This window comes from Astatotilapia calliptera, chromosome 1, assembly GCF_900246225.1.
Source record: "Astatotilapia calliptera chromosome 1, fAstCal1.2, whole genome shotgun sequence".
Classification (NCBI taxonomy): Eukaryota; Metazoa; Chordata; class Actinopteri; order Cichliformes; family Cichlidae; genus Astatotilapia; species Astatotilapia calliptera.
Window position 1 is genome coordinate 10,367,869 of NC_039302.1, and position 121,126 is coordinate 10,488,994.

At 40.4% G+C, this 121,126-nt stretch overlaps 2 protein-coding genes and 1 long non-coding RNA gene across 12 annotated transcripts; 1 reads left to right on the forward strand and 2 right to left on the reverse strand.

Moving 5' to 3' along the window:
- Positions 1-5,770: 5,770 nt before the first annotated feature.
- LOC113019447 (SKI family transcriptional corepressor 1 homolog-B-like) lies at positions 5,771-13,767 on the reverse strand. 6 transcript variants are annotated; one of them, XM_026163194.1, is made up of 9 exons: positions 13,540-13,767; positions 10,766-12,545; positions 10,085-10,175; positions 9,931-9,999; positions 9,706-9,768; positions 8,844-8,918; positions 8,534-8,608; positions 7,823-7,888; positions 5,771-6,661 (listed from the first exon to the last, which is right to left on the reverse strand). In XM_026163194.1, exons 2-9 carry the CDS (start codon positions 12,533-12,535, stop codon positions 6,567-6,569), a joined length of 2,304 nt encoding a protein of 767 aa, XP_026018979.1. In that variant the 5' UTR covers positions 12,536-12,545; positions 13,540-13,767; the 3' UTR covers positions 5,771-6,566. The 6 variants fall into 6 exon arrangements, with proteins under 6 accessions (XP_026018979.1, XP_026018963.1, XP_026018970.1 ...); XM_026163178.1 differs by having other exon boundaries at positions 5,771-6,664; XM_026163185.1 differs by lacking the exon at positions 13,540-13,767 and adding an exon at positions 12,953-13,103 and having other exon boundaries at positions 5,771-6,664.
- A 14,482-nt stretch (positions 13,768-28,249) lies between these two features.
- map2k5 (mitogen-activated protein kinase kinase 5) lies at positions 28,250-118,420 on the reverse strand. Of its 5 annotated transcripts, none has more exons than XM_026163231.1 (23): positions 118,360-118,420; positions 91,303-91,420; positions 91,082-91,130; positions 90,195-90,262; positions 83,353-83,422; positions 82,545-82,585; positions 81,188-81,255; positions 81,032-81,080; positions 79,467-79,531; positions 73,707-73,746; positions 73,498-73,566; positions 71,314-71,395; positions 70,297-70,358; positions 66,725-66,773; positions 66,542-66,615; positions 65,542-65,592; positions 65,363-65,434; positions 64,104-64,133; positions 59,116-59,142; positions 57,947-57,979; positions 49,635-49,696; positions 48,650-48,695; positions 28,250-30,195 (listed from the first exon to the last, which is right to left on the reverse strand). In XM_026163231.1, the coding sequence occupies exons 1-23, from the start codon at positions 118,404-118,406 to the stop codon at positions 30,085-30,087; spliced, it is 1,383 nt and encodes a 460-aa protein (XP_026019016.1). In that variant the 5' UTR covers positions 118,407-118,420; the 3' UTR covers positions 28,250-30,084. The 5 variants fall into 5 exon arrangements, with proteins under 5 accessions (XP_026019016.1, XP_026019025.1, XP_026019034.1 ...); XM_026163240.1 differs by lacking the exon at positions 118,360-118,420 and adding an exon at positions 92,118-92,269; XM_026163249.1 differs by lacking the exons at positions 48,650-48,695; positions 49,635-49,696.
- LOC113019507 (uncharacterized) lies at positions 92,924-94,470 on the forward strand. Its single transcript, XR_003272031.1, has 3 exons — positions 92,924-93,129; positions 93,765-93,936; positions 94,022-94,470. It is a non-coding gene; the product is annotated as an uncharacterized LOC113019507 (long non-coding RNA).
- Positions 118,421-121,126: the final 2,706 nt, after the last annotated feature.

The following is a 121,126-nucleotide window of genomic DNA, read 5'->3' on the forward strand; positions in this document are numbered from 1 at the left end:
GTCTGAGCACATGTGGACATGTGATACCATATTTTGTCTAGCTTTTTCTTTTGCTTCCATAACTTCCAATGACCTGCATGCAACGCTACAAAATAACTTGGATTACAGTGTTCCTGAATGGGATCTGTGTTTTATATGATTCAGTTTAAGAACAAACCCAAATGCACACCAGGACAAGGAGGGGGTAAGTAAACTCACAGCAAGGCCCGAGAGTCAACTAACTTTCAAAGTAAAACAGGAAATGAGAAAATGATAAAAAATAAAAATAAAAAAAAAACTGAAGGGAGGAAGTATGAAACCACTGAGAGAACTCCATAAAACACTAAACAGCTACTAAAACTCAAATATGACAAGAGTCAGAGCTCAAGATGGAAATGAAACAGGTATTAAAGCCTCAGTTAATGTTCACTGTGCTGGTCGCATCTCCATCACAATCAGCTCTGTGATTTATTGCCCATGTTAGGTGAAGACTGCACAGCAACAAAGACCTGTGAGAAGGGCTAAAATGAAGAAAGGCCAGTTTCATGAACCTGAAATGAATTTAGTCTGCATTTATTGCAGTGCTGTCATGTTTAAAAAGACTCACTGTGATTTCAAATATTTTGTCACCGTTTCAAATACAGATGGCTCCAGCTCGTGTCTGTCACAGACCTTCCTCCTGAACTGAGTTCTCCTTTTTTAATGGAAACTCTCAGCAGACCAGAATTTTCTTGAAGAAACATCAGACAGTACTGGATTGCTCCATGGAGTCTAAAAATTGCCCTGCAAAATAGTCGAGTTCAAGGGACATGACTCACAGCCCTTCAAGGTGAGCAGTCAAATGTTACCATTTATAGACTTTTATGTACAGATCTGCCGGATTATGAGAAGTGTGCTATCATATGAGCAGCAGCATTTTGAGGGTAAGTTGAGGGAAGGATGTTGGTAAAAGCAATGGAGAAAAAAAAAAACAAGGATCAAGGATCAGGAAGAGGCCAAGGAAACAGCGTGTTATACCCAAAGGGTGCTGTTTTTCTGGAAATGTAAGAAATGTAAGAGGTCTGTGGATAAAAAATTGCAATACCAAGGCAAGATTTTTTTCTAAATGTGTAGAGGTTTTTGGGATCAGGAAAGTGGCACAGGACAAAAGTCTGAAATTAGTTTCTATTTACTGACTGTGTGTAACAAATATATAAGATATTGTACTTAAAATACCTAAAGTACAAGTACCAGATGATAAATATTAATTACCATAAACTCATATGTGTCTCCAATGATGCATGCAGCCATCGTGCAACAGAGACAACTCATCTCACAAAGTTTCACTCAGGAATGCCATGCTTCTTGTTAGACTTTTGGAGGATGCACTGTGTGTGTTTATTTATCACTGTGTTTTAGCTGATTGGAGATTTTCAGACTCTGTGTGGTTGTTGTGTGGAGTAACTGTGCATTACGTCCTGCTTCCATGGCCCAAAGGGTCTATACCTGAGAGACGGAGCATACTACATGAACCAGCGCCTCTGAGGATTCGTGGTTTAAAGAGAGAAACCGCTACTGCAAAGAGGAAAGAAATGGAGGAAAGGTATAAAAAATGGCTGAGAGGTATGAAAAAAAAACAAAGTGAAAAGGAAGGGGAGAAAAAGTATAACGAACTGGGAAAAATAAGGACTCTGATGAGGTAAAGGAATGAATCTGGAAAGAAAATAAAACAAAGTTTCAAGAGCTCTGTCTGAAAAAGAAACAAAGATGAAAGCTGTTCCAGACAAAAGAGAAAAAAGAGAAGAAAAAATAGTATAGTAATAGAGTTTCTGTAGCTCGGAGCGCCGGTGGAATAGGAAGTGTGCTGGTTACATGAGGGTGGGGGCGGCTGCTGGGTGCTCAGCTACACTTTTCCGCTCACCCCTTTCACTCTGTTCCCTGTAATATTGCTCTGCCTTTCATCTTTCTCCCAGACCCTCTCCCGATTCCCTCTCATCCCTCTCTATATCATGTTCCTCCTTCCTTCACCCTTACCTTCTTTCTTGCCACTCCCCTCAGACATTGCTCTACTTTTCCTCTTTCCTCTTCCTCAGATAAAAACAATCAGTCGTATCATAAAAATCAGGCACCGCATGGACAGCAGAAAGAGCAAAAATACAAGTTCACGTTCTTAAGGGTTCCTACTTCCTTGTCTTGGTCGTACTTCTGCCATCCATTATAAGCAACCTGGACACACCACCACTTCTCTGTCAGTCTGAGACTGATCCTCTCGCAGAGACCCTGCAGGATTTAAACAACAGGTCTTCTGCCATTCTCTCCACATGCTATTCTCACTAAGGCCCAGTTCAGCCCATTTTTGTGTTACCCTGTGAATTGAACTTGAGCCTCTCACACACTTTAGCAAGTGCATTATTGAAGCGGACATTAAACTTTCTGAAACTGACAGCAAAACGCACATTAACCCACATTTACCAGTGAGAAAATCAAGCTGTATATGCAAGTATTGATTCAAAGCAGGGGTGTCAAACTCATTTTCCATTGTGGGTCACACTTTGATCTTATTGGGCCGATCTAGCAAAACTCCCCTCTCTGTCAGCGTAAAGATGTTTAACTACACGTATATCCCATTTAATGTAGAAGAAGTGCAACTTCAGCAGTACATCAAAGTTTTTCTACATGATAAAGAAACACTGCTATAGTAAACGCAAGAAATCTGTCAGTACAAATAAATAAACACGTAAAATTACAGAGAAAAAACAGGTAGTTCACTGCCCAGAAAATGTCCTTTTCCCCCCACCCCTTTTTTTAACACTTCTTTATTGATAGCTAATAGAATAGAAGCTTTTTGCTGACTTAACCATTTGTGTGAATGGTACTGGTGGATTTCTTTATCAGCAGGAAATGCTATGGAAACACAGTTAAAAGTCCTCCTTCACATCTTAAAAAGCCATCCAGAGGCCCAGATTGGGTTCTTTGACAGGCCAATTATGGCCCCCAGGCCTTGTGTTTGACACCCTTCATTTAAAGCCTTTTGCCAAGTTGGTTAAAAAGAAGAAAAAAAAAGCCCTCCCCTCCCCCAAATACTAGAAACACTTCTCCAAAAATCTTAATTTACCATTTTTAAACTAAAATAATTTTTTCTACTTTTTGGTTGGTTGCAGAAATTATAATTTAAACTTTATCTGAAGAACTTTAATATTTATACCCTGAAACAACCAAGCCTTTTATCACTGATGAGAAAGCCAGTAGGTGGCGCCCTATCATTTGAAATGAAGCTGAAACTGAAACAACCTGATCTAAATAGTGAACCCGCCTCTGTGGCCCTCATGTGTGTGCTGTAATGGTTCTGTATTTCCATCATGAACAAAACAAGAAAAAAAATCAGTATTACATCAAAGCCATTAAGCTTTGAGCCCAAATCCATTATCACAAATGGCTCTTTTCCACATACAAAGAATCTATTGACCAAACTAGTTCCGCTGCTTGTTTCATATAGGAGAGAATAAGCAGAGGTTTCATTATATTACTATGGATTGCTGCCATCTGTTGCATTGTTTCCAGCCGGGGATGGGACAGGTGTCCCCTGACCACACATGTTTATACAGGCAAATGATTAATAAGCAGACCAGACTGCAAATACTGCGAGACAACCGTCCCACAGGAGGATAACACGTCAATCTCCTTTTAAAGTCTTTGACTGGATGGATCTAAAGTGGAGCCTCGTGAGCACATGACAGTGACATCCTGTATGACGGCACCAGGTATGAAACATATCAGCATTCTCCACTCGCCAAAATCAACGTGCTTCTCTATGAGAAATCAGGTGGATACAAATGTATACATATTATACTTTTCACCCTCCTGCATTAAATGTTACTACTTACTTTTCAGACTAAAGGTTAAAATGTTACAGATTAAATTGTCCGGCCGATGTAGCTATGACACTGAAATGCTGATTACATAATGTAACACGCACACCTTTCACATTTTAAGTGCATTCAAACATACCAGTAGTTTTCATTTCCTGCTTTATGCATGTGTTGATCTTCCACTGATGACCATTGCAGTTAATTAAATGTACAGCAAATAAATATACTTCATCACTTTGATGCAAAAGTCATATAAGCAAGCGCTACAGCCACACATGGCTCCTGCTTGTTAGCTGGCATTGCGTGAGCGGGAGGGATGCCTTTGGTTAGCCTTTTTATTTTAGTTAATTTTCCATGAAATAATCTCTCAGATTCAATCTTTGTCATATTATTGTATCATTTACAGTATTAGCCTACGATTGATAATTTAAGCTGTGTGAAAGTTCCGTGTTTTCCCCCGTTTTATTTGAATGTGATTTATTTTCAAATATAACACGCATCAGAAACAATGAAGTTCTTCAATAAATGTTACTGCTAATTGAACATTTCTGCAACAACTCGGTCTTCACAATCACAGCAAGTGCAGTTTACAGTTTAGAAATATCCTTGATAGTAGGATATGTTAGTAGGATTTTCCCAACCTGTTATCATGGATGATGTCCCGATGAATCCGACTACCCTGCACAACCCAGAGAGGTCAAGAGGTCAGGGAGAGAGAGCGATGGCAGAAAAGAGGTGCAAAGACTCCCCAAAGAGACACAAAACAACCACAAAGGGATGCACAAGGACTCCACAGAGATACAAACCAACAATAAAGAAGCACAAAAAGACCACAAGGAGATGAAAAACACCCAATGAGACAAAATGACCATGACAAGACATAAAATGACCAAAAAACAGATGCAACATAATGGCCGAGAGGAACAAATCCATGGCAAAGAGATGTAAAATGCCTTAAAAAATGATACAAAATAACAATAAAGAGACAGAAGAAATAGAAACCTTCAACAAAGAGCTACAAAATGACCACGAGGACATGAAAAATAACTAGACGGAGCAAAACGTGGCTAAATAGATGCCACACGTTAACAGAGAGGAGAAGAGAAAACACGCTGCTGTGTCATTTGTAGTTATTTTGTGCCCAGGTTCCTGCTGTCGCATAATCCATCCATTCATATCAGACTCAATGAGCTTTTGCTTAATATTACAGCGGCTGGATAACACTACAGTAAAGCAGCCAATCGTTCCCGCCGTAGTTGTGCTCAGCTCTGCGGGCCTCGTTAGTATTCAGAGGGAATGAGCTTTGCCACGCAGGGCAATTACGTTCACAGAAAATTAACATTCATTGTGTCTCAGTGACATTATGTGAGTATCTCTCTCAGCATCCAGGGACCGAGAGCTGTGTAATCAATATCTATTAGTCCTCCCATCAGAAGAATTAGATTTCACTATTAGATCAGCCTGCTCCCCTGACTCGACGTCAAACATTATAAGTTGACTGGACATGTCATGCACCGATGTAGCTGCCTAATGAAAGAGATCATGTTGAACTCAAATACAATAAGGCGAAATATGAGCCACCTCACGAGGAGTTATTCTGCGCGGAGGCCAGCAGGTGTCAGGCTCGCACCGGTGAAAGAAACCAATGGAGTAAAAGGCTACAGAGCAGAAAGTGGCTTCACATTTTATTCATATGGACATGAGTGCATACAGAAACTGGTAAATTGTGAGTAAATCAAGTCAGAAACTGGCATTTGTTTCTATTTCCCACAGTGTCTTCTCCATATAAAAAAGACAGTCACGTGGACAAGAAAGGATTTTTTGGTTGTGTCTCACAGATGAATGTCACCATGGAAAACCCTGGCACAGAGAAAGTGATGGATTTGTGTCTAAAATGCACATGAGATTACAAAAAAAGACTTCAGAGCTGGCGTGACGCGACACTCGGTGAAAGAAAAGTCTTTTATTGTTTGATGTGAAACCTGAAGGGCTGCTGAGTTAAGTGCTCGTAATAACAATAATAATGTGCTCTATTCAAACCATAAACATACTCGTAGTTCTGATGAGAGAATTTGGTCAAATTCATGACTTGTGCCCATTTAAAGTGCTTAACCACGTACAGTGTTACAAATCATCTAAACAATAAGTTAAATCCAGTACAGATAAATAACAAACATATGTAAAAATCCAACATATTCAAACAAGCAACAGAATCTAAACAATGAGATACATTTTGAACTTAATATCACAAATGTACATTGCACATCGTCACATGATATATATACTGTATGTATATAGTGTTGGGTTTTTTTCTTCTTCTCTTTCTTTTCAGAATAGCTCAAGAGCAGACAGCTTTACTCGGGGACACTCCTTGGTTTGAGCTTTGCAGCTTCACGTCTACAATCCTGTGATTCCCAACATAAACTCTGTGTGTAAGCAAACCCTGATCTCTCTAATACAAGAGTTCAGTTTTATTCGTTTTCTTTTATTATTTTGAGGAGGCGTCAAATCCCTCTCCTCTGAGTCTCGATGGGTTTGCTCAAGTCAGGTGCTAAAATCAGCAGTGCATCTGTACAGCAGGTTGGTGCTCCTTGGTGGGAGGTGAGAGCTCTTGAGGCGGGCCTGTGTGTTCATATCTATGTATGTGCGTGTGTGTATATATGTGTTGATTTTTTTTATTATTATTTTTTTTTATTTTTTTGGGCTGTGCTGGGGTCAGGTGCTGTGTTGTGCCAGGCACTAGGGAGGCAGCAGCGGGGGTTTGAAGGTGCAGGCTCCGGTGCACTGACGGGGGGTGAGCATCTTGCAGGAGAAATGGTGAAGGGCGTCGTGAGCTTCTGGGGAGGAACGAGTCCATCAGTGAGAACATGCAGCGGAAATGCAGACAATGCAACCTCACAAACTACCGATGACACAATGAAGTGTGAGTTGGATCTATGCCTCCTCTGATCTTGTAAAGAGTAACAATACTCACATATTCAACCCTTATTTTCTTTCTACTTGTTGTAAATGTTCCTCGTGTCCTAAGATGACTTCAGTGTAAGTGACAGGGGGAAAAAAAAATCCCTTCGCCCCCGCCTCCCAAGTCCTATTTACTCTTTGTTTCCACAAATTTGAACTTTCCCACCAAATGTTGTTCAAATTTGAAGAGAATTAATTAACATTTCTGTTAATTAAATGAAACAGTTGGTGGAGCTAACTCCCCGTTCGCCGCCATTAAACCACTGCAGAAGAAGAGGAAGCAGCAAGGAGACATAATCAGAAAATCGGCAGTAAAACCTCAAAACGTTGGACAACGATGTGAAAAGGAATAGAAAGAAGACAGGAAATAAAGCGCATTTCCACTCATTTTTGGGGTTTGCTTGAATTTGGCCACATTCTCCTTATTTCTTTTTGCAAATTGGGCCATAATTTTTATTATCTTCACTGGGTGTTAAAGTCATATGACTTACAAATGCTCTTTCCAGCTCACCTTTATTAATAAGCATTTTCCATTACGTACAAATTCATGCAAAATGCATTTGCAGCTGGGGTATTTTTTTGGGGTTTTTTTTGCACAAATTAAGTATACAGACAATCAGATGGATGGAAAGGTTGTAAAAACACAATGTTTCTGTGCTGAGCTGTGGTGGAGGACCAGTAAAAAAAAAAAGAGGGAAAATAAGCTGTAAATAAGTGCCAGTTTGGAAGATGGGCACTTTATTTGAGTGCTGCCTGCTGTGGCCTTTTGGTCACTTACACTGAAATCGCTTGAAGAGCCACCAGGAGGAACACAGCGGTGCTTTCAGTGTTTTAATGTGTGCATGTGAGCACTGCCTTGAGACTGTTTTGAAAATTGTAAACCTACCCCTTATTGCTTTTTGTTGTTGTTGGTGGTGGTAATTTAAATATTGTCTATTGATCACTGATCACAGGAGATGTTTAATAAAAAGTTCCACTTGCATATTTAGAATTGAAGGCGTACACGTATTCCTTCTTGGACCAGATAAAATTACCTTTTAGCTTCTGTTGTATTGCATAACGAGCCTTTCTCTCTTGGTCCAACTCGCTGCACAAAGTGTCTATCGAAAAAAATGAAATGAATACAAAAAATAAATAAATAAAATAAGTAAAAATGTAAACTGCTGTTGGAGGATGTGAGGTGGAGGAGTGTAATGTATGTTGTTTGCCCCTGTGGTATTTAGAGTGACCCCTCTGTGTACTTGAACCCTGTATTTAAACTACTGTAACACTAAACCAATCCTTTAACGGGCGGCATTAGTTGCTGTCTACTGCATGTAACCGATACAGCACTACATAATGGTCTGTCTATTCAATTTTCCAGAGCATGATTTAGGAGAAAATAACCTTTGGTAACAAAACAATGCGGTTTCAATTTCACCTTTTGATATCTAATAATTTACTGAACTGCTGGACACAAAAAAAAAAGTATGAAATTTACAGGAAAAAGCCTGGACACAAATTGCCAATATTTCAATATGCAAGTGTCACTTTTCCTTTCTTTTTCTTTTTTCCTTTTTAGTTCAGTGCATGGTTTTTTTGTTTTCAGATGGATTACAATGCTTTATGATATTTAAACGTTTTTGTGGCTCCATTTTTCCCCCTCATAAACTTAAAGAGCATTGATCTACATCTGCTTTACAGTCAGAGTCTGTGGAGGCGCACAATATATGTGTATATATATAGAGAGAAGGAGAGAGACAAACCTCGAACAATCTGCAGCTGCTGGACCATTTCCTCTCTGTAGGACAGCTCACGCTTCATTTGATCCTGAAAATTATCTGAAGAGTACCGAAGGCCACATCAGATGGAAACTCTGACTTTGTGGGGATACATTTAAAGACACAATCCAGGATTCAAAGGAGAAAAAAAGAATAAAAACTCCCTCTCCTGCAAATAGTTTGGCTGTAAAGCACGGCCTGTTTTTAAAAATCCAGACAGAGATGTAAAATGCGTGTCTCTCTCTCTCTGTCTGTGTCACTTTCACTCACAAAAACACGCTTGTGATGCTCCCACCTTTTAAATGCTGGAATTCTCTCTCCAACTTCTTCCTCAGCTCCACTTGTTCCACGAGCTGCTTCTGTAATTCCTCTGCACAAAAACAAAAAAACATCACCAATCACCACAAATCAGCAGCTTTTCCTAAAGCGCACACACACACACACTTCCACTTACAATGATATATTCTTGAATTTTCAGCACATAAAGATTTATGCGAGCCGCACTCTCAGGTGCGTTCACAGCCTCGATAACAACCATTTTCACTGTTTTCCTTTCTCGCTGCCACAGTAATTGCCATGCATTGCCTGGAGGTGGAGACGATAATAATGGAGTCCCAGGGTTTTTCCAAGCGTTGTAAAATAATTAGCTGCCGTGCCTCGGGGTTATGGCTCTGTTCGTTAAAATATTAATAGCCTCTAAACGATTTCCTCTTATAATAATAAGTCAAAACTCCTACATCTTGTGATTAAGTGGTTAACAACTATGGAAACACTTTAGGCCTAAAAAAAATTTAAATAAATAAAAATGGAAATGCACATTTGGATTCTGGCACGCCATCTTTAACAGGCTGGGGGTATTTAGCTCTGTTTAAAATGAGGTGGAACTCAATATTTAATGTTCATTTAATAAAAAATACTATATTTGAAAATGTTTGCGGTCTTGTTAGATTTAATGCAATCCAAACTGCTTAAGCAAACTCGTTAATATTTAAAATAACACTTAAATTTAGTCCTGATTAGATGCAGTGACCAGCACAGCTTTTAACACACCCTGTGTGTACTCAAATTAAAAAAAAAATGGAGTAACAATTACTGGCACTTTATATCACCTCCTTCTCAATTCTAATCCATATTCGGGCTTGAAAAGGGCCTCCTACCTTTAGCCATGTTCTGCAGGTCTCTTTCGTGCACGCTGATGTCGATGCGTAAAGCTCCATCGGCTGCGCACAAATAAAAAAAACTAACAATAAAAACCTGATTAACTGTAACACTATAAAAAGCTGCTGAATAAAAGTATCGAACCAGCCCAAAGTGGTCAGATGTGGCGATAATTAAAAGTAAAGACGATTTTTAAAACAGCAGATAACAGAATGATTAACGACCTTGTCTGTCCTGCTCCTGGTAGGACGTTGCAGTGCGCTGGGTCTGTATTTCAGACACGTGGTGAACACCTAGAAGCGAACAAGCCACAAACATTTTCAGGTAAAGGACGAGGAGACGCTCCCGCTCGCATTAATAACCCGGATCGGTAATTACCGTTGGATCTGCGGGGGCTGCTCGATTGTTTGGACCCAAACGTGGAAGGCTCGTTCAGAAGCACGTGGCCGTCCTTTTCATGAGCATACACCTGTAAAAGGAACAATCGTCTTTAATAGCGGCACAGCAATTATTGGTCATTTGGTGCACGCAATTTACGCTCTTTTATTTTTTTAAGAAAATAAAAGGAGTGGCTTGATGTGAAGATGGTGAAAGAAGCGGGGTTATTAAAGTATTTTGATTTTAATTAATATTTCTGCAGATTTGTGCAAATTGGGATACAGTGGTTTAATTAACATTGAAAACGGGAAAAAACAGTGTGTGTGTGTGTGTGTGTGTGTGTGTGTGTGTGTGTGTGTGTGTGTGTGTGTGTGTGTGTGTGTGTGTGTGTGTGTTATGTTGTATCTATTAAAAAATGTTGCTGTAACTGAATTTGGGAGAAAATCGTGGACTCAGGCAGTTTCACTGCAGGTGGTCCAAACACTCCCCACTAACCACTCTTACGACTAATATCTATAATAAATAATAAACACATATCTACATCTGGAATTTCCTTTCTCAAAGTCTGAATGAGGCTAATATGTTAATGCACTCTCTAATTCTCTAATCTTATTTTCTACAACTGTGACAATTCAACTCGCCCCAAGGGGATCATTAAAGTTTCATTTAATCTAATCTTACTTCATGAAGAGGGGAGCCATTACGCATCTGTCTGTCCTCATCCGATGACCCAGTGTGAGCGGAATCCTCCGGTGATGCTGCGACCGCCTCGGGGCTTGAGGCTGCATCGGCCTGCTCCTGACTCTCCTCAGCACCCGAGCACACCCGCTCCGGTACAGGGGAGTCGCGGTGGTCTCCTCCCGGTGATATCCGGATCGGATCCTCTTCGCCTTGTCCCCGGTTGGACTCCACGTCCACGTCCAGGTCGTCGTCGTCGTCGTCGTCCACCACGCTGTCTCTGTCCGGTGATATCGATCTGTAGCTGGAGCTCTCGCTGATAAAATCCGGGGACAGGTAGCCGGGGCGTATCCCGTAGGAGTCCCGGTTGCCGTACAGTTTGGCAATGGTCTCTGCGTCTTTGACGACGGGTCTAAAGGCGGAGATATAGCTGATTTTCCTCTGAGAGGTCTCGTCCCCGGACTTGTCCTCGTCGTTCCGGGTGGAGGAGGACTGGGAGCTGGGGCAGCGCTCTCCGCCGTCCTGCTGGTGGTGAGGGTGGTGGTTGGTGTCTTTTGGTGTGTTTGCGCCCCTCTCGCTCTGGTCCGACAGGTCGAGTTCGGCCGGCCGGACGCTTAGCAGCTCTGGGGGAGGTTTGGGTGGGGAGCCCGGGTAGGGCGGCATCGGTAGGCCTCCAGCTGCAGGCCAAAACATGGGGAAGGCCGGGTAGATCGGATCCTTTGTGCCGGGCCAAAACACACCGGGGATGTTGTTTTTGTTCACGTCAGGCACCCCGTCGCTCTTTTTCTGACACAGCCCATAACTAGGGAAGCCGTAGGGGTGGTGAGGGAACAGAGGTGGGGGGATTTTCTGAAGCATGCCAAAGCTCTTGCTGGGCACCGGGATGACCGGGTAACTCCGTTCGCCCCTCGCCAGACTCAGGTTGTTGCTCCCCTGATCCTCGTCGCAGCGCAATGTTTTGTGGGGGATCTCCGGGGAGCTGCTTTGAACCAGGCTGGACGAGGCCTGTGATTTCATGGGCGAGGACATCCCCGAGCCGCTCATGGGCAGAGTCCTCTTTCTGCTCCCCCCGTTGAACATGGCCTTCACATCCTCCCACGCGTGGCAAATATCATCATTGGATTTTTTTTCCGTCAGTTTCAAATGGCGTCTCCACGAATTGAAGTTGGCCGCGTCCGGCTGCAGATACTTGGACTCTGGGGTGCGGTGGGAGTGGAAAATGAATTTATTGGGAGAGAAATACATGTTGCAAAAGCTGCACTTGATGCACTTCGCTCTGGAGCTGTTGTATCTCGCGGGTATAAAGCTGCCCCTGCAGCCCCATGCGCACTCGTGAGACACGTCAAATGCAAAATTTTCTGGTAGCTTTGGCGGGCTGTGCGCTCCCAGGAAGGACTTGCAGAGCCTCTCGGCCTCCCTTTTGGTGATCATGCCGCAGCGCCTGGAGGAAATGGGCATAGCCCCGGCCCGGCGCAGGAGTTCCAGCTGCACCGGCGTGCACTGCACACAGGTGATGCCCAGAGCCACCCGGCGGTTGTGTATCTCGTTGTAGCTGTAGTTTTTCAGCAAGGTGTTGGAAATCTGCGCCAGACACAGTCTCTCCTTGCCGTCTATGACAAGACACACGATGGGCACCCCGTACAGGGATGTCTCACTCACTTGGTTCGGTTTGAGAGAGCCGGGGCTGGAAAAGCTCTGCGCGCCCTGCTTTAAACTTGGGGAAGAGCTAGCGTCTCGTCCCGCGTCTCGAAGCTGTCCGGGCATCGACTCCATCCCTGGAAGCCTGTGAGTCAAACAGAAGACAAGACAGTGAACCGGAGGCCCGTGGGGTTGTTTACGCAAGCACTATATGTTTACCGTGTTCTGAATCTTCGCATGACTCAAGTCTGCGAGAAAAATGAAAAACATCACAGAAAACGAATAAAAATACTTTAAAACGCCTAAATAATAACCATTTGAAAGGCAAATATTAAATATATATTATTTCCGTATTATTATAATCGGCATTGACCAAAAATTATATATATAAAAGTAATTATTACAATTGTGTCATAATTAAAATGAAGCAATAGCAGAGGGTCTTTTAACTGTTTGAATAATAATAATAATAATAATAATAATAATAATAATAATAATAATAATAATAATAATAATAATACTTTTTAAGTGAAATTAATTAGACGTATTTACTATTTCAGCATGATTTCCGTGCTCTCTGCCTCCTCTCCTGTCCTACAGGCTCCTGCGCGTTGGTGGATCTACTTCTACCGCTACTCTTTATCCTGAAATCGGCTCAGCCGTTAAGGGGGAACTACTTAAGGGTCACATAAGAATCTTATAGGTGGATAAGGACAGAAGGAAAATGCAGCCTGAGCTGCGTCAATGCGCTTAGCGGAGAGGAAAAGAACAACTATAAGCCGCTTTCCCGCGAGCTAATTACACAGGTCCAAGCGTGCGTCTTTGCATTGTTAATAAAAGACCAGGCCCATATATAATTAAAGCTTCTGCGCAGATTAGCCGCAGACGACTGCTCGAAATTAGGTTGAAGCGGGCCTATCTCACGTTCCCCTGCGCGTACTTAACTTTCTGCGTCTCTTGTGCCAAAACGCACGCAAACCCCTGCTTTTATTTAGTTACTATTTTGAAGTATTACGAAGCCACTGATACAGCCGAGTTACGGTCAAATCGCGAGAAATTAAATTAAATTAGCTGTTGTAAATTGTTGTTGTAATTTTAGGATGAATTTGGTGATAAGGAAAACAAAAACAGAGACATACCTTTCTCTCCTGTAAAAGCAACACACCGTAGGGGAAGTCAGGCTGGGAAATCAATATTAACAATAAATAAAATGAAAATAAACAGACAAAAATTGAGAGAGTCCAGAGAGGGAGAGAGGATGGAGAAAAGAAGGCGCACTGGCAGTGAAAGCGCTGAGGAGGAGCCTTTATTTCAGTGCATTTCAGGGCAGGCAGCAGCACGCGGGACCTCCATCCTGTCGGAGCAAGGGGAGGTGACTGGCGCGCAGACAGGAAACACATGGCACCTCTCTCTCTCTCTCTCTCTCCCCCCCCCCCCCCCCCCCTCTCTCTCTGTGTCTTGTCATGCTGGTGTGTAATGGCTCTCTCTCTCTCTGAGTCTCACCCTCTCTCTCTCTCTGCAGCTCAAACATGATCAGAAACAAAAATATCAATTAGGCCCCTGCTGACCCCAGATGGAAAATCATTTTGGCCCTCAGACTCGTGATTATATATTTATTTATTTGCTATTATATATAAATTAAGAAGGAGACATCGTGACATCATCGGAGATATCTGCACAAAGATACCAAAAATAAAGGAAAAATATAACGCCACAGTCGTGACCCTTTTCTGAACCCAGTCAAGGACCCTCTAGGGGGCCTCCACCCGGATCCCATAATGTTGTCGGGGAGGTAATCACCGCTGGTCTTAACAGATCGGGCTCGGTGTGTATTAATGATAAGCTCCGATCTAATCACGCAGATCTTGTATTATTTCCGCCGAAGTTGGAGCTCACCGACAAACCAGAGTGGCACAGTGGAGGGCACCAGGAATGACTAAAGGCCCGGGCTCATCAAGTTACACGGCCATCTGTTCGGCTTCCACGCCGGCCACACAAATCAATCCCAGGCTTTGGCGATTAAAAAAGAAACAGAAAGGGGGGGGGGGGGGGGGGGGAGTCAGAAAGGAGAAAATGATTTGAAAGACAGAAAGCAGAGAAAGACGCTTGGACCTGGAAGTGACTGTGTTTAGAGTCTTTGCGTGTAATCTGGAGTGAGCTCATGATGATGATGCCTCAGGCTGTCTCACACACACACACACACACACACACACACACACACACACACACACACACACACACACACACACACACACACACACACACACACACACACGCGGATCAACAGAATATTTGATTCAGTCCTGTAATAACCGGATCGATGGATAATAGTGTCACTGAGATAATGCCGTGCCGTTTTAGAGCAATATTTGGAAATCAAGTAAATAATACAAAGTCAGATTTGCTTTCCTACATCAGCCACACTTTTGTCTCAGGACTACACCCTTTCGGAGGCTAAATTAAAGTAAAAAACAAAACACATCTCCTACATCCAGCATTGTGATGTCACATAAAGACGGCCATAAAACATCTCACTCAATACACCTTTAGTCCCAGTTTCACTCACACAGAGAGAGACATGCTGACGCACTATTTCTCATGTTTATTGCTCTCACTAATCAGTATCAGGACTCCATTATTTACACTGTCTAAAAAAAACAGAAGTTCATCTAAAAGTTCACTTGTGGAAGATGAAACATTAACTTATAATCAACAATCAGAGAGGAGTCAGATTTGACTCATTATGTTCGATACAAATAATTTCTCTGATGCTGTTTGAGGAACATTCGCAGAAAAAAGTCAGAAAGGTCTCACAGCTCCTGCGTGACCTGTTCTTTAGATCAGCTCAGATGTTTCCTCTGAAAATGATGACGTGTTAAAAGCCGGTGCTTTGGCTCATTTCACAGACAAACCAGCTGCAGAACATCCCCAGAGTGCCCCGCGCATGACAACTTTACTGGGCACTTATGGAGGGCGAGCAAAGCCCGGCTCTGCCATCGCACCGACCGCTGCACAAACACGCACTGACAGCAGGCAGGAAGCGGAGCAGCTCGTGGCGAATAAAACCGGGACATGCTTCACACTCTCGAGCCGAGTGCCTGCGCGTGGAGAGTGTATGAAGTGTGGCTTGGAGTGCAGAGCGAGTGACGAGCGTGTATGAAGTATCATCAGCCCGCGTGCAGCCTGAGCTCCCCAGCTTTACCTCCCTGCAATATTGATGATGAACCTGATCCTAAGCGCATCCTCTCCTCTTTCACCATCAAGAGCCCCCCCTCCACACACACACCACCGCCCCACCCCCCAGCAGCCCCCCGCCAATAATTACAATTTTATACTGTAATTATTCCTCTCTTTTTAATTATTTAGACCGCCGACTTGAATGCAGCCATTGTCGCCGCGTATTCCGGGGGAAACGTGAGCTGACGTGGCTGGCTCAGCAGCGAGGGGGGTTTTTAATTAGACATTTCAGCGGTAATTTTAGGCGAGCTCTTACTGCTGGATGGCCTACAAATTAGCGGGCCTCATTGATATGCGCCCAATTGTTTAAACAAACCTTTAACCTGAAATATTAATGCGCCTCAGCTCACCACAGGTGAACTGCTGGGACTATTTGGCCTAAACACAACAGCGTTTTATTATTTATTTATTTATTTATTTATCGACTGGTTGATTTATTGATTGTTCTGTCTAATCATCTTTTGGTTCTCACTTTGTACTCTTGATTTTTTTTTCTTTTTGCTAATTTATAACCGGAACATTTGAGACTTTGGCGCAAAAGTCCAGGGGCACGAAACACCACGTGGGCAAATCCTGGTCCTCGGCTCTCTCCCTTTTCTCTTTACTGTCTTCTGTCTTTCTCACACTTATTATCTGCTCCAGTTTATTCAGAGTTTAAAGTGGTGACGAAGAATGTAACCTTTCCCACTCTGCACTGGGAGAGTTTCCATCCTCTTTGTTTTGGCTCATTATGATTTTTTTTTTGTATTTAGGCGCTTAAAAAGCGTCTCTCTGCTTTATGTCGAGCACTTTGAAATAAAATAAAAAATTACACAGACAAAAACCTCGCTTCGTCATCCTCCTTTAAACTCTGTGCTGAAGAAATGTGACAGTGATTTCTATCATTTTCAGCTAGGACACAATTTATGTCTGTTTTTTTTTTCTTTTAAGCTTGATTAATTTTATTGATTTATTGCCTTATTAACAACCTCCCATTTAATCGTCTGTTTTTTCTTTCTTTTTTTTCTTTTTTTTTTTTTTTTTAACCACTTTTTGCAATGTCCAGTCCAAAAAAACAAAAAAGCAAATGAAATGTCTGAAGGCTCTTGTCAAAAACACCCACTGTGGGGAAACAAATGTGTCTAAAAAGAAAAAAGAAAAAAAGTGCATTAGAAAAAACTGCAGTGTTCAAACACTGCGGGGTTTTTTCTGCCTTTGTGGGACTGAAGCTGAAGCATATTCATACTTTTATGCTTGAATCCTGTCACGTGATTGAAAGAGATAAATCAAGCCCACCTCAATCAGGACAGATTTAATAAGAGGCCAAATGTTTTATAATTAACAGTTGTATCAGCACCCTATAAAAGCGTGACCCCTATAAATCCCATTTTAGAGACCAATCAATCCTCCTCTCGGACTAAAGGGCCTATTGATCCCTCCCTGCTCGGCTCACTTAAACACTTTCTCCGCATCCTTTTTTTTTGGTTTCCAGTGAAAAGAGCATTTCGATCGCACTTTTTTATTGGAGGAATGAGTGCGGGGAAGCGATGCCTCGAAAATTAAACGGTGACATTTTAATTACAGGACATTGATAAAGGGATCTGGGTAATGGCTGTGTACATGGCGGCCACTCATTGTCCCGCCTGATGTGCTAATCAAGTCGGACTGCTCTGGGGAAAAAAGGTCACCGGCCGGTACAAAAGCGGAGAGGCAGCTCGGTGGGATTTTGGGAATATGAAGGTCCGGGAGTGGCAGAAATGAAGACGCATCTCCAAACAAAAGCGCGGTCAATATCCCGGAGAGAGGCACGCCAGATGAGATCATGGAGCGTCCAAATATTAATCCCAGACATATTATCGCTATAGGTCACACGAAGCAGCAGCCATAGATCATCTGATGCTACAATTTACATGTGACAGAAAGCGTCTGTGACAGGCAGAGCTGCTGCAACACTGCTGGACTGGCTGATCACCGTCAGAGCTCCCTGCAAGCTGAAGACTGCGGAAATACAGTGATGTGACAGCACGTGTGCGTTAGAAGTTCATGTAACATCACAGTTTTAAATACTCCGGAGTTAATCGTTGCATGGGTTGAGCCCATGCAGGTGCAAACAGTGGTTTGGGGCCCTTTGTGGGTCAGGGTGACAACTTTTTACCACTCAGAACAGTATTTCTGTGCTCATATCTAAAACAAAAAGTCAAGAGTTCACCAAAGTGTTGAACAGTTCACTGATGTTTCCACCAAATTTTACAGCATTTTAAGGAATAGCTGTGCTGGGAGAATAGTGTAGGAGTAATCAGAGTGTCTGCGATGTGTGCGTCTACACAGCCATCTTCTCTAGACTGTCCATCCAAATGTTGTTGCATATTTCAAGTTGGGACCAGCTAACAATCCGAGACAGCCTTCCCTCAGCCTAATCCCCAGACTTAATGAACGGCTCATTAACATGGCTTACAACTAACAAGGACACTCAGCTGGGATTCATGGTACTGCACTCGTGTCCTTTTGTGCAGGTATTTGCTTATGCAGAGTTAAGGATTATGGGTATGCAACTTACACAGGTGGGCTCGCGTGCAGGTCTCCAGAGTAGAACATGTCTGACGCAGTAGATCACAGAAGCTTAAAGTTTCACTAGAGTCTGACCAGTATTCTCCGAGGAGTAGTGATTCTTGTGAATTGCAGAGGGACAGATGAGCCATGAGATAAGATTTTCAGTGCTTTGGCTGGATGAGGGTCCGATCATGAATGACACCATGTGTTGGCTGGATGATGATGAGCCGAAAAAGTGAGCCTCAGGAGGAAAGAGAGCAACAAGTGAGTTCATGATGAAGGGGAAAAGATCACAGAGAGTGGCTGCAGTAGACGCTTTTCATTGTTGTTTAACGCTCAGTTTCACTTCAGCTCTATGTACTTTAGAGCTTCGACCTTCTTCTCAGTGTTTGAGTACCCAGAGGGAACTGACACAAGCACAAGGAGAACATACAAATCCCACTTGGAAAGACCAAGCTGGAGTTGGAACCATGAACCTTTTTGCTGGGTGGCAGGAAAACTTAACCACAGCACCACTGTACAAACCCACCACAATGTAAAATGTCAAACAGGTTAAAAATGACACCAGAACTTTAAAGTGCTCTGAAAGACTGACATTGGCAAGTGTTTTTCAGCCATTTCCATCAATTTCATTTCTTATTATTTAATTTCAAAGAGCATAAAAGCCAAGTGTCTGCTGATTTTCAACAGTGCTGTTGGATTACCATTTTAAAGCCTTGAGTTCGGGATTTTGGCAGTTGCTATTGTGGCCTTTTTGAAAACAGATGTCATGAGCAAGGATGTGATGAGAAACTGAGGGTGGAGCACACTTATGCTAGAGCCACAGTAAAGAAAACAGTTGTCCACAGCATGACCAAAATTACTGCGATCAATGAACTTGCAATGAATTTGCCTTTGAAATGATTTCTTTGAAAACGGGGACCAGGTCTGCAATCCCTCACAGTCAGTTTCTGTCCTCAAAGCAGCTTTGTTGCATCAAGATGGTGAAAAATGGCAATAAGGCAGAATCAGTCAGCTATCACTTTGTGACTGAATGGGGTCAAGTTGGCATTTAGGGTATTTGTGATAAAGCTGCAACTAACTGAGATAAAATGTTGAAAATCACATTCTATTCCTATCTCCAAACACATACAATATAGTCACAATAATTACTAGCCTTCAGATATCCAGGCAGAATTTCATAGATGAGAAGCAGAATTTCAAAATTTACCCCTTAAATAGTCACGTAGTTGCTGCAGGAGGGGGATTTAACTGCAATGACATCGATGCTTGGCAACCTGGCTTTAGGAACACAACTAGTTGGCAAGCAGTTGAGTGGATTGCCCCATTGCAGAGATGCATCACAGACTAGCTGCGCCCATCAGCGCAGATTGAATCAGATTAGTCAAAAATGCTGGTAATCTGTCTGTGATTATAAATGAGATCCTTTACAAACCTTCACCAGTTTGTCTCAGAGTGATTGTAGTCAGTCTGAGTCGGACTGCAACTGTTTGGTGACAGGTTGCCTCCACCAGGCAATTCACTCAAACACCTTGGGATCGAAAGGGTTGCCTAAAAGTTGAGGGTCCTTTAGGGAACCAGTTGATCTTCCAAACTACTTACAATTGGTCTCCAACAACAAAATAATTTACTGGAATCACTGGGCAACCTTCCAAGTCTTACTAGCTGCCCTGAAGCTGAAGCTATTTATTTGTGACTGAGCTATTTTACAGTAGGGAAATCTCAGATAGTTAAGCACAACATGCTTTATCTTCTGTTTCACTCTAAATAAGTCCATAGTTTCCAGAACTTGACATCATGTTGTGTTTAACAGGACTTGAAACTAACGACTGAGGCCATGACTTCATCAGGAAAGCATTTACTGACGTATCAAATTAAGAAAGAAGTTGTTTTTTTGTTTTTTTTCATTGACTTTTATACAATTTGACTGCTTTAGGCAAACAAAAGATTTGCCCCCTGCTGGACATAAGACAGATTGCAGGTTCAAGGCACTTGCACACTGGCTTCACCTTTCAGCTACTTCCATCATTTATAAAATCTATATCGGCTGTTTGATACTGACCTTTTGTTTGAAAAACATGTTCCACTTATGTTCACTCATCGTTCAACTTAAACAGATAATTGTAATGTGTTACACTTACTATAATTACAAATTCGATTGAGTCCAAAATGCATTTCATGCCTTTAGCAGAGCCTTGACTTGATACCAGAGGACAAGGCCATATCTCCATTAGTCACTGGGTTTTATTTTGGCCACATTAATTCTGATTTTGACTAATTGAATTCAATTGTCCGTGTGAGCCGTGAGAGGAGGTCAAACCCTTTCCCGGAATGCATTTATTTAAAAATGCCATTTATTAATAAAACATGCATGTCTTCTCATCTTTTGTTTCAAGAATCTTTGTTCTATTTTCTAGTCTAGCTACAGTACACAGTATTGAGTATTAGTAGCATTTAGTCAGTATAGTTGTTATTTTAAATTTCTTATCACTGGGCTTATAAAATTCATCACAGTAAAGTGTTTTCCTTTTTTTTTTATTGCTGCATATTTAGAGTTTATTAACTACATTATAAGAAACTTTGAAGTTTCTTCATTGGCACCATGCGTCCCATATTTTAGGACATCTCTCTCATTGATCTTATAGCAATGTGTCCAAGGTTGTTTTTTCTAAAGATACCATTGTAGGTATAGTATCTCTCACCTCCTGAGGATCGGGTAACCTCAATCAGAAAATCATTGTGCTGAGGAAAGATTTCATTAAATGACCAAATAAAGCTGGGAAAGAATTTCTGCATAATCAGATCATGCCAAATTATAGACGGGTTTTAAAATTCTCACTGTCCTTTTCCTTTCTGGGACTTCTTTCAAAGGGCTGTTATACATTCAATACAACACAGCACTGACTGACAGCGTGCTGCTTAGACCTATGTCAGGATATGCTTTCATAGCTCTGCTGCATTACACACAGCTGCATAATTCTTAAATTAAGCTGCCTGCCAATAGTTGTAGAGCTGCTTTGAAACAGAAACTTTTATGAAAAGCATCGTACAAGGTCTCTGACCGAGGAGCAAAGTATCACTTAGATTAAGTGCCACAACAGAGCTGTGAAGGCCACAGCTCTGTTGAGGATATGAATAATCAGACTGTTTATTTAATATAACAGTGACAGCGAAAATAATGCTTATGTGATCTTTACATTAGCTCTTTTTCGTGAGATCATAAGCACTTGATGCTTGTAATGTCATTGTTCAGCTCAATGCAGCAAAAGTCCACAAGGTAAAGCAAAAATTACAATTTTACTTACAAATGTTATAAAACCAGAAGAGATGGCAAACAGGAGGTGCAGGAAGAGACTGAATGCAGAGCAGCAGAGAGGTAAGTCAGGGGAACTTAGGTGTGCAAGCTGGCAGTGGGTGCATAGAGGTCCTGAGGCGGGGGGGGTTGTGTTCTGCACTGCAGGGCAGGATGGGAACAGGATGACTGGATAACTCTGTACACGGCAACAGGTTAGCCGCGTGAGGTGGAAGTAGCCTCCTGTGGACAGGTGTGGCATTGCCTGACTCAGGAACAGATTTACAAGCTAAGCTGTGGAGAAGCGCAATTTATCCAAAGCCAAACTTCCTTCTGAAGGACATTTAAAAAGGCAGCTGTCTTTTAAAGCCAGGATTAGGTGGGAAGGTGTTAGCTGAAAGTTGGGGCAGGAAGGAGGTAGTTTGATTGGTTGCTAGCTTAGCAGAAAGTTGGTTGGGGGCCTACTGGGGGCTAGCTAAATTTAGGGATAGCATCAGGGAGAGGGCGGGGTTGCGAAAACATACACATACACATTTCAATTACATATTTAAATAGAGAAAAATATTGTAGTCATTGGACATCTGGATCTGGAATTAACCAAATAGACCGCCTATGTGCTAGCTTGACTGCTCACTGGGCTAATCCCTTTTTACAGAGTTATTAGCTGTTTTAGTAGTTATTGGTGGATTTGAAATTTATATTTCCATATGAATTGAGCCCTTCTGGATTCAGAAACTCTCTGCTTCACTGGCTTTTGTTCCAGTGGTTTTGTTAATTCCCACTGTGGAGATGTACAAGATTTTAAACATGGCAAAAAGATGCAAACACAGTGTCAGGCTGCACGTCTTATTGGCGGTATTCATGTTTTAAAGTCATTTCCTTCGTCAATACTGTCAGTCCAACTCAAGTCTACAGGCAGGATAGCCTTGTAAGACCATTTCTTCTTTCTTTTCTCTAGGGTCAAATAAATGGAAGATATTTTGTCAATAAGTCCTTTATTAATAATAATTTTGTTGTTTTGAATGATTTGGACTTTTTAGAATTGATTTTTATGTGCATTAAGCCTCTAACTGAGGCTTATCTCTGCCTGTTTTTGTATTTTTTTTGTATTTATATATCTAGTTCTAACATTCATAACACTTATTTTGCACTTAAAAGCTATGATTTGTTTCATTTACCATCCTTCAAATTGCACTTGAGTTCAGATACACTGTTTAACAGTCAGTACATATCCACCTTCAACCAAACTGCAAAAGAAACAAAAATTCAATAAATTCCCGAGACTGAAAGACTAGAATTAAACCTTTAAATGAAGAAATTATGAAGCGCGACGAGTTAAAACACAGCACAAGTTACTGTTAAAAACTCATCAGACTGATGTTAAATACACAAGATTGGTTTACTTTTCTAACCTCAATCAAAAAGTAGTTGTTAAAGTAACTGATTCTGTTACTGGTGGACCCTCATCCTCTTTTCCTCAGTGCAAAGCTATCTGAAAACTTTCTCACTAATTCTGTAAACGAGGTGGAGAAACAGTTACCGCATCCAGCCTGATCTTTGAGTTCTATTTCCCGTGTTAATTCTGCTTCGTTTAAACAGTTTCATCCAATTACATTTTCAGTGAGAGTGGAGTCTAACAAAGAACTGCTCCTCCTGCTTCCAAGACATCATCACACCGGCCTGCTCAAAGCATTTCCCACCTTTAACCTGGGAAATTTTAAATAAATTCTCTTTAAAATATGCAGTTATTCACCCCCTGCTAAATTCACCTAATTTGCACCCTGTAATTATACACCAATCTCAAAATTGTCTCATTTATTTGAGGTTCTGGATAAAGCAATGTAATCTCAAACTGTACCTTTCATGAATAATAACACTGTTTGCACTCTTATTTGAGCACTTCATTGAGACAACCTTGTCTACTGTTTCAGTGATCACAGGAGTTGTCTCATCTTCCATTCAATTTTGCCGCTAGTCTTTAGCTCAGAGGTCTGGGAGGGGGTTACTGACTTAAACCCTGACAGGGTTTAAGTTAACTTTGCATCACAATAGAAATGAGGAAACATCTCGTCTGGCACAGTTCAACTGTCAGCAAAGATGGAGGAAAAACAAATCAGATTTTGACCTTTCGTGGCACCAGATGGACACTCAGATAATTAACAGTTTTTTTTGTATTCACTTAGAAACTAAAATAAATGTGTGTACACAATTAGATAGTTTTAATAGTTTTCAGAAGGCTGCGACCACAATTGAAGAAAAAAAAAGTTGGGATCCTGTATAAAAGGTAAATAAGAAAGGAATGCAATGACTTTTGAATGATTTATTCACAAAATAACAAACGCTTAAACTGAGACTTTTTAATATATCATTAAAAATATTAACTGAATTTGTATTTGATTGGAGCTACGTGTCTTAGAAAAGTTGGAATGAAACTTCAACTTTGCATTATTCATTATCTGCAGTGCATAATATGACAAAAAGGTTCAGAGAATCTGGAGAAATCTCTGCGCGCAAAGGACGAGGCTGAAAATCGGCATCGGACACCTGTGATCTTCAGTCCTTTGTGCATTAAAAACAGGCATTTAGATGACTGCATGGGCTCAGCACTGCGCCATCATAAATGTTAAGGGTTAGACATCCCTGACATATATAGACTGTTATTAAAAAGAAGGGGGATGGTACACAGTGGTCAGCATGGCCCTGTCCCAACCTTTGTTTTTTGAGAATTGTGCTACATCAAATTCACCATGAGATAAATATTATTTAAATGAGATGTTTTTGCTTTTTTTATTGGGAATAAAATATGAGTTTATTGAGTACACTGGAGAGACCAAACAGCCACTTCATAAACACATGGCACAGCATAAAAGAGCCACCTCCACGGGACAAGACCCAGCTGTCCAGCTGCATCTAAAGGACAACGGTCACTCTTTTAAGGATGCCAATGTTCATATTTTAGAAGAGAAGACAGATGGTTTGAAAGAGGAGTGAAAGAAGCCATCTATGTCCACTGTGAACAACTATCTTTGAACAGAGGCGGTGGCTTACGACACCAACCGTCTGCCATCTATAAACCAGTTTTGAGATCCCTTCCCAGACACCTTAAAGCCCACTTACATCCTGGGCCGTCTGACCTCAGGAAATCACATGATAGGGTTGGGCTAGGTTTCACAATGGGTCCACCTGAAACCTTGGCTGATTGTGACCTACACCCGTTTTCACACCTTGGCTTGTGTGATTAGGTAGGGGATCAATAGGGTGTCCATGTCCCTCTTGCGTACACTCCCATTGGGTTTAAATCTGGGACTACACAGCGCCCTAGCTTTTGTTAGAACTGGGGTTGCACATTATAAACAACACATGCCAACTTTACAGTGGCACTGGCAGAAAAGTCCAAGGGTTTGTCCACCTGCAAACATAAAAATGTATAAATGTAGTTGCTGAGATGTTTCACTTTCAGATTTTTCAGGCTGTTAAAAGGAAATACAAATTCTTATGTCATAAAAGGTTTTTGTCTAAGTGAAGACTGCTCTTCGTTCAGTCACTACATGAAGACGACATACAACAGAAATAAAACACACTAACACCACCGGCATTGCATTTATCTGAGCTCTGGGTTGCATTAGTATATTTTAAATTCTGTGACATTCTTGTTTGGAGGTCTTTCATGACCGCATTCTTCAGATCCAGAGTCTTCACATCTAAGCATTTGTATCATTATAAGGCAGAAGTGATGTATTTATGAATGCACTGTACCATAGAAATTTCCCGGCTTTTGTTTTTACTGGTGTGCTTTATGAAAACATTATGAATTAATTAATATCATCGTTCTATCAGGATCAGTTGGAAGTCTTGACTTCTGTCGGCAAACATCCATGTTTTTACTTTTCCTCATCAAATAAACTACAAAGGGATTACAGCACAGATAAGAACTTTTTGTTTTGGAGGTAATGAAGTTTAACATCAGAAGCAGAAGGTGTGCTGGGTTATCCAAAGGTCTCCTTCGTGAATGTGGGTTTTTTTTTTTAAGTTGAGGAAAAGGAAAGTCGAGGATGTCCTTGATGCTTTAAGAGGAAAAATAAAAACGTTATCTAAATACAGTCATTCTGTGGGATTGCGTTTGTCTGCACCGAGCTGCTTTTCCCAGGCTATGGCACAAATTAATAACCAAGAATAAAGCAGATGTTAATTAAAGGTTGACTGAGATTAATTATGAAATGCAAATTATAAATGAACTTAGGAGAGATGGGTGCTTTCAGGTTTGGGTCACTCTATGGCAAGACGTGTAAATGTCAAACTCCTAATGAAGAAAGCCTCATTTTCTTACATACTTTACACCGCGTGAAGAGTTTGGGCCGCGTCCTAAAGACTTTTAATGTCTAGGTATTATAATTGGAATAAAAAACACAATCAGGCCAGTTATGCTTTATCATCTGTTGACAGTTTATTAGGGACGTCAGGCTGCCTAATGGCTCGATCACATTAGAGTAATAATGCGATGACCGGGTCTTTGCATTGCATTGAAATTTTTTTTCTTGCACGTAGTTGCGGTGAACGGCTGGTTGCTCAGAGGTGGAGTTGCATTGCATAGTTTGCCTGGTGGGAGGCAACCTGTCTCCAAACAGCTGTGGTCCAACTCGGAGTGACTGCAGTCACTCTGGGACAGATTGGCAAATAATTGTCGTCCAATTTATAAATACAAGCAGGTTGCCAATAAGCACAACTGCTACGTGTCTCTTCTGATTCTATTCTCTTATAAAAGCAAGGTTTCTGAACTTTGTGCATCCTGCACCAAAGCACCAAATCTGCTTTGTAGACAACAACAGACTGCGAGTGATTGCAAGCCTAGTCCCTGAGATGCTCATTGCATGCAGTCGCACTAATTTTCATTGTGCCATGTTGTCCAACCAGGTGACGGTAGCGTGATGAAACAGTCTTGCAGCCTTTGTAAAGGTATGTGTTGAGGTGTTTGCTTAAATTCAACAAGAGACACTCAGTGTACTTAATGTTTCACACATCATGAAGATGGACCACTGCTGTAGCTTTTTAGCTGCACAAATTAACTTTATGATCAGCTTGTTCGTTCATATTTCATAGCCAGACTTGAAAAGATCTACAATTCCTCCACAGAAACAGAAAAGTAAAAAACCAAAAAAAAACAAGCTGCCAAAAATAATTGCTGGATAAAAGTCAGAAGGATATTTATATTAAAGCGTTAAATCATCAAAGTACACAGAACTACACCTTTAAACTGATGCACCTCGTTTTTCCTTCAAAATAGAACCCTGACTGAGAAGCAGCAGCCTTCAACAGTCAAATGTCAAGTGCAAATAAAAAGTCTCATGTAGCCAAGTTACCGTTTAAATACATTTTATTTATTATGGCTGGAATATGTGCCAACATGGATAATTACAGAAAGGCCATAGTCAGACAGCAACATCACAGCACGAGTGTCTCTGCTGGGCTCATCACTGACTTTATGTTCTGAAGTTTAGGAGGAAACAAGAGAAACGGAGCGAGAGAGGAGCTTTTTTTTCTTCTTCTTAATTTATGACATATTCTTGCTTAAAAGTCTGTGAGACCATTTCTGAATCATCACAGTGCACATCTGTTCAGAAATATGAAATGTTGCCATCTTCATGGTTTCATTTGCTTTGCAAGAAATGCCACAACAATGTTCATGAGCAACAGGGCAGCCTAGTATCACGTGGATGTCCCACCAATGTACAGTATTAAGTGCTGATTTAAAAACAGACTATAATGCAGAGAACATATACTACTCCTTGTGAAACCATTGAAGAATCTCCATTGATGACATTTCAGCAACTGGAACATCTTCATATTATACTTTTCACCACTTACAAGAGTGGTGAGGACTTTAGGAAAATAAATGGCATCTTGCACAGACATTCCTTCTAAAAAACTAAGCTAGACAAAAAACCAACATCAATAACAACAACAATAAACTTGTAAAAGGTTGGACTTCCTTTTGCAGGCTTTTCAGGCAAATAGTGGCAATAAATGATTTATGGTGGGAGGACTCGTGAAGTTCATGATGGTGACAAAATAACTGAGCAGTACTCTGACCGCAGCTGTTTCATATCATTCCTCAACTGTTCTGTCTCAACTGTTTCCATTTAATAAAGGCAGAAAAATGTCTTAAAAAAAGATTTACCTGCTGTAACATAATAATAATAATAATAAAAACCACACTGTGATGTCATGTTTTTCATACCAGATCATTTAAACTGATATTAAACATAATTTAAGGTGTGACCACACAAAATTCAAGGGAATCAGAAGAGAGCGCAATCACAACTTCCACTCCATAAACGTCCAGTGTTTGTCTGATGTTCACAGCTGGAACATCGGCTGCGGTACAGCGACTGTACCGAAAGCATGGAGTACATAGCTTACACTGTATTTCAAGACATTTTTGGTTTTTTCTAGAGATGGACTGATCCCATATTACGTATCGGTCCGATACCGACCTAAATTACTGGATCAGATATTGGAGAGAAATAAAAAATGTAATCCGGTCCATTAACTATCACAAAAGCACCTCACAAAACTTGCGACATGGCGTAACCCAGCTCATAACCGTAGCACGTCGGAGGAATATGCGTCACGTGATAGAGCGGCTGTGGCGTGCGAGACCTGGAGGCGGTCTGGTTGAGCATTTGGAGCCTCGCTATGTGCTTCCAAACCGGCATTTAATCTCCGAGAAAGGTATCCCAGAGAAGTAAAGCAAGCATCTCTGAGTGTTTGTAAAGCATTCCCACGGTGAGTTTAACTTAAAATGCAGCAAGATATTAAAAAAAAAAACGTTTTATTGATTATAAAATATGCTATATCGGATTTATATCGGTATCGACAGATATCGGACATAAAAAAGTGGTATCGTGCCATCTCTAGCTTTTTCATTCTTTTTGTGTGTGAGAAATACTCAAATATGAATATTAATTAAATTGTAGTTTAAATGCACCAGTATGGATTTCTGCACATTTTCACCAAACTTACAAAATCATCAGTCACATGGGTTTAAAAACCTGTTGTACTTGGACTTGTTGTGATTGACCTCAGCTACTCTTATCTCCACATGATGGACTCAAACCTTAAACTGTGCATGTCCACAGCGTTTGTGCTGTGGACACAAACGCCATGAGTGAGAAAGAGCAGTATTAGCCTAATTTTGTTACACGAGGAGGTTCAATCAGACGCAGGTCTCATGCAGGCTGTGCAGCTACTCTAACGTGGGTGCTGAAATAAAAAGGAGGATTCGTGAATGCCACGCACAGGTAAGCAGCCTGTTCGGAGCTTTGCGGTCGCTAATTGTTTGTCCATTTTTGACATGAAGTGCAAACAGATCAAAACTAAATAACACAGCAACCTTCAGCATTTCCCACATTAAGAACAACACGATTACCCATCTGTGACGCTTCAGTAAACATGTACTTTCAGTTTCTGATCATTCATAAAGGTTGTTGATTTACAACTTAAAGGATGAAACCGCGTTGAACTGATAAAAAAATTAACCACTGGCTCATGTTTTGCTTGTTTTTTCCCATTGCATTTGTTTCCATCGATTCACACGCTGTGCAGGTTGCGCCACTGTAAGCTACGTTCACTGTGAATACGGGGAAGCAATGCAGGTTAATTGCACTTAAGCATTACACATTTCATAAAAACCTTTCTGAAACAATTCATTTTAGTCACTCGGCCTCTTACATTTGCCTCATTCATGAAAAATCAATATAATTCACCGTCTATATTGTCTTTGGTGTCAAGTACACTGCATTAACATTTTCCCTTTACAGCAAAATAAAGCGATCTCTTAGGCAACCCAGTGAAATGTCTAATTCTGAATAATACATGACATTTTATTCTAAAGTAACTTAGTGGTCACAATGTGACTAAAAGAGCATTTTAAACAGTGGTGCTTTATAAGGGGAGATTATGCTTTTAGCTGCATTTTCCTTCAGTCTTAATGGCTTCTAGAATATAGCAGATAACACTCAGCCTCACCAGTTCAGGAAAAACTCTATGCAGATGTTCAACTCCAGGAGCTAAAAGTAAGTACATTTTCGGGGGTAGGGGTGGGGTGTCTTGATATTGCAGTGACAAATCAAGTTTGCTGAGGTAAGAAATTATAGCACTGGAAAAATAGGCACACAGATGGGTAGTTACTCACAGGCAAAAAACCTTAACATTCATGGGAGGGCTGTCAACAGTAAAGCACAAGACGGCTATTTGGGATGCCATCATCGACGCAGAGCGTAACTCTGCCCGCGCCCGAGTCTTGTTCTTTGAAGTTTCTTTTCGTCTCTGATGCTTTAAAATCAGCCGACTTTAATGGTCACTGCTTTTTGGGATTCCCTTGAAATGGAAAGGATCTCCAGGTGCAGACCCGTCGATGCAGAGATTAATATTCAGTTTAAAGGACGCGAGCGCGCTCCTGGGTGTCTGTTACATCAAGAATCGTTCAGATAAAGTAACATCTAGTGATTTCGGTCCATTCATAATAAGGTACTTGTCCAGTGTGCGTGGACGTATTTGACCCTGAATCCTTTGATGTGTGTTTGGGATCAAACGTTCGGGTCCACCACAGTTTGCCGACAGGAAGAAGTCACATGCGTCCCTGAGCCAGCTGAGCTCGCCTCTCCTCCAGACAGCGGCACACCCACATCGACACCACCTCCGCATTTCCATCGTTATACTGTACGATGAAGGGATGATCCTGTATGAAGGAAAAACACAAGCGCTTAATGATTCTATTTAGAATATCTAAGAAAAGGTTGTGGAGAACAAAGCGAGCACATTTAAAGACTCAAAGTTAAATTTTAAAAAATAAAAAGGTATTTGTAAGTAAATAAAGGCTGCTGGGAATCAAAATGAGACAATTAAATTAAGGTTCTAGTAATAATTTACTTTTTTTTTGCAACAAAATTTACTGGATTATATCGTAAATCATACTTTTCACTTTTTTAACAAACATAAAAATAAATACAACATATATGACCTTCATAATAACTGCTATGTGGTAAAAAATGAACTAAAGTGGCTGTAAAAACACAAGTAATGAGCTTTCTCATAAAAAAAAGAAAAGAAAACTCAAATGTTTCCACCCATTCTACAATATTATTTTATTATCAAACAGATTGGAGCCACAAACATTATTACATCTTTATGCGAAGTGTACGGTGTAGCAGCTACTTGCATCTGAGTCATGATTCACAAAATGATAAAATGCAAACAACTTAAACGGGAACATCATAAAACCCTCTTAAATATTAATGTCCAACAGATTTGGTTTTAAAGACAGAACGTTTAAGTAATGGCTTGTCAGAGCATTTCAAACAAATATCTTTTAAGTTTAATGAGCTACGTGAGTCATAACGGGATGTGGGATGAGCTTTGTAATAAAAGACAGCCATGGCAGAAACACAGCCCAATCATGAACGCTCCTTCTGAACACATTTTCCAAAAAAAAAATAAAGACTAATTCTGAAGCCTTCTTGTGCTTCGGGAAACCCACCAACACGACCCTGTAGCCCATCGAGCCGTCAGACTCCAGCACCATTCACTTGTTACTGCTGCAGGACTTAAACAGAGATGTCACATGTCAGCGGTCCCAGTAACCAGACTCATCTGGAGGACTGTGGACCAGAGGTTGCAGAGGTCACAGAGGGTCAAGAGGTGAGAGGGGAGGAGGCTGCAAATGAGACAAATCAACTCGGACTAACCAGGAATTTTATTTGAGTGTCTAGATGTCCAATTAGGTAAACAGCGCTCTGGCCGGCCGGTTTAAATGAACTTGTCAACACTGATCTCAGTGATTTCCGTCGTGAACAACAAGAAGCTGTCAGTGTTGCACGCCGTTTGGAGGAGTTCAAAGTAAGAAGATCAATCTCAGCAAAAAAACAAAGACACACGCTCAGCTTTTTTTCACGGAGCTACGTCAATGAATCTGGGATAACAGGAGACAATAACGTATATCAGCCAATGATTAACACAAAACAACAGAAAAAAAAGATATATTTAACGTCACTTAAATATAGTACCACTACTGAAGAGTTTGATTTCAGCCATGTTAGCAGCATGTTGTCTGTATAAACATCTATTCACCTTTCAATCCTTCCCCCATAAAGACCACATCTGATGCCCTGAGTACTGTATATATCAATAAAGGCACGATTTGATGAACATTCGAATAGTTTCCGGGTTTCCAAGAGTAACTGCATAGGCAGAGACCACACTCACTAACTTCTGATGGAAACCAAGTCATTTTGTTCAATAAACAGGCCTGAAATATGACAGAAACCAATTTAGAAGTTCAAATTCAAATTCAGAAGAGCTTCAAGGGTTAATCTCAACAGTCTTTACAGGGTTGAAGAGTTAATGCAACTATGATGCTTTCATCTATGTTTCTAAGGGCTGACAAGAGACTTCTGCCCATTCATATATGAGGAAATTAAACAGGATTGATCTCCACCTGTCTCTGTGGCCAACATCAAGTCAAATTGGATTTCTAGCATAAATACCTACACAGGAAAACATGACCCAGTCTGCCTCAAGCATCAGTCCCACAGACTCAGAGGCCTACTGGCACCAATCTGGCAATCACCAACCAAGAGGGATAAACCTGCATTCTCAAGTCATGCACATCTAGAGCCCAGTCAGCAATCCCCTTAGCAACCTTTGGTTGCTAGAGAAAAGTATGAATCCCACAACTGGTTTGCAGCACCCCGATCTGTGACCAATCTCAGATCCAAGAAACAGTGAATACACACCTTTCACTAGTGACCAGGAGCTGCTAAGTGGTTGCCAACGAGTCTCTATGGTTGTGTTATTGAGTCCTTAACTGCACTTTGTGACCATCACAAACCCACAAACTTTGTATCCAAATCTACGTAAAATGTTACATAAACAGAACACATTGCCAGCTACAGTGATTTTATTTTAATCTGCCACTTATTAATTTTGACCTTAAAACATCAAGGTGAGTTCTACCTTCTTTGCCAACCTGAACATTTTTTTAAAAAAAATAAAACTTTAACATTTATATTTCCTTGATCTGCAGGGCTGCAGGTCAAAAGCAAAATGCAAATCTTGTCAATATGAAAAGAACATGACTAGTGTGATTCAAATTGGAGGCAGAAAGTGACTCCAAGGTGAGTAATGTTGTTGTCAGCTGTTTCTTCTGGGGTCTTTAATACCCGCCAGCAACACCCAAACTGGTGCAGACAATATAAGATTAGTGATAAAGTAGGACAGGCTGGTCCACTTTTTTCCTCCTGAGAGCCTTCTTGTCTATTTGTGGTTACACGGGGAAATATGTGACAATTATGTTCATAAAAATAAAAATCACACCGAGGGGGAATAAAGTGATAACTTAAAAAAAAGACAGTATCAGGATTTGTTTGATTTTTGACTTTTCTGCTTTCTCTGCTCGCTGCGGTTTCCTTTGTGAACACTTCAAAGAAAATGGAAACACTTTGCAGTGTGTTTTAATCATGCACAAAATGTAGAGATTGTTAAAGACTAGGGGGGAGTCCCATCAATCCTGTTGTCCTTCTAATGGCCAGCTGGGGTTAACACAGTCTGAGGTTAATTACTCTCATATCATTGTAAGCGTGCGTGTGTGTGTGTGTGTGTGTCAGTATGAGACGGGCGGAGTGGACGCTCCTGGGTGCCCCTATGTGCTGAATACCCATCTCATCAATCATTCTTCCTTCCCTCAGTAGAGAGGGAGTGATACAGAAATAAAGAAGGAAGTCCTGAGTAATGTTTTTAAAATCAGGCTCCAACCTCCACTCTAGAAATTAACCCTAAAGGCCAGAGACATCTGCTGGAATTTGACCTCGATGAAGGTACTTCTCACAGTGCTCTTTTAGCCTCTTTTCTGTCATCACATCCCATCACACCCAAGAAATAGATGAATTATGATTAAAATGAGGAAAAAAGAACTGAACAGTGTATACAAGACATCACAGGAAGTCCAGAAAATAAAACTAAACATCAAAAGTTCAAGGAGAGCGAGTAAACTGTTTCCATGGTCAAGTTTGAACCTAAATCTGAACATTTAATCCTACACAAAAAAACAGCTGACAAATGTTCTGATCAGGTCATCCGCCCAACACTGGGCTAACACACACAGAGACAGACAACCACGAACTCCCACATTCACACCTACACCAATTAACCTAACATACATGTCTTTGAACTGGGAACCTAGTGAGAATCTGATGCTTTCCTGAAAACGTTTAAATTTAGAATAAGGAGCAGACCAGCTACCTGAACGCTACTCCCATAGAAGTCGATTATCTTGTTAAAAATTCTACTTCTTTATTACATATGACTCTCGATACTGTAGCTCCTGTTAAAAAGAGACCTTCAAATAGGAAGTACTTGAAACAGATAACGCTTAAGCAGGAGAGGAAATGGCGTATCACAAATTTAGAAGATCATCATTTAGCCTGGAAAATTAATTTGCTGCTTGATTAAAAAAAAAAAAAAAAAACCTCTGTAAAGCTAGAACATCTTTGTATTCCTCATTAATTGAAGAAAATAAGAACAACCATAGGTTTCTCTTCAGCGCTGTAGCCAGGCTGACAAAAAGCCATTCATTCTAACATTATGGTACATGCAGTACCACTGATATTTATTTAGAATCTTTTTCTCCAATTGATCTTTCGGAGTTAACTTCAGTAATGACTTCCTCCAAACCATCAACGTGTCTTTTACACCCCATTCCTACAAGACTGCTCAAAGAAATCCTGCCATTAATTAATCCTTCAATCTTAAATATGATCAACCTGTGAACTGAACAATCTGTGAACTCATTGTTTGTTTATTTTATCTTGTGTTTTTTTAAAATTGTTCTTTGTTTTATCATTGTTCTACGATGTGTCTTATTCTACTATTTACTGTCTTTGGGTTTCTTGAAAGGCGCTTTTAAATAAAATTTCTTCTTCTGATCTATAATAATTGGCCATGTACCACTGTCTTCCAAGCTGGTGTTACTTAAAAAGTCATCTCTTGACCCAGCGGTCTTAGCTAATTATAGACCTATCTCCAACCTTCCTTTCATATCAAAAATCCTTGAAAGAGTAGTTGTAAAACAGACAACAGATCATCTGCAGAGGAATGGTTTATTTGAAGAGTTTCAGTCAGGTTTCGGAGCTCATCACAGCACAGAAACAGCTTGAGTGAAGGTTACAAATGATCTTCTCATGGCCTCTGACAGTGGACTCATCTCTGTGCTTGTCCTGCTAGACCTTAGGCAGCGTTCAATACTGTAAACCAGGGGTGTCAAACTCAAATACACAGTGGGCCAAAATTCAAAACTGGAACAAAGTTGCGGGCTAACATTAATATTTATTGAAAAAAAAAAAATCTTCCTCCAGATATAAGAACGAATCTCTTCTTATGGACTCAAACACGTTTTGCTGAAAAACTGAATATGGAACAAGCAAAGCTTAATACTAAACATTATATATATTGCCTGTATAATACCAGTAGGCCAGCTCTAATAGTAATTTGGTATGGCTTTGCGGGCCAAATGTAATTAGGCTGCGGGCCAAATTTGGCCCGCGGGCCAGAGTTTGACACCTATGCTGTAAACCATAATATTTTTATTATTAGAGCAATTAGAGCATACTGTAGGCATTACAGGTACTGCACTGTAATGGTTTGAATCTATCTAATAGAGCCCAATTTGTACATGTAAATGGAGAGTCCTCTTCACACAATAAGGTTAATTATGGAGTTCAGTGCTAGGACCAATTCTGTTTACATTATACATGCTCCCCTTAGGCAGCATCATCAGAAGACATAGCATACATTTTCACTGCTATGCAGATGACACCCAACTTTATCTATCCTTGCAGCCAGATAACACACACCAATTAGTTAAACTGCAGGAATGTCTTAAAGACATAAAGACCTGGATGGCCACTAACTTTCTGCTTCTTAATTCAGATAAAACTGAGGTTATTGTACTCGGCCCTAAAAATCTCAGAAATATGATATCTAACCAGATTCTTGGATCATTACCTTGGCCTCCAGTAACACTGTGAGAAATATTGGAGTCATTTTTGACCAGGATATGTTCTTCAATCCACATATTAAACAAATATGTAGGACTGCTTTCTTCCATTTGCACAATATCTCTAAAATTTGAAATATTCTGTCTCAGATTGACGCTGACAAACTAGTCATGCATTTATTACTGCTACGCTGGAGTACTGTGATTTGTTATAATCAGTATGTCCTAAAAACTCCCTGAAAAGCCTTCAGTTCATCCAAAATGCTGCAGAAAGAGTACTGACAGGGACTAGAAAGAGAGAGCATATTTCTCCTGTACTGGCTTTCCTTCATTGGCTTCCTGTGTCCATGTAAATCCCACGTCGCTCTTGGACTGCGGGCTTACATGTGGTTCCTAGAGTATTTTAAAGTAGAACGGGAGGCAGACCCTTCAGCTTTCAGGCCCCTCTTATATGGAACCAGCTTCCAGTTTGGATTTGGGAGACAACTTAAAACTTTCCTTTTTGCTAAAGCATATAGTTAGGGCTGGATCAGGTGACCCTGAATCCTCCCTTAGTTATGCTGCAATAGACGTAGATTACTGTGGGAATCCCATGACGCATTGAGGTGTTTCTTCTTCAGTCACCTTTATCACTCTTGTGTTAATAGACCTCTCTGCATTGAATCGTACTTGTTATCAATCTCAAGCTCCCTTCCATGGCATGTCTTCTGTCCCGTCTACTTCCCCTCACCCCAACCAGCAGATGGCCGCCCCTCCCTGAGCCTGGTTCTGCTGTAGGTTTCTTCCTGTTAAAAGGAAGTTTTTCCTTCCCACTGTTGCCAAAGCGTTTCTCAAAAGGGGGTCATATGATTTTTGGGATTTTCTCTGTTGTATTATTGTAGAGTCTAACTTACAATATAAAGCTCCTTGAGGCGACTGTTGTTGTGTTTTGGTGCTGTATAAATAACACTGAATTGAACTGAAACCACAAAGACAAAGCAAGAACATGCAAACTTCACACAGACAGGCCCCAGCCCTGCAGCAGGATCCATCATGGATAAGAGTATTGGGCCACACCTCTTAACCTTATATTTCACGTGTTTTCAGTCCCATTGCCACAGGTGTATAAAATCAAACAGGCAGATATGGTTGGGTGCTTGATTGCATCCTTTGAAAATAAGAAGTCTTGTTTTGAAGAGCTTACTGAATTTGAGTGTGTTTACTGTAATAGAAAGTCGCTGCAAATCAATTTGTGAATTTTTTTCCGTTAGACATCCCATGATCGGCTGTATGTTGCGTTATTGCAAAATGGAAGTATTTAGGAACCACAGCAACTCAGACACAAAGTGGCACATCATGTAGCACAAAGCATGTTGCAGGGTGCTGAGGCACATAGTGTGTTAAAGTCAGAAATGCTTGGCATTAACATCAGCACAAATACTGTGCAGCAGGAGCTTCATAGCATGGGTCTCTATGGCTGAGCCGTTACCGTAGGTATGATTTGTATGTGGACCAGAACTTTTGCCCATATAGTCTAGAACCTTCTTACGGTGAGGGAACAACGTTAACCACTGTACCAACATACTCGTTGGCTTTATTATATTTAAAAACAGCAATAATCCAAAAAATAAGTACTCCGAGTACACTTCACACTGTAAAGCAGGGGAGTCAAACGTACAGCCTGCTGGCTGGATACAATTATATCCTGCCTGCGGATACGTTTGAGTCAGGCAATTGCGATTTAAATGCAAGCGTGTCAGGAAAAAGTGAACAAATGAAAAAGCGAAAATGTAAAACGAGCAGCATCTGGTTGCATTTCAATGACACTGGAGACTCCAAAGCTGAGTGCAGAATTTACAAAATTAGGAGCCGGATAAATGATACATGGTTTTTGTTTTTTGTCCTCCACAGTTTTACATTGTGGTTTCAAACTTGCCCAGGCCTTAAACCTTATGTTCTCCCCAGTCGTATTAAATCTATAAAAATGAGGCTTTTATGGAAACTGAACAAAAATTGCTTCCTTGAAAAAGACTTAAGTTATTGTTCAGTATTGAATATTACATGCAGTAGCATTGTTTAAATGCTGAAGTGCTCAGTCTATTATGAGATATTTCTCATTATCTTAGGCCTAAAGCATCAAAATTAAGTCACTGGCACTTGAGATCATCAGAGGCAGCCTAAATAAATATAATAGCATTTTTGAGTGACTAGACCCCTCCAATCAAATTTAAAGGATCTGAACCAATAGGAACCACAGCAGATAGTCTAATTAAAAAGCCTTTAGTGAGTTCTTTGTCACATGCAGCATATCTATGAGCTGTGAGCAGAAGTAAAAATAAAGCACAAGACTTCAAGAAGTTCAATATAATATTTTTGGAGACAAAATGTTTATTGCCAGACTGCTCACATGCCTAAGAAAATAAACAAACCCTACATTAACCTAATGACCGTTATATCAATCTGGCATATGTCATTTTGAATGTACTGCACGTGCACTTGGTCTGGTGCACTTCTACACGGCTGTCTAATAATTAAAACTCTGCAGCTTAAACGAAGTATGAAACCTGTGAGGGAAGAGTTTCTAAACACAGAGTGAACAAGTGCTTCTTAGTCAGGTCACTGAAGGTGTCTGACTTTCTGCTGTAGCAGAGCATGGACAGAGGTGAGCTGGGGGAAGGACTCATTTAAAAGTTGCATTAATCACCGTCTGGCCATATCAAACTGGGATAATCACCTGCAACTGCTCCGCTCAAAAAGAAATGGCCTACACCCAGGGGAAATACTACCTAACTCTTTAATTGTTTGAAGCCTTTGAAGGGTCTGTTTAATCTAAGATTAATTTATGCGATTTTAAATAACTCAATGTATGATTAATACGCTCAGAAGAAATTAAAAGGAGTTTGAGGCAATTATAACAAGAGACTGGTCATCACCTCATTAGAATAGTGTTGGAAAAAACACTGTGTGTGTGTGTGTGTGTGTGTGTGTGTGTGTGTGTGTGTGTGTGTGTGTGTGTGTGTGTGTGTGAGTGAGTAAGAGAGAAGGGTAAAGAGGTAGGTAGAATAACTGGGACTTTACAGATTTGCATGCTAATCACTAGCTCCCTTTGGAAACTGCCTGGGTGAGTGTATGAATGGCCAGTGTGTGGGCATGTGTGCACCAATTTTAGTTCCCAGAGAAAGCTACACTGTTACAGTGGCATGTGACCTCAAAACACAATAATATACATATTTAATGTTACTGTCAAGAGAACCTGCTGTTCTTCAAATATCCACCAAATAATGTTTAAAAAAAAAAAAAAAAAAAAAAAGAGTGACAGTGTCAGTCTCATGTCTGAGTTTCCAACTAAGTAACCAAATCAGTAGCCAGGATTCACACTCAGAGCTAGTAACCCGTTAGTGCCGTTAAGTACAACAGGCAGATACAACTGAAGGTGCATGGGAAATGAAGTACTATGACTTACAAACCAGAGTGGTCTCTCTAGGATATTTCTCATACAATCTAATAATAAGAGTCCAGTACAAATCAACATGTTATAATAAAGCACAGGTACTTTCATGAATAAACTGGATTATGAGACATTATATACAGAGTTTATATATATATATATATATATATATATATATATATATATATATATATATATATATATATATATAAAAAACACCCAGCACGCCCCTGCGGGCGGTTTATCCTTCAAGCTCGGGTCCTCTACCAGAGGCCTGGGAGCTTGAGGGTCCTGCGCAGTATCTTAGCTGTTCCCAGGACTGCGCTCTTCTGGACAGAGATCTCCGATGTTGTTCCCGGGATCTGCTGGAGCCACTCGCCTATCTTGGGAGTCACCGCACCTAGTGCTCCGATTACCACGGGGACCACCGTTACCTTCACCCTCCACATCCTCTCGAGCTCTTCTCTGAGCCCTTGGTATTTCTCCAGCTTCTCGTGTTCCTTCTTCCTGATATTGCTGTCATTCGGAACCGCTACATCGATCACTACGGCCGTCTTCTTCTGTTTGTCTACCACCACTATGTCCGGTTGGTTAGCCACCACCATTTTGTCCGTCTGTATCTGGAAGTCCCACAGGATCTTAGCTCGGTCATTCTCCACCACCCTTGGGGGCATCTCCCATTTTGACCTCGGGACTTCCAGGTTATACTCCGCACAGATGTTCCTGTACACTATGCCGGCCACTTGGTTATGGCGTTCCATGTATGCCTTGCCTGCTAGCATCTTGCACCCTGCTGTTATGTGCTGGATTGTCTCTGGGGCATCTTTACACAGCCTGCACCTGGGGTCTTGCCTGGTGTGATAGACCCCAGCCTCTATGGATCTTGTGCTCAGAGCTTGTTCTTGTGCTGCCATGATTAGTGCCTCTGTGCTGTCTTTCAGTCCAGCTTTGTCCAGCCACTGGTAGGATTTCTGGATATCAGCCACCTCCTCTATCTGCCGGTGGTACATACCGTGCAGGGCCCTGTCCTTCCATGATGGTTCCTCGTCTACCTCCTCTTTCTTGGGTTTCTGCTGCCTGAGGTATTCACTGAGCACTCGGTCAGTTGGGGCCATCTTCCCAATGTATTCTTGGATGTTCGTTGTCTCATCCTGGACTGTGGTGCTGACACTCACCAGTCCCCGGCCCCCTTCCTTCCGCTTAGCGTACAGCCTCAGGGTGCTGGACTTGGGGTGAAACCCTCCATGCATGGTAAGGAGCTTTCTTGTCTTTATGTCAGTGGCTTCTATCTCCTCCTTTGGCCAGCCTATTACCCCAGCAGGGTACCTGATCACGGGCAGGGCGTACGTGTTGATGGCCCGGATCTTGTTCTTACCATTCAGCTGACTCCTCAGGACTTGCCTGACCCTCTGCAGGTACTTGGTGGTTGCAGCTTTTCTAGCGGCCTCTTCATGGTTCCCATTCGCCTGCGGGATCCCCAAGTACTTGTAACTGTCCTCTATGTCTGCAATGTTGCCTTCTGGTAGTTCAATCCCCTCAGTTCTGACTACCTTCCCTCTCTTTGTTACCATCCGACTACACTTCTCCAGTCCGAACGACATTCCAATGTCATTGCTGTATAGCCTGGTAGTGTGGATCAGTGAATCGATGTCTCGTTCACTCTTGGCATACAGCTTGATGTCATCCATGTACAGGAGGTGGCTGACAACTGCTCCGTTCCGTAGTCGGTATCCGTAGCCAGTCTTGTTAATGATCTCACTGAGGGGGTTCAGGCCTATGCAGAACAGCAGTGGGGACAGAGCATCTCCTTGGTAGATCCCGCACTTGATGGTGACTTGTGCTATGGGCTTGGAGTTGGCCTCTAGTGTTGTACGCCACATCCCCATTGAGTTCCTGATGAAGGCTCTTAGGGTCCCATTGATCTTGTACAATTCTAGGCATTCCAGTATCCAGCTGTGGGGCATTGAGTCATAGGCCTTCTTGTAATCAATCCAGGCAGTGCACAGGTTGGTCAGTCTGGTCTTGCAGTCTCGGCTGATTGTTCTGTCTACCAGTAGCTGGTGTTTTGCGCCTCTGGTATTCTTGCCAATTCCTTTCTGTGTCCCGCTCATGTATTGACCCATGTGCCTGTTCATCTTAGCCGATATGATGCCTGACAGGAGCTTCCATGTAGTACTGAGGCAGGTTATTGGTCGGTAGTTGGAGGGGACCGGTCCCTTCTTGGGGTCCTTGGGGATCAGGACCGTCCGGCCTTCAGTTAGCCATTCCGGGTGTCTCTCGTTAACTAGCAGCTGGTTCATTTGTGCTGCCAGACGCTCGTGGAGTGCAGTTAGCTTCTTCAGCCAGTAGGCGTGAACCATGTCGGGCCCTGGTGCTGTCCAACTCTTCATACTGGAGACCCTTTCTTGGATATCTGCCACTGTGATGGTTACTGGACCCTGTTCAGGGAGGTCGCTGTGGTCTGCCCTCAGATCCTCTAGCCACTGAGCATTGCCGTTATGGGTTGCATCCTTCTCCCATATGCTCTTCCAGTATTGCTCCGTCTCCAGCCTTGGTGGTGCTGTTCTCTTATTGTTCCCTTGCCACTGAGAGTACACCTTTGCTGGTTCTGTGGAGAACAGCTGGTTTATTCTCCTGCCTTCTATCTCTCTGGTGTACCTCCTCAAGCGGCTGGCCAAGGCTGTGAGTCTTTGCTTGGCAGTTTCCAAGGCCTCAGGTATGGACAGCTTGCTGTATTTCTTAGGCACCTTATTCGTCGCACCTTTCTGCAACTCCGTTAGTTGGCTAACCTCTCTCTGTGCTACTTTGATCTTGCCCTCTAGCCTCCTTCTCCATGGAGGGTACTGCCCCTTGTGGCTGTTCAACTTGTAGCCAAGCATCTCACTGATCACTGCTGCCGTATTGTAGATCAGCTTGTTAGTGTCGGTAATCGTGGTTGTAGGTATTGCCCGTAGTGCTGCATTAACATCATCTAGCAGACCTTCTGAGGGTACTTCACGTCCTGACTCCTCCTTGCCGTAGCATTTGTGTTGTACCTCGTCAATCTCTAGCTGTGAGAGCAGTCCCTTCTTTCGAATGTTGGAACACTGAGCTACTAGTTGTTTCGCCGTCATTGTGGATGTTGGGTATCGAAGAATCCATAGGTCCCTCATCCTATTCATGTAGCCCCTTCCGCCGGGGTTACTTGCGTAGTAGCATTCCAACAACGCCCTGTTTTCGTCCCTTGCCCACCGATGCCTTCTTGTTCCAGTAGCCCACTTTTCGTCAGGGTGCCCTGGTTCCTCAACACCTGACGCGGACCTTGTTGATCCGGGCGACGTCCGAGCCGGCATGCCTTCATATTTATCTGTCTCGCTCATGTCTGCGGTAGGCTTGCTTAGCATAGGGGGTCTAGCCTTAGGACCCTTACTGGATACAGACGCCCCAGGCAGGAATCGAACTTGCGATCCTCTGTTCCAAAGGCGTGTAGTTTAACCACTACGCTATCCAGCTGCTATATATATATATATATATATATATATATATATATATATATATATATATATATATATATATATATATATATATATATATATATAAAAAGTATAAATGTCCACTACTGGAGAAAATGAGGGGAAAAATCTATTACTTTCCCAGAACGTTTGAAGTATTCTGGGATATATTGAAAAGGGAGAAAAAGAATGAAGAATGACTAACTTTACATTTTGAACTGATAGCTTGCTCTCTAATCCTCACATCAATGATACAAACGTCCATTTAACTTTCAATTAAGTTAAACAATAGCATTCACTATTATCTAACTTATTTTTACACCTAAACAAAAAGGTCAAATCAGGAAATGTTATATTAAAAAGGATAATGTTTTGTTTTTATTATACAAGCTCCAAATATTGATTTATATGTTACTCTGACTTCAGCCACCATTTAAAATGACTTGGCTGACGTCTGAATGACTTGAGTTGAAGCACTGTAGTCCGAGTATGTGTAAATGGAGTTTACATCAGTGAACACCCAAGGGGGAAATGCGAAAACATTTGGAGGGGAAGGTGGAGACAGAAAAGTTTAGGGAGGAGGAGACACTGGTGGCATGGTCTCAAAAGAGGTGCTTTGATACACAAGCGGGCATGTGAAAATCCTTTTTGCACATGCAACAATGTAAACATTAACAGGCCAATTCCTCGGAGGATAAAACTGTTTCCAAAGTTTTAACACACATGATAAGTGCAAGGCATGCAACTACAGTTAACACATTTTCCCAGCTGTCTAACCTGAGTTAAAATAGAGTGAAATCAATGAGAAAACTGAGGGAAGTGGACCTAAAAAGCAAAGTAGATGTAGGCAGATTACCATTAATTAGTCACAGTAAATCACAAACATCCACTGTTTTTGATTCAAATGGTCAAACTGTGATTTTAACGTAGTTTATTTAGTGTCTTCCTGTCTTTGTGGTGCGTTTGTGGTTCTGTGTGAGTGTGTGTGTGAGTGTGTGTGTGTGTGTGTGTAAGTTCAAACCAGATTTGAGGATGGTCAGAGACAAGAGGGGGTTTTCTTTGTGAAAAAAATTGAGGGGCTCATCTGGTGTCTCTGGGGTTGAAAGGGGGCTATGAAATTTGTGTGCGTGTGTGTGTGTGCATCTATGAATAGAGAAGCAGAATAGGAGGACTGCTTTGACAAGGGTGCTAAAAGGCTGCGTGAAGGCTGCTGGCTGGGGAACGAGGGACAACGAAGGAGTGGGAGAAGGGGGAGGGAGAAATGAAATGTCCATCAAATCCCGAAAAAACAACATAAGGTTGTCCGGATCATCGCTCTAGTTTTTCTTCACTCATATGCACAAATTAACCACATAAAACAAGGAAACAGATACGCATGATGATATTGTGTCCATGTAAATCCCAGAAATAAGCAAATGCTTAAAACCCTCACCAACTCTTTCTTGCTCCACAGCTTAATAGCCAGGCCAGAACCAAAAGCAAGAAACCCCAGACCGGCACAGGTCATCACCAAATACCGGCAGCCAAAGTCCTGGGAGCGAGCCAATGGAAAGTCTCCTTAACTGACTCAGCTTATGACGACAGGGTTGGGTGTCCACAATGAAAGATGCATCAGTATGAGGACAGAAAAAACACACACACTTGCCTCTCTGATGGCTCATCGTGTGATTTTCTAACTAAAGAACAAAGATTCCTCAGCCCGAGTTTATTAAATCAAGTCCATTAGTCTTAATTAATAAATAAATGTATCAAATTACAACCCACTGATGTCACTGGGTAGACTGATATTGTTTAGTATTTATCTTATTGTTCAACATACACCCACCGGGCACTACATTAGTTACACTTTGCTAGTGTTGGGTTGGACCCAGTTTTAACTTCAGAGCTGCTTTAATTGTTCACAGCATAGATCCAACAAGGTAATGGAAACATTCCTCACAGATTTTGGTCCATACTGACATGCCAGCCTGAACCGTTGATACAAGGCAGGTTGGCGCTATGCTTTTATGTTGTTCAAGCCAAGTCCTACCATACTAACATAGCAACAGAAAGTGAGACTGTTGCCAAACCAGGCAACAGTTTTCCAATCTTTTATTGACTAATTTTGGTGAATTATATCCTCAGTTTCCTGTTCTTAGCTAACGTGTCTCCTGGTACAGTATTCTATTACTGTAGCTTATCTGCTTCAAAGTTTCATGTGTTTATTGTTTATGTTCTTCTGCATGCCTTTGAAACAAATGGATATTTAAGTTGTTGTAGCCTATCAGCTTGAAGCACGCTGGCCATTCTTCTCTGACATCAATGAAGCATTTTTACCCAGAGAACTGTAGCTTACTGGATGCTTTATGTTTTTCAAACCTTAGTCTAAATACTGCCATCTCTAAATCTTGAGAAGGAAGTGCTGAAAATCCCAGCAGATTTCCAGAATATGCAGACGATCCTGTCTGGCACTACCAGCCAGGTCACTTAAAAACAAGTTTCTTGCCCATTGTGATGGACAGTAGAGCAGTTATCCAGTATTCAGTCTGCATGCTAAGTATCCTTTGGCAAGATCTCTGATCCTTTCATCAGAGAATGAGCGTGTGTGAATATTAGATAGAAAGCACTTACATGCTGGAAAAAAAGTGGTTGTATGAGTGGATGTGAATGGGTGAATGAGGCACGCTATATGAAGCGCTTTGAGTCCTCAAGCAGAGTAGAGAAGCGCTATATAAGAACGAGTCCATTTACCATCTACACGATTCTGATGCTCAGTTTGAACTTTAGCGGGTCGCCTTGACCATGTCTACATGTCTGAATGCATGAGTTTCTGCAGAGTGGTTGGCTGATTAGATACTTGCATTAATGAGCAGTCGAACACAAAGTGACCAGTGATTAATTGGATTGATGTTTAAAACATGCCCTACGGTTCACCAGATAATAATAAAAATGAAGGACACACTTATACTACTTCTGTTCCCATTAGCTTCTGTTAACTTCGCCTTTTTTCTTTGGTAGTGTAATCAAAACACTGCGCTTCCTTTGGTCACGTTGGGATCATAGCATGAACCATTTAAAAAGCTTTTTTCTTACACTGTGCAATGATAAAGCTGCCTAATAGAAGAAGACAGTTTCATGCGCAAAGCGTCAAGTATATAACAGACATAACCCGAGCTTCAGGGATGTAACCTACGAGCAGGCACACAATCAAACGGCAGCCTTTTTAAGAACATCTAATAGGATAAAATCCCAGTGACAATAATGTCAGTAAAAGCTACACCAGTGATTAGAGAAACCACATGCTGAAACCTGATGAGCAAACTGGAGCTACTATGTCACTTTGTATGGTCACAAAACATTATTTGTTCAGTGTCTACACTATTGTGTGCATTTCCTGCATTACCTTCCACAGATAAGAAGTGAGAGTAAATAGTGGAGCAGAGAAAAGAGAAAGGGGGGACCGATGGCTGGGTGCATTAACATACAGATAGAATAGGCAAAGAGTTTTAATGCACTCAGGAGGCTTGGGGAATGGAGAGGCAGCATGAGAGGTGGGGAGGAAAAAGGGACTAAAGAAGAGAAAAGAGAAAGACAATCAGCAGGCTGGTGTCACAAAGGCAGGCAACCATGACCTTATATCTCAGTTCATCATGGGCACAGAAAGAAGGCCTACAGGAGGACAAAATATAGGTAAAGGAAAGATGAGTGGGATGGAGCGAGACAAATATAGAAAACGGAGAACTGTGAAAATTTGAAAAAGAGCACAAGGATCACAGTATGAATATGAAAGAAGTGGGGCACAGTAGGAATATAGGAGGAGTGACAAAAAAGAAACACTGATGGGAAAAGGGATGAAAGTGAGTTACAACCACCACCTCCAAAAAAAACACAGGATGGGGAAAAAAAAAGTGACCGAGAAAGGAAATCATAAAATAGAAAAATGTGTTATTGCTGAAAAGCAAAATATTAAAAAGAAAAAACTGAAATTAAAAATCAGAAAAGCACTTCAACCTCACGGGTGGAGAGAATCTCGTTAAACTAGGAAACAAATAATATTTTTCTTAAAGACACGCCGCATGTATAAATACACGACTGAACAAAGAGCCGTTTAGTTTTTCCTCTAAACAGTAAAGAATACAGACACAGGGCATCTTCCTTGGAGCTCCAGTTCATTCTTAATGGCCCAAATCAAACCCCCCCTCACCAAGCAAAACATTATTATACTTTGACTAGTTTAATTATTACACAGAAAAATACAACAGGTAAACTGAGGTAAACTGAAAATATTAAAAAGGAAAATATACAAAGGAACTGGCTCTTTAATTCCAGCATTGTGTTGCTATTGCTACACTTATCCACTTAATGACTGAGCCAGCAAGAGACAGTTTCACTAACAGCTACTGAGGGTGTACTCATAGAGAGCGATGGGCGCCTTGCAGCGTCTCCGAGCACGACTGACCCGCCTCCCCGCTCCACTGCTAGCCTGTGCTCACGCTGTCCGACAATTGAAAGGCACGCTTGGAAAACATGACTCAATTAATCGCACCTGGGCAAGACACAGCGATCACACTAGTCAAATTAACTACACTTTGACAGTCAAACCTGCAACTACACCTTCAGTAGGCGTCTTTTTATCAAAGATTAACGGACGCCCTGTAGCGAATGAAAACCGAGTGTTCAGCCAGGCAGGTTGTAAAGTAACGTAAAGGTAATGTCTGACAAGAATCTGATATTTAATGCAACCCCTGTCAGAAAACCACAAAGACTGTAAAATACTTATAATCTTCCTTATGTGAATGAGAAATGACATATCAAAGGATGAGCCAACTATGCATTCAGGTAAAGAGAAAAAATAAATCAAAAACATACAAATACATCTGCCTTTGCGACAGATAAACCATAAAAGTTTGGTTCACATAACAAAATGTTCTGAGCAGAAGATCACAAAAACATCAAGTTGAGCTTCATTTTTGGATGGAAGCATGAAGTCCCTGTACAGCCAACACTTCCCAATATTCCTTCTTTCTAGTGTGAGACTGAGAACATGCAATCTGTTAGCAGCTCTGCATTTACCCTCTCCAGCTCACCATCCCCACAACACAAACCTTTAGGCCTCACCTCTCTCGGGACATAACTGTCAGTGTCCTTGATCCGAGCACACAGAAAACCCCGAGTGTTAAAACTCTTAAAAGGCAGTCTTTACAAACTGACAGTTTTGTGTGCTGATGCTAGAACTAAAGACAATCGTCAGGTTCACAAATGGAAGGAGCCATTTGACTTGGCTTGTATGCCTGTCCCTTATTTATATACTACAGCAGGGTCACTGCCCTTTCAGCATTAAATTTAAATGCCATTAACTAATTTGTTGCTGCTGTTATTCACCGCCAAGCTTGATTCCTGGATTATGTCAATTATTTCTAAAAGAATTCAAGAAATTTCAACATTTTAGAGTAAAAATATTAGCTACAATGTGCCAAAGGCAAGTTAAGCAGCCAGAAAAAAAGTTACCTTTACCTACTCCCTTATTCATAAGTGGGTAGCTCAAAGTCTTCAATTTAGCACATTTTCATGCCGGATGCCTGCCTTATGAAACCCCAACGGGATCTGTGTCCTAATGTAGCCTGAATGAGCAGCGATAATATTGCAGAAAATGGTAAGTGTACATGTAGATGACTGAAAGAAAAATTTAATTTATAAAAACATGTGAAACTGACCAAGTGATTTGTTTTTAATTTTGGAAAATGGTTGAGCTGATAATTCTACAAGGTGTTGGAGTCCTAATGATTTATGCGCGCGCACACACACGCACGCACACTTAGTTTCTTTTGTCAGCTGGTCAAATTTAAAACTTGATTTTGAACCTGAATGATGTGACTCTTGAACAACAGCCTGATTTATTCATGCTGACTCCAGTGGAGTGAAATGAATGAATTATTCCTGGAGTAGGTCTCAATCCTTCCTCAAGGTTTCTGGCTGACCTCTTTCTGACACTGTTTATCCGAAGCAAAAAGTTCATTACTGCCGTTTCCACACATCAATGCCAAGTTGGAGGGTCCTTGACCTGAAACACCTCAATCACTGCGGAAAATACAACTGCATATTCCAAAAGCTACAAAGATAATAAAATTATCTTTAATTGAATTTTTATTGGAATGCATGAATATGATCATTCTCTGTACACATTTATTCAAAACCTATATTTTTGAAGTCCTTGGAAGTGTTCAATAGGAGGTTTGGTTTAATTTACCATGAGGTTATTGGGTGCAGGTCGCTCCTTGGGGTTCCGCCTCATGCTGAAAAGAGAAATACAACAGCTTAAAGCCAGACACTATTAAAACTGAGTTTCTAAGTGCCCAAGAGATGGTTTTTAGTTCTAACTTACAATTCATGCCTAATTTTATTTATAAACGAATATTAAAAAAGGAGGGAGGCTTGAAACTAAACTCTTCGCTCTACAGAAATTAAAAGCAAGAGTTTAATTCCCTTACAACCCAGTACATTTCTTTCAGACAGATATGGGGAGTATTGTGTGTTTTTTTGCAAGCGTCCTTCATACTGTGAGGTGTGCAGTCAGGTAACTTGTTAAAGCATCGCTTTGAAAGCATTATGAACATCCAGGAACAGATTGGGAGAGGATAGTACCACCACTGAACGCAGGCAGGGTGGAGTACCTCGGTCCTGAGAGAGAAATGCCCTGTTTAAGTAAATGCAACACCCATCGGGGACAAACAGCAGCTGGTATAATCAGCTTGTGAGTGCTGAACACACACATATACACATGTGGTTAGGGTGTGTATGTAGATGTTTGTCTAACTGTAAAGGTTACAAGAGGCAAATTAATCACAAGCAAATGCAGGGTAAACGTTTTCTGTGTCCTCACGCATTAGATAAATCAATCACTCCTCATAAATAAAGAAAAGCTTTCTATTCAAACACACAGGAGAACAGAGCTAATAGCTATTTCAACCACAACGCATTAACACTAATGCAGTTTATTTCCATTACGCTATTATACCATTATACTTCATATTCATCTACAGTAATCTGAATGAAACAAAAAGTCCTTCGATATTTGACCACGACAAACATTTAAAGATCGTACAAACCAAATTTACAAATTAAAGGACTACACAGTCAATAGCTGTTGAATACACATAAAGTTTCTCTTTTATTTAAATAATTAATCTAGTGCTTCAATTTCTATAAACGGGTCATTTAAACAAATAACTCACCATTGAGTGATGAAGTGAACAAACTTTTCGCTAAACTGGCTGACAGGAAGAACTGGAGGATCCTGTAAAAAGAGGAGGACAGTTTTTGACCTACTGGAGAAAAAAACCCCGAACATTTACCTCACATCAGCAGGGATACATTAAAACTAAGACGAGGGTTGTCATAGTCAAGGTTGGCTGAAATTACTAAAGCAAGAAAAAACTGACCAAATTTAAGGCTGGAGATGAAAGTTGAAAATTGTCAAAGGAAATTTTTAAAATCCTGAAATGTGACTTGTGTTATGACTGACGATTACACATCAACCAAGTGATGACACGTACCCACAGAAACATTGGCTAGATTAAAGTTTTGTTTTGTGAGGTTATTTTTTTTTCATTTTTGAAATATGTAAAAAACAGTAATCAAACTCGGGGTGATGATGTCACACTGCTCTGTATTTATTACCAAACTTTTACTGGCAAGCCCCCGACCTCAGAAGGTTCGTGCCCTACACTTCACAATGTTTTAAACATTTGTGACGTTAAAAGACAATCCAAGTTGAATTGAACTTCAATAAAAACTATATACAATAGCATCAGGAAACTGAACTTTGGTTCAACTCAACACATATTTTACACTTTGATGACGTGCCCCATTTTTTGAAAAGCACTGCTGACACAGAGATCAACCTTGATTTTATTGTGCTATTGTTATTCTCTAACAATGTGTGACGCAGAAAATATTCACACACTTAATGCTTGCAGTCTGAGTTTAGAAATAAGATTGGATTTTTTTTTTCTATTTCTCTCCTGAAATTCTGGCGAGGGGACTAGTTACGGTCTAAGGTTTTAGCAGAAATGTTTTGTCTACCAGAACAAAAACACACAACACAGAGAAAAAAAAGAAATAATTTGACCGTGTCCGGCATATATAGCATAACCAACAACAGCATAACAACACTAAATCTGCCACGTGGGCGAAAGTGCTGGTGCTGCTAGAAAAAGGTTTCCACACGCTTTCGTCTCAAAGATGCTCGAGCTCAGCCTTCCCCAACCTTTTTTGCGGCATGGACCGGTGTATGTCCGACAATATTTTCAGACAATATTTTATTACCTGAAGGTGTCACGGATAAATACAACAAAATAAAACCGGTACCGGTACCAAAAAAAGAAGATTTATTCATAACACACGGGAAAAGACCCAGGGAGACCGAGTTAACGATAAAAACGTTAAAAAGTAACATTAAAAAAAACCGTAAAAACAATAAATTTCACACCCGAGCCTCAACTCTTGCGGCCCGGAACCAAATAGGTCCGTGGCCCGGGGGTTGGGCACCGCTGCTCTAGCTGAATGAGATCAAGTCATCATACTTAGGACTACAAGATTATTGAGATTGTTTGTCATCATTATTCACTGATTTTAGTACCAAAAATGTTTTCGTGCAGATTCATGTTAACACAACACTGCTTTCAAAACAAATCAGATCCTATTCATGAACCTAAACTCAGGGCTTCTCTTCAACAGAAAATAAAAGATCTAATTAAAAAAAAAAAAACTATTACCAAAAAGTAATTAAAAATTAAATCAACATGGCACTGCTGCATTCATGAATAAGGTCTGCCAGATATTTTTCACCTAAGTGCATCTCCTAGAAGCAAAATATAAATTCTTTCACGCCATTCACTGCGTCTGCATGATGGAGGTGACACTTGATGCCGCTTCATTTCTCCTGTGGCTCGTTGCATTTACTGCAGGTTTTGAGAGGATAACGTGTCTCTTGTCCAGTAAATTGGCCCTTTTTCTGCTTTGAGGGACAAGCTCTTCTGCTGGGCCAAACATCTGAAAGTAGTTGTACATCTGTGTTTAATGCAATGCTACTCATCCAGACTAGTCTGGGAAACTTTAAGCTGCACAGTGCAAGGACCAGCTGTGATTGGCAGGCACATGGTCAGGTGTCGATGCAGGGAGCGCTTATTAGATGCCAACATCCCTGGATCATGTTCTTTAATTGTAAGCAGTCCAGCAGAGAAAGAGGTGGAATAAGACAAGATTTGGATGTCAATGAAAAGATCATCAGACCAAAGGGAAAAACCTTTAAAGGAAACAGCTGTATATTTGGTGTGGAGCCCTCAGCACAACGCACACAACTAATTAAGAGTCACCTTTTGAAAACGAGTGCTCTTAACAGGACAGAAATTCTGTTTGATGGTTACTAAAACAACCAAATGATGCAAAGCAAAAACTTTTTCTACTTTTTATTTTCCTTGTGCCTGCCAGGTGAACAGCTGTGGAGGTACCTGGTGGCACACAGTATGTTTAAAGTCAGCCTGGTGGGGAAAATGGACTATTTAAACCCACTTTAAAGTATAAGAGTAAAAGGAGTGTGTTACGGTGCTGATAGAATACAAAAATGTCATTATATTTTATTATATTAGCAGATATCTAAAGGTGCACACAGACACAAAGATGTTATGGTAACGAAGCTCTTTGAAGCTACCAGGATGAATGTTAAATTTGTAGCATTCAATTTATGTAGGAGAAATATCTGAAAGATTATTCAGTATTTTTGACATTGTGGTTTTTTGCACTCCTTTACTTTAGAGAAAGTGTACACAAATCTTTTGTGCAGTTCACCTCACTTTTATCATTGCAGGTTTTTGTTCCAGGGAAATATGTAACTTAAAAGATAAATAAGAAGCTAAAATAAAGACAAATAGAAAAAAAGTGGCCAAGTAGTCCCTGAACTCATTTTACTTTGTTCTTAAATACAAAATATGAATGTGGATTTTGTTGTATAGACCTGGGAAGTGTTATTATTGCTATTTAATAAAAAAAAAAACACTCTGGTTATTACTCATGTCATCTAACATCTTTGAATCTTTTAACTTCAAACATTTTCTAAAACTTCTTTTGATGTTTTGACATCCCTTTTAATTTAATTCTTAGATATTAAACACACCTTTGAAAGCAGTAAGCTCCAAGGCTGGAAAATGGAACAAACACATAAGTGTCCTAAACTGCAGCTGTTACAAAACTGAATCAGTCCACACAGGCTGATAAAACAGTCGTCTTTAAAGCAGCCTGGTCTCTATAGCCAAGTTACCTCTTCATCACAACTGTATAGTGGTGATTTCTTTTTTCTCAATAACTCACATGTTTGATCAAGGACTAAAGTTAGGAGAACACCACTTTCACTGACAGGTGGATGATGACACAAAGTCAGCAGAGATGAAGCCTCTTCAAGGTGCGTGTGGCGTTTTTCGTTACTTGGGAGTATTTTAATGGTGCTATCTGGGAAATATTATGGCTTGCTGTGTGGGTTTCGGAGGTGAAACTAGTAGTGCACGAATAATTAGCAAATATGTGTGTTTGTGCATTGCAGCCGATAGATGCAGTTTCCTAACTAAACCCGATCAAGCTTGAAAAAAAGCAACACAGTGGTGAGAAAAATGCTAAGCCTAAGGCTACAAAACAAAACTTAACAAACCAATAGGTCACGTAAGGTGGCTACATTAGTCTTTAATAAAGAGTCTGAGCTTTATTTACCCATTTTTCAAACATATCATTTCCTATGAATCTTTTACCTACACTGAGATAATCAATAGCAAAAGCAAAGACATGCTTTAGGATTAGTATAAGGATGCATTTAAGATCGAGTTAACGTTATGTTAATGTTACAGGGTGTCAAAAACTTTGAAGTCATCTAAGTGTGTATCCCTCTGTGTGTGTGTCTGAGTGTGTCAGGCCCGCTGCCTGTTGTCAATCGAAGTTCTATGAACCGTGTCATGTAGAACAGCTGTGCCCGACTGACCCTCCATTACAGCCCTTCACCTCATTACTCCATCCACTTTCCCACTCTTGCTTTATCCCTGCCTTTGGCTGCTGGCACGAAAACCTCCCAACACAGTATATTATTATTTTTACACATGAAATACTTGGAGGAAAAGTCTAAACCACTTTACAGCAGCAACCTTACTAAATTAACATCTGTATTTACTTTGTTTCCAACAATACCAGCAAGCAGTTGTTGTATATACATTTGGAAGATGCTGTTATCTGTAACTCTAAAATTTTACATACACAAAATGTGTTGTGCTTGGATATAATAAGATCGGTAGATGCCGCAGGTGTAGGTCAAGTTTTAAAAACATGTAGTGCGGCGTCATACAGAGATGATGCAAAGAGGTCTTAAAAAGTGAAATAAAGCAACTACTCAGATATGCACAAAACTCATACAGCCCAGGTTCAAGACCACGCATTCATTCAAATGCAAAGAATTAAACCTCTTTACATCCGAGACCCTGCTGTGCCATTAAAAACACCTCTGGGCAGTGTTCGCCATTCCTTAATGCTCTGATCGGCAGGCTCCCGCAAAGCATGATGCATGAACCCATTTAAATTAACAAAGGAATGGATTCCTTCTAATCTCAGTGCACTTCACAGTTCTGCCGCTGCTTGGATGAGCAATATATCATAGCGCACACACAAAAACACACGTGCACAAACAAATGCCCTTGAGCACGAAAACCCACAAACGTTAGTATACACTGTTTACAGAGACAGAGCACCAAATAATTTGCTATCGCTATATTTTGGTGTACACACAAACACAAAGCAACAATCAATTAGGTGCACCGCACACATAAAGTCTTGACTATACAACTAATGTATGTGTCATGTAGGCTAAATCTGATGCAAAATTCCTGTCTGCACTTTTCAAACAAATCTGCATGCAGATATAAACATGCACATTTATGCATGTATTCATGTTTCCACCTGAGAGGAACACTGCTGCAGCTTTGATGTGGCAGCAGGCGATGGCACAAAAGACAGGCAGGCTGATGAAAGTGGCTAGTCTGCGTGAATTAGTCCTCTGGTTGTCAATGTGCACCACTAGGAGACAGAACACACACTACGAGGGTACAAGGGTACAAGTAAATATACATGTCATTGCCATGAAGCAATTATTAGGCAAAATTAGATCAGTAATTACAGGCTTGAAAATAAAGTGGGAGTTCTTTATTAGTGGAGCCACTTGCTATTCAACAAACAGAGGAGAGAGGCGCATTAATGAGGGAGGACAGCTTACAGATGGTGGAAACAACTGCAGAGAACTTCTAATTCAAGACCCTGCCTGAGCAGGGTGAGCATGCCGTTTCTCTAGCATGCACTCATAACAAGGATTTCCAAAGATGCAAGTACGATGCATTTAAGTGGAGGACTGGCATGTTAAAATAAAAATTAAGGGAACACTTAAAACACATGTTCTAGCAGAATATCTTTACTAACATGCATTGTGCAATCCGATCAGCATGAAGTGATGAAACATCAGTGGAAAACAAAATCATCACAGCTCTGAGGGCTGGATTCAGAAATCAGATCAAACATCAAAGTTAAGATTTTTCAAGTGTTCCTTTGATTCCTCTTTGAGCAGTATACACGTATATAGAACCACTCTTCAGGATCAATATGAATTATACCCAATTTTATAATTTACTTATACTGGTATTTATACTTTTGCTGATGATCGGAAAGGTTTGTATTTATGGCATGAATGCAGCATAGATTCAGTGCAGAAGTGCAAATGCCCCTTTAAGTGTCTTACATACAAATGTGTCATTTTGAGAGTGAACACTAACAGTCCTTAGAAAGAGATATTCAGTGTGTTACTAATGAGATTCAGCCTCGAGTGTTTTATAGCTGTTGGGTTATGGAAAATTTTGGCGTTTTCCAAATATTGACCAAAATCAACCTAATTTTTTTTTTAAAAGCATTAAAACAACCTTATAAATAAAATCAAGATAAAGTGGAGGTGATGTAATGTTACGTTAGGCAAGTCAAAAATGTGTTTTCTCTAATGCTGGCAAATTAACTGTGTAAGCTGTCAACAACGACTACATGTTCTTTGTTCATGAATGTCAAAACCATTTTCTTGTCTAAATAAATAAACTCCTTTACTTGAGCTGAAACCACAGTTCTTACTACCTCTACTATTCTGTGTAAGTAAATCCTTCTTTCAGCTGCTCCCTTATTCAGACAGCAGATTTATGATCTGGAAAATGTTTATGCCGCATGCTACTTCCTCACGCAACCTTCTCAGAGATTTGCATCTCCTCCTGGGGAGCAAATCTTTTGTGTGTTGGATAAATGTGTAAACCACCACACTACAGAATCAGCGGTAATCAGCAATTTGAATTTTGATCATTTGTTTATTTGGCCTATATGTTGAGGGCATACCTCAATTTAGGTTCAAAATGAAAGAAATGGAAGCCAAACCACACACATTTGTACCTAATATTAAAAGCTCCACTCACAAGAGCACATTCATTCAGCCAATAAAGCAACTTTCAATTTCCCAGTGGGTTAAGTCACATACAATATCCAAAAAAGGTTCACATGTACAGTACAGTATATAGTAATGAGCAATATTTACAAAATGCCAGGGAGTCAGGTGTAATTTATCACACCTGCCATAGTGTTGAGTCAGGTGTGTCTAAACTAATTAAAAATACCTTTGTATTAGAGTAGCTGCTCCATGTGACGTGTCCCAGCCCAGTTATTTGGGTTTAAACAAAAATAAAAAAGGGTTTATACAAGTTATGCCAGACTCTGAACATCCAAGTGGGAATTTATGCTTCAGTGGGAGATCTACACTGTAGGTAAACGGTAACCGCGAATAGCTCTAAAACTCTACAACGTAACCTACAGTGTAACCTGATGTGCACCTGGCCTGTTCACAACCGTCGAGTCCTCTCCCCTGTTCATTTCTGGTGAGTTTTTTGGCAGTTTTTGAACAGGACAGGGAGAGAATTACAATCATTGCCTCAATATAAGAAACAATAATGATAGTAACAACATAAGCACTCAAAAAAAATCTGTAAATTCCTGGAGGGAGAGGGAGCTGAAACTATCTGAATGTACAAACTTGATGCATAAATGTGTTTTCCTTTGGAAAAAAAAGAAAAAAGAAAACAACAAAGAGCGAGGACCCCGGAGGGAAGAAAGTCGAGGCATTTCATTTGTTTCTATCGGCTGGCACTGCATGTAAAACACATAATTAACACATAATGCACCACATACAGCCATAAACGCTGGCAACAATGTCAGCCACTTTACGTAGCTTATGTCATCGGCTCTGCCGAGACTCAATGCACAAGTCTAAATCGGGCGTAAGTGGGAACAGATAGATTTCATCAATGCAGCGTCAACTGTCCAGAGAGAGGTTATCCTCTTGTCTCTTCCTCCAAAGCACTGCACTAGCTGGGACGGGACGGTACGGCACGGACAACAATGAGAGCTCTCTTGCCTCAAGGGGGAGACGAGAAAGGGCACAGAAAAATAGTTTGAGTGATGGCTACGTCTAGCTGACTAATGAACAGTTCAGCCCAGGTCAATCCATTACAACCGAAAGCATTTAATTATTAATTACGGCCAATCTATAGGCAGTTAAGGACAAGTGACATTGTATGTTTAATGTGCGATATAGCTGGTGATGGGGGCATTGCAGGAATGCTTTATGCTGTGTAGCCATTTTGACTGTTCAGCAAAGAAGCCAGCTTAAAAGAAGAAGAGGGGAGGGGAGATTATTATTCCTGCTTATGATGTAAATGCACACAGAGTGAGCTTCTATATAATGCATATTTTTGTGCACAGCAGCATCTCAATGTATCAAGAAACTGTTCAAGATTGACTTGAACAAGGTTTGGTTTCACTATGATATTTTGTCCAAGCTTGCATTTTGTATTAGAAAATGGAAAGTCTTAGAGCATAAAGAAATTAGATGAGAACGGGTACCTGAACGCTGTCACTGAGGAGATTGATCCGTTGGCTTAAATAAATTCTTATAAAGTCATTATTATGTCTTTTTCATCTTTGACATCCTTTTGCTTCTACGCAAATTACAAAATTAAATAAAACTTTATTGGATGGCTAATCAGTCGCTGTGGTCTGCAGTGTGCGCGCATCATTATCAGTCCTATGAGTCTTTGGTTTGATGCTCCTGTGAGTCTTCTCTGACTTTTTTTTTTAAGACACAATAATAAAACCCAGTGCAGTAAGGAGAGAAAGCCTGGTTAAACACATTTTTGCATACACTAGTACACAGAATTGAGAGCTGCGCTTTGTGTGTACGTGTTACTCATGACAGGTCCAACCTCTACAGTAATGTGCATGTGCATATGTGTATTGCCTGAGGCAGTCGCGTAGGGTGAAGGGTTGAGTGAATGGGGAGCAAAGCCGCCTGAGTGGTTTGCTTCATTAGGAAACAAAATATAAGCTTTCCGGGCCATTAGGGCTGACTTTAGATGCAAAAGCACATAAGACGACGACTCACCTCATCAACAATGCATTGCAGTAACTGGAGAGGCTGGAAAAGGAGAAGCACAGGGAGAAAAAAACATGTTAGCTTACATGGAATTTCTTGGCAATGGAGAAAATCAATAGTGTGATATTAAAAAAAAAAAAAAGTATCTACCTAGATTACCGTATTTCCCGGACTACAAAGCGCACCTGAATATTAGCCGCACAAGCTAAAATCAGGGGAAAATCCTGTTTTGTACATACATTAGCCGCACCTGACTAAAAGCCGCAGGTGTTTCAATGTTGACTTATCATATGTAAGAGAATATGCACAAAGCAAATTGTCAGGAAAGAGATGGCTGTTTGGAGACACATCACTTTTATTAATATTTTGAAAAATAAGTTATGGGTACATATTTGCACAACTTTTTAGGTATATGTACAAGTAGCGGTAATTACAAGTACGAAACATGTGCTGTGCTTCATAAACGAGTAACAAATGTAGTACATAACAATAACCTACAGCACACCAGAAAAATAGATTCAGACTACCTTTTAGGCTCAGGTGGATGGATGGATGTTTTCACACTTTTCCACGCTGTCAGATTCCACCGGTGGAGTTGAGCATAACTTGCTTTTCGCAAGTTTATTGCTGCACACCATCCACGACTCCCGCTGAACGCGTAGCGCTACTTTGAAGTTTGTTTTTCGTGCTACTTGTACGGCACTATGTTGCCTGGCGGATGGACATGTGACCAACATACCACTCTTGAACACCGATACTGTGTGTCTGATCACATGCCCTTCCGCCAGGCAACGTAGTGCCGTACAACAGCGGAACAAACAAAACAAATCGTCTTACGATATCACAAAAATCAGGGACAATCCATAGAAAAGCCGCACCTGACTAAAAGCCGCAGGGTTCAAAGCTTGTGGAAAAAGTAGCGGCTTATAGCCCGACAATTACGGTAATCAAATTCAGTGAGCTCAGGCAAACCACCATTCAGCTTCTGAATGTTTTTATTATTCCATAATGGCACCTAATGTAATACTAGCAGTTTAAGCATGATCCAATATTTTTCTGCAAAAATGGAATTTGATGGGCTTTTTTTTATTATTATTTCAAATGAGAGAGTCAACCAAGAGTAACAGACTTCAGAGTTGTAGACCTCTAGCTTCTTATTCCACTGCAATAAAACTTACCATTAAAGATCCTTGGTTTTTCTGAATCTGTAGGGTGAGAGAGGGAGAGAGAGAGAGAGAGAGAGAGAGACTAGGCAATATGTAATTAGCGTGTCATAATCAAGACGATGCACTTGGACACATTATGATCACTGGGAGAAAATTATTGCTTTCCTGTTGGCAATTTGTGAGTATGTGTTAACACCATTTACATAATGAAAACACACAAATGTTAATGGCCTCGCTCTCATTTGAGGAGAATGGGGGTAAAAGATCCACTAATGCTAATTTTCAGAGCTGCACTTCATTCCTGCCCTCCAGGTGATCGAGATGTGCTGGGATGCAAAGTGACTGTCGCAAACAGTGTTGAGGTTTTAGAAGAGCGTGCTCGCTGTGGCGGTTTCCCAGGTGACACTCCGACACTGAACGAGCTAAACACACGATGACAACAACAAGGCGGATCTTGAAAAGGAGGAAAAAAAACACAAATCCAATTTTTTGACTTACTAACACGCCACCTCATTTGATCGGGATCAAAAATAAAGAAACTTTTCTTAAAAATAAAAGCCTTCGTCTTAAAATGTACGACACTGCAGTAACAAAACTCTAGACAGGATTTAGTTTTTTTATTTAAACACCCCCCGAGGCTGAATTCATGAGGAAACCCATGCTTTTATTTCTAAAGATCTAAATTTATAACTTCATCACACAGACTAAATGATACAAGGCTCAAAAACTAGGCTCAGCTAAATGTCTAACAATGTTTGGTGAATAAATTGCTCATTTCTCCAGGCCTTCTGACAGTGCATTAGAGCACTTATTGATCCACTCGATTAAATACAGGTTTTTACACTCTGTAAATACCAAGAGACTCCTAAACTGCCTCTATATCCAGTTTTGCCTGATTCAGACACATTAAAGGCAACTATGGAAAACTAATTTGTTCAGAAATAATTACTAGAACAAAATTGCGTGCTGCTCCAGGAGTTGGAATTGGATAGTGGGAGACCAACTTATTCAAGCATAAATGAGCGCATGTTCCTCTTGTACCGTGTGGCTTGACCACACATCAAAAAAAAGATTTTTTATTTTAAAATACCTCCCTGTTATTCCCCATGAAGTGAACCTTTGGATGGGCCGCATTTCTCAATGAATTTCATCATGAAATGAGTCGAATCTTCTCCTAAGTCATAAACACAATCTGACTAAACTACTAGCGGAAGATGTAAATGAATCTCTGTGCCGGTGACTCATAGTGAATTAATACGAGACTGGATGTGTGCTGAAGACTGTAGATGTATCCCACCCTAAAAATAAAAATAATAATAAAAAGATAAAATAGAACCCATAAAAAGAATAATCAAAAAGCTAGATCCCAAAGGCATAAAAAAAATGCATGTTTGCTTAAGTGTGCACAGAAATAAACTCTCTTGGTAAGCAGCGTGACACAGACCAGTGACCTGCCTGGGGTGTACCCCACCTTTTACCCAATGACAGCTGGGATAGACTCCAGCCACCCCATGACCCTGAACTAGATAAACAGAAGAAAATAGATGGACTCAGACTTTTATTTGTATGTTAGCTATGAACAAACACCTGTATTGTGTATGTAAGTGCATAAAGCTGTCTCTGTGTGTGTGTATGCAAATGTAGCTGTGTAGGAAATAAACACCAGCTTCTCGCGTCTTTGAGGTGGAGAGCCCACTCAAGTTTTTGAGCTTCTCTCATTACTTCAAACCATCACAGTCTGCTCAGCATGAAAAGAAGAAGTCACAAAATAAATTTTTAGATGTCAAATGATTTCTGTCCCTTTCAAGAGCCGCTCAATAAACACGTCTAAAAGATCAGATGGCTTTTCCCCTCTTGAAAGAAGACATTTCTTCAAGGGTAATGAATCTAAAAAACTCTCTTTTAGATAGATAATAAAAGAAAAAAAGACATCACTTTCAAAAACTGACAGGCATGTTTTCATTATGATTAAGGGCCCAAATGAAGAGAGATATATATATATATATATATATATATATATATATATATATATATATATATATATATATATATATATATATATATATATATATATATATATATATAAAAATGAGAGGTCTGCACCTCTGTTTTCGTAGCTGTTAGGTCAACAACAAGCATGCTGTTGCATTAGCTTGAGATGCGTTTCCCTGAAAATGAAGGCTATGAAACATCATGCAATGAAAGCAGCTCATCTCTGATCTCCTTCAGCTGCCAGCCTTTCATCCTTAGCCACAGGAATACTGCTCAAATTAGATTCTCTAAGTGTTAAATTTAGATTTGCAACGTGATTGATTAAAGGAAGCGCTATCAAGTCAAGACAACAGATCATTAAAATCAGTTTTCGGCTGCACAGATGAGCCAAAATGAGTTGTAAGCGAAACGTCCAAAAATGTGCAAGCGACAATAATTAGCACTGCAATAAACAAAAGGTCCTGTAATATGTTAAGACTTCACATATTGATTACTTATCTATTTAAACAAAATGTTAACTAGCTTGCTGACGGAGGACACGTGATCGAACAAAGTATGCAGCAGTTTGGATTTGTTGTAGCGAGCTAAAAAATTACAGCAAACATTGTTTACAACACACACTACACTGTGGGAACAGATACCATTTCCTCTCCGTTTCATTTCGGAGTGAAAAAACAAAGCAACAAAAGGAAAGCATCTATATTCTCTGATGGATGCGCTGACGTGTAATGAAAGTTCCTGAAACAGACACACTAAAGATTGACACGGCATTTCATCCACAAATCCATTCAAATTTGAGGGGGGGAGAAAAAAAAACATGACAAAATGAAGAGAAACAAAAGCAAGCATAAAGCAAGCAAAAAAGACAACAAATCAATCAGATACAATACTGCTGGCGGCTGTATACACATCACATCAGGTCTGGTGTCTTCAAAGACTTTCAGAGCGAGCCGTGCAAAACTCCATTAACTCCTGACAAAGAATGCAAATGAATCCCGACATGTGGTGAAGTGGAATTAAAGAGACAATCTCTAATCATGACAAACATGAGGTGATGACTCCACTGTGCATGCATACACAATCACACAACAATGAATGGAGGATAATCCATTAACTAAACAACGTCCGACAAATAAAAGCAAGTGGAACGCGCACACGCTCCCTTCCTTTAGTTCCTTCAAGGGGTGAAATCTAAACGCCACACCGCTTTAATAAGTCATCCAGCATTTTTCACTAAGTAAAAATTCAGACGCCACAGATTTTCTTCTAATTTTTCCTCCCTCTTTTAATCTTCTACAACTTCTTTCTGAGCCTGTGCTAAAATGTTCTCTGTGAAGTGTAGCAGGGGGTTTTGCACAGACAGCTGTGCCAGCGTCTGCAAAAATGACAGCTTAGGCCCGAGGACTTTGGCAGGCTGCGCCTGACGAGCTGGATCCGAGCGCTCTCGCCACACTGCTCTGCTACAGCCTGCAGGTGAACTGTCTGCAGTGCCATATGGAGTTAGGGGAAAATTAACACCGAGATGAGGAAAGCTGCGTGATGGTAGAGAGCCTTACCAAAAACAGAGAGGTGTTTTTATTTTGTCCACCCCTTTTATATCTACGAGGGAGGACTAAAGTGCCTCTCGTACATTAGCGATTAACATGATAATGACGGAATCAAATGAAGAGAGGAGAGCGCGCAAATCAGACACACCCAAGGCTACAGGCGCACAGATCGATCACTGTATGACATTTACGTTACTACACGATCTACACCTTTGCTTTCCTGCACTTGCTTTTCATCGTACTTAAGAATTAACGATCGACGCCAAAAACAAGTCAAGAGCTACATCGCGACTCTAATCAGTCTCGCAGACAGATGTTTACTGTGAAAGCACAAAAAGAGGTGCTGAATAAATTCCTGTCAAAACACATGACAAATGGCTTTTACTGGAGAACATCATTAAACAGAGGCAATGGACATTATCAGCCAAAAGACCAATGGCATACAAGAGCACATTTTCATGCATACATCCTGAGATTTTTAAGCCTTATAAAAGCTGTCCGGCTCGTTCATTTATTGAATGTCTGCTCTCCTCGGGAAGGATAACTGGCGTTCCTGAAAATAATCAGTAACTCGCCAATCCATGGGCAGATGGTGCAGCAGTTACCAAACAGTCTGCCTTTTAAATCACTTATTTTCAAGCGCGTTTTGACTAACAGAGCAGTCCAACTGTTGCACACAACAAACCATTAAAAAAATAAAATAATTCACCGTGTAAGACTTTTTGTCAAATGCACTGACGGGCAGAAATGGAAAATCCCAGCTCATCTATAAATAACTAATACTCTCACACAATCAGTCTAACTTCAGAAACAAATTTTCCTAAATAAGACCTGCCCCTTCAAATTTTGTAAAGGTGGACAGCCAGGAGGTAACCTGAGGTAACCAGATTGAGATTGCTCAGCTAGGGATTAGTGAGATAAACCCATCTTAAAAGGGCTAATTAAGACTTGATGGGATTGGGAAGCCACTTCTGTAGCAATTACATTTGAGCAGGATTTTAACTTAGTGTAATGAGGGGAAAAAAATAAGCCCAAAAAGCAGTTCATACACTTGAAACTGTAAATCAAAAACTGATCTAGATGAATTGATAACAAGAGGAAATCAGTTTCCCGGGGGTTATGATTCCAGTTTTCTCCTATAAATAGAAAACTACAATTAAAAAAATAAAGAGAAAATTATCCAGCAGTTTAGAATTGGGTGGGAGAAGCTGGCCAACAAAAAGCCTAATCAGCACAGTGCTGAGCGGTCTTCAGGTTGTTTGCAATTTTTCTTTGTTTCTTATTTTGTCTTAACATACTAAATTATTTCAAGAAGAGAAACTGTTATCTATCAAGAAAACTATTACAAGAATAAACATCCAACAGGAACTCCTTCCAGAAAAATTATTTGAAGCAGATCAAAACTCCCAGCATTTATTCATTAGTGCCATAATCCATTAAAAAAAAAAAAAAAGCCCTTACCTGTGGATACGGGAACATGCCAAGCGCCAGCTGTATAGACAAGATGATAACAATTAATTCTCAAGTATATCTGACAATAAACAAATTTAGTTTTATCCATCCATCTAAGAAGTCCTGCGTGAGAGTCTCAGATTAAAATGCAACCAAAAACACACAGCAATACTTTTTCTGACAAATGAAACTTCACAAAGGTAAAACTTCCTGTATGACCACAGGACTGCATTCAGATAGACTGTAAAGGGCAATGATAGGGTATCCATCATTATGTGTTACTGTACAAACACCTTGCCATCAGCAGTGTCTTAATAGCATAAAATCTCAAGTGTAGACAAGGAAGCAAAATGCAGCTGAAGCTACTCGAGCGTGCAGAACTTGAGACTTTCAGTCTTTGAGGTAAGCTTAGTGCCCACCTGCTGATAACACTTCCTCATCAAACAACATCAGCCATTAGTTAATAACCCCCCCACACGCACAATTACCACCTGCAGAGAACAGAATAGAGGGATAAAGAGAAGGGGGACACCATTGGAGGGCAGTTGCGTATAATATGTGTGTGTGTTGTTTTCACTGGGGTGTTGGGTGTCAGCTCTCCCTGACATTTTGCAATTCACTTGGGGGTGGACATTTTTCATCTTGGTCAAGGGCAGCTTATTGGCAACATTACTTTATTAAATTGTCAAAATGCTCAGCTCTTTCCTTCAACATAAACAGACTAACTAGTAAAGATGGGAGCAGGACTGCAACCCAATTCATTTGGCTTAATGTGCACGCCCACAGCTAGAAACAAAGAGACCAGACTCTTATAAAACGACTATATGTCTTAATCACGCAAACTTACGTCAATAAGTTTGACATCACTGCAAACTCCATTATAGTTATAATTGTAATGATATCAAATTTATTGACCAACAAAGGTGAGGCAGAAGCCACAATCGTTTATTATAGTGCTGAAGGAGAGCTGGAGACAGAAACAGATGGAGAATCAATAATGTTAGCAGGAGGACAAAAGACCGGGGAGGTGGATGCTGAAATTAAAATGTTATTTGAACACACACTGTCAGTTAAGCACTTTATCGATGCTATGTGGAGAGAAGAACAGTGACACTGATAAACCTCCACACACAATGAGCAACAGACAAGACTTAACACATGCGATACCACCCATTACATTTTAATTACACTGCAGCTAAATCTGCCATTAAATGGACCGCTCATGTAACAGTTAAGTGTATCATAAAGTCACTTAAAAACTGTTATACCTCCATGAAAGAGATGCCCGCACTCCAGACATCTGCATGGATCCCATACTGTTCTCCTGATATCCTTTCCGGCTATGAAGCAAAAACAAACAAGTGTAAAAACAAAGTCAGAGACCAACGTATAACTGCATTAAAACAAATTCAAAAGTATCAGAGAATAAAATCAAGTGGTGTCTCACCGCCATGTATGCATTAGTTCCCACGTATGTTTTGGCGATGGAATTCACCAGCTGCAAATAAAACAGCATTTAAGTGAGTAAACGTTAAAAAGTATTAAAATGATCACAGCATAAATAACTTGATATAACTAAGGTCATGTCAAGGAATAAAGAAAAACAAGGGGGATTAAGTTTCTTTACGTAAACCTACTGACATGTCAGGTCGATATCTTGGGCTGCACTAAACCATCGCACAAAGGAACAGGAGTGAGACAAGGAGACATTAGTGAGTTTGTGCATGTGGACACAATGGCACATGCCATCAATGACAGGACTGTGATAATGAGTGTCTGTTCCCTTAAGGCTGTTTTTCTCTCTCCTTTTTTTGTGAGCATGCCCTCTGGAGCGTGAAAGAGTGAGGAAGCATGTACATGAGTGGAAAAGACTTTAACAGAAAAATATAGTTAAAAAGACAAGTCAGTGAGGGTGTAAATTCACCTTGGAGTTGAGCAAGGAAGTGGAGGTTAAAAATGAATAACAATTTACCACAGAAGCGATGTGTGTTAAAAAAGCAGACCTCGGGTTGATGTTTTGGGGAGCGGTGAAGGTCTGTCCCTGATGATTACACTACAAAACGCACACTGATGCACACACAGACTTGCACACACGCACTCCATTGTCCGTCACCCACGCTTTCCCCCAATCTACTGAATACATATCAATGAGGCTTGGCGTTGTGTGTGTGGGTCATAATTATAACAAGTGATTTTTCTGAGAGGCTGCAGAACAATGGAGGTGGGGGGTTAATGTGAGAGGAAGACCCCTGGGACAGCGCTGATGTCTTGAGTTGGAAAATGAATGTGGTGATTGACAAGCTGACCATATGCACGCGCACACAGACACGCCGAGAGCACAGGACTGAGGTTTTTGAAGCCACAGACAACTGTTCTTTTTCTTCTCTCCTCTATCTCCCATTCTCTTTTCCTCTCTTACTCATGCTCGCACAAACAAATCAGTGTACCTGTGTGCTGACACCAAAGTCACAGAGCTTGACTCGTCCTCGGGTGTTCACCAGCATATTGGAAGGCTTGACATCTGTGGAGACAAACTGCTTCATAGAACTGCAACATCAGCACACCGCGGCTTGTCTTTATCAACCCTGCTCTTTTTTAATAACACGGAGGCCGTGCACTACCTTACTCACCTCTGTGAAGTATCTTCAGGCTCCACAGATACGTCAGGCCTTTGACTACCTAGAGACACAAGCGGCAGAGAACAACTATCAATTCTGACAGCATGAGGCGTGTAACCAGCACACCCTGGTGAATAACAACTACTTCACATTAACTCAGGTTTATCGCCACCTCTGTTTTGAAAGAGTTCAGTTATAAAGTGACACATTTTAAAGAACAAAATTTAGCAGCAGGTGAACAGGCTCCAGGATCCCAGCATGCGGCATGATGGAAGGACTCCTTCAGAGTAACTGTCGCTGTATAATAAAGTGGTGATTACAGGAGATTCAACTAAGACCAGCTTGCACAATCTGTCACGTTTGTACCAGACTAACCTCAAGGAGTAGTATGGCGTGATGGTATTAGCCAAACAACTTGTGAATTACATCATTTTAAAGACAAGTATGGAGTTGCTGCCTTGTTTCAGTGAATATTAGTTCCCATATTTAAGTAACAGAGCATTTAAATTATAGACCTGCAGGTGAATAAGGCAGTGAAATATCTGTCTCCCTAGTCTATGGGCTTTTAGATCTGTAAAACGGCTTAAAAGCGTGTTGCTCAAAGGCTCATTGAGTGCTTTCAGTCCATTCCTATGAGTGAATGGGACGAGAGCCGTGGTTTCACTTTTCACAGAATTCGTCAAATAATTAAACTGTGAGGAACAGAGCTGCCCAAAAGTACTTATCTACTTCTGCTTCGGCTTGATTCTTGTGACAGAGTCACTATCATGACTCATCCAGTGACATCACTTCCTGGAAGTCTGTTGATATCACATTTTTGGCTAGACTCGGCTCGCTTGCAACCCCAGCCAACTTTGTACTTTAAAAACGAGCACCTAATGAAAAACCCTAAAAACCAAGTAGAATCCAGTAGAGTCGAGCTGAGTAGATGCAAGTGGAAAAGAGGTTTCGGAGAGTTCAGGCTGTGGTTAAGAGTAAAGGTGTTCACACAAAATACTGACTTTTAACTCTTTCTAATTTTACAAACTCCAGTTTATGCTTGCACACAGAGAAATGGGAGAAGACTTCTGCACAATACTGTAGGCAAGTTCTACAGTCTATCCCAACAACAATGTTAAGCTATGAAGTCATTTGAGGAAACATGGACATCAAATTGGCTAAAATTATGAGGTGCATTCGAGTAAAATGTCTACAAGTCTCTGGTGACAAACGGAGAATCAGGAAGCAACCAACAGGAAGTGAATACGGACACAAGAAACTCTTTCTGAACAAGCTGACTTTCTCTCTAGAGAAAAGAGAAAATAACTGAAGAATTAGGAAGGAGGCAGTTTAGGGCACCTAGAAAAGTAAGAAGTAAGTATTAAAGTCATTTGCAAACGTGTAATGTTGCTTTGTGGTGGTTTCTTCATTTACGGGGTGTGACAGCAGATTTTAGCTTCAAGGCTCCCGTCATCCAGCACTCGTGCAAAACAACCTCTGTGATAAATTAAGAAATCACAAAAGCTCTCTGAAGTCCTGCTGCTTTGAAAGGTTGTGGTGCAAGCGCAACAACTGGCGTCTGCAGCTCCACTCGCACCCTCTTGGGTGCTTTTCCTTCTGTGATAATTAACAACTGTGACAGTGGAAAGGAAGGAAAGCTGTGAATTAGAATTAACACTGACTAAATAGCTGTCATTGTTTGATTACGGACAAAGTTAAAGGAGAGAGACAGAAAAGAGGAGGTGGAGACAGGAGAAGGGTAATGAGTGTGGAACAGAGGCATGCATTAATCAACATCAAGGCCAAATACGATCAGAATGTGAGTTTTAACTGAGAGGAGAACATGAGGGAGAAATGGGCACGGGGCGAGTACGAGGAAAACAACACTCACTTTGTCCATCATTCACCTAATAAGGGCTAATTGAAAAATTCACACCTGTGGTTCTCCTGTCTTTATTTCTTTAATACATTAAATGAGTTTTTGTCTCAGGTCTGTTTTGTTTGCAGCAAACAAATAACAGGTCACACTGAAACTGCGACTGCCACGCACGCATGGGCAATTAAATTCAAGAGGTAAAACCACCGACTAGAAAAGGGAATCGAGAGCCAGGTGGGACTGAGAAACAGTTACAAAATGTCCAATTCATTGTAACGGTAAGCCTCCAAGCTTTTAGCGATGGTTTCATGTTTACAAGCAGAATTTTATATTATTTATTCATTTGGCATTGATATAAAAATGTTATCAATACCCAATCCTGATGAATGACGATGATCCCAGACATCAACAGTGGTCAGAAAACCATTTTTTTAAAAACATTTTTTCATAATAATGCATTAAAATAATATGAATATTTAATTATACTGAGTGACATCACTTAAGTTTCATGCTCTGGTACGCATGCACAAACAAGTTCATGTTTGATCTCTATGCAATATCTACCTTAAGTGCAAAATACAATAGTTAAAATACCTCTATAATATCCATCTATTCAACTGCCTACCTGAGCCATTAAAGCTGCAATCCGTAGCATTATTATCTATTTATTTATTATTTCTATTGATGATAGTACAGAGAATATTTTTATTACTCTTTTATTTGAAAAGTATGATTATTTATGTTTGTCTGTCTGTATACACCAACATCAGCAGTGCCTCCAATTTTGTTGTTTATTTGTGCTTACAATGATAATAAAGCTTATCTTAACCTTTTAGCAGTTATATGAATGGGGATGTAGAAAGCAGCTAGAGCTAGGCAAATGCTACAATTTGTCAGTAGTCTATATCTGCTGACAAATTAGTAACCAAGGTTTTCCTGCTGTTATAGTCTGCCCATGGAGGAAGTGGGACCACTGTTGTATTTGGGCCACAACTTTGAAACATATGTGCTATAGAGGGTCGACAGCGCTATCTTAAAAAGTACAAGAAGTTCTTGACAATGACAATAAAATAAATACTACTACTATACTAAGTACAAATTAACCGTCTCCCTAGGGCTTTGCCATAACATATTATATATGCTTAGATATGTATATACACAATTTGTTGATGCTATACTTTTTATACATGTCAACATATATAACTCCTTTAGTATTGGTAGTATAACTGTAATTTTGTAATTTGCTTCAGTTCAGTTTTATTCATGTAGTGCCAAATCACAACAACAACAGTCACTTCAAAGCACTTTATACTTTACGATAAAACCCCTACAATAATACAAAGAAAACCCAGCAATCAGAGCAATCACTTGGCAACAGCGGGAAGGAAAAACTCCCTTTTAACAGGTAGAAACCTCTGGAAGAACCAGGCTAACAGAGGGGCAATAAAAAGTCCTGAATTTTGACTTCACTATTTAAAATATTGTATATTTATATTATATTAGACAATTGTTTAGCCTCTATTCATCGGCAATTTGAAAAAATGTTTTTAATGCTGCACCAAATCCCTTTAAACCAACTTTTATCTGATTGGCTGATTTCTTGCAAACAGAAAGTTTGAATAGCAGGTAGGTGGGGTCTGTTGTGCTCGCAGCTAGAGCTCTGTATATGGAGTAAAAAAAGGTTTTAACTTTACAGCAGGGAAACTCTGCATACTTTATGAACACTTACCGCCACAGCAATCCTTCCAAGCACGTGCTCTGGAATTCTTTTGTAGACGTCCAATGAGCCACCTGCACAACACAGATTTCCCCATTGACACAGGTTAGTCAGTGTCAATGTATGCATGTATAAGTGTATGTGTGTATGTATATTTAGAGCGTTACAGTAATACAGACATGTTGCACAATTCAGATTAAAAAAAAAAATGAAGAAATGCTCATTTCATCTTAATCCAGGTTTTATATTACTTATCTAGCCCACAGATCCTGAACTGACATCATTGCCAAGAGAGCAATGCTGATCTACATATACACTGCAAAAAGTACACAAAACTAATTTAAATACATAAATAATCAATAAATAAAAATGAAATAATAAAAGTAATAATAATAATAGTAGTAGTAATAATACAAATAAAAGTCTAATCAGTCATTTTTTTATAACATCATCAAAACGCTACCCAGTTAATTTAAGATAAAGTGATACTGAGGATATCATCCAAGTATTCTGCAAAATTATAGCGACTATACACAATTATACCCAATCATCATTCAGTGTTTGCTATATGTGAACCGGTTTACATTTGTACACATACGTCCAGAAATTTCATGATGTTTCATGAACTAACAGAGTACTCAGAAGTTATACAGACTGCTGACAAGCTAGAAAATGTGTGAATCGAGGGAAATCACTGCATTAACACACATTTTGACAAACATATACAGCTTTCCCCCACCTCCCCCCAAAAAACAAAAAAAACCCACAGTTCTCCATCTCACACCAGTAAAGGCACACACAAATACACCTACAACTGCACTTAAGTCAAGATTTATCACGCCCTTGTAGCTTTTAGCACACAGGCATGCTAAACAACTTACAGCGATCAGACATTCTCTTGATCTGCAGAAGTGTAAATGGGTACACGGCAGAGAGAAAGAGGACTTTTCCCCCAAAGTCTCTTTTATACAACTGTAGCTAGCAAAGGGAAAAAAACAAGCTACTTGCTTAAGTCGCAAAGAAACTCACCGTCCATAAATTCTGTGCATATTGATATCCTGTTCTCTACAAAAAAGGCACTGAAGAAAGTGATGATGTAGGGAGAATCACACTGCAATTTAAGAGCACAGAAAATGTGATCATATAAGAGCATGCCAAAAATATTTATTCAGGATTACGAAAAAAATAAATAAATAAAAATAAATAAATTTGAAAAGAAAAAAAGAAAAATTATCAGGAATGAACTGCACAAAAGCTTTTTGTGATCAGATTTTAAGATTTCAGTCCATGATTCAAAAGCATCACTGAAGCATCCATTGCAAGTCTAACTGCTGAAAGAAGTACTACATTTATCATTTAATTACACAAACACACACACACAGACTATGTACAGTGGGGCAAAAAAGTATTTAGTCAGCCACCGATTGTGCAAGTTCCCCCACTTAAAATGATGACAGAGGTCAGTAATTTGCACCAGAGGTACACTTCAACTGTGAGAGACAGAATGTGAAAAAAAAATCCATGAATTCACATGGTAGGATTTGTAAAGAATTTATTCGTAAATTAGGGTGGAAAATAAGTATTTGGTCACCTCAAACAAGGAAAATCTCTGGCTCTCACAGACCTGTAACGTCTTCTGTAAGAAGCTTTTCTGTCCCCCACTCGTTACCTGTATGAATGGCACCTGTTTGAACTCATCATCTGTATAAAAGACACCTGTCCACAGCCTCAAACAGTCAGACTCCAAACTCCGCCATGGCCAAGACCAAAGAGCTTTCGAAGGACACCAGGAAAAGTATTGTAGACCTGCACCAGACTGGGAAGAGTGAATCTACAATAGGCAAGCAGCTTGGTGTGAAAAAATCAACTGTGGGAGCAATCATCAAAAAATGGAAGACATACAAGACCACTGATAATCTCCCTCGATCTGGGGCTCCACGCAAGATCTCATCCCGTGGGGTCAAAATGATCATGAGAACGGTGAGCAAAGATCCCAGAACCACACGGGGGGACCTGGTGAATGACCTGCAGAGAGCTGGGACCAAAGTAACAAAGGTCACCATCAGTAACACACTACAACGGCAGGGAATCAAATCCCGCAGTGCCAGACGTGTTCCGCTGCTGAAGCCAGTGCATGTCCAGGCCCGTCTGAAGTTTGCCAGAGAGCACATGGATGATACAGCAGAGGATTGGGAGAATGTCATGTGGTCAGATGAAACCAAAGTAGAACTTTTTGGTATAAACTCAACTCGTCGTGTTTGGAGGAAGAAGAATACTGAGTTGCATCCCAAGAACACCATACCTACTGTGAAGCATGGGGGTGGAAACATCATGCTATGGGGCTGTTTTTCTGCCAAGGGGACAGGACGACTGATCCATGTTAAGGACAGAATGAATGGGGCCATGTATCGTGAGATTTTGAGCCAAAACCTCCTTCCATCAGTGAGAACTTTGAAGATGAAACGAGGCTGGGTCTTCCAACATGACAATGATCCAAAACACACCGCCCGGGCAACAAAGGAGTGGCTCCGTAAGAAGCATTTGAAAGTCCTGGAGTGGCCTAGCCAGTCTCCAGACCTCAACCCCATAGAAAATCTGTGGCGGGAGTTGAAAGTCCGTGTTGCTCGGCGACAGCCCCAAAACATCACTGCTCTCGAGAAGATCTGCATGGAGGAATGGGTCAAAATACCAGCTACTGTGTGTGCAAACCTGGTAAAGACCTATAGTAAACGTTTGACCTCTGTTATTGCCAACAAAGGTTATGTTACAAAGTATTGAGTTGTATTTTTGTTATTGACCAAATACTTATTTTCCACCCTGATTTACGAATAAATTCTTTACAAATCCTACCATGTGGATTCATGGATTTTTTTTTTCACATTCTGTCTCTCACAGTTGAAGTGTACCTCTGGTGCAAATTACTGACCTCTGTCATCATTTTAGGTGGGGGAACTTGCACAATCGGTGGCTGACTAAATACTTTTTTGCCCCACTGTATATATTCTTTCTCAGATCACACACACATTTGTGTGCCTGTTCATTCATGTATCACTGATCCCTGGCTTAGTAAGTAAGACCAGAGGTGATAAATGGCATTTCATTAGTTAGACTCATGATTAATTAAAAATGTAGGTGCGGTACGACATCAGACATCAGTGGAGAAAAAAATGTTTTGGTGAAGAACAGGAGGCGAATTAGTCGTTCAAAACTAACCTTGTAGAGAATTTCTAATTCTGACATGATTTGCTTCTGTAACTCCACCGTGATATCCAGGGGAATGACCTGCAATCAGACATGGGTGAGACAAAAGGGGCAGCAAAATTATAAACTCGACACCAACAAATTCCGCTGATGTTTCAAAGGGACGGACTAAATGAAAAAGTAAGCACTATGATCGTCATGTAAATGGAAGGAATTCTCACCTTGACAGCTAAAACCCGTTTGCCGTGAACGTGGTACGCTCTGGATGGGTCAAAAGAGAAGACAATAAGGTTAAAACAAAACTGAAAAAAGGGAATGCCGTCTCAGACAGTAATATGTTGTTACTTTTTATTTAATGAACTTACAAAATGAAAGAAATATGGCATTTATACAAGTTTGAGCACCCTCGTTACTCAGTATTTAATAAACCTGCCTCATACAAATAGTCCCATATTCACCCCTTATGAATAAGGGAGCAGCTGAAAGTAGCTTCTTATTCTTCTACAGCATTTTTCATAGAGTCTCAATGATGTTCATATCTGGTGAATGTGAGGGCCATACTTTGCTCATAAATTCATATTTTGCCATTAAAGTTTACTCCCTTTAACACTTCTATTACATGAAGCTGCTCTAGACTCTGTTCTGAAACAAAAACATGCAACACTATCTGATTAAAACCACCACAAGCTGTGATGATGCGAGTAATGCTACAGTTAGTTCAATAATGTTTTATTGACCAAAAGAACTGACTATAAATCATCCACATCGGACTTTTTGAGCAGAGTCTAAACCAGACTGACAAAATTCTGCTGTTATTTCTCTTCAAGGTCAGAGAGCATCACGCAAAACCTGATGCAGTCAGCCTCTGTCTAGTTGCTCCAGACAGAGTTTTGAGTTGCAAGTAAAGCAGCAGCCACCGACCTGGCCCCATAATGATTTAATTATCAAACTCCTTAATGCCAAACATCGGCTTTAGTTACAGCCCTTGAAGGTTAGTTTACGGGACCGGTGACCTCTCAGCATACAATCCTCAAGGACAAATACTGTCCAACAGCTGTCAGGTGATGGGGATGAGCTGGCTTCAGTGTACGTCACACAGTCTGGTTAGCTCACAAACAGGCTTAGTAAATGTGATACCTGGCTACTCAACCGTCTGTGGGTCATCCAGAGAGAATGTGCATTGCACAAGGTGTGATTAATGTGTCTAAGATTGGAGGATCGCATTTCACGTCGGACAGATACCTCTAAACTGTCCCAGGCCTTTAATTAATGGTACCTATTAGTGCCTTTCAGGTTTTTACCCACAGTTAGAGCTAACTTTGGCTCTGGCTTTCTGACTACAGCCATGCCACATTTCTCTTTTTCCCCTAATTAAAGACAAACTTCAGACATTTAAGTGATTGTCATTTATTTCAAGGTGTCCAGAGAAGAAACAGTAACCTCACATATTAAACAATTTATTAAATTCACTGATAGCTACAGGGTCTCAGCTTCTATGCCCTCCTTGAATCTACAGGTAGTAGAGTCAGTATTGCTTAAATAATCCTCTGAATTACTTGCAACTTCAATTTGTGTCAGGACCCATGACAAAGGTCTGCCATGAGCCAAATTTTACAGATAAAACAAGAAGGCCAGATTTTTTTTTTTGTTTTTTGTTAAATATTTTTTCCATTAGCTTCTTCTGATTTCACACTGTCATTTCTTTTTGCCTCAAGACGGATACAGTGTTTAAGAATTTAAGCGTCATCTTTCTAGACCAGAGCTCTTTGAACACGAAGGCTGATAGCCTTGTTTTCATTTTGATGTCTCGGTCTTCCTTTAAGCTACAATCAATATCAGTTAAGCATGACTGCTGCTTCTTAATTAAGACAAAGATGTTAATTGAGGCAAGATTGCAGGGGTAGACATGTTAAATACTGACTGGGCAGGCTGTGTAAGTGTGGCAGCCTGAAAGGAGATTAAACCACGTCTTCACCGTGCTAAACAACTTATTGTTCTCACTGAGGAGGCTAAGAATGTTGAAAAACTGAACACTGCTTTTCAGGAATAAAGGAAGTACAAATTCTACAATGATCTTAACCTCAGCCAATTATGAAGCATAGCAAGCTATAAGCTGTTCTATGAAGTCTGGAAATATTGATGGACTTGCATGGTTTTGGAGGAAGAGCGGTCCTCTGCAAGTTATTTCCTTGTCATGCAAGTCTCAAGTTACAAACATCTCAACTATAGGAAACATCTGATGGCGGTTTCTGCAGCTAAAGGAGGCCACAAAAGAAACAGTGACTAGCTTCTTAATCTCCAAGTTTAAAGAAATGCATGTTCAGGGCATGTTTTAGGGGTGGAGATGCAATAGGACCTCTACTGCACTGAAGCTTTATTCTGAGGTTGTCCTTGACTGCCTCAGGGCCGAACATCCCTGTATGAGTTACAGTGACAGGCTTGTGACAGCAGGAGACATGGGGACAAGGTTACATAGCCACCCCCTGCCACTTCCCCCTGATCTGACCCCAGTAAACGTGCCCCATTGCCTGGATCTTATTTACACTCTAGCTCGCTCTGTAATAAAAGCTTCATCATGCAGTATTCATAGGGCCTCTCTCTATGTCTCTGAAGTTGGGGCCGTGGGTTAGAGATCGGCCTCCTGGATCAGGGCTAACGTGCTATGCTTACACTGCCACATGGACGACGAGCTGCCTTTCTCTCTCCCTGACTCCCTCACCTGATACTGCTTTCACCGGTCACCCAAGTGCCACAGACTGACAGAAACCCAAACACAGAGACATAAAAGGCTCCCTAATAATCCAAAACATTATGAGCAGAAATCCAGAGTTCAAATAAAAAGCGTTTAAAGGTTTCTTTACCACTGTATGAAAAACGCTCAATATTTTTGTGAACAGGCCTCTTGTGGATGAAACAGATATAGATGTGCATTAATGAGACCCAAGTTAGCTTAACAGGTCTTCATATACAAATATCAAAAACCATAACTCATCTAAATTATATTCACCACTTCAAAATCAGCCTTGTACATTGCTCCATAGAAGTCCTGGGCTGAGCACATGCACAAAGTACGCAGGCAACCCATTAAGTTGAATTTGATTTTAGGACAGAGGATGTGATGATAGGAAGCTAAACCTGAAGGAAGGTTAGGCGATGAGTGAGAAATGTATTGGTATAGTCAAAAAGTACGCCTGTGCTTTTAATGTGCAGTAGGTCCGGGTATGATTGCAGGCACTAAAGTTGAGGTCAAATGCGGGAAATTATCCGATTTAGATGATTCAGGAAGTTATAGCACGACCAACAGTCTGATCCTCACCTTGAATGCTTAAAAAGAGTGTTGAGCACACTTTATGAGCCACTGTTGACTCCTCCAATGGATACTGCCATTTGGTCTTTGGATCAACATCCTCAACATTAAGATTGGTGCAAAAGGTGCTATTTATTCTCAAGCAGAGATGGGCAGTAACGCGTAATCCAATTACTTTTTTCAAGTAACGAGTAAAGTAAGAGATTACTATTGCAAAAAAAGGCAATTCGATTATCGTTACTTTCCCGTAAGCACGCTGCGTTAGGGCGTTACTAAAACCGTGATTTTTTTTGCAAGAGTGTCTCGTGACAGTGACGTAAGCGAGTGCGACGTTCGTGGCAACAGATCAACAATGGATAATATAACGAGTGCGGGAGAGCATATGACCGTGCAGCGTTTAAAGCGAGGAAATACTGACGTTACTTTGAGTTTGATTCCGTAAAAAGTGACAAAAACATTAGCGTCCGCTGCTCACTGTGTGGGAAGAAAACTTCTTTTTACAACGAAAAACCCCCTAAACGTCCGAGCAAGCACCGAGTACGCTGCCACGGAAATGTGAAATTCACAGAGAAACTGCTGGATCCTTCCACTGTCCGCTGCGACACACCTGCACCAGGGCAAACCTCCGCCTTTTATTTTATATGCTGGAATATGCAGAAAATAGGTTTAAATAGCTTTATTTGACCAACACTGTTCTCAAGTTTGGTAAAAATGCAGATCAAGTGTTTAGAGTGGGACATCCATGTATCACACCAAACACTGCAGCATAGCTGGAAACAGTTTCACTCAGAGAAGGCTTGAGCATTTATGGGTGAAGTTATCCATCCCCAAAATGTATACCTGTTAAGGCTCTAGTTCTTACCCATCACTGCACAAATTCATATATTGGACCAAATTTAATAAAGGAAACAAAAAATTGAAAAAAAAGACACATATATGGAAACACAATGCCTCTGGCTCTTCAGACAACTAGAAAATCTAAGAGCAATCAACCAGTGAAGCACAGCCATTTGAAACGCAATGATCAATATAAAGGAAAAATAAAATCAATGGAGAAAATGGGCTGAGACACTAAAGGAGCAGCCGTGGATGTCTAAGTAGATGTCACCACAGCCAGGCAAATGTGCTTCTTTTAATTGCACCGCCACGAGTCACAAGTACAGCCTGTGTGTCCTTGTTATTGTATTTATAAGGCGTAGAGTCAGTAGGAGTGGCGGACAAGATGGACTTCTGAAAGAGTGTGTAATAAAAAACAAAGGCTGACATTGATGGATGGTTAGGTCAGTATGTGGCTATGGAGAGCTGAGATGTTGGTAACATCCAATTGAGTCTAAATGGCTCTAGGTCATAAATGGGCTAAGAGGTTAAAAGGTGGGGAGCTTATCGTAGTGCTCTTCACAAGTGATAGGCCCAATATAAGCTGGAATGAACAGCAGGTCCTGAAGAGGGCACAGCATCGCCTCATTTCTATGTCACAAAATTTGCTAAATGGAATTAGCATCACACATAGTAAAGATGGCATGAGAGTGAGCGGTCAACATGCACATTTTTCAGTACACTTGGTTTCCTTTGCTTGTCTAAATGATTCTGACCTGCAAAAGTATCTGTCAAATAATTAAAGCATGTTCATTAAATACTAATAAAAGCCAAATTAAAATTAGATAAACACATAAATAGAACACAAATAACAAACATTACTTGTTTTGTTTTTTCAAAATCGTCTCCTTTCAACCTTAGAAAGTTCAGCAGCATTGCATATAGATTTTTTGCTGGGCTAAATTGACTGAAAAGTTGTTGGGTTTGCAGTATTGGCCTTCCCCTGTGCAGTGTAACCACTTCTGGTGCCAAACTGATGAACAATCTTATTCTATGACAACTATAAGAAACTGCAGCTTTATAAATATATATATATATTAAAAAAAAAAAACCTCAGAAAAATCATAAAAGAGTAAAAGGTGTTTGGAAAGAAAAGGATGAAGAAATAAAAAAGATAGACGTTTGGATTTGTTGGACTATCAGAAGCAGAGCACTCCGTCAAGCCAAGGTTAGTCTGAGCAGTGATCAATACTTCAATCTCAATAAAACAGCTCAATAGCTGAGGATTGATGGGAAAGAGAAAGCACAAGGTAGGGGAAAGAAAGATAGAAGGAGCGACACAAATGCCAACCTTGTCACAACGTTATCAGGTTAGTCATACATTTGTCTAGCCAGAAAGGATGGAAGTCTTCTTGGTGGTAGGTTATGTGCTTTACTATAGGCCAATTAAGTCAATAGCTGTCATACCTTACAGCCCCAAATCGATATCATATATGTTTGCAACCTTCAACCCAGAATAAAAAAAAAAAAATGAAGGTACAGATGAAAATCAGCCTGACAGATGCCCCACCAAACAGTGAGTGATAGATGGAGACACAATTGAACAGAAAGAGTGCTGTGAGGAATGAAACCCCTTCACACAAAATGCAGTTTTGAGTCCTATTTTGTTAGAAAAAGTGGACAGAAAAATGATAGAAGTCACACTCAATCTAAAAGTACCCACTCTTGTTGAATATCTGCCAGGTACAGTTTTTTCAGGCTTACTGAATGCACCATAATCTCTTCAGTGTCACTATCCATTACAGTGCTTTGGCCTTGCAATGCTGGTGCCTCATCGTGAGAGCCAACAAACACTTACTTGTAAACTGTGCCTCCATTTCCATGGCCAAGTTGCTCCTGATAGTGGATATCTTGGGCATTTATCTGCAGAGAAGGAAACACACCCAGGATTACACTGATTGTAAGTGGATGTTATAACATGAGAAGCAATACAACCGCTGAATTACATGTGTAACTAAACTGGCAGAGAGACAGAGATGTGAGCACGTGAGGGAGATGGGACTGCACTGTAATTGAAGGCTATAAACAAGACAAGAATTCAGGTCAGTCCAAGTTCAGCGACGTAAGGAGTGAAAAACAAAATAAGAGAAGGAGGAGAAGAGATCAATACAAGGTTTTGCTGTCCAATTTAAAACAAAGAAACAATACTGTGTTTGGGCGAGTGGGACGCTGAATGTTGTAGGATTTAATGATGAGTTGTTTTCAATCATTTCATAATTTATTCATTTTTTTAAGTCAGGGTGTGATCATGTAGCTTCCTCCTCTTGTACATTTTGTAGATTTTTCCAACCAGGACGATGAAATAATTGATTGAGGCAAAGCTTATGTAAATATAAATATCAACTAAGCATTGAAGAAGGCAGAATAAATCCATGAAAAAAAAGTAAAGAGTTGTATGTTGTTGTTTTGTATAATATCAGCATACTTTTATGTAAGACAGCCATCATGTATTCAATTCATAAATACATTTTACAGTTCATTATGTAACGTTTGTCCTGGTCTAAGATTTTAGGGTGAAAATTACTCAAAACATCACTATTCAATATTAAAATATGTCCCTTAATAATGCAAAATAAAAATATAAAAGCAAAATAAATCCACTACACGTTTTGGTAACTACACAACTTAAAATTTGTGCCAAAAATACATTTTTTTTATTTGTCATTATTTTTAAAAGTACTTTTATTTGCGAGTATAATTTTTTAATTAACAAAATAAAGTGAATATTTTTAATTTCTAATTATTGCCTCCGTTCAACATGACCTCAGTGTGTGTGATGTTCACTGAGGCTGCAGACTAACAATACATTAGTTTAAAAAGTTCCTTTATTTTGATATTTAGACTGTGGATGAGTACTGATAAGGGTCAGGCTGTGCAGTAAACATGTAAACATGCCTGCACACAACACGTGATAATGGACCCTCCCTAATTTAACCACAACTAATGTGATAGCAAGGTGAGAAGATGGAGGTAAAGAGAAATGATGGTTTCAATTCCAATTTTATTCATGCAGTGCCAAATCACAACAACTGTCACCTCAAGGCACTGTATATTTTAAGATAAAGACCCCACAGTAATACAGTGAAACCCCAACAATCAGGTAGAAACCAGGAAGGCTGTATGTCTAATTTTCTTCCTACATGATAGCCACTGTGTCTGAATGCATACACTAGTTACAGAGTCAGAGTGCGTGTGAGTGAGAAAGGAGAGAGCAAGTCTATATATTGGGTGCAGTCAGCGTGACGAGACAACATCCAAATACACACCCTGTATGACATGCCCACAGCCCCTCAGTAGGTCTCAGAGCAACAGCAGTAAGATTACAGGCTGGAATCGTACAGAAACCCCAAAGCACACACTAACCTGGCCATTTGTCAAGATCCTCTTCAGCTCTGCAGATGACTTTTTTAAGCTGGAGGACAGAAAACAGTATATCAGACTTCACCACATTTACCAACCAGAGGTTTAGTTGTTTATTCCAGGTAGTGTAACATGATCCTTGTGCCCCAGAAAGCTCACCTGTTGTTAGCTATAGAGTCTGGGACAGCGTGACTGCAGTCATTTGCTGGATTAGGCCTTGTATTAACCTGAAGGTGTGCAAAGACAGGCATAAGAATGTAAAAAAACACACACACACACACACACACACACAAAAAAAAAACAGCACATGGTCACATGGACAATAAAACACAAGCCTCTCGTTTCAGCTTGTGAAGTCAATTGACTGTTTAAAAAAAAAGAAAAAAAAAAGAGCCAAATGAAGAAGAAGAAAATTTTTATTTGCATAAAAGCACAGGAAGAAAGACAGCAAAAATCAGCTGGGAGAGTCCAGACGAAAACTTAAGACATTCCCATTTTCGTGCCTCGTGGGAGACTTTTTCTTTACATCTATTCATCTGCATCTATGTTTACTCCAAAGACCTCCAGGCTCAACCTAGATATGAACACAAAAGGAGAGACAAGACCCTTTAAAGGAGATACTAAAAATAGCATATTAATTGAGATCAAAAGGCCAATGCGTTGGGTCCACTAAAGCACAGGGAATGTCTCTTTAATTAGTGCCCAAGAAAACCTCATTTAAAAAGGCACACAGGGCTTCCCTCGGCCAATTACTTTTGTATTAAAGCTGGAGAAAAGCAGGGAAAGATTAGCAAAAGACTAAAGGTTTTCTGGAAAGAACATCGTATTCTCAAAACAGACTCTTGACCTTTAAAAAAAAAAAAAAAACTGACTCGGTTCAGTAGCACTTCTCAAAGCTCCTCAGAGGATACATAAAGTAGTATTTGTGAGTGTGTGTGTGTGTTGGGGGGGGGATTTTATCATTGAAATGCAGATGGATATAATATGGATCATCTGGAGAGATGGAGGAGGTGTCAAGTCATTTAACCCATGGTAATTAGCAGTGAGTTTCAATAGCAACATATGCCTAACATAAAATGGGAAGGTCTGCGAGAGGCCATTTGGGGGCTTGTAATGACAATTTCATGGTTGAACAATGACATCTTCTTATTGCCCGATTTAGTTTTTTCTCTAACCAACGCTGACACTCTTTCTATCATAGGGAATGAGAGGATCATAATACTCTGGAGGGGAGATAACACCTTGTTCTTAAATGACTATCGCAGCATGAGAATCAAGAATACAGAGAGACGGATGGAAAAGCAGAGAGACAGGCCCTGCTACAGCCGCAGCCAGATATGCTAATGCATAAACATAGTCGAGGGGAGCAAGACAATGAGTGAAAGAGAAGGAGAGCCTTGACTTCAATTGACATTTCAATAAGTGGAACACAGCATTATCAATCCATTTGACTCAACTTCTCACCCTCCCCTCATTCTCTGTGTAAGGCAGCCGAAACAATTATTGAGATAGGTACCTTCAGGCCATGTATGTTCCGGATCCCTGGAGTCTTGCCGGCTGAAACAGTAATTGACTAGATTGTAGAACACATCACTGGGCCATTTACAAATGTGGTGAAAAGGAATCAGTTCTTCATGAAGGAAAAAAATGATGAAATGAGAGTTACTAAAAAATTAGTTGTGGACAAGAGAGTGATTGAGCTGTTGGTCTCTTGAGATGGTTGGTTGGTAGGTAGTTAGGTAGAAAGAAAACAATCACAGCGTTAGAGGAAAGAGGGGCAGATAGAGAGAGAAACAGAGTGAGCCAGAGAGCTAAAGGGAGACAATAAAATGTTTCATCACATCTCCCCTAGGGCCTGTTAGAGATCATGTATGTCTTTGAGCGTTGTGAAAACTAGCTGAAAATATAGCAAAACTATGTTATGAAAAGGCCCTCATTATGAAAACCAGTTTAGGAACAGAAACTGCACAATGCCAGAGATGCAGGCAAGGCTTAGCCTGAGCTGAACACAAGCATGCACTTTGAATGCCCTTGGAGCAAAAGAAATGTAGATTTATGAATGACATCCAACAACAAAGCCAGCCGCTGAATTTTAATGTTATCCAGAGGCTCCACTGTTACTCCTACTCACCAAATGCTCACATTTTTGTGAAAACAGCGCAGGTCATGTACACTAATTTTAGTAAAATAGGCGTTTACAAATAAAGTGTGAATATTTTTATATATTTAAATGGTGCTGGTGATTAATTGTCACCACGTTAATTACAAAGCAGCCGTTAGCATCGCCTAGCCCGTGATAAAAATAGAACATCTCACTTTTGTACCTCTTGGAAAAATCTGCAGAGGGTCCGGCAGCAGTCCATTCATGCGTTGTTCATTCATTGTGTTGCAGTACTAAAAGGGGAAAAGCAAATGACAAACAGTCGAGTGTGACACTAAATTGAAATGACTTTACATGCATTTAAGTTCACAGATAATATCTGTACAAGAATGTTATCAGCACACGACAGAGGTAGAAAAACCTTAAATTTGAAGATCTGACCCTACACTACATGGCCTAATTTTAGAGTACTACACACACACAAAATGTTTATTTAACTGCCACCAGAATTAATCCACAGTCTTTTGTAAAAAAAACGTGAGCATGCTGTGCGGAAATCTGTTGCAGACGAGGACCAATGCCCTGTGGGCTTGTTCTGAAGGAGTGTAGCATTAACCCTTTTCTCCTCCAGGTCAACAGCTCACCAAACACTCATATCCTACAGGACTAACACGTGCATGCACGCACTCTGGAGCCTCTCGGTTGCTTGCCAAGGCAATGCAATAATTGATGTTTCAGTTAACCAAACCATCTGTTAAACCGCAAGTGTGTGTGAGCATGGGAGAGAGAGAGTGTGTGTGTGTGTGTGTTTACTTATGTGCGTTTTGTTGATGTCTTCTGCTTTTGCAGGGGTTGAGTTTGAGACGATGTCTTTATATTGTGCACACATACACAAGTTTATTGTAATTCATTTACAAACTAGTACTGAGTGATCGCAGCAAAATGTAAATGCTCTTTCACTGAGGAGGCAGGAGGGAGGACGATGGGCACGGCTTGGATTGGAATGGATCAGAATGGCTACCCATGTGGCACAGCTGTTATTAAAAGGCCTATTTATCACTGTCAGATCCCCTCCTCGCTCCTAGCCCTCTGCTTTCGCCCTCCAGCATTCTCAATAGGCCGCATCTGAACAATGGGTCTTAATAGCAAAAAAACATGGTGTGTGTGTGTGTGTGTTTGGGGGGGGGGGGGGGGGGGGACTTGGGGGTGTTCGGGCTTCACGTACCTTTAATTTTCCGCTCAGCTAGCTTATTGATTAAGGCTGCAATTACCACCTAATCTGTAGTAGGTGTGTTATTAAAAGACATTCTCCATTGTTGGCCAATAACTAAACAGTGTCCGATCCCAAATACCATCGCTCAGCCTTAAGGGACAAGCCAGAGTGCAAGAGAGAGAAAGTGTGAGTCTCATCATCATTAGCAGACCAAGAGCAAATGGGAATGGTGGAATTAGCACCACTACCTCCAGGGGGAGCTGAGTGAGGAAGGGATGAGGTCACATGTTTTTTTGTTTTTTTTAAGCACCTGACATAGGCTGGTCTTTAACTTTGAACAGGGGGCGTCTGTCTTTCAAGGTGTCGAACAATGATTAGAAATGCCTGGAAGTCTAGCGGGTCTCGCAGGAGCATGTAGCAATCAATGTTCTTAGTGCTGGGGGATACTTCTCACAATAAATGCCCTCTGTAGACTGATGTTAATTAAGTGCTGAATTTGAGCATTAATTTTGCTCAGTAATCACGAGCGTGAATTTTTCGCAGGGCAATGTTAAAGCAAAGATCTTGAACAAGACAAAAAAAAAAAAAAAAAAAGAAGAAGAAAGAAAGAAAGCAAACATCGTGCACTGACAGCGTATTTAAAAGCCTGATTATACATTTCCTAATAAAAATATACACACCCTCCCAAACGCACACACACAGACACACACAAAGCAACCGTGAAGAAACTGAATTATCCCACATTTCACCTAACATGCTGCTTCCCTTAATTCCTATTAATTTCATATAATGGCTGTCTGCTCACCTGGAATTAATAACACTCAAGCAAAAACCCACTAGTCTCCACGGAGGCCAAAAGGCAGCAAACAACAGGGAAAAAAAAACCCTAAATACAAATGCAATCCAGAGCTGAAATGCATAACACTTGCATAAAACATTCAAAGTACACGGCTAGCGTAAATTATAGTCTAGTGAGCCCAGTATTTCCAGGTGATCAGCAGCTTTTTGTACAGCTGGCAGTCCCATGAGTAGAAAGCCATTATGAGGCTCCGAGATTTGTTTGCCAAAAATTCACTGAACAAATGGGGTCTGAAATCTGTGGGAAAAGCTGTGCACTGTTGTGGATACTTAATATTTCTATTGGGCGCTGTAGAAAGAGGCAGGGGTCAGTCATAAATTTATATACACCTAAGGCATGTCAGAATAAAGACAAAAAGTGTAACTGCCAGCAAAAACAATACACGTTTCAATGTTTCTTTAACAAAATATCAATTTTTTCATTTCATTTTCATTTCATCTGCAACAAATTACAAGGAACTCAAGGTTTTTGGACATGCATTTTTTCAGACAAATAAAAATGCAATAAAAACAAACCACAGTGTCGGCCTAATTTTATCTAACAAGTAAAACAAGTCTGCACGGTTCTGTAATTAATTGCGATATTTTCCATGTAACATACAACTAAACATTTAGCCCATGATAAATGACAACTTTTCTTTTTTGTTGAAATCACAGACGTATGACTTCTTGGGCTGACATCAAAATAGAAACAACCAAAATTTACATAGAAATTAAGAGTCTCTAATGTTAATGCAAGTTCGTGGTTTTAATGGAGCAAGACAGAATTATTACAAAAAAGTATTTAATCCCCTTCAACCCAGCCAGAATTACACCTCCTACAGACTGGCTGTGTGCACACACAGACATATAATGAAAGAAATATAAAAAATGACCATCAAGTCAACGTTGGTCAGCATCATGGAAGTCTGAAGCTGCTGTGGAATTTTGTGGAAACCAAAATTGAGCTCTTTGGCATCGACCTACCGTGTCTGAAGAAAGAGAAATGTTGGGTATGACCCAAAGAACGACATCCCCAATGTCAAGCATGAAGGTGGAAACATTATGTCTTGGGGCTGTTTTTTTGTTAAGGGTAAAAGACAACTTCATCGCATCAAGATGACAACGGACGGGGCCATGCACCCTTAAACTCCTGGACGAGAATCTACTTCCCTGAAAACTGAAGATGGGTAGTGGGTGCTGGATGGGTCTTCCAGCATGACGATGACCACCAAGGCAACACATGAGTGGCTAAAGAAGAACCACATTATGGTCATGGAGTGACCTCGTCAATCTTCACACCTCAGTCCTACAGAAAATCTGTGGAGCGAGCTGAAGTTTTGAGTTGCCAGGAGGCAGCCAAGAAACCTACAGGATTTAGAGAGTTTCTGTAAAGAGGAGTGGGCAAAAGTCCCTCCTGAGATGTGTGCAAACCTGAAGACCAGCTACAAGAAACCTCTTACTGCTCTACTCTCCAACAAGGGTTTTTCTACCAAGTACTAAGTCCTGTTTTGCTTGGAGATCAAATGGTTTTTTCATTCAATGACATGCAAATCAGTTTAGAAGTTTTATGCAACAGGATTTTTTTTCTGGATTTTGGTTGAATTTTGGTCTCTCTCCATTAAAATTAAACTGCCATAAAAATTAGAGACTGTTGATTTCACTGTAAGTGAGCAAACGTACAAATTCAGCAGGAGATCAAATCATAATTTGTCCCACTGTAAACACTGCCCCTTTCTCAACCATTACTCCAGCTTTAACAGGACAGTGCACAGAACAACATCCGCTGGATCTGTGGAAAACAAAACTTGCTTAGGTCAAAGCCTTTTCCACGTCTGTCTAACAACACTTCTTGGCACAACATCTGTCTCTTTTTGCTTAATCACCCTGCTACCCTATGCTACTTAATGATTAAAAAGCAACCACAAGTGAATGCATGACAAAAATGGACAAAAAAAAAAAAAGAAGCAGGGAGTGTAAATTGTGCCTGTGGCTCTAGTAGCATCATTGTGAGCTGATGGGGGGTAAAAGACATCCACAGATGAAAGTAGATTTTGAACAACTCTGCAGCCCAGGGGGGCTGCTCTTTAATGAGGCAAAACTTTAAGTACTGAATAATAAATAATAAAAATTGACAGTTCATTTAGTTTACAGTGTACTTCATACAGAAAACCCATTACACGCCATTACTCTTACTGTCCGCGGCATGAACAGTAAGTATGGTCGAATATGAAAATATACTGCAGTATTTGAGGGAGCTGAAGGGGATGTGGGACGTGTCTGCATGTGTGCTGCTGAATATTGCCATAGGTTAACTGCTACTAGATGAGGCTATATGGCTTCAATTTCTTCATGTTATATTATAAATAACTACGTCAGTGGAGATTGCCATCAAATCAGCATCTTGCCGTCTCATGTTTTGCTACCTGAAGAATTGTGCTTCTCGTTCTAGGCCAAGTATTTTATAGTATTTGATGTAACTCACCAGATTGATGAGGTCATTTTGAATTCAACCAAGGCTTTGGTGGCTATCGAAGAACGCCTTTTAATTTAACATTAAAAACTTTGGTGTAGCATATTTAATACTAAAGGTTTTTTCAAACCATTCTTAAAATGACTTATTTACACCTTAAGTCCATGCGAGCTAGAAAGGTAAACACTCAAACTGAGAGTTCAGGATTGTTGAGGATTGACTGGGTCTAAGGTTTTGCTTAATAAAAAGAGAGGTGAGTGGCTTTATTATGGCGCTGAGCAAAGCACTTAAAAAATACAGAAAATCTGAACAACGTCCTTGTTACTGTGTCATGTCAATTTGACGTGCCTCAAAAGCTTTCCAAACGATACAATATACAAAACCCCAGACACTTAAATGGCTCTAAAAAGCTGCACAAAAAAAATTAACCAAAATAGTGCAGAACACATAAAGGAGGAGGACCTTTCAAAATGCTCAAATGTAGTTCAGACATGCTCTTGGCCATGTCATCTAAACTGCACAAAGGATTGAATGTGAACAGTTTCTGTCAGAACTACTTTCCAATGAGGAATCGGCACACAGTAAGAATGCTACAATGCAGCAGCATAACTGGGAAAACATAACCCTGGCATGTACAGTGCTGTGCAAAAGCCTTGATCAACCCCTCATTTCTTTATATTTTGCTAGGAAATTAGGAAATAGGTGCAGTGATTTATTGACACATGTGCAGACATACTTAGAAATACAGCATATGTATAGAGCTTGTATAATTCTAACAAGTCTGAAATTCAATATTTGGTGTGACCATATTTATTCTTAAACAGTGTGAATTCTCTTACACCAGGGGTCAGCAACCTTTAACACCCAAAAAGACATTTGGACGCAATTTCCATGCAAAAGAAAACACTGGAGCTGCAAGTACTTTTTGACATCTAAAATGAAGATAACACTGTATATATTGTTTTTTTTTACCTTTATGCTTTGTGTAAACAACTAAGGTGTTGCTTAAATCCATGAAGTGCTACAGAGAAAATTACATTTTATTCATGTAATTAACACATTTTGAACTCTTAAAGAAATATAACAAAAGGAAAGACACCCAGCTGAACTAAAATGACCCATGTAGCAAAGAAAAACTGTTGTGAGCCGCCGCCCTTAAATCACCTTTGGGCTTTTGGAGCCTTGACCTGACTTTTAAAAAAATAATAATTGGAAAAAAAAAGCACTACGCTGCTGAAAAATGAAAAATAGATATTTGCAAAATTCTGCCTAAATATGTATTTTACCTGGTTAATGTGTGTGGCGGGGCGTGGTCTGCAGCGACGCTGCACCTGAGCGGCACCCGCAATCGCGCCTCGCCGCCTTAACGTCTGTACTATCTGTGCTGTTGTGTTGGTGTGTGTCGGGCTGTGAGCTGAAAAGCTACAGACGTCTGGGCTCTGGGGAGGCCAATCCATGACTGACTGTGTTCAATTGTGTGTTTTTCTGCGCAGTGGCAGTGTGTTTAGGATCATTGTCATGCTGAATAATAAAGCTGTTGCCAGGCACACACTTTCCAGATGAGATTGCATGGTGTATCAAAGTCTGGCCACACTTTTCTGCACTCAGAATCCATCAGCTTTGACAAGACCTCCAACACCACAGGCTTAACTGCAGCCCCAAACCATGACGGAGCCTTCACAGTGTTTAACAGATAGCTGTAGACACTCACTGTTCTACCTTTAACCTAAACTCAACAAACTTTAAACAAATTTAGCTTCATCACTCCATAAGACCTGTTGCCACATATTTTCAGTCCATTTCTTGTGTAATTTAGGTTGTCACCTCTGGCTACCAGTGGCTGTTGTTGTTGTTTATCAAACTCATAATCAAGTAACTTTCATGAAAACCACACAATCACACTCTGTGTGTATGAGTGTTATTACTCATACACACAGAAAGACTGTACGTTTGCGTATCTATCCTCTATCAGGTGCTTTTTATTTGCTGAATGCGTTTTGTTACAGATGCAGCAGTTGGTGACCTATTGTCCTTTGTGTCTTTTTTCCCACCCTTTTAAAAAAAATTCTCTGTCTCTTTTTTGCTTTACCTTTCTTCATGTTAATCTGACCCTCGCTTTCCCATGCCTTAATGACTTTCTGTGGACTTTCAGGTACTTTTCATCTACTGTAAATAATACTTTTAGGCCTACCACATCTTCTTTTGTTCTCCACTTGTTTAGTTTCTTCAGATTTCTTGACACACCTTGCTGAGATATGTGATTTTTGACTAATAGCTCAAAACAACAAACATCAGTCCTCTTAAAATGGTCAGGTAGGAAGACTGAACTGAAAACTAGTTAAAAAAAATAAAAAAATCAGCCAATATCCTGACCTTCAGATAGCCTAGAGAATTATGCTCAAGAGCACTTTAAAGACTTACAAAGTCCAGCTTGTTGGAAACAAAATATAAAGAGGAAGCAAGGGTCGCTCAAGACTTTCGCAATTTGTGGATATTATGCCTGACTTGGTCAAAGTACTGCATGCAACATTTATGTACTCACATATGACAACATGGCTTTGAGTTCTTCATCACTTCTTACTGTGATTCTGTCTCCCACCTCATCTTCGTCTAAAAAAAAACAAAAAACAAAAAACAACAACACAAAAACAAAAACAGTACAACTGTAAAAAAATAAAATACTAATAATGGGGAAGGGGGGAAATCACAGAGAAAATTCAAAACAGATTTTTTTTTGCAGTAACAAGTGTGGTATAATAAATATAAACAGAAGACACTGTAAAACAACACTTTTATGTATAATAAACATTTAATAGAATCAAGGCATGCAAACAAAAAAGCATATCATTCCATATTAAGTATTAATGCAATAGCAAAATTTGGGGAGCCAAAACATACAATCAAAATCATACAATAAAATATAATGTATAAAAGCACTCAGTAAGCAGTATTTATGTTTGTATGTCAATCAAACTCTTTGCACTCTACCCGTAAACAGGCTTGAATGGTGCCTATACCAAGAGGCTAAATCTTAATTTGATTGAATGAGAGAAACTTCAACTGTTCCTGTCAATCAATCAGTTAGTACAGTAGCTATGGCATGTCTGGATAAAACGCATGCTAGAGGTTAACACGAGTAGTAAAAAAAAGGGAACAGAGAAGAGAGAAGCTAACACAATGAAAATGTGTGAAGCTTTTTACTCTCTCAGATAGATGAAGCCCGTTCAAGAGGGCTAGAGTCTAGCCCATGACAGCAGGGATCGGTTCTTACTCTCACACAGCTGCATGAGATCTCCTCTCCTTCAGACCAATCTGATAAATGATTACAAGTCCCTACATTACAGGGCTATTGTTTTGGTGTGTAAACACAGTCATTCAAAGCTTCCTCTTGCAGCATTACAGCAGTTCAACTCTAAAGCAGGTACTTACATTCAAAGGCCGTGACAGTGGCTTCAGGCATGACATCTCTGATTGCGACCTGTAATGTTTGACAGGGTGAATTAGGACCAGACAGCTAAGGATGGTTATTAGACTGACAGATATTAATGAGGCAGGGTTACGACACGCTGAGTCAGAAACAGTCCGTGTGTTTTTGACTTGTGCAGTGTGTCTGTGAGTGAAAAGTGATAGTTGGCATGAGGCAGACTCACGAGCAAGTCATTGAAGTTCAGAAGAGACGGACAGTCCACGGACGAGTCCATGTCTCCTGTCGGCGTTTTTATTCGGATCACTATCGCCTCGGTGTTCATTGCGCTGTCAGTATTTAACCTAAGTGAGAGCAATAAGAGGGAAGCTTCAGCCTCATAATAGTTGACTGGATGTGGAAGCTAACCAGCTAATTCCCTGCAGCAGTTTGCTAACGATACATGCTAGCATCCTGCTCAGTCCGGATTCTTGATTTAAGTGATGCGGAGCCTTTTTAAAAAACAAAAAGGTTTTGAGGTCGGTCGCCGCCGACACCACAGTCAAGTCATAACCGTATGAAAGGCTTATCCCGAAGTGTGAACGTGTACACCACTGCTCCACGAGACAAAGTTTACACTGTACTAACGTAGGTGTTTAGCTGTATAGCTAGTTTTGAGGAAACTGCTACAACAGCGCTTCCGAATCAACATCCGCTCGTTGCCTTTTCAAAATAAAAGACTTGCACTATCTATATCAATCTGTCAAATTCTAAAAGGCGAAGTTTGAGAGAACGCTGCTATTCTTATGGATCTTATTTTGGGTTTTTTTTTCCTATGTTATAAAATGAAATATACATACGGTTTAAAAAGTTTTTGTTTCTGCACTGAAAAGGAATTATTACCGCTTTTGCTGTAGATAACACTGACCTGAGATCAAGGTTGATAAGTTGAGTACAATACTGAGAATACAATAGATTTCTGAGGTATTATGGATAAATATTCCTTTAAAAACATGACCTTAGATCACAATTGTAAATGTTTCGTAAATGGCCCTCACTTACACGGAAATGTACTGCTGTTGAGATGAAAACCACCACAGTTTTTTAAAAAGTGTTTTTTTTCCCTCTTTCACTTGACATTAAAACAGCATTAGTATTTAAAGGTTTCCACTCTGCGCTCGCCATTAGCATATAATTGAGTGTAAAACAAAAGGGCTCTTAAAACCTGTGTTGATCGCGGCCCTGTGAGTGAACAGCTGCTCTGTCCACTCTATAAACAGCTCTGATTGCAGTTCATGGAAAAAAGACATTGATCCCTGAGTAAAGTGAAGTCTCTATCCTGTTCATTTACATTGCTCTACCCACAGACCTGATACCTAAGTCTGTTCACCTGGGTTCTGTGTAATGATAAGAAGTTGTTAAAGCCTGCTCTGTCTCCCCATGGCTCAAATTTGGCTATACAATACATGTGCCAGTTGAAAACAATTTCAGTGGTGGTGTGTGTGCTGTGCCGGCCATTGCACTAGGCTGGGTTTCATTGGCTCTTACAAAAAATGTCTCCATCCCATATTGGCCTGAGGATGAACTCCTCTATCAGTGATTACCATCTCACTTAAAAAGAAAAGGAAATGTAAAACACTGAATCTACCATATATTTATTTAATTGTCTGTACTTGAACCTTTAAAAAACACTCCCAGAGGGATGTTACGAGTTCATTGCATTGATCCTTCCTGATCTTACACCTGTACCAACAATTAGGTTAAAGACCCACTGATTTCCATGCAATGCTTGAAATTATTACTCCGCCTAATTGCAACTGGATACAAAAGGGGAAACACAAGCAAGGCCATCAAGCACTCGGATTAATGCCTCGACCAGCACTGACTTCTGATGAAAAGCAGAGGATCTATATGGCACTTTGTCAGACGTGCTCTCCCAGGACGTGACGTTAGATCCTTCTGCTTTAGGGACAACTAGGATGAAGCCCAGTCAGCAATCCGCATTATCAGAAATCAAACTCCTGGCTTAGCTGGGAGGGGAAAGTGGACGAGGAAGGCCAACATTCACTGTCTGGTAATTAAAAGCCGTTTTATCAGGCCTCCTCTTTCGCTCCATGCCTCTTTTCTTGCTATTGACAAGCTGCTTAGCGCAAAGAGAGCTCAGTTTGACTCTAAATATATGAAGCACACTTATTTAACTTTCTCAGCAAAGAGGGAAAAGCAAGTAAACAAGACAGCAACAAAACTGCCTGGCAGGACCGCCAAATTCCTTTCACTTTAGTTTTGTTTTCTTCTGTTTATTAAGAAATGCAGCCTTTGTTCACATCCTCTTTTTCTCTTGATGATTATTATTTCATTAGTCCGTGTCAAACATATTGGGCGGCTCGTTGTGTTTATTGATTAACGAGCCAAAGTCAGCACCGTCGTCTCTCGCTGTAATGCTGATATAGAAGATCTTGAAATGCTATTTGTCTACCCATTAAGCATTGATCGTTCTCTGCTATATTGGCTGCTACTTGGTATCTTTCTATATCTAATGTGCCCCTTAAACTTAATTCGTAATTATTTAGAGTAAAAAATGTGAGCTTGTAGTTTGGGGCCTTATTTACCTTCATAGATCCAGCAGGGTGGGCTAAATATCACTGGCTTGGTCTCACAAATGTGAGCTGTGAGCTCAGCAAGAAAAACATGTCCCACCATCTGTTCCAGGGCCACGTCCCAACTCAGGTATCCAGATGCAAACCCTCCAGCTGAAATAGAGATGTGTCTCCTCAGCCTTGAAGCCTGAAGCCTGTTGTTTATTGATGCTGCCAGAGCCCCCGCTCAGATCGATACCATCTCACTCAGATGGGCCTTCACAACACGCAGCCTCCAAATTGAGGTCAGGATACGTAGACGGTTATGGCACTTCAGCAGATATGAATTGCCCGAGAGGCTGTGATCATTTGTTACCTCTTCCTTTAAAGTTCATCTCCAAGTTGACCTGTGATGAAGCACGAGGACTTTGTGAGTCACTGGTGGAAGAGTTATGAGGAAATGCACCAAGATGCGTATGAACTGACTGGAGAGAAATGGGTTGTGTGACTACCTTTCAGCTCCTCGAACTGCATACTTTTCTTGCCATTTCCAGTCTTTCAGATTCACCTCAGAGGGCCCCTTTTATGGCTGTATGTTGTTTCTGTTGTTTCTAATAAAGAGGAAATATTGGTGCCTTCCTGACCTGCTCATAGTGGCCACAGAAAAATTTATGGGGTATGTCTCCTTTAGTGAGGTAGCATCTGAGCTGAGCCCCACATAAATAACACATCACTAGTTCATCCAAGCTCTCTTGGCTTTTCTTTCATGCTGTGGTCAAATCATTATATTGAATGCAAAATATGACTTTTCTTTTTTTAATTAAAAATGCTCAAAGTGGTGAATCGTTTCCCTTTCATGTAACATTCTTGTAGTGAGCTGGCAGTTTCATCCTAGGAATTTGATTGTCCCAAAATTTTAGATGAAAATATCCTGAGTGTTCCCTGTGCAAACTCACCAGGAAACCCATCACTATTTTACTCTGTTCTTCAGTAAACCTCAAAATAAAATATCAGCATGGATTACCTATAATGTTATTTTATTTACAATGATCAGTATCTTCCTTCAAGCAAAGAGATATCTGTGTTCTGCATTGAATAATAAAGCAGTGGTTGGTGAAGTCTAAAATAAAAGTCCATATGGATGGGAATGCCGTTTGAACTGGAGAAGTGGGATCGGAAAGTAACAAAAAGAGGGAAGGTAGTCAGAGGGGACACTGAGGACAGCTACGAATATCTGGGAATTACGAGGAGGCCGCTAGGAAAGCTGCAACTACCAAGTACCTGCAGAGATTAAGGCAAGTCCTGAGAAATCAGCAGAATGGAAACAACAAGACCTGATCAATCAACACAGATACCCCGATGGGATAAGAAGCTGACCAAAGGAAGAGATAGAAGCCATTAATGTCAAGACAAGGAAGCTCCTTACCATGCATGGAGGGTTTCACCGAAAATCCAGCACCCTGAGACCGTACCCTAAGCAGAAAGGTGGCCGGGGACTAGTGAGTGTCAGAGCCAGTAGAAGAGGAGCAAGAGAAGAAGCATCATGGAAGGACAGGCTCCTGCACAGTGTGTACAGTGTGATCAGCAGACAGAAGACGTGGCTGACATCCAGAAGTCCTACCAGTGGCTGGACAAAGCTGGACTGAAAGACAACACAGAGGAACAAATCATGGCAGAACAAGCTCTCAGCACAAGATCCATAGAGGCTGGGGTCTATCACACCTGGCAGGCTGTGTAAAGATGCCCCTGAGTCAATCCACTATATAACAGCAGGGTGCAAGATGCTAGCAGGAAGGGCATACATGGAATGCCATAACCAAGTGGCCGGCATCGGAACATTTGTGCCAAGTATGGCCTGGAAGAACAACCTGACGTGGTAGTGGTAGACAAGCAGAGGCAGACGGCCATATCAGATGCAGATATACCAAGTGATAGCAAAATTAACAAGAAAAAACAAGAAAAGCTGGAAAAATACCAAGGGCTGAGAGAGGAACTTGAGGATGGATGGATATCGTCTGATAATGATGATAATATTGGCCAATATTAGCTGTTTGCCAGTCTAGATGACACCCTTCATCATGTTAAGTGTCGACATTGCATAAAGTTTACTTTGCATAGTTAGTCCACCGGAGTACATTGTACATTGAAACTTTCCTTTTGGGAATGCTAAAAAATAACTAGCTGATTCAAGCAGAGTCGAGGGGAGTGTGAAAAAGTAAATAAATATTTGCAAATGTTGGTATCGGGCCGAAAAATCCTATATCGTTCAGGCTATAGTAGCATTTTCCTCCAACGTGTAGTGTCCACATATATATTAAGGAAACATGTTATTTTTGTTTGTTTGTAGTCAACACAGATACCACCACAGAGAGTTCTGGGGGGAAAGTAATGTAAACAAACAGTAACTAAAAGCATTCACAATAGAATAGCAACAACAGCTACACTGTAACTGTATATACATGTGCATGCACATGTGCATGACTGTGGCCAGAACGCGTGACCTCTCTCTAACCACACATTGCTCTGGTGAGGAGTGTCAGGTGGCCGGTTTGTCAGCTGAAATATTCATCAAATAGATCAACGGAAAGTCTGGCTGGCTTTTCAACTGACAACTGCGGCTCAATAATTGATAGAGGAGCAACTGAGTGTTTGTGGGGGTCCTTCTCTTTCTGTAAGTGATGCCTCTGACCTTTGTTGTGTGAAAGAACTCATCACGGCGAGCGAGCATGTGTCATATAAAGACAGACGCATTGAACTAAGCAATGAAAGTAACAAAGGAAATAAATGCTACGATGAAAATGATAAATTCATTGGTTTGGTTTTGTGCTCACACTGAATAATATCTCTAAGTGCCTTTACTGTCTGTGTATGAGCAATTGAAAGCTCAGTAATTAATTTAATTTTCAAAAATAGTCTCTAACCTGACTTATGACCTGCCACGATTGGAAAACATTTCTTGGTAGAATCAAATCAAATTCATATTAACATGTTATTGTGCTAACAGTATGTGCACTGACAACATGTCAAGTGGGCCATTGTCACTCACTTAATACTAGTCGTTCACAGCAGATGACAAACCCAATACTGTGGTGAATCAGTGGAAAGCTGTAGTGACATTGGTGTGTGTGCTGGCCCTTCCTGCCAGGTGACTAATGCATTACTGCCTGTAACATAAAAATTAATAAACATCTTTAACATTATTTGACTGGGGACAAAGTAGCATGCATTAACTGTGCTACAGGTGGTTAAATATGTTATATCTGAATGTAGCTTCATAATTCTTTTGCTAAGTAAATACAATAAGAATACAATGAAGCTGAAGTTTGTTCTCATGGTTTTATTAGTCTTCATATTTTCTCATTTCACTATCGTTTTTATTGACAGTCTTTGTGTTTCATCCAGATGTTAGTACAACTTTTATGAACCATATCTGATTATTTTATGAATTCTATTGTTCTACTAATTCTACGCAATAACTATGACCATAAATATCAGGTTATAGTTGTGGCACACATGCACTGTGTGTCACACATTTTTTTCCTGTGCAAAACTGAAAAATAACAAATAAAAATAACTAGCAAAAAAAGAGAAAAACATTATTACTATGCACATATACTGCTGAGTTATTTTCTTTGTGGTAATTTTCATCATATTTGCCAAAATCTGCAAAGCTTGTGATTCTTTGGTAACTCTTAAATTTCACAAATGGTCATAGCATTACACAGGCTAATAAAAAGCCGTCCCTTTGCATGCATTTGATGCAATCCAGACTTTAGAAAAGTGCACGTCCTTGAGAGCCGGCAAAAATGTGGGACATAGTCTCTAGAAGTGGGACGGAAGGGACAAGCAATACAAATGCTGTGTTGTCCCACATAAAGAGGGACGTCTGCTCTGTTATTGTGAGTGAAAGTGTTCAGTGTTACCATCCTTAAAAACATTTCTGTGTGTTTTCTGGCCCATCGTGGCTTCCGATGAGCAAAGGGGAGATTCATGTGTAAAAATAAATATGTACGATTGCTGTCTTGCACAATCGTACATATACTAGTTATGCATTTATTGCTTCTGGATTACTGTAATTCCTTAGTATCAGGATGTCCAAAAAACTCCCTGAAAAACATTCAATTGATCCAAAATGCTGCAGCAAGAGTCCTGACAGGGACTAGAAAGATCTTTCTCCTCATGTAAAAGGTCCTCAATAACTAGAGAGCTTCTCGTCCCTGAGCCTGGTTCTGTCAGAGGTTTCTTCCTGTTAAAAGGACGTTTTTTTCTTTCCACTGTCACCAAACTTGCTCATACGGGGTTGTTTGATTGTTGGGGGTTTCTCTCTATTATAGTAGTCTTTATCTTACAATGTAAAGTGCTTTGGGTGATTGTTGTTGTGATTTGGCATTGTATGAGTAAAACTGCATTGAAATGAAATGAAGTGAACAAAAGAGGATAGCATTCACACTCTTAATTATTTATCACTTACATCTTTTTTTAAAAACTATATCCTGCTAGTACATTTTGTAATAGGTCTCTGATGACTGTTAGCTTGCTGCCTGCTGTCCTTACTGTAAACTGATTTGCAATGTTTTTTTTAATCATATTTATAGTTTGATAGGTATAACACCAGGTACAGTACGCCCTGTGGTACTACTGCTAACAGCAGATTTGTGTTTGTTTGTTTGGGGGGGGAGTTGGCTCATGATAGGAATATAATCTTTCTGCTGAGATAAGATCTGTGTTTGTTTCTGTGTGTTTCTGTGTGTGTGTGTAAGTCCCGCATGGTAATAAACAGCTGGCTGGAAACAAGAGCACAGATTTGAGCTCAGTTTCTTATAAGACGCAAGACAGATTATACCACTGCTATGCTTGCCAGTAATTTGCACTTTTTTTTTCCAGGCAGACTATTTCAGGCCGTTAGGATCAGCCGTCCAGTTGAACAGCTGAGCAAACACTTTCAATGGCTCATTGACTGATGAGCTTCCTTGCATTTTTTTTTTCTATTGCAGGTGAAACTCAGAGATGCGTCTTGGATACATGTGATCGCATACATACGGTAAAGTACGTCTATCTGTAAGCTTAAATCAGTGCTCAGTAACACAGATTCATTTTGTACCATTCACCATAACAGATGAAATCCACTGAAGATGTTTGAACTAAGCCTAAATGAGTACAAAAAATGACTATAATTATGCCACTGAGAAAATATTTAAATATTTTATAGGTAATAGCAATAAGACTGTCCTTGATCTGCAAAGAATGCCCACAAAGAACCTTAAAATATCTGACTGCCTGTTTCATGTTTTCACCAAAAAATAAAAAATACAGCGATTCTTTCATTTCTAAAGTTGTATTTGGTGGGCATTTAATAACCTCAGCTGTTTCCTCATATACTTAATGAAAGTTTGGAGACATTTAATATTTAATGTCTGATAGAGTCTTTCAGATGATCAAGGATACATCCAAAATGTGCTTTTTTTCAGGGAAATACATGAGTGTTTATCAGCCACTGCTGTAGCCATCATCATTGTTGGGTTAAATCTGCGTGCGTGAGCGCGAACGCGTGTGTCTGTGTGTGTACATGCGTGCGCTCGTCCACACAGCCTCATTGTGGGTTACAACAAAGCCCTGGAAATACAACCTCCAGGGGTCTTACCTGGATGTGGGGGGCCCCCACTTTTTCATTAAAAATTGCAATCCTGCAGCTGAGGCTCCGTTACACCACAATGTGCCAGAACTATGCAAGGGCAAACATATGCGACCTGGACCCAACCTTCAAATGTGCCCCAATAGATAGATCTTTTGCTCTTCTCTATTTTACAACAAGTTTGAATGCAAATTGATGCAGACCGCTTCCAAAGAATCTGTGGGACATGTGGGGGGTATTGTTGTTGGCCTTGCCGTGCTGTTTTCACAAGCGCTTCTTTAAGTATTGAAAAGTCTTCCTGTTTAAATGGATACTAGAATTTACAAATCTGTGAAGAGGGGTTACAGGTCTTTTTTCCCCCCTGAAAATCATGCTTAACAATAACTAGGAAAACCGTACAATAAGAATAACACCTATATCCTTTTTTTTCTTTGCTGTTTAATTGCAACATATCTTTTGTCTCTTTCTCTCCATGTTATGTGCAATAAACTTTGGATCAGTCCATTCCCTGGATTATCATTATGATTTTGCTGGGAATGTGAGAGCAAGGTATTGAGGACTGGTAATTGAAGTGTCTGAGACCAACCTGCTCTATTGAGATTTGAGAGCAAAGTAGCAATGTAATTACAGGTCATAAGTTGAGCACCTCGGAACCGCAGCGGGTACGGGCAGAGCTGAGCCTGTCAACCACTCTGACATGCACAAATACACACACACACACACACACACACACACACACACACACACACACACACACACACACACACACACACACACACACACACACACACACACACACTTTTTTCACTCAAAATCGAGTAACATTACAGCGCGTGTTGTACGACCATCCACAGAGCATGGCTGCATAGTCCCAAAGCAGGAATTAGAGTTTTTCAATGGTTGCAGCCTTCAAGTTCATCCATATAATACTGCCCCCCAGTGGCAAAATGAGAAACTACTAATGCACAGAGTGTTATGAGGTTCAACTGAAAGGGTGCTTGCTAATTAGTAGGACCTTACCCAAGAGTTACCCAAGAAAATAAAATGGTTCAATAATCATTTAAAAATAATAATAATAATAAAAAGGCATTTTACATTCTGTAGATTAACCAAATTGTAGGATGAGTGATTCTGAAAGAGTAAGTGGTTTGTAATTGATTCGGACACATCCTCTATTTGGCGAGACCGGCCCAGGGTGAGTCCAGCATTGCGCACCGTGCACCCCCCCTCCATCCCCCTTCGCTTGAGTCATTTGTTATCACCTCATGGCTGCACTGGGCAATTGGCCGAGCTCCTCCAGGGTCGAAGGGTCAAGCCTTTAAAAGGGAATTACTTCATTGACACAATAAGAGATGACATTTTATTTGACATCTTACCACCACTTCACCCTCCCCCTCACCCCTCACTAACATCCAGCCCCCATCCTGCATCCCAACTGCTCCCCGGGGAGCACTGGATCTGTGTGAATGTGTGCAGGCTGGCTGGTGCATCCTTGTTCAGTCATTTTTTGCTTGTTTTTACTCTTCCAACAGAATCCATTGGATCTTTTTTTTTTTTTACTGAAAAGCCTCTGATATTCTGACCTAATTTTAATCATAATCTGAACATCCCAATAGAAATTAATAGTAACATGTATCTGTGATTTCAGGTATCATACCTGTATCTAGTGTTTTCAATCCATTCTGCTATGCCTGCGCTTGTGTCACTGCATCCCTGTCAGGTGTATTTAGAATGAATAGACTGCAGATGTTACTTAGGATTCAGGCAGAGACCCGAGGCCTCGGTTTGTGTGTGTTTATGTGAAAGAGCGAGAGAGACAGTGAGTGAGCGAGTGAATGATTGACACCAGACACGTGTGTTGCACTCAGGGGGATCGGTAGGGGCCACGCAGCCAGTCTGGCAGGTCATTATCAGTGTGTCATGCAGTGGCATGACGGCTACTTCCTCTGAGACAAAACACACAACACACACCAACTCCTTTCCCTGAGTCACTGAGGAGTGCCTATCCAAGCCAATCGATTGGGCGATCAATTGGGGACCAACTGGCAATCCCCTGCAATCAATATGCCCCTTGTTGCATGGCTCCAGAAATGCCACAATGGCTGTGGCACTTAATTAAGTTGTTAATTGCTGTGTTAAGCTTTCTCAGGTACCTTCCCCAGACAGTAATTGAGAGTGGCTGGACAATTCGGCTATCGGCAGCACTTTGCTAAATTTAATCACAAATCCAAGTAACGACAGAGGGTGTAATAGAAAGAGCCAAACAGCAGCAATGGTGTCAGTGCAGCCTGTTGCAGTCTGACTTCTGTAGGGAAAACATAATACGGGACTGTTTCCATTGAACATGCTGTTAATTGCACAATGCAGACATCTGGATGATATCATGCAGCTGTGTCGGCACACGCCAGTCAGCATTCTTAGGGATGATTTGGTTTGTTGTGCGCAAAAAAGGCAGTCTCTCCACAGGGTAGATAAAATGTAGGTTATTTCAAACATTTTTAAAAGCTAAGCCTCAATAAAACTTCTATCTCTGATGTTTAATTTTAAGATGCCTCCCAGGTAATATGATCAAGAGTGAAAGATCCAGCGCGATTCGAGCTCTCAAAACACAGTCGGTCTCCTCACACTCTCATGTTAATATTGCAAGCATGTTTACAGCCTGGTTACAAAAAATGTTGTTGTTTTTTTTACCTCTACGTAAACTCTGTTAGTTTATCCTATTATTGAAATTATATGGGGGTAAATCCTTAAAGACTTAAAGCTGGGATATCAAACTCATTTAACATCATGGGCCACATACAGCACACCGCTCTGAGGTGAGCCAGAACAGTGAAACTCTCCTTTTCTGTCCGCATGAAGACATTTACATTTAACAGAAAAGAGTAGAGTTAGAGTTAAAAGTCAAAAGTCCTCCTTGCCCTCCTTCACATTTTCCAAAGTGGTGCACTGGGTTGGATTGGAGTCTTTGCCGGGCCGATTCTGGCCCCCAGGCCATGTGTTTGGCATCCCTGTCTTAAAGTAAAAGGCTGCCAGTTTCTTAACTTAACTTTCAACTTGTGACCTCATCATCTACATGTAAACAGGGTCTCAGTTACCCACACCAATGGAATCAGTTTTAAGCTAAAATGTTGTTAATGCATCTCCCACCAACGCAGTTTTGGAAAGTTGAATAGGTGTTTTTGCCACAAACACCTCCCCTTGTTGCAGTCTCTTTTGTTGCTGCAGAGGAAACGTGTTGACAGCTGAACAGGATCCAGGCTCTACATGTTTTTGCTGCCATTTTCAAAAGTTTGGAGTCATTAGTGTGATTCCCTTTCATGAGTTTACAACGTTAAAACAAAATAAACTGACAACCAGTGTTGGTCAAGTTACTTGAAAACAGTAATTAGTTACTAATTAATGATTACTTCTCCAGTTACTTTACTGATTACTTATTTTCAAAAGTAATTAGTTACTTTATTACTTAGTTACTTTTTAACAACATGATACACAAGCTGAATAGTTACAAATCAATATTGTATTTTTTCTGCATAATCCATCATATAAAATCAAATAATCAAATGAAAAAGTCTCTTTTTAAAAACTTGTTTTATTAGTTTTAATCTTTTAACTGTATGCACATTACATCAAGCAAAAATTAAATTATGTGCAACAGTCTTTGATTGAAGAAATTGTTTAACATTTAAACCTATTTTCTGCATATTCCAGCATATAAAATAAAATAACATTTTTTTTTGTTTACACTCACAAATAGATGCAAGTAAAACACAGCAAAAAATAAAATCAAATCAAAGATTCAGCAGCACTAAGTCCTGTCAGTTATCTAATTTCTCTTTTTAATAGTAATCTGTTACTTTACTCATTACCTGATTTAAGTGATTATATTACAGTAACGCGACATTATATTTGTAAAAAAGAAATCTAACCCGACCAGTTTACTGACCAGCTGAGGTTTTCTAGACTCCAGTATTATGCAGGGATATATGCTGAAGTGTGGAGTTGCTCAGCTCAAACAGAGGGAATCTGCATTTGAATGTCCTTTACAGTAATTATACAATATCAGATGCTCCTGGTAACACACTGGGTCTACTTTAGAGAAACACCTTTCACCTGTTTTCTGTGTGTGCTGGGGTTTTGTTTTGTTTTTCACAAAAGTGAACTAATTTAATACAATATTGATGTTCCTGCAAGAGTTCTGTAATAAAATAAAACACTCAACCCCCCACGCAGGCCTTTATCCCTCACCACGTGCTTAAACTGCCTCCAACCAGTGTGGGGTTTCAAGGGAGCCAGCCCACTGCTGACTGGCACTTTTATGGCGTTATTAGCACATATCCCACTGTCTCGCCGCCTTTTGTAGCCTAATCCCATTATGTTCAGCACTCAAATGGAATTCAGATGGAATGGTGTCGTCCATTTTAAGAAACGACTCCAAGCGCAGCGGGCGTCTCCGTTCTTATCCCGCTTTGCTGGGAAATTAGAGCTGCACAGGCAGGAGCCTAAAGCGTATCAAATCATCATTACCAAAGAGGAGCTTTAACCTCACACAAAGTGCAAACATTTCTCACTTCTGGAGAGAGAGAGAGACCTGGAAAGTGCTGCCGCACAGCTCCTCGGAGATTTGGTAAGGCGTGCTGGGGCGTAGTGGAGCAGGAAAAGTGGAAGCAGTGCTATGACAATGAGAAACAACCACTGCAGCTTTAGGCTCTGTGAACAGGCTTGCCATTGATTAAAACAGCAAGGTGTGCAATAAAGTGCAAGGCAAAGTGTTGCCTTCCATATGGACCCCCAGACCCTTAGGCTCTGGCCACCAATTGGGCCTTTCTGTCTGCTGCTGTTCCCACTTTCCTCCTTTCTGCTTCCCCTTCTCTATCCCTCGGTCCCCAGATGGTAAAAACAATTTTCCAGCCCTCTGTCTCTCTCCTCTGCTGCCCGCCACTCTGCAGCCACAAAGGGCCCTGGCCGTGATTCAACCGTTTACTCCAGTAATTAACAGCACCCATACCACAACAATTACAGTCACTAGGCTACTACACTCCAGATATACACTCTCTCACTCACTCACACACACACACACACACACACACACACACACAGTCTTAACTGTGTCACAGTGAAGGGAAGGTAATAGCTGGAAGCTGTAAAAATAAAATCAAAATAGTATTAACAAAAAAAAAAAAAAAGGTGAGAACAACATGCTGGCACTACAGCAATGATTACCTCATAATTAGACGAGACAAAGCTCTCCCCCTGTCTAGTGGCAAAATGCTGTAATTACTGGCATGACAGAAAATCAAAGGCTACTTTGTAAGCAGCAGGAAAAATTAACATTTTAGGCCCCGGAGCTGCATGTCCTGATTAGAAACGTATTAAATCAATGCATTGCTAACTGCCGGACATAAATACGTCCCCTCCTGAAGGGGCCTATAATTGCGAGAGGAGGAATAAAAAAAGAAAAAAAAGTGGGGTTCAATTTCACAGGGATGTGGCATTAATTGTAATGGCAGTATTATGTGGCAAATGTACACCGCCTTTGTTATGAGATGCTGCACTAAAAGCAGCGATTTTCTCAAATGTGTTTTTAGGTTGAAGATCAAAGTGTGTTTTACATAAATTGGTGGAGGGCCCCCTCCCGACCCCAGATGCGGTGCCCCATTCACAATATTACAGCGCAATATTACCAAAGCAATAGCATTTTTCCTCTAAATCCAATCTGTTCAGGGCCATCAGGATACTGTACTTTGCTTCATTCTTGGAATCTAATTGATTACGGCCTTTGTTTGACTTTATAGAAATGCCATACGTAGGCTGGGTACAGGTCCATATCTTTCTCTTTGCAATGACATTTCCTAGAGTTTGACGCGTTTTAATGTGTTTTGTTCCTTTCTGTCAGGCCCTGCAGGATGACTCTGTTAAAAAAAAATAATTAAATATAAGAGTCTGTCTCATATTATTTGAATCAAGGTTAAATGTAGCCATCAGTGAAAAAAACTCAATATAAAGCCAGGTTTAGCAATACAATACAATACTAATTCGTGAGCTGTAGTTATGCTTTTATACTTTTTCCATAACAAACTTTTTGATTTGTTAACATAATGTTTGCTTAATATGACAAATTTGAAAGCCCGTTCGTTGCTAACCAGTGCTGTGCTACTCTAAATTATGATCTCGGGGTATATTTTGTCATTTTCAATAATTATTTTAACACAGTTCATTGGGCTAAAGATTGAAATTAGAGGATAAAAACAGTATTGATCCTATCGCGTTATTATTATCGATTCAGTACCAATAGCAGCATTAGTATCGATAATAGGATGGATCCGCCCACCTCTATTGCTCAACCCTCCAACATAAAAGTCAGCTCCTGGGCTGTGACCCAGTTAGTTCCTGCTCCTGTTTAAACTGATAAAAGCTACCATGGTGGGAATGCTGATCCCTACCATCTTTAACATCCCCGCGATGGTCTTCTTGGGAATACATCTAATTACTTCACATCTGTATTTATTTGATCCACGTGGAATTCTTCCTTCTGTCACCAGTGCTGAGCTGTGCCAGCTTGGGCTAACAGTGATTCATCTAAGTGACACTTCTGGCGCGGAGTCACATCAACCAAGCTCCAAAATCAATAGGGGGAAACACGGGGGTGACGGGGAGGAGGAACATTTTCCCTTCTTCCTCTTCTTCTTCTTCTTCTCAGCAAAACTGTCATACATAAAAATCAAGCATCGTAAATAAAGCAGTCTTGCGCTTGCAGGTTTGCTGAATCAGAATGGTAGCTGAAGGGGGAAAAAACCCCACACACTACACAACAAACAAACACAACTGCGACACATTTTGGGAACTTCGGTTCACAGCTCAAGACGTAGCAGATGTGCCGGTTTCACGTGCAGGAGCAGCCTCTGGTGACCTCTGTTGTACACAGACAGCAAGTGAACTGCAAACAGTTGGAGTCTGAGCAATGAAGCAGCTACTCTAAAGCACTCCGAAACAAAGCTGCATAATTAAGATATCCGAATGTTTAGAAAATACGAAGTGCTCCATATGGCTCCACAAAACATGTGTGCACATAATCCAAATTAACGATTAAAAATGGCCCGTTTTAAGTTAATTGATAATTGCTCTCATTAATAGGTTGAATGCAGTCTGAAGTCCACTAGCAGCCTCTAGAGTTTGCAGTGTTCTTTACACCGCATAAGATAAGGCCAACCCTGAGAGTTCCACATAAAGGAGCAAAATGAGCATGCATTTGTCTAACTTGTCGTTATATTAAATGTTAGCAGTGCCCATTGTGTGACAGTGTTTTATATGCGCCACAAAGAGGCCACAAAGCAGAAAGTGATATGTGACTCGATTGATGAGTTGCTTTCTCCTCCCCAGTGAGTCCTCAGGTATCAGGAAGCATCTCCTGCATGGGGCACCACAACTTTAACACACTGCTTTCCTCCAAAACAAATAAACACACTGAAGTCTCAGAAAATAAATATATAAATAGAATAAAAATCTATATCTTCTCAGTAAAGGCTTGAAGGTGAGGGCTGCTCCAGGCCAAGCATTAATATACTGTTAATTTAAAACAAATGTACATCGTAGTGTTGATATTTAAACACAACTTGGGGAAAACCCCCCACAAAAAAAACAAAAACAGGACTTTAACTTCTTAATTATTCTTGTTCACACTGCATTTCCCATGCACACCACCGCCTTAAGTGCAAATAAAGCCTCCCATCTGTTTGTAATTACAACTACATAATTTCAGTCGTTGTGGCTGATCATTTTGACTGCACATTCGATTAAAACTAGTGCAGCGATGGGCAGATAGTAGGAAATGTAGAGGACCGAGGCTCTGGGTGTAAAAGAGGGACCGAAAATCTACAGAACTGATCTTTGCACGCGCCAACAGGGTCAACAACATCAAATCCTTTATAGTCCACTTTCCATAAGCACCCTCAGAAATTACAGCATTGCAGTAAAAGCTTTTTCCACGAGCTTGTGTGACCCCGTTTGTTTGCCAAATCCACCACCCCCACCCCAAAAAATAGATTTGATGCAGGAAATTTTAAACCTCGCGTCTGTGCGCTCTCGTCATGTCTTATTTCCCTGTGGTGTCCGTGGAATAGGACAAGCAGGCTGCATAGCAGGCTTCTTCAATAAAAGGAGCTGGGAAACGCCATGTAACGCCACTTTTCTGCATCTCTAACGACATTATGAACCCTGGGGCAATGGTGAAAGCTAATGATGGGAGGATGATGGCAACGCAGTGTTGCCATAGAAGCCACTTTCCAGTGGCTTGCCAGATGTTAAACATCTAAATGTGCATTGATCAGTGACAGGATGGCCCATAGAGATTTCTTCATTTGCCCCAAAGAAAAGCGAGGTTCGAGTGCTACCAGTTTAACAGGAACCGAGCGAAGCATAAATGATACGAGTTCATTTAATTACATATGTAACATCTAGTCTCAATTAATTCTGTGAGCCTGCAACATGATTCCACTGGCAAGGGTTACATCAGACGAAGCAATTAACAGGAAATGCACTGCAGAACGGCACACCCAGGCACAAAAGGGAACAGAATTGTGTTTTTGTTACTTCAGAAGGCATTGAGTTGAAACTAGCCATACATTTCGACCAATTCTTCAACCTGAAATTTGGTTGTTTGCATATAGAGCTTGCTAATGTCCAAACACATGCAGATATAAACTTGTTTGAACCTCTAATAAGGTTTCAGAGGCCTCTTTTTCATTGCAGGTAGATTCCTGAGCATACAACTGTGCGGTTGGTGAAGAGATATTCCCGAGTTTTCCGAGGAGGTGAGCAGCATCTGATCAGTGCTCAATCACACCCATGTCCCCCTAACATCTTCATTTGATTTGGTGGCAAAGAGGACTGTGTGCTTTTTTAGGACACACAGTGACACGTCCTCCATCAAAACTCAGACAATAGTCATTCATAATGGCAGCTCCCCCGAAAGTAAGTCAATAGCATCGGGTTTATCTGCTCCCAGCTGACTCCGGACCAAAGAGCCCGACAACAGCAGCTCGGGTTACCATCAAACTAATTTTCCCAGCTACATACAAGATGACAACAAAGTGGCAGGGCATCGCCCAGTAGACACGAAACAAGCAATTAACCCAACTATCACCCTACAATCATGAACTGACTGTGGAGTTAGCTGGTTTCCGTACCCATTTTGGCAGCAGAGCCTTTTGGAAGGAAAGCAGGGAACATCTGGTGGAAGCAGACAGGGGCTGGTGCTACACGATGGGAGAACAAGTGCCTGAAAGCTTCATTATGTCCCAGCTGTTGGGCTTGCTGTTACCCTCAGCAAAGAAACAGCCTCGGCAGGATGATGTTCCTGGCAAGTATGCTGCAGATTATTTGAAGCGAAGACCCTTTTTATGTGGCATTTTTTAAGAGGAGAACAGGGAGGTAGCTACGGCTACTTTCACTTCCCAAGTCCTAATCCTCACTTAATGCCTTCAGACAAAATGCAGAAATGGAACAGTCCCAGTGCTTTGTTCAAAAACATTACACTGTAGGGGTGGCAGTGGCATCATACCCCACATAATAGTGCATTTACTGAAATACTCACCTATTTCCTAAAAACAGTAAATGCAACCCCATTACCTCATATTACTGTAAAAATTTCAAAAATATCTTTAAAAAAATACTATAAGCTCAATTTAAATTTCATGACACTAACCCATATCAAGTCCTTAAACCCTAATCATGGTGAGACACCTCACAACAGCTGGTTAGATTAACAGGCAACAGGTTTAATGACAGGTCAAACAATCAACATGTAACCGAAGTGCAGATTTTGGTTTTAATTAAAGGGATTGACAAAAATATCACATTGACTGTTTAGGATTTGTGTATTATGTAATTTAACATTCCTTCTTCTTCCACTTCCATCTCCTCGTTGGCTGTGGAAGTGGACCTGCTGCTGAATGCTCACCTGTTCCCACAACCTCATAATCTGGACCCTCACTGAATACTCACTACTCCAGTCATAACCCTGTGGACCCAAACCGCTCCTGGACATCTGCTTCTGTAAAATCAAGCAATCTGGACCAGTCGCTTCTCATCTTTGTGGACAATTCTCCACGACCCATGCATTCTCCCAGAGCTCTGTTAATGCCCTTTGTTAAGTTACCTTTGTGTGAAATACTTCTTTGTGGAAAAAATCAGGAGCGGTCTGCACTGGTTCTGGGTTTGGGGTCAAAGATCTGGCCACAGTCATGCCTCATATAGTACTGCGTTACCTTACACTGTAATCTAACGTTCAAATCAGACTTCAACAATGGTGATGGATCAGTTTGATAGTAATATAGGACTAAACAAACATAAATTGATTGTAACTGTAACCAGCTCACTTATTTTCCTTATATAATAGCTCAGCTGCCGTTTTTCTCATTTCCGCAGCTCTTAGAGCCCGTGCACAGACTCTGATTTGGTTCTCAAGTCTTCTGTTCCTGCTTCTCAGCAAAAGAAACTCCAAGACCAACATGAACAGTTCAATTTCACACAGCACACAAGTAGAAATGCAAACATGGCAGTGATTCAACATAGTAAATCTAAGGATGAAAAAGAACAGAAGATCCTCAAATAAAAGCTGAAGGTACTAAAATCCCATGCAGATTGTTTGACTTAAAATACTCTGTGGTGCTGTCATTGTTCAAAACACATCGATCTAACTGTAAAATAATATCCCTGCAAGGCTGAGATTGAATTTAAATAGCCCCCCCCCCCCAAAAAAAAAACAAAACAAAACAAACAAACAATGATTGCATTCTCTGTCTTTTCCTAAACACTCCACATTGTATGTTACTCGCTGAGGTCAAGGAAAGAGAATTCAGGACTGCAACTGCAGGAAAATACATTGTAGCCTTTGTAACTAAGAGAATACAAGTACAGTATTTGTTAGTCTGGCAAACTTAATTATCTCCTTTTCTTTCTTAAAGGATGACCCATTCATCGGGATCTTAAGGACATAAGAAAGGAAGCAATGAAGCACAATTTCTCAGCATTTAGAGAATTCAACCAGGACACAGCTGCTACTTTCACGTCATTTCAATTGGTAGGGAATCTTCTCAAGCAAAAAGACTGTCACGGGGAGGGGGTTTGTCAGTCTGAAGATTGTGAGGGCAAATTGTTTAGCAAATTAAGAATAATATGTCTCAACATGAAAGAGCTGAGAGTTAGAGGATTTCATTATATACGGTACATAACAGCATTAAAAGAATCAAAAGAAGAGAAATTTCAAGGCCAAAAAAACCACGACTAATGAATCGCTGTGACCCTTCAGGGAGCACTGCATTAAAATCAGATACAATTCTGTAGTGGGAGTTACTGTAATGCTGGAAAACGCATCCAAAATATAAGTTAAAAATCGACAATGCAAAACAAACAAACAAAAAAGCCCAGATATTAGTATGATCCATTTAGGATGGATGGCACAGGTCTGAACCATGTATGCAGATGATGTAACCTTGCTTAAATAAAGCCTCGCTTATTTAAGCAAGACAACCCACATTCTACTTTCATGTCAACAGCATACAAAAGAGCCCTCGTGGCCAAAGTCAAAGTCGTGGCTTAACCAAAATTGGATGTCTAATCACATAACTGGAAAAGTTAAAACTCACTTTTTTCATTTCTTCCACGATGTCTTTTGTCCTGTCCCCTCACCCCCAAGCAGTTCTGGCTGATGACTCCCCCTCCCTGAGCCTAGTCCTGCTGAAGGTTTCTTCCTTTCAAAAGAGAGTTTTTCCTTCCCACAGTCACCAATTGCTTGCTCATAGGTGTCCTCTGATTGCGTGGGACTTTCTCTGTATTATTGTATGGTCTTTATCTTAGTGTATAAAGCTCATTAAGGCCATTGTTGTTGTGATTTGGGGCTAAATAAATAATAAAAGAATTGACTTGATGTGAATCAACGTGAATCAACATTTAAGCACCATGTCTCAATACAGCCTATCTGTGAAACTGTGAACTTAATGTATTTTTGCCGTGCAATAAAAAGTATAGTTCTCAACTAATCTTGTATACTGGTTCTCAGAATCAGGCTTTACACGTTTACATGTTATTGCATTTAAACCACCTTTTCTTTCAGCCTCAGATGGTGTCTAATGATTAATTCCCAAGTATCCCAAATTTTTATTTGTTGCTCAAAACTTGAGGAACTATTCCTCATGTATTAAGTTAGGACCAAAGTGAGGCCAGGCACGCGCCATTGAGGCCAGCTGTTCCAAGTTCAAAGGCTGCAGTGTAAACTTAGATGCAGTGTCTACCCCCTCCACATTTCTGACTTTTGTTATTTCAGCTTCTTTGCAGCGCACACTGGCAGCAGCAGAAACTCACTCTCTCAGGTTGGACAGCTTGTTCAAGTCGAATGCTATTAGTTCTGGGTCAGAGCCCGGGCTTTCTCTACACCCCAACAACACCTTTTCACCAGGCAGGGATTCCAGCCACCATTAATCAGAGCGGTGACAGCCCATGGATGTCAGTAAATATGTTTCCCTCACCGCCTCCTTTTCCGCCACTTTTCTTCCCCACTCTCTCCCCTGCGCTTTTCCGCTGTGTAACATTGACTTTTTATTAATTATAACAAAGGGTTTAACAAAGAAACTTCCCCGCACGAGACAGAAAAACAGATATTTGTGCTCTTAAGTGCAAAGTTTGGCTTCGGGAGACAAACTGAAGCATATTGGCAGAAAAAGCAAGTAGTGCCAAGGAGCAGAAAATTGCTTCGAGGCACAAAATTAAACTTTTTTCGCTCGTTTCCTTCTACACCAAACATTCTCTCACAGCTAGCTTGCATCTGAACATTTTATATGCATGTTTTTTTCTTCACTGAACATAAGTGTTGGCCAGGTGCTTTTGAATGAACCGTCTACTCAGTTGAGGGAGTGTGACAGTTTCCTCTCCTGCATAGGGTGGCACAGCTGACGGGGGAGCGGGGGATGAGTGCTGGCTAGCTTTGCACGCAGGGTGACGAGCAGGCAGAGGGCCAACAGCAGCCAGTTGGAGAAATGGGTGCCCATCTCTGCTGGCATGCAGTTCTGGGTACCTGCTGCTGTCCAGAGACAGCTGTAGCGTAGCCACCCATGGAAGTGCAATCAGGTTGGAGGCGTCTGAGCGCTGATAATAGCGCGGTCTGCGCTTTTCTTTACAGAGAGAGGCAGACAATGAACGTGTGGAAAGAAGTCGGGCAGGAGCCAGAGATGGGAGAGAGTGAGTACATGACAGTGAAGGGGATGAAAGTAGGGCTGCACGATTTTTTGGCTTAGAATTGAGATCACGATTCTCTCACGATTTTCTTTTCCAGTATAAATATTTATTGCACTTATTAACTCCACATCAACTTCGTAACAGTTGAGACTGAACATAAAAACAATAAATAAACATAAAAACAACAAATGTCTCACGTTTTGTTGTTGCCGCAAAATGTTGTACTGCTTGAAATTCCGTCTCCACCGTTGCTCGACACTGCGTGTATAGAGCAGGTAGTGCAACAATAGAAAAATAGTTGCGGGACGGCACTGTGTAGCGTTTGTCTAGGGTGTTGATCATTTTCCTAAATCCCTCGTTTTGCACAGTGTTGATGGGAGTCATATCTTTGGTCAGGTGTTAAGTGATAGCCTCCGTAATTTCTTTGTGCCTGCGGGAGTTGGACGTGTATAGGGAAGCGCTGTATAAGGTTCCCGTTATTGATGTTTGGGTGGTTGACCGGGACGGATTCTCCTGTCACTTTCTCGTCATCCCTGACGTGCTGTCCGTTGTTTTTTCCCTGCTAATTTAAGCATCACACGGCACAGCTTCTGTATCACGTGGTATAAGGCTCCGCCCTTGTCATTTGTTGAGCAGGAAGAGTGAGCGCTTGTTTTCATGCAGATTACGTCCCGGATCAAAATGCGGTACAATCGTCGTCATCGTCTTTTTTTTTTCTTTTTTTTTTTTTTAATCGTTGTCATTTGGAAATGAGATCGCACATAAGTATGAATCGAGATCGCGATTTTCTAACGATTAATCGTGCAGCCCTAGATGAAAGATTAAAAAATAATAATACAGGGTTCATACGCCTTTTTCAGGGTCAAATTCAAGCACTTTTAGGCACTTTCAAGGTCCCCTTTCAAGCTTTTCCAGCACATGCCCCCCCCCCCCCCCCCCCCCCAAAAAAAAGAATGCATGTTTCAATTCGCATCACCTCAGTAAGACCATGTGAAAATTAAAACAAATCATCCTAGGTGAACTTAAACACCTTTGTTCGCCTTTTGTTAAGAAATAGAAAAACGAACTACCCCCCCAAAAAAGAAATAAATAAGTCTTCTCCTCAGAAATTGATGCTTTTTTCCTGTGTGACAAAAAATAGGAGACAGATGTTTGTTTGTTTTTTAAGTTAATTCCCAATAAAACTGTTTTATTGCTAACTACATTGCTGTCTGTATTATTGTTGAAGTAAATCACCTTTAAAGTGTTTGTGCTAATAACATCATGTACAGTCAGACAGGCATGGAGAACAGCACTGACTGGGAGGCTTTGAATAGATCACATAGTTCAATTCAACATATAAGACTTTAAGAATGCACAAGCATCTACTTAAAATCTATTGAATTCATCATCTGTGATATTATTATGTACAATTCCAATGTATTTTGTTCATCTCCCTTAAATAAACAGGCAGCCTTAAAGTATGAAATATTCATATACAAATACACATATAAATGTGTGTACCGTTTGAGCGGCTGATAGTGCCCCACAGGCCTCAGTGTGAGCTTGAAGACATTTATGAGTTTTAAGTAGTTTAATGTGCAGATGCTGAAGATAAACACATTTTGAATGAAAGCCGGGGAACTTTGGTAGCACAGAAACAAGTGGCTATTCTTTGTGACCATATGGATCACTCATATTACCATTATTTCAAATACTCCAAAAAGCTGGGGTCCAGGGTATAATTGGCCGTTTTTGACTACTTTTGATTTGGCCTCTATATTTCACCTTTAAAAACTGTTTATCTTGCCAATCTGTTATTTTCTCATTTTGACATACTGTATCAGCACAATTTATCTAAATTCAGACAAAATTTAAAATACGAGTAGAAAGTGATATTTTTGACTGTAAAAACCACAGGCATGTTTAACGAATCATTTTCATAACTTGAAATGCAAATAGAAATTGTACATTTTTAAAAATATGCACAAGCTTTGCAAACAACAAAGTTATATGGTACTATTTACCTAAAAATGCTCAGACGTTTTTTACATAACCATTTAAAACTATTTACAGAACAATCAGGTGTTCTGCATCAAATAAGAAGGCACACAAATTATTGATGCAACTCCAAAAAATAATTTGTGTCCACTCTAACACAGATGAGAACAGCACAGGGATAAACCTGCAGGTCTGACAGCAGGTGTGTCACTCAGCGTTTACACTGCAATCTGCCTTTGGTGGCTTTTTTGCAGCAACTGTCACATTCACTAGTAGAGCTGACACACAAAACAAAACAAAACAATGACTACACTACACACTAACTACACAAGACAACACACTAACTTGAGACTCCAAACACGGTAAACCTCACAAATTTCTCATATATCAAAACCGCCTCTCTCTCTCTCTCTCGCCGGTCACTCCTAAAACGTCCCTCTCTTCCCAAACAACCAAATGCCACATGTTGCCATATCATTTTTTTGATTGGTCGACATGGTACATTTTTCCACCAATAGGGAAGGAGTGTTTTTTTCTTTTTTCACCAATGACTGTTGTCACTACCCGATCCGTACCGGAAACCCGATCGGTACCCCGCATGCGCAAATCTTACGTCACTTCCTCTCTTTGTGACATTCAATATATTTGAATGATGCGGTTAGCGCCCAGTTAGCTCCTAGCATTTCTCAACAGCTCTGCCTCCTTTTCGACTGCCCGGGACATTTAAACAATGGATAATCCGTATACAAAGAAATTCATGCTTTTCCCCAGATTGAGCAACAGCGCCGTAAAATAAGAAGAATGGCGCCTAATTACAGAGTTAATAATGCAGACTTTGTAATATCTCAGGTGTAGATTCATCAGCCAGATGAAGTGTTTACTGACAATTGACAGTGATAGCGCACATCATCATCACTATTCCAACAATCCTCTCCTCACAGACAAGCATAAACACACTCGACTATCGCTAAATCAAATTTAACACACGTTTGTAATGACGCTAATTCAGTTTATAATAGGGTTTATTCGCTCCATCAGCAGGTGGCGGTATCCTCGTACACTGGGGAGTACACTGCCATTAAACGAACAGAAGAAGAAGAAAACATCTGCACATGCGCAGTACGGATCGGGTAGACCCGATTTGTAGAGAAGGGTCTTTTTTTTTTCTTTTTTTTTTTTTTAACTTTATTTATCACATTATAGACATACAGTCAGGTAAAACAGGGATCACATAAAAGATAACATTGTGGTAGTACAATGAGGAACAGAAAGAGTGACAAAGACAGTGAGACAAAAGTGAGTACAAAAAATAAAATAAATTAAGGGGAACATAAATAAACAAAAGTTTGCAAGAGCCAAAATCAAGTTAGCAGTTTCAATCGGTTACAGATGTTAACAGTCTTGAGAGCCTTCGTGTTTTTTGATGAGGAGATTGTCCTTATATATTGTGCAAGTTGCATTTTTAATACAAGAAGTTCAGGCTTTCTGCCGAGGACTTTGCTTTTGTGTATATGAAATTTTGCCAAAAATAAAACCAAATTTATAAAAAAGAAAGCATCATTGTCCTTGTCTTTAAAATTATAATAGCCAAAGATAACATCCTTATAGTACAGTTGAAGATTAGGGAGAACAAAGTCAGTAATAAACTTGTGGAAATCCTTCCAGAATTTACACGTAAATTTACATGACCAAAACAGATGAGAAACTGTTTCAGGTTGCTCTTGACAGAAAGTACAATTTACATTTATTTCAGCCATAAATTTGGACAAATATTGTTTGGTAGGGTAAAACTTATGAATCAACTTAAAAGAAATCTCTTTAATTTTGTTTGTCAAGAAAAACCTTTGTGGTAAAGTCCAAACTTTTTTCCATTCAATATCTGTTACAAAATTGGCCCAATAAAATATGGCTGATGGAACAGAGACCATTGCATCCTGAAAGAGAGATCTTATTTTGGTATTTATAGACTTATGAGAGGAAAAGCAAACATTGCCAAGAGAAGAATGTAACATATCCGGGGGAGTGACCTTTTTTTTTTTTTTTTTTTTTCTTTTATTAGTAATATAAACATACAAACAAAATGCACCATATATTACAGATTCAGAGAATAAACATTTCTTACATATTAGCAACTTTCAAATATAGTGAAAATAAAATATAAAGATGGGGTCACATAAATTAACAGATTATTAACTCACTAAATCAAAATCTTCTACAAAGGAAACAAAAAAGCAGCCTTTTTCTTTTTAACTAAAGTCAAAGATTTAACCAACAGGTTTAGGTCGTTTTTCCAGTGAGCCAGTGTTGGTTTAATCTTAAAAAAGCGACATTTATGTATAAAATACTTACACAAGATTAATAACACATTAACACCATAATTAGCTTTCTTTTCTTTCAAAAACACTCCAAACATTATCATATTTAAGGTAAATGGGGTAATTTGAATCCCACTGGAATAAAGCCAGGTATGAAAATCCAACCAAAATATTTGTATAAAATTGCACAAAAAGAATAGATGGTCCAAATCCTCCTCTTCTGTTTCACAAAATACACAATTACCCGTTTCTATTTTGAATCTATCACTAAGGAGTCTATTTGTCGGATAAATTTTATTCAAGATTTTAAATTGGACTTCTTTCCCTTTAGGAGGGATAGGGAAGGTGATATAATCAGTTCTTATTTTTTCAATTTCTTCCCTTTGGAAATCTTTTAATATGTAATTACGTCTAAGTAAATTTGGAGAATAAAGACTCCTTAATGAAGATCTAAGAAACTTATTGTTGCATTTAACATCACAAAATCGAATACCATCTATATATAATTGCCTTAACTTGGGGGAGATGTCAGAATATATTATATCATTTACAACTATGTTTTTAAGTGACAATGGAATGGATTTTATAACCCGATTAAATTTACTTTTAGAACATTGGATATTAAACTTTTGGCAAAAATCTTGATGTCCTAGAACATGTCCTTCCTCATCTACAAAATGGGCAATTGCCCAAACACCTTTTGATAACCAATCTTGAATAAAAATAGATTTTCTGTTCATCAGTATATATCTATTGTTCCAAATTGGGCTATTATGTGGAGTGAAAGGGGGAGTGACCTGTAGTGGAGCAAGCTCCACAATGGCTGCAGCCAGGTGCTCTTGGATTTGTACGGTCAGACTTTACACATGCGCAGTAAGGATCGGGGAGTCCTGATCCGTAACTATCTTTTTATTTTTGTCTAAAATTTGACCTGAAATGCTTCATTATTGCAAACATTTTAAGATATACTTGTTATTCTTAACATCTTAACAGATACTCTGACCTGTAACTATCGTAAAACACTACGACCGGAAGTAGAAACCTTTCGCGCATGCGGGGTACCGATCGGGTTTCCGGTACGGATCGGGTAGTGACAACTGTTGTTTTTCACTCAAGCGTGTTTGCTAGCGCTCTCCTTAGAAAATGCCGTTTTAACAGTTTCTTCCCGGAGTAAACACCACTGTTTTATTAAAAACAAAAATCACTGGTTTTAGGTGGCCTATCAACACAATTTAAACACTGGTGTATAGTTTGAAGTCCGCACGTTTCACCCAAGTTGAAATGGAGACTCTGGGTCCGTTGACCCCAGAGGGTTAATCAGAAAGCCTTAAGTTAGCTAGTTATGTATCAGGCTAATGTTTAAAGCTTTCACTTGAGCAAAGTAACTGATATCACTGCTAAGTAATGTTAGCTAAGTTCACAGCATATTCCATAATAGCGCTGCCATACTGCATCACACTCAGTGCATTTCAGTCATTTCTCCAGCGAGTTTGATAGCTAGCAAAATAATCATAATTTTTTAAAAATAGCGTGTGTAACGTACACGTACTGGAAAATTATTTACTAGGACTCACCTATCATGCGACTGGAGAGCGCAAACTCCGCCATTGTTGTTTTCCATCAAACACTCATTAAAACAGCACCCTACAGGTATGTTAGCCACTCATACCTATACAAATTTTGCGACTCATTTTATTTCTCTATCTGATAAGAAAACTATTCAATCAGATAGTTATTTGTGGTGAATGAAATACAGTTACACTTTCAAGCACTTTGAAGCACAACATCTGAAATCCAAGCACTTTTCAAACCTTCAAAAGGCAACATTAAAATTCAAGCATTTTTCAAGGATTTCAAGCACACGTACAAACCCTGATAATAGTAATAAAAAAGGAGAGTAGGAAACAAATGGTGACCTTTGTCAAGATGGATTTGTTTACCAACAAACATTCACACTGTCGAAACCTGCGTCACGGTGACCTTCACACAGAGACGGAGCTGATGCCACTCATCTGTTCCCATCTTTGCGCCCTAAATCACTGGGACACCTCATTTCTGCTGTGCTGGGCGATGTACCGAGCCCTTTCTCTCTGCTGAACGTATTCATCTTCATTTAATCATTGTTAGCTGTAAGCAGGCAGCCCCAAACGATCCATTTCCCTAACAACATCTGAATGAAATTACCTCAGTGTGGCACTAATCTACACCTGAATATGTTGTGTGTGCTGTCTCACAGCATAAGTCTTAATTTTATCACATGCAAAGTAAGTGCCCTTTGTTTTCCCGCCTGATAAAGTCACGTGGTTTGCCGTGCCCCGCGAGCAGACTGCGTCCAGCTGTTTTAAGTTCAAAGGTTTAATAGTTAAGTGCAAAATCTCCTGATCAGTTTTATATAAATCGAGACAAAAATATTCTTTCTACATTGCGTGTGAAAGATGGAAAATAAAGGCGAAAAGATTGAAATAAATCAATAGAACAATGTATCTGGCCTGCTATTATTCTGTGCGAGCAATAGGTGGCAGTGTTGAGCTAAAACTGTTTATTATTACCGACCCGAGAGTACGTCTTAAAATATTCCAGTCTGTGACCGCTTATTATATCTGTTAGGGTACTCATTTCATTGCGGGTGCACTTCTTCTGTGTGTGTGATGAAATCATATAAACTCATTTTGGCCCGCTCTTCTTTGCAGCGTCGCTCATTCAGGTTTGTGGGCACAGCTCTCTTAACGTCCCACCACAACCTTGGTGGCTACAGGTAACATTTCTTTGTGGTTTGTTCAGATGCTCTTTTGTAAACTGAAACCGTGCTACCACGAGACTCAAAGAAGCAGTAGTTTTAATTCCATTAACTTTAACCTTTTAACACAGCCCTGTAGAGTCTGAGATGCAGCTCTTGGGTATTGTAGTTTCGCTGAACATGGTCTGACCTTGGGGTGAATTTGTTTGGATATTCACTCTTCACTCCTGGGATAACTGTGGTAACACATCTGAATGTTTACACCAGCAGACTTGACAGATCTTCAGGGTTTTTATTTTTATTGAGGTGCTTGGTTAGCAAGCCCTGTGAAGACTTTATTTTTTTACACATTAAAAAAATGTAAATTTCCCTGTCAGGTGCTCTACCAGTGGCCTGGGAGCTTGAGGGTCCTGCGCAGTATCTTTGCTATTCCTAGGACTGCGCTCCTCTGGACAGAGATCTCGGATGTTGTTCCTGGGATCTGCTGGAGCCACTCGCCCAGCTTGGTAGTCACATTTTCACCTTCCCGGCCATACTCTGCACAGATGTTCAAGTATACTTGGTCATGATGTTCATTCTATGTCCTGTCTGCTAGCATCTTACACCCTGCTGTTACGTGCTGGATTGTCTCAGGGGCATCTTTACACAGCCTGCACCTGAGGTCTTGCCTGGTGTGGAAAACCCCAGCCTCCATGGATCTTGTGTTGATGGCTTGCTCCTATAACACACTACCACAACTCTGTGTTAGCTGGTTCCACACAAGGACCCAGTACATTCAAATCTTTTAATGCTGCCGACTGTTTTTGGCATTTTGCTACAAGCATTCGCACCACTGTCCATGTACATGTCACAAACTGCTCTATTTATATCTATATTATATGCCCATGTCTTACTATATTTGCAATACTGCCTCTATTGTACATACCTTTGATTTTTATATCGTCTCTTGAATGTCCTTTCAATGTCTTTCCATTCAACTGTATGTTCTGTACAATCAGCAAATTTACTATTAAAAACAAACAAAAAAGCTTTCTAAGTTACGCTCACACATATTCATTTCTTTTTAAATGACTTGTTCCAGAATCAGATCATGACGAAAAGTGATTATCAGTGCTCAGACACAAGCAGCACTCTCTAGTTTCTATATTAATCCATTCAAGTTTTTCATGTGGTTTGACCTGAAACTAGTTTATAATTATCTGCCTTCAGGTATAGTTCAGATAAATGTGAAACAGGATGTTTAACAGAGGGCTTAATTGTCTGCACAAATTCATTTTGTATCACATACTTTGCTCTCCTGCTCAGGTAGAAGGTTATGGTGGAGACAGACATCCACTCAGCTCTTTGTCTGTCTCCTCTTATACAATCGCGAAGAAACAATTAATAATGAAGCCTCACTGCTGCGCTGACTGCCTTTCAAATGCATGCACATACAGCAGACTTTTGTGAGCCAGCTTTGGTCCTTTCACACAAACTATTCGTCACCACAGCAGCAAGGTCTCTGCAGCGACAAGCAGCTTGTTCCGGCCCTTTTCCCCTTGAGGGCATCAACAACAAAGCCTGCCTTCATGTTCAAAGCCGCGCCGCGCCTCTGTGACGGCACA

Bases quoted from the DNA above. Each gene is read 5' to 3' on its own strand.
- LOC113019447 (XM_026163178.1), bottom strand. From the start codon at position 12,535: ATGGAGTCGATGCCCGGACAGCTTCGAGACGCGGGACGAGACGCTAGC. The intron at 10,176-10,765 runs GTAAGATTAGAT...TTCCTTTTACAG, and splicing joins ATGGCTCCCCTCTTCATGAA to GTGTATGCTCATGAAAAGGA. The intron at 8,609-8,843 runs GTGGGAGCATCA...GGTACTCTTCAG, and splicing joins AGAATTCCAGCATTTAAAAG to ATAATTTTCAGGATCAAATG.
- map2k5 (XM_026163231.1), bottom strand. From the start codon at position 118,406: ATGGAAAACAACAATGGCGGAGTTTGCGCTCTCCAGTCGCATGATAG. The intron at 90,263-91,081 runs GTAAGTACCTGC...GTTTTTTTTTAG, and splicing joins CACTGTCACGGCCTTTGAAT to ACGAAGATGAGGTGGGAGAC. The intron at 49,697-57,946 runs GTGAGTCGTCGT...CTCTTTTTACAG, and splicing joins TGCAATGCATTGTTGATGAG to GATCCTCCAGTTCTTCCTGT.